General features: G+C 38.4%; 14 protein-coding genes and 1 long non-coding RNA gene across 27 annotated transcripts in view; 3 read left to right on the top strand and 12 right to left on the bottom strand.

Annotated features, from left to right (window-relative positions):
• Positions 1 to 5,135: 5,135 nt before the first annotated feature.
• On the bottom strand, positions 5,136 to 10,932 carry LOC112188931. Its single transcript, XM_024328173.2, has 15 exons — positions 10,747 to 10,932; positions 10,494 to 10,571; positions 10,068 to 10,117; positions 9,904 to 9,957; positions 9,682 to 9,734; positions 9,521 to 9,593; positions 9,167 to 9,228; positions 8,963 to 9,031; positions 8,430 to 8,535; positions 8,010 to 8,080; positions 7,727 to 7,827; positions 7,142 to 7,237; positions 6,963 to 7,030; positions 6,843 to 6,888; positions 5,136 to 6,679 (listed from the first exon to the last, which is right to left on the bottom strand). Exons 1-15 carry the CDS (start codon positions 10,807 to 10,809, stop codon positions 6,599 to 6,601), a joined length of 1,071 nt encoding a protein of 356 aa, XP_024183941.1. The 5' UTR covers positions 10,810 to 10,932; the 3' UTR covers positions 5,136 to 6,598.
• Positions 10,933 to 11,390: 458 nt separating this feature from the next.
• On the top strand, positions 11,391 to 14,150 carry LOC112188932 (nudix hydrolase 20, chloroplastic). The gene is made up of 9 exons (XM_024328175.2): positions 11,391 to 11,666; positions 11,735 to 11,799; positions 11,881 to 12,040; positions 12,184 to 12,264; positions 12,522 to 12,647; positions 13,057 to 13,136; positions 13,257 to 13,372; positions 13,542 to 13,662; positions 13,962 to 14,150. Exons 1-9 carry the CDS (start codon positions 11,415 to 11,417, stop codon positions 14,029 to 14,031), a joined length of 1,071 nt encoding a protein of 356 aa, XP_024183943.1. The 5' UTR covers positions 11,391 to 11,414; the 3' UTR covers positions 14,032 to 14,150.
• A 1,178-nt stretch (positions 14,151 to 15,328) lies between these two features.
• LOC112188929 (3-hydroxyisobutyryl-CoA hydrolase-like protein 3, mitochondrial) lies at positions 15,329 to 18,862 on the bottom strand. 3 transcript variants are annotated; one of them, XM_024328172.2, is made up of 11 exons: positions 18,603 to 18,839; positions 18,422 to 18,523; positions 18,211 to 18,255; positions 17,926 to 17,978; positions 17,202 to 17,336; positions 16,995 to 17,091; positions 16,696 to 16,825; positions 16,352 to 16,530; positions 16,075 to 16,202; positions 15,868 to 15,969; positions 15,329 to 15,676 (listed from the first exon to the last, which is right to left on the bottom strand). In XM_024328172.2, the coding sequence occupies exons 1-11, from the start codon at positions 18,820 to 18,822 to the stop codon at positions 15,575 to 15,577; spliced, it is 1,293 nt and encodes a 430-aa protein (XP_024183940.1). In that variant the 5' UTR covers positions 18,823 to 18,839; the 3' UTR covers positions 15,329 to 15,574. The 3 variants fall into 3 exon arrangements, with proteins under 3 accessions (XP_024183940.1, XP_024183938.1, XP_024183939.1); XM_024328170.2 differs by lacking the exon at positions 17,926 to 17,978 and having other exon boundaries at positions 18,191 to 18,255; positions 18,603 to 18,862; XM_024328171.2 differs by lacking the exon at positions 18,211 to 18,255 and having other exon boundaries at positions 18,603 to 18,862.
• Positions 18,863 to 23,653: 4,791 nt separating this feature from the next.
• LOC112188933 (strigolactone esterase D14) lies at positions 23,654 to 25,506 on the bottom strand. The gene is made up of 2 exons (XM_024328176.2): positions 24,993 to 25,506; positions 23,654 to 24,332 (listed from the first exon to the last, which is right to left on the bottom strand). The coding sequence occupies exons 1-2, from the start codon at positions 25,373 to 25,375 to the stop codon at positions 23,852 to 23,854; spliced, it is 864 nt and encodes a 287-aa protein (XP_024183944.1). The 5' UTR covers positions 25,376 to 25,506; the 3' UTR covers positions 23,654 to 23,851.
• A 12,580-nt stretch (positions 25,507 to 38,086) lies between these two features.
• Positions 38,087 to 46,221, bottom strand: LOC112189212 (fe-S cluster assembly factor HCF101, chloroplastic). 2 transcript variants are annotated; one of them, XM_024328499.2, is made up of 16 exons: positions 46,022 to 46,211; positions 45,743 to 45,886; positions 45,135 to 45,277; positions 44,996 to 45,046; positions 44,412 to 44,567; positions 44,077 to 44,220; positions 43,850 to 43,992; positions 43,327 to 43,396; positions 43,030 to 43,125; positions 40,942 to 41,031; positions 40,776 to 40,829; positions 40,467 to 40,590; positions 40,092 to 40,216; positions 39,128 to 39,250; positions 38,479 to 38,559; positions 38,087 to 38,386 (listed from the first exon to the last, which is right to left on the bottom strand). In XM_024328499.2, exons 1-16 carry the CDS (start codon positions 46,092 to 46,094, stop codon positions 38,381 to 38,383), a joined length of 1,623 nt encoding a protein of 540 aa, XP_024184267.1. In that variant the 5' UTR covers positions 46,095 to 46,211; the 3' UTR covers positions 38,087 to 38,380. The 2 variants fall into 2 exon arrangements, with proteins under 2 accessions (XP_024184267.1, XP_024184268.1); XM_024328500.2 differs by lacking the exons at positions 38,087 to 38,386; positions 38,479 to 38,559 and adding an exon at positions 39,450 to 39,516 and having other exon boundaries at positions 39,232 to 39,250; positions 46,022 to 46,221.
• Positions 46,222 to 46,375: 154 nt separating this feature from the next.
• LOC112189211 (VIN3-like protein 1) lies at positions 46,376 to 52,388 on the bottom strand. 6 transcript variants are annotated; one of them, XM_024328494.2, is made up of 6 exons: positions 52,283 to 52,371; positions 51,612 to 51,667; positions 49,838 to 50,012; positions 48,829 to 49,465; positions 48,064 to 48,371; positions 46,376 to 47,970 (listed from the first exon to the last, which is right to left on the bottom strand). In XM_024328494.2, the coding sequence occupies exons 4-6, from the start codon at positions 49,281 to 49,283 to the stop codon at positions 46,784 to 46,786; spliced, it is 1,950 nt and encodes a 649-aa protein (XP_024184262.1). In that variant the 5' UTR covers positions 49,284 to 49,465; positions 49,838 to 50,012; positions 51,612 to 51,667; positions 52,283 to 52,371; the 3' UTR covers positions 46,376 to 46,783. The 6 variants fall into 6 exon arrangements, with proteins under 6 accessions (XP_024184262.1, XP_024184259.1, XP_024184265.1 ...); XM_024328491.2 differs by lacking the exon at positions 49,838 to 50,012 and having other exon boundaries at positions 52,283 to 52,388; XM_024328497.2 differs by lacking the exon at positions 51,612 to 51,667 and having other exon boundaries at positions 52,283 to 52,363.
• A 2,482-nt stretch (positions 52,389 to 54,870) lies between these two features.
• On the bottom strand, positions 54,871 to 57,224 carry LOC112188867. Its single transcript, XM_024328099.2, has 2 exons — positions 56,722 to 57,224; positions 54,871 to 55,190 (listed from the first exon to the last, which is right to left on the bottom strand). Exon 1 carries the CDS (start codon positions 57,196 to 57,198, stop codon positions 56,725 to 56,727), a length of 474 nt encoding a protein of 157 aa, XP_024183867.1. The 5' UTR covers positions 57,199 to 57,224; the 3' UTR covers positions 54,871 to 55,190; positions 56,722 to 56,724.
• A 2,203-nt stretch (positions 57,225 to 59,427) lies between these two features.
• LOC112188166 (protein SODIUM POTASSIUM ROOT DEFECTIVE 2) lies at positions 59,428 to 61,144 on the bottom strand. Its single transcript, XM_024327223.2, has 3 exons — positions 60,140 to 61,144; positions 59,980 to 60,055; positions 59,428 to 59,831 (listed from the first exon to the last, which is right to left on the bottom strand). Exons 1-3 carry the CDS (start codon positions 60,341 to 60,343, stop codon positions 59,707 to 59,709), a joined length of 405 nt encoding a protein of 134 aa, XP_024182991.1. The 5' UTR covers positions 60,344 to 61,144; the 3' UTR covers positions 59,428 to 59,706.
• A 4,401-nt stretch (positions 61,145 to 65,545) lies between these two features.
• LOC112186619 (probable ADP-ribosylation factor GTPase-activating protein AGD14) lies at positions 65,546 to 72,376 on the top strand. Its single transcript, XM_040515326.1, has 14 exons — positions 65,546 to 65,759; positions 66,225 to 66,331; positions 66,786 to 66,847; positions 66,948 to 67,035; positions 67,147 to 67,208; positions 67,286 to 67,382; positions 67,543 to 67,989; positions 68,953 to 69,603; positions 69,696 to 69,857; positions 70,187 to 70,291; positions 70,402 to 70,485; positions 71,123 to 71,285; positions 71,417 to 71,462; positions 71,686 to 72,376. The coding sequence occupies exons 2-14, from the start codon at positions 66,233 to 66,235 to the stop codon at positions 71,822 to 71,824; spliced, it is 2,205 nt and encodes a 734-aa protein (XP_040371260.1). The 5' UTR covers positions 65,546 to 65,759; positions 66,225 to 66,232; the 3' UTR covers positions 71,825 to 72,376.
• A 151-nt stretch (positions 72,377 to 72,527) lies between these two features.
• LOC121051849 lies at positions 72,528 to 74,316 on the top strand. Its single transcript, XR_005807193.1, has 2 exons — positions 72,528 to 72,599; positions 73,509 to 74,316. It is a non-coding gene; the product is annotated as an uncharacterized LOC121051849 (long non-coding RNA).
• A 1,580-nt stretch (positions 74,317 to 75,896) lies between these two features.
• LOC112187576 (F-box/kelch-repeat protein At3g06240) lies at positions 75,897 to 80,451 on the bottom strand. 2 transcript variants are annotated; one of them, XM_024326434.2, is made up of 3 exons: positions 80,385 to 80,451; positions 78,747 to 79,771; positions 75,897 to 75,969 (listed from the first exon to the last, which is right to left on the bottom strand). In XM_024326434.2, exons 2-3 carry the CDS (start codon positions 79,739 to 79,741, stop codon positions 75,915 to 75,917), a joined length of 1,050 nt encoding a protein of 349 aa, XP_024182202.1. In that variant the 5' UTR covers positions 79,742 to 79,771; positions 80,385 to 80,451; the 3' UTR covers positions 75,897 to 75,914. The 2 variants fall into 2 exon arrangements, with proteins under 2 accessions (XP_024182202.1, XP_024182203.1); XM_024326435.2 differs by having other exon boundaries at positions 75,905 to 75,972; positions 78,750 to 79,771.
• A 418-nt stretch (positions 80,452 to 80,869) lies between these two features.
• LOC112183520 (F-box/kelch-repeat protein At3g06240) lies at positions 80,870 to 82,100 on the bottom strand. Its single transcript, XM_024321905.1, has 2 exons — positions 81,294 to 82,100; positions 80,870 to 81,133 (listed from the first exon to the last, which is right to left on the bottom strand). Exons 1-2 carry the CDS (start codon positions 82,098 to 82,100, stop codon positions 80,870 to 80,872), a joined length of 1,071 nt encoding a protein of 356 aa, XP_024177673.1.
• A 5,715-nt stretch (positions 82,101 to 87,815) lies between these two features.
• LOC112190924 (probable serine incorporator) lies at positions 87,816 to 92,710 on the bottom strand. Of its 4 annotated transcripts, none has more exons than XM_024330439.2 (13): positions 92,281 to 92,700; positions 90,918 to 91,206; positions 90,749 to 90,822; positions 90,470 to 90,629; positions 90,353 to 90,377; positions 90,130 to 90,216; positions 89,703 to 89,874; positions 89,549 to 89,622; positions 89,305 to 89,377; positions 88,984 to 89,055; positions 88,770 to 88,915; positions 88,471 to 88,544; positions 87,816 to 88,372 (listed from the first exon to the last, which is right to left on the bottom strand). In XM_024330439.2, the coding sequence occupies exons 2-13, from the start codon at positions 91,108 to 91,110 to the stop codon at positions 88,311 to 88,313; spliced, it is 1,212 nt and encodes a 403-aa protein (XP_024186207.1). In that variant the 5' UTR covers positions 91,111 to 91,206; positions 92,281 to 92,700; the 3' UTR covers positions 87,816 to 88,310. The 4 variants fall into 4 exon arrangements, 2 of the variants coding, with proteins under 2 accessions (XP_024186207.1, XP_024186210.1); XM_024330442.2 differs by having other exon boundaries at positions 88,770 to 88,906; positions 92,281 to 92,695; XR_005807191.1 differs by lacking the exon at positions 87,816 to 88,372 and having other exon boundaries at positions 89,280 to 89,377; positions 92,281 to 92,710.
• Positions 92,711 to 98,661: 5,951 nt separating this feature from the next.
• On the bottom strand, positions 98,662 to 101,864 carry LOC112186057 (leucine-rich repeat extensin-like protein 4). Its single transcript, XM_024324406.2, has one exon. The coding sequence runs from the start codon at positions 101,477 to 101,479 to the stop codon at positions 99,239 to 99,241; it is 2,241 nt and encodes a 746-aa protein (XP_024180174.1). The 5' UTR covers positions 101,480 to 101,864; the 3' UTR covers positions 98,662 to 99,238.
• Positions 101,865 to 110,624: 8,760 nt separating this feature from the next.
• LOC112187687 (coatomer subunit beta'-3) overlaps positions 110,625 to 118,790 on the bottom strand; it is a 9,072-nt gene continuing 906 nt past the window's right edge. The window contains exons 5-25 of the mRNA XM_024326574.2: positions 118,432 to 118,468; positions 118,025 to 118,350; positions 117,793 to 117,924; positions 117,568 to 117,716; positions 116,848 to 116,916; positions 116,519 to 116,669; positions 116,350 to 116,415; positions 115,595 to 115,783; positions 115,059 to 115,199; positions 114,880 to 114,954; positions 114,591 to 114,767; positions 114,226 to 114,317; positions 114,014 to 114,130; positions 113,766 to 113,880; positions 113,542 to 113,613; positions 113,102 to 113,298; positions 112,920 to 113,013; positions 112,605 to 112,711; positions 112,174 to 112,312; positions 111,538 to 111,691; positions 110,625 to 110,980 (exon numbers count right to left, since the gene is read on the bottom strand). Coding sequence (XP_024182342.1) covers positions 111,584 to 111,691; positions 112,174 to 112,312; positions 112,605 to 112,711; positions 112,920 to 113,013; positions 113,102 to 113,298; positions 113,542 to 113,613; positions 113,766 to 113,880; positions 114,014 to 114,130; positions 114,226 to 114,317; positions 114,591 to 114,767; positions 114,880 to 114,954; positions 115,059 to 115,199; positions 115,595 to 115,783; positions 116,350 to 116,415; positions 116,519 to 116,669; positions 116,848 to 116,916; positions 117,568 to 117,716; positions 117,793 to 117,924; positions 118,025 to 118,350; positions 118,432 to 118,468 — 2,553 coding nt within the window. The 3' untranslated portion in view covers positions 110,625 to 110,980; positions 111,538 to 111,583. The remainder of the gene's footprint in view (positions 110,981 to 111,537; positions 111,692 to 112,173; positions 112,313 to 112,604; positions 112,712 to 112,919; positions 113,014 to 113,101; positions 113,299 to 113,541; positions 113,614 to 113,765; positions 113,881 to 114,013; positions 114,131 to 114,225; positions 114,318 to 114,590; positions 114,768 to 114,879; positions 114,955 to 115,058; positions 115,200 to 115,594; positions 115,784 to 116,349; positions 116,416 to 116,518; positions 116,670 to 116,847; positions 116,917 to 117,567; positions 117,717 to 117,792; positions 117,925 to 118,024; positions 118,351 to 118,431; positions 118,469 to 118,790) is intronic.

Genomic DNA, 118,790 nt, shown 5'->3' with positions numbered 1-118,790 from the left:
AGGGAAATTCAATGAGATTCTATAATCAAATTATAGAATTCATGTTTATTAATGAGAAGACACCAAAAACTTTTTTTTTTGGTTGAAAAGGAATTGATTGTATTAGTAATCAAGCCATGAACATAGGCCAAAGTCTAACAGAATTTACATAAAAAATCAAAAACTTTGTTTGGGAGGATCAAGCATAAACGGTTGGTTATAATCCCCCCAAAACACATTGATTCCTTAGTCTTCACAAGGATTTGAGAAAGAAAAAATGACATTGGTTCTAAATCAGTCATGCGACATTTTGTCTTAAGTTGAGTCGATATTAGATTGTTTCGGATGAACTTAATTTGATAGTAATAGTTGGTAGCATATATGGTCTTTACTGCGAAAGGAGATACCATGCTAAGTAACTAAGCTATAGACTATACTTGAAATCGTTCTGCAACAAACATTTTTATAACAATATTTGAAAGTAAATTATCCGAGTACATTTTTATAGCATATATGGTCTTTCCTTTTCTTATCTTGTCTGTGTGAGTTTGACACTGTGAGTTTCAATTTTTGAGTGTCAATGGCTGGGAATGGGAATGTTGGGGATGGAGCGTCTGCTGCTGAGGTTGAGGAGCTTGTTCTCTGGAGCCGTCCGCCGGTGGGAGTGGTGAAAATCAATCTGCATGCTAAATTTCCGAAGGGGAGTGGGACGGGTTGTATCGCGGTGGTTGCTAGAAACAGGGCCAGGCAACTTTTGGGTGGTGTCACGCTCAAGTCTCCAGCCTCAACCCTAGTGTCGGCCGAAGTCCTCGCTGCCGAACAAGCGGTGGAGCTCGCAAGAGGATTATATTTGTTAAAATTGAGTTTGTGTAATTGTTATAAAAAAAAAAAAAAAAAAACTAAATATAAAATATAACAACATGTGTGCATAGGAAGTTTTAACTATTTTGTTTGAGATTAAACTACTGTTTACGGATGTTTGATTTGTTGATAAAAACTCACCCAAACATTTCCTCAATTCTCATTGTTCTCTTCCTACACATACTAGGCAAAATTAAGATGAAGGATACCAAGCAATTTTGCTTTCTAAACTGGAGTAATATGTAGTTTGAAGCTTCTTGAATTGGCAAAGTTTATGATCACCAAATATGAATGAACATAGATTATCATAATCTAAGAGCATCTTTAGTAATGCTACCCATATTTTAGTCAAATTTTAGTTAAAGTAGCTAAAAAGTTATAAAGCAGAGGACCCAAAATAGCAACATATTTGACTAAAAAACGTCTGCATCAGTTCTCTATATTTTAGCTAGTTTAAAATTTATATTAATTTTTAAATAAAGATTAAATAGTTTAATTATATTTATAAATTACATAAAATTACTTAAAATGAATGTTTTAAATTATAGAGAGTCACACCTCGCTCTCTATATTTAGGAGCGAAATAGCTAAAAGTTATAATAGAGAGCCACTTAGGAGTTTGGTGCAGCTGCTAAAATTGATAAAAAGCTAAACATGCTCTCCAAAATAGCTAAGGAGCTAAAATAGAGAGCCTACTAAAGATGGTCTAAGATAGACATATATTAATGTTTAACAACTGATACTAGAAAATAAATGTATGATAAAAAAATATATATATTACAACTAATTAGTTAACTGATAAGAACTTTCTCTCGCATGGACAATCACACCAAAGGTTGGCTTTCATGGATCAAACCTAAATGCTAACCCACTCCAATTCTTCAAGATTAGCCCAATCCCATTCTTATTGAGCTCATTTTGGTGTGATATTACAGAAGAAAAAAGCTGGTAAGTTCAAGAAACTAACTACATTGATCATAGAAGAATTTGATCGGCTGAACTCATTGGAGGTTGAGGATGGAGCATTGCCTACACTTAGGGAGCTGAAAGTGTGTAGATGCTCTAATCTCAAGTCTATTCCATAAGGTATTAGATGTCTGACAAGTTTTTGCTAGTGAAAAAAGGTTTACATGTGTTTTTGCTAGCTGTGGCAGACTTGGTGACAATTTTTGTAATAGTGAAGAAGGTATTAGTGACAACTTATGTCTTATTAGCAGTATTTTCTGTTGTATGCATTCTGTTGTATAATGGAACTATATTTTCTTTAAATTTGGATGGAACTATACAATTTTAGGCCTCTCCAACGACGTTCAAAATTGGCAACGCCCAACCCGCCCGCCCACTCCACCATATCTTTCTTAGAACTTTGTCCCATTACCGAAAGACCCCATAATATCACCGGAGTTTGACATTATTGATGAATTGCAGGCCAAAATGTTTCAGACATAACTGACACTTAGGTGGCAGAGCAATTGAATATGGGGAGTGTGGATGCTTGTTTTTTTTTTTTTTTATGTAAAAATTTATATAAAAGATAAGATATCAAAAAAGACACGTTCTTTTAAAATATATATATATATATATATATATATATTCAATATGATAACAATTCAACAGGAAGTTTTAACTATTTCGTTTGAGGATTAAGCTACTGTTTACGGATGTTTGATTTGTTGATAAAAACTCACCCAAACATTTTCTCAATTCTCATGGTTCTCTTCCTACACATTCTAGGAAAAATTAAGATAAAGGATACCAAGCAATTTTGCATTCTAAACTGGAGGAATATATAGTTTGCAAGCTTCTTGAATTGGCAAAGTTTATGATCACCAAATATAAATAAACATAAATTATTATAATCTAAGATAGACATATATTAATGTTTAACAACTGATACTAGAATATAAGTGTATGATAGAAAGACATAACATTACAACTAATTAGTTAACTGATAAAAGCTTTCTCTCGCATGGACAATCACATCAAAGGATTATGCAACACACTCCGATCAGATTAATGATCATCGCTGGTAATATGCGTTCCCAACTTTTCAACAATCTTGCTGCACTCATCCGGATTTTAATCATATATCCCGATAAGGAAGGTTATCCATCTCTTATCAATAGTAATTTCAGTATTTGAGGTCTACATATTCCACACATTTGAAGTTGATCATCACAAGGGATACATATTAATGACAAACAAATTAAGAAAACATCTCTATCGCCCTAGTACAAGCAATACATCATGGTTGATTAACTCAATTGCTACCTTACTTGTGACAGAATAACATGTATTATATAGCCATCATCAATAATAATAATAATAATTAATAAAGAAAAAATGTCATCGGATCAATCTTGCCTGAATAACAAAATACCTACATGTTGGATGTCCAAATATGTTTTTTTTCCCGCAAATGATAATCTTTAAGCCAAAAGGGCAAAGGCTAGCTATGAAATCTCTCATTCATCTCTGATTTTTTGTTTTCTTTATGTCTTCTACTCAATCATTCATATAATGTGGATCGATCGAGCTCTAAACATAAGTCTCTTCCTCAACCATTTATTTCCATTAATACGATCAGGGCAATAAGATACTACTCTTAAAACGGAAAAGAAAGAACTAAATGAAGATGAGACAAATGATGAAGATGAGAAGGTACATGCATGTCTCTGTTGCAATTTATGAAGATGATGCTTATTTGATGGAAATCATTGTAGGAGAGTGCATATTTTTATGGTGCAAGTAAGAGTTAACACAAGGGTAAAATTGTTGCCTTCTCCAAAGTGGGAAAGAGGACTGATTGCATTGCTTGCTTATTACAGATGATGATGTAATATCTGGTGCATATTTTTCTGGAAATATGAAAGTGATAGGATGAGAGCTCGCTACTCTTTAAATTGCCAACTTCCTCATCTATTTTTCACACTTCCAAATTCTCATCAATTGTTCATAGTTTCAAACTTCATGGGAAACTATTTGAAGCCTTCTCTTGCTGCTAACTCCAACAATGGAGCACCAACTCGTCCTCCATCACCACCACAAGGACCACTGCAACAAGGCTGTGGAGCTGGTAGTAGAGGAATACGTTGGATCAATGAGTTGGCAGAGCCTCGTCAACCAGCTGTTCGAGTTGAACCGTCTATCAACCGCAATCAATCTAATAGATTTCATTTATTGGAAGAGAATGACATTCTGAGTGAAGAAGGCCACAAAAGTACTCATGCCCTCACTTATCCCATCTTTCTTCGTTGCTGTGGTTGCAACAATACCCATATCATCTGCAACTGCCTCACCGGAAGTGGGAGAGGACAAGGGTGAGGAGGCGCTTGGAGATGGCGAGATGAATTATCTACTAGGGCGCTTAGGTTTTGCCTTTTTTAGATTGCTTTCTGTACTGACTTAGATTGTAATCTTTCCTTTGTTCTGCGCCTGGCTTTGCCGTTTTAATGAAATATTTAAGTTCCAAAAAAAAAAAAAACAATTTATTTCCGTTCGGAGTTCTAACAAATATTCTCATTCGGAGTTCTCTAGTTTTTCTTCTCCTATGCTTCGTATCAAAAGGTGGGTGTACTAAGTATGTACTTGTATTATGTGCATTATTCTAAATAATGACTCTTTTTGACAGCATCTCAATTACATGTCATTATTGCATTGCTTGCTAAACTACATAATGAACGATTTATTCGATTAAAAAAAATGTCTATCTTTCACGGAGATTTTGAGTGATTAAACTTTAAGGGAGCAGATTTTTGTCTTGAGCTACAAGCCAACCCTAAAATATGAGACTGAACGGTACTCATCCCTCGCTAACAACACATGAGAAGGCCATATGTGATATCTTAATTAAGGCACACTTCTGGCTTTTATGGGAAGATTTTACCCACGAATTATACCGTTGCCAATATGTATCACTTTGTAAATATAATTTCTCTTGGGACTCATTAGGTTGGGACTCATAGGTCCAGTAAATCCGTCTAAGCCTAAAACCGGCCCTACATACTTTCATCGACGAAATATGTTACAAGCATGATTATAGTTTTACTTACCCATATTTTGGGGTTGATTTGTTTCCACTTTTATACTTTTATTAATTCGACCATGAAATAGATTGCATTTTGTTCGTGGTGAAACTAACTTCTTGTGCAAACTCTTGCAGTTTTTAGTAAATAATGAGGAGATCTAATTCCATTCTTTACTTGATATATATGTTTGCCTTTTCAGTGTTTGGTATACAGCTGCTCAACCAATCTATCTGATATTGACTTGGTGCTACCAAAGTAGACTCTGCATTTCGGATCAAATACTTTGATTTGTAGCTGAAATAGAATAAAGCAGAGGACCCAGATATGGGTTCAACCAACACAAATCAAATAGTTATTGAGGATCACTGTGTATGAAGCTCTATCCTTTGACTTTCTGAATATGTACATGTTTCACTGCAGAGCAATTCCCTTAAAACAAAAGGGATATAGAGGCCACATGAAGCAAAAGAGGCAAAACTAAAGTCACTATTACAAATTAGACTCATACTTTAGCTTAGTTTTGGTATATCATTCTCTCCTAACTGGAAGCAAAACAAGCCTCATATGCCTACACGCCATTTCTTGGCCTGCAAACCTTGGCTTGACGCAGAACTGACCTCTATCACCAACCCTCTCTAATCTCTATCACATGATCTGATTCCTGAACTTGCACTTTTCGGAATTTCTAATCCGATATGGAGTGATCGTGCCAGCAGAGGAGCATCGAAACGCAGCGTCCGAGGATGTAGAACCTTGTTTTCTGGTGCTTTGCCATCATCACACATCGCTTTCGGAACCCAATTTTCCGGTGGCTTTTGGGGCGGCTCTGGTGTGACCGTACTTGAGATAAATAAGAAACTGACGACATAGTTGCAGCCGGCAAAGATTGGTGGGAAACAAAAACAAAATGGATTTTGATAGTTTAGTGCTGAAGAACTCAACTTCAAGAGGTTCCGGTTTTGTCCACGCACATTTATAGGCACATCCCTCTTGGACATCGATGTCACACCATCCATATCTCCTTTCCCCAAGTTTACATTCCTATCCCTCACGCATCTTGTACCTACTTCAGGGTCACTATGCAACTGTAAAGGGCATATAGGCCATTGTGCAACAGAACAATATTCTGGTCAAAAGGATGGTGGGAGAAGAAGACTGGCAGAAAGCGAATAGAAGCCGTGTGGGAATACACAACATGCACAGTTGGGGCCAAAAGGGTCCCCAATTGGCCATGTTCAGCCCCTAAAACTCACACAATACGACTATCCGTCGTGGCATATTTTGTCCTTGTTTAACACCACGTTTTCTTTTTGGCCTTTTAAGGCTTCTAGAGGCAGAAAGAGGTTGGCGCCTGCGGCTAGATAGATCAGATGGAAAGGGGCTCTAATGGTATATGTTTTAAGACAGTGACATTCAGGTCGGCCAGCGCGGCATTAGATATATCGGATTGCGACGTAAACAGAGCAAGTTTAATTATCTGCCCGACTTGGTTATAATATTTTTTAGGTTCATGGACTAAATAACAATAGCATACAACTAAAGCTGGACTGTACTGAATTATAGACATTACAATAAACACGTAGCCTGATAGTTTTCAGTGAGCAAGATAATGATAGGAGAACTAGCAATCCCAACAGAAACTAATAATGCAACTGTACATGGTCATGATGAATCCTTGGTTTATTAAGTATTGTGGTAAGCGTTCTTCGGCGGTATAATTTGCATAGAGATTAGGTTTTGAGGTGGTAGTATTTGTCGAGGAGCTTCTCTGTGTACTCTCCAAAGGTGAGAGCACCATGTGGTGGGATCAACTGAAAGAGAAAATTGAAAATGAGAACTAAAGAAATGAAAAGAGGAAAATTCTAAATCGATGAACTATGCTCAATGATAAATAATTTTTGTCACAAGATTAAAATTTTTAGGCTTGGAAAGAAAAAGATTGATTTTTATTTTATAAGAAACTAAATAAATTACCTCTTTATGGATATGAACTTCTTCAGGAAAATTAAGCTTTTCATCCCTACAAAAGAATTCATACTTAACTATCAACCACAATGCTTTAGTTATCTGATGTGTGACAGTCAGTGTACATACCAGTCTGGTTGCATAAAGAAAGCAAATGTTGAACGGTCAAGGCCAGAAGCTTCCTCTCCCATGGGTGCCTAACAAACAACCACTTGATCAAAACAAACGCAACTGGTGCATATACATGCAAATGAGAGGATGAGAGAAGAGAGGAATAGAAGACACCAACGTAGGATCGGAAAAGGTACCCGGACACAGTGAGGTGTTGCACAAAGATAGCCTCTGGACATAACTTCTGTGGTTTCACCAATTTGGTATGCTATTTCATCTTCTCCAAAGACAACCTAATACATAAGAAACCAAGTTAAAGCCCATACCATTGATGATAGTAATACAACTTCGACATGTGAGGATTCTGTAGAGAACTTAATTACTCTTTACATTGCATTCATCACTAGGAGACTGCTCAACAGAAGGAATGGTATAACTTTAAGATTTCAAGTTGAGCAAGGCAACCTTTTAGGCCAGATCAAGTAATTTTATTGGAATTCACAGTGTAAGTGACTGTTTTTCTTTCCAAGAATCTAGCAGACATATCGAAGGAGGTGGATTACGCCTTAGTTTCTACTATTCGGCGAGATCAACTGTTTTATGAATATACTAGTGTGGAGAAGAAAAATAACTTATGATTTTCACAATATGCCTGATTGCCTGCATGTACACAATAAAGATAGGAATGCAAGAAGTCCAATGACAGGGGAAATAAGGAAGGAAAATCATTATTGTGAGCTTTGTCTCGCACAAGTAGTGGTTGAGAACTTGAAAAAACGTACTCTGACAATCTGATCAGTTCTTGTCCTAATATAAAGGCCAGCAGCACTATCAGGGCAAGGTATCTCAACAGCATCTCTCATGAACATGGCACAGGTCAGACCTACATGTTAAAGTGAAGCAGAAATTAGACATACCGAAAGAGGCCAACTAACAATCAAGATGTTCTGCAGAAACTACTGATTTTGTATGAAGGGTTGCGAGATATTGCCTTGCATAAATAACATTTACAAGCAATAAGACATTAATACATTAATATAAGATGATAAGAGATACAATTATCACCTGTCAATGAACCATGGTCTGTATGCCATCCACACCAAGAAGACATGTTTTCGCTATCTTCAGTAGGAGTGCTACAAGTCATAATTTACTTGTTCATACATAACAATCGAAATATAGCAGAGCTATGCCCATCAAAACCTTGGTATCTATCTAAAGCAAAACTTTTTTACTTTAAATAGAGTTTATCTTGATTCTTTCCCATACAAAACTAGTATTCCATCTCCTCCATATACTCACATCATCATATGATTTTCTACTTCCTAGAAGCATGGCCGGTTTCCTTATTTTTATTTCCCAATAAAAAGAACGGTTGATTAAACTTAAGACAAGCCAGAAATACTATGATGACTGGAGAAGAACTTGAGCTTTACAAGTACTGAAGTAATCAGCCATCGAATGTAAACATACAAATGTACTCACCTCTCTTTTGTGGGAAAGTAATAAAGCAGACGCCCTTTATGACACCGAGAATGAAAAAGTACTTGTTCAAGGCCTTCATCCTCACGCATTTCAATTGCTTTTGATACTGTTCAACCACTCATGAGAATTATTGAAATGGTTACCATTGATCAAACAGCTATATAACACGCAAAAGATTTGAAGCCAAAGAAGCTGGAGCAACAATCTAACAATTTGGAGTACGGTGTAGACAAGGTCAGTATTATTTAGTTCTGAGTCATAAACTCAACATGGGAGGCAGAAAAATTAGGGTTCCTGATGTAAAACATTCAGAAATCTTTATCCAAATTCAGTAAGAATCATTTCCCAAGATTATAGATTCAGTCATCTCAATATCTTATTAACCTCACACAAGTGCTCATCAAATGTTGCTTTCTTGTCTGGGCAAAAACTGCCTATGCAGAAAAGTGCTGGCAAAAGTTTATAGAATAGGACTTAAAAATCAGTATAGTTCTGATCCACTGTAGTAAAAACTATAACACATTTGACTTTACCATATCTATCACAGTGAAATGCCACCATAAGCCCAACTTCAAGGATCAGCTTTCCCAGAGCTTTGAAGGCTACAAAGCAGTACTTGATATTAATAAGACTTTATTCAGTACATAAATCAAGAAAGCCAAATTATCTTAAATCAGTATAAGACCCATAAGGTGAGCCAATAATGTTCTACCAACGGGCAATAGGAAACTACATACCCACTTCAAGTTCTGGCAACTCACGCTTAGGCCATATATTTGATCCACAATACGATGGGTACCTACAAAAATTATGAATGAAAAACTGAGCAGGATTAAGGTATCATGTTCTATCTGCTGAATCTGAAAGTTTACATCTAGGTTTGACACTGCTTAAGATATTGCAGCATAAAAACTAATGGCCAATATAACAATCTTGTCCGAGATTTATGAAGTTGGTCATTTACTGAGTATAACAGTCCTAATTTAACCATCTATTTTGCTCAAACATCAGTGGTCTGAGTCATGTACTAAGATACCTCAGACAAATTCCACGAGCACTCATTTTATGAGTAATGTTCCTAGAGCATTTACCTTTGAATTAGAGCCTCATCTGTTGTTGGTCTATCTAATATAGGATTAGCGTAGAAAGATCCTTTTAACATATCTGCAAAATCAAAACAGAAATCACATATCAGTAACTTGATCAAGTAATTGTTTCAAGAGTTTCCAAAATCTAAACAGAAAAAGTTAACCTGGCTTTCCAGATTCCAACTTCTCCTTTCCATGACTCCATCCAAAATTATACCTGCAAATGGATGGAGATAAAGAGTACTCAAGTCATATATCTCTGACAAAAACAAAGAGTTGAGATGATCAGATGAAACTTCATTTTGCTTGCAGGAGGTCTATGTAAAGAAGGTAGGAATGAAAGCACAATTAATATGCGATCAAATTATGGCTCTAATATGCATTACCTACTATGAGGATCTTCGAGTTCCTTCTTCACCTCTTCAGGAAGATTGGCCAACCTGATGAAAGACAAGACAGAGTCCTTATAAGAAATGCTAATATCTCAAATGACCTCCTAATCCATAGAGAGAATGACAGTTCATATATAATTTCAGTAGGGAGATTACACCTAGGTGACAGATGTAGAAGATTTTGGCGCAAGGATGAAAATCCCGGAACCTACACAATTCACACAAGAAGGATGCAATTACAAGGATAGTAATGAGGAGAAACTGATCAATACAACATAGTTTAACAGCTAGCTACTAAGTAATCGTTGGCTCCGGAGCTACAACCATGTCCAGATCACACCAACTACATGTGAAATCTACAAGAAGGACAAACCTATAATTTATGGTGATCTTTTGTTCTTTTAAAACCTGCCCATCGCAAACTTGGCAATTCTATTGTGAAAACACAATTCAATCAGCATAGAGTGATATATGTGATGACTGATGAAAATGGAGAATTACCAACCATCCAACCTATCATGGAAAATAATATGATAATAAAAACAAAGAGTTGATGATATGCGTCACGCAACCGAGCAACTTACATCAGTGACGGATAGAATCCCTAACCCATTCGGCCCAAATCCTTCTTCAATCTTCCTCGACAAGTCCGTCTTCTTGTCCTGTAATCACAAAATCAAATTCCGCAACCTGATTTCGCTGAATTTAAGCCCAGCTTTTTCAATTTTTTTTGTTTTCTCAGTAACCAAATCCGCAATCAATAAAACTCTTGTGCTCAGTTTTCTCGGCGACCGAGCAAACAGTAACTGGTAGAGAGAGAGAGAGAGAGAGAATTACTTGGAGCTCCGTGTATGATATGGTGACGGCCGTGAGAGTGGGGACGGCGGTGGTCGGCGGCATGGCTTCGGGAAGAAATTTGGCGGGAAAGACGGCGAAATTGGACTCTGACGGTGAGAGAGAGAGAGAGAGGTTTTATATAGGAGGAGGTGGGAGTTTGGTTGTCAATTCAAATTCTTTGACTAATGAAAAGAGAGAGAGAGACGCCTCCCTTCGACGGGGGAATTAGTGTAAAATTGACGCGCCTTCTAATGTAAATATGTAATCTTACCCTGTGTTATATTTTTTTCCATAAATAATGCATTTAAACACTCATGAAAATAAGGTTAATGATGTTTATATCTAGCAAGATGTTAAAGATGCTCATGTTAAATGAGGCTAATGATTTTCATACTCAATTGAGGCTAATGGTATTCACGTAAGAGGATAATTTGCTATATGATTTTTTAACTTCGTGACAATTAACTTCTAAATTTTCTTTAAAAAAAAATTATCGTCCGAAACTATGATTTTTCACACAAATTTCAAAAATCTCAACCTGATTGTGTAAAATAAAATTGAAATTATAATATTTTCTTAAATGAAATTTGATTTATTTTTATTTTTTAGAGATAAATTTGATTAGTTAAGTTCGTTGGTACAGGTGTAAAAAGTGGGTACCCGCTGTGATGGCCTTCGTCCACTCCTTCACCTTCCCCATCACCGCCAAACCTTTTCGCGCCTTCCCCAACCCCCGAACGCCGTCGTTTCCCACACGCTCCACCCTCCCTTTTCACAACCTCCTCACTCGCCGCCACTCCGATGTCTTCTTCACCTGGGACGACGTCGTCCGGATATCCCAACCGGAATCCCTCCCCGACGACGACCCTTCCGATCTCAAATGCTACTCCGACAAGATCAAATTCTGCAACCGCGGCCACGTAAGTCTCACACCGATCGCTCTCTCAGTAAGTCTAATCTTAAACCCTAAACCCTAGGCTGCTTGCAGGAAATGCAATCGGAGTTCCGTTCCTTCGTAATTGAGGACCAAATCGTTGGGTACATTCACAACGGGTGAGCTTGAATTCATCGAGTTTCAGACTCTTTCATGGTTTAGATTAGATTACCGGTGAGTAATTAGCTGAAGCTTTGCAGATTTGCCGAGAATTTACGGAGTTACCAGGACGTTTTTACTTTTCCACCAGGCCAAGTAACCCTGCATTCTTCGCTGAGCTCACCCGAGGATAGAACAAGAGCTGTTGGGGATGTGGTTAAGAGCTTAGGGGAAGAATTGATTCCAGGTATAAGAAATGAGGTACTGCTTGTGCTAACTGAATCGGATTCTGTTATATGTGGTGGCGTGCTTATATTCTCGGATTGTATGTTGAAAAAGTAGAAGATATTTGAAGGTTTTGTTAGTTTGGCTAACCTATATAATCACTGTGTTTTGATGGTCAGTTTTACCCGGTGACGTCGGCTTTTGGGGCTCCAATATATTTCTCTCTTGAACGTGCAGCGGCTCCTTACTTTGGAATAAAGGTTTGTTCTTGCACTTTTAGATAGTCATTGTATTTAACTTTTGAAGCATTGCTTGCAAGTCATTTGGTTGTATAAATAATCATGATCAAAGGGCCTGGCTAATGAAAGTAAGTGGATATTACCTAGAAGTGCGCCAATGAGTTGTTATTGGATAGTCATGGAGGTTTTGTGAAAAGATTTGATGAGGAGGTCTGGGAGGCAACTACTTTTTGATTACTTTTTTCCGCGTTCTTAGTTTTTTCTTAAATCGTGAATAGGTTTATGGAGTGCATATGTGTGGCTATGTTGAGAAAGATGGGAAGGAATTTCTATGGATAGGGAAGAGAAGTCAACAGAAACAGACCTATCCAGGGATGCTTGATCATCTTGTTGCTGGTGGACTGGTTTGTAACAAACTATCAATTCACTTTGTAACACAATTTACTTTACTTTCTTTCAGTATTTAGGCTGTTAGAGAGCCTCAAAGTAGTCTGCTTTTGGCAGCCAGAATGACTTTTAGTCATCAAGTTTGTCCTTTAAATAAGACAGTGCAGTTGCTGCTAATCGAATGATAATGAGCATTTGGGTTTGTAATCTGAAGCAAGTGGAAGATCTGAGTACTTCTTACTTGCCTGATATTTAGAGGTTTACTAGCATACCAAATTAATGTGCTGGTTTCTTGATGATCATCTTGAAGAAAGCTAATAATAAAACAATGTTTATACATTCCTTTCTGCAGTCGGCCTATTATTTAGTTGACCTCATTACTTTTTGAGATAGTTGTAATTATAAACCCAAAGTTGTTAACTGCAGCCTCATGGGGTAGCTTGTGGGGACAATGTTGTGAAGGAATGTGAAGAGGAAGCAGGAATACCAAGCTCCATCTCCAAGGGGTAATTTCTTATTAACTGATGAATTGCCAGTTATGATTTCTAGATATTGGACATGCCTTGTTTCAGCTAGAAAACTGAACGTTATTCGGCTTATCTCTCTTTGGAAATGCTCTTATACAGTGCTGTACCAGTTGGTGCTGTTTCGTATATGGACATTGATGGGTATAGTTACAAAAGGGATGTCTTGTTTTGCTATGATTTAAAACTCCCTGAGAGCTTCATGCCTAAGAATCAAGGTGACACCCTCGTCTATTGTAGTTGTATAATATGCTTTAAACCTTCATTGTTTTCTCATCAGTCGAGTATTGCATGTCAGCAACGAATTTTCACTTTCCATTCATTCAAACATCTGCAACTTTTCCTTGAAAGAGAGTAACTTCAAATACGATTATTAACATGTGACAGATGGAGAGGTGGAGAGTTTCAAGTTGATCCCTGTGACGCATGTTGCGAACATCATCCGGAGGACACCATTTTTCAAGCCAAATTGTTCACTTGTCATCATTGATTTCCTGTTTCGACATGGGTATTTCTCTTTTTCTGCCGTCATGCTTACATTCGAGTAATCGGTTAAACAAACTTTTTTTTTTTGCACTCTCACTCTTCTGCTTACCTGACAACTATCAATGCTGCTGCCCTGAACCCCTGATGATGTATGGTCACCCTCAAGATCTGCCTATAGTCTACTCACTTACAATTGTTCCCACTTTGATCAATCTATATCTCAGTTCATTTTCATGTACAACCATAATTCTTATATATAACCTCAGATGCACTACTATCTGATTTTCCCTAACAATCTGTTAATGTCTATAATCAATGCAGGTACATTAGCCCCGAATGCTTCGGATACCTGGATCTATTACAAAGTTTGAGAAGCGGTAGTTGTTCCTAATATTATTTTTTACGTACTTTAATCGTAGAAGACTATAAGCTATCTTAAAATCTGTGTAAGTAATACATTGCTTGGAAGAACACTAGTTAATGTTCAAAATGTTGCTGTTCCTGCTTTCTCATTTTACTAGTTAAGTATCAAAAACCGAACACTAGTGTTTCTCGAGACTGGAAAAGGGAGACCACAGTTAATGTACTTGGAATTCTTCCTCCACCAACACCTTAGTTGGGTCCTTGGCCGGAGCTTCACTCGTGTCCTTCTTGGTCCTTTACTTGCAGTAAATGACTCAACCAAGTAGAGGTAGGAGGAGGAGATGAAGGCTATCGATTTGTTTGGGTTAAACACATGTAGTCCTCGATTTTTTATGTTTCTTTTTCAGGGTGTGTGTGTGATCTGTACTGTAATAAATGAATTAAAATAGTTTGTTCGCCCGAATTTGGATGGTTCTTGAAAATTATTTTTCAGTCCCTACGATTCACGAAATAATCACACATAACATTGAACTATGCGCACAAAATGAGTGAATTTATATCTTGATCATTCTTCTCTTGTGACTGATCATTGGGATGGAGGTGTTATTTGTTAGCAAACTATTAACTATGTGTGAAATGTCAAGGTAAGATAGGAAAGAAGCTGGTGAATTGAAAATTTGATTGATTAGTAATGTACCATCGATAACTGATTGATTAGAAAATTTTCAGCAAATTAATTGGGCTATTGAAGAAAATTAAATTGAGAAGGCGACAATGAATGAAATGAAAATGCTAATCTAATTATGAGTGTGCATTTCTATCCAACTTGGTCATCTCACCCAAAGAAACGTAAAAACGGGCATATGCAGTGCCTTTATTATGTAGAAAACATAAAGTTAAAAATGTGCATATACATTGTAAAATATGTGTATATTATACACCAACAGTTAACGATGTACATGATGAAACAAAAGATAAAATTAGGTGTTTGAAACAAGGATAAAATTAGGTGTTTGCCTGGCGTGTTGTACCAGTTGCTGCCATGTTGTAATGGTTGCTATCTTCTGTATCTCTTCCTATTTTTGGGCCTTTTATTCAAAGCATTCAGACCAAAAACAAAAACAAAAAAATGGACAAAATGACTGCAGTGTTAGCTTCTTAACTGAACGCTAGTTAATGTAATTGAAATTCTTCAATGGAAAGCATCAAGACTCCTTTGTCCGCGCGACCAGTTAATGTAATTGAGAATTTTAGCGATGAATTTGAAAGGTCTAAAAATAAATAAGACTTTTACACGAGTAATCTGTTGGTAAAATTTTAACATAGACAACACTTGTGCCGACCATATTTCGTCGGCAACAAGCCAACAACACTATTAGTACCATATTTCATCGGCAGTGATCTCAAAAACATGAAGAACGCACTACACAATAGCATTAAAAGCACCGAAGTGAAATGCTTTTTATCGTGTAATGTAACTTATTTGCATCATTGTTCAATATATTCCAATTGCATGCACAACCAGTCTAATGTTTACTGCTGAAGCAAGATAATACATTTTCAAATGCTAGTCACACGCTCAACTCCTCCACATTTGGGCTCAATGGTTCAAACAGAGCTTCCACTTCGTTCTTATTAACTTCCTCCAACCTTGACGGGTTCCACTTTGGATTCTGCATGGGCAACAATAGAGATTCAATGAACTACTTTTTTTAAAAAAAAAAAAAAAAAAAACCCTTACCCCACCCCACCCTTACATATGTCAATGAGAATCGAACCCATGACCTTTACAATGTTGGAATTATAATTTACCAACAGGTCACAGCTCATTGGCCATTACAGAAGGGAATCTAGATTAACGAACCTGATCCTTGTCCACCAACACTGCCCGCACACCTTCAGCAAAGTCATTACGCAAGGATGATCTTACAGCAATGCGATATTCAGTTTTCATGACACCAGTCAGCTGGATGTGGCCAAGTACAGAATCATTATTCATGTTACTTCAACGAAAAGTGAGCTAGCAAAGACCATGTGATGAAAGAATGAAAAGTGTACACTCCAGACTCACTGTGGATAATTGATTGTCATTCTTCCCAAGGGCAGATGCAACTTTAGAGAAATACTTCTGTGTCAAGAAAAGTGAAAAAGGAGCACCCTTTCCAAGACCTTGAAGAGCTTCATTAGCCCACTCCACCACTGCGACAGAAACAATAAATCAGCAAGAACAAGATTCAAGGGATATCAGAGTGAAATCCAATACTTTTAAGGTAAATTCACTCTCTCTAATAGCAGAAGTATAAATGATCATTTCATTACCGATAAGTGAGTGGCATTCACAAACTTACCAGTAGCATCTGAACTCGATTGGTGCTTTTTGAGTTCTTCAATTGTCCCAATAACTGACTTATTTGCACCAAATGATGAGGCTATTTGAGGTAAAAGCTGCTTCAGTTGGGATTCAGAATCAGGTTTACTGCTGAACTTCGCCAAAATCGTTTTGATGTCCTCATGAGGATCCTGGGAACTGTATCAACAATGGAGTTACTTTTATCTAAACAAGCATATTTGACAGAGTCACGGTGCCAACTAAATTCAACCCCACATATACATCAGAAGTATGGAAAAGGAGAATGTATAAAGAGGATAAGAAAACTTTCTCCAAAAGAAAAAAGAGGATAAGATAACATACAAGTTAGTTGACAAAAGGGCCTCCTTTACTGAACCTAAGTTCTGAGATGGCACAAAATGTGTCCCAAGACCTACATAGAGTGCATCTGATGGCGTCGAAATTCTTTTCCCAGTGATTCCAAGATAAGCACCTACAAAACATTTGTAACTGTTAGTCTACTACATAACCAAGAACTGATCATTGTAGCAAAGGGCAAACTCTGTAAACCTTAATCAGATGGTTTAAATAACTTTTTTGCACTTTGAGTTAAAACAGCTCAATTGAGATAGAAACGACATTCTCTGGATAGAAAAGCATACCAACTGATCCTCCTCCTGGACTCTGTGCCGCTATATGTGAAAAGCCAACATCTGGAAACAATCCAATACCATTTTCTGGCATAGCAAGAAGAGTCCTCTGAAATGTACCCGTACAAGCAAGAGAATATGAATAAACAAAAGCTGAAAGCCATTGTAATGTAATGTAATGACAAGATTGACAATATCAATATGACAAGGCAATTATACCTCTGTAATGATCCGGTAGCGACCATGACCTGATAGGCCAATTCCAAAGCCCATTGTTATGCCATCCATGAAACTTACATACGGCTTCTTGTAGTTAGATATTTTGCATATTAAAGAATACTCAGCAGTGAATACCTGAATAATGAGCAGCCCCATGAGATAATATTATTTTGGTGACCTCAGTCTTAAAAGCACTACAAATGGCAGTTCAATTGAGTAGCACATAAACAGAAGCAATGCACAATTTGGCTGCAATCTATACTATTTAGATGAGACTGAAATACCGGATCAATTAAAAACAAGAGAAGAACTCATCCTAGTGAATTTCGTACAATTTTGATTTTCAGAAACACTCAACATTTTAAATGTAATCAGTAACAAAAATAAAAATGAGACAGCCTAAACCTACTAAACGCTGAAGCTTTTGATCAAAACAACAAGACCAGTGGCAATATATTAGTAAGAGCTAAATTACTTTTCATCCAGATTAATAACGATATAGCTAAAGTTCAAGTGTTGTTGTAAGGGGCTGTTATTAAGTTTTAGTCATAAATGGTTTTCCAGGAGTTAATGATATTGGTAGTTGTGAAGTCCATCCACACAAAAAAGTATCACAATCACATGTAGTAAAGGAAACAAGGGGTCGTCTTATATTAGCTGGATTTTAGCAAACTGTATCGATGTATAAAGTCTTCTACTCTATAGTTAAAGGACACAACAAGACCTCAATCACATCGGATAGTTGGTTTTTGGCCGTGATCTGCTTCACATCACCGCCTGCAGGTAAACTATGATCCAGGTCATCAACCAGACAATAAGTCCACTCAAATGTCACCCGACATTGTACAAAAATGCAGCATAAATAGAAAAATAGAATGACAGAAAACAATAAACAATATAAAACGAAACAGCATGTGCGACTAAAACCAACACTCTGTCCCACGCAAAGGAACAAATTCTCTAGTTCAAAGCAAGCAGTAATGTAAAACCTTGGGCACAAGAGGTGTGTTCTTGTCCTTTTGAATTTCAGCAACAACCCCTTTAATATCCATTCCTGCATTTACCGCGATTTCGTAACTCTCAAAATCTTGCCTAACACTCAAAATAACCTCCAAAAACATAAACATTTCTAGCAAAAACTTCTACAGCTACCTAAAATCAACACCAACAAAATTACACCATTAACAAGTAAAGCCTAAAACTCAAATCTCCATTGTTACCAGCACAAAAGGCACGAGCTGAGCTGCTATCGACCAAAACACACTTCACATTCGGGTCCGATTCCCACTGATCCAGATAGCTCTTGAATTTCAAATCCATATCTGCGAATTGAAACCAAGTTTCAGTTAAAAATTGTACACAAATTTCTAAAACTAGTTAAACAAAAGCAACAATCTTTACCTATGTTCATGGCGTTGAGAGCTTTGGGGCGATCGAGGGTGATCACAGCGATGCCGTTTGGGTGAACGGCGCCCTTGACGAGCTCGTCGGCGGCGGTGGCCATGATCGCGAAGGTTCGGAGGAAGATGGGGGTTTTGGAGAAGGAGATGTTGGGATTTGTGGGTAGGAAGAAAGATGAAGACTTGCTCAGAATTTGGGTCGCCCCGAAAAAGCTTCGCATGCTTTAATTTGGATTTTTATCTGAGAAAGTGAGAGTGCCGGAGAGTGAGACTTGTCGCTCACTGAGAAAAAGGTTTGGTGGTCGTTCTTGACCGGATTGCCCCTGGGTGTTTGGTTAAATTACGGGAAGAGAGAGAGAGGAAGGAGGGGATAGTGGGAGGGTGTTAATGGTATTTTGAATTTATGTGATTGGGCCTTCATGACATGGATCAACCATATTCAAAATCATTTTTCTTTTTAATAATGGGTCCTTGCCCAAAAGCACCAAAATGAGCCAAATTTTTCCCACTTACCCCAGCAACAGATTTTTATTCTCACTAACCCAATTCAGAGTACAATGACAAATATACCCTCAGTCTAATTAAACAACTTCATTTTATGCCATTCTCTCATCTCTCTCTCTCCAGCACAGCACGATTCTCTCTCTCTCTCTCTCTCTCTCTCTCTCTCTCTCTCTCCATAATCACGTACAGATCACCGACCACCTTCACCGGAGAAAGTTTCACGGTGACATGGAGATCTATTCTTCCCGGACGGCGACTAATTCAACCACGGAGACGACGCAGAAGACCCATGGCTCTACACTGTTCGACGCCGTCTGATTTGGACCGGAGGATTTGCAGAACGGCGGCAGGGATCTGTCCGACTCGAGACATCGTTGAGGAGGTCATCACCGGCTTCGATGAGATCGATCTCCACCGCTCGACCCGAAGACCCGATCCAGCGAGGGCCTCAGCTCCGTTTTGCAGAACCACCAGCCGCCGTCATTTCAGCCTCGGGCTCCGGCGAGTTCAGATTTGTTTCAGTGACCAGCCAAATCGAATTCGATTCAGGCCTCGTCTCCAATTCGATCCTTTCAGCGCTAGAGGAGGAGTCGTGGACGAACGTCCGGTGCTTTAGAAGGTGAGGCCGAAACGAAGAGTATGGTTTTCGATAGACTGGGGGATTTGGTGCAGCAAGAAGAGAGGGTTCCGGTCAATTGGGGAAGAAGAAGATTGGGTGCCCAGATCATTTTCTGGGTGCCCAGATCATTTTCTGGGTGCCCAATCAGTTTTTTTTTTTTTTTTTTTAAAGTAACGGGACAGTGAAAGAAAAAAAAATTTTGAATGTCTATTGGGGGACAATAGACGACTATTGGGGGGCAATAGACGTCTATTGCGGGGCAATAGATGTTTTAAATTGATGTAATCTCTTTTTTTTTTTTCGTTAATTAAAGTTTTATTTGTCTAATTTTAGCAAGATTAATTTTCATTCCGGCAAACGAAAGTTCTATTGGCGGGCAATAGACGTCTATTGGGGGGCAATACATGGCTGATAGTCATCTATTGGGGGGCAATACATGGCTGATAGTCGTCTATTGGCCCCCAATAGACGTCTATTAGGGGGCAATAGACGTCTATTGCCCCTCTATTAGGGGGCAATAGATGTCTATTGGGGGCAAAAAAACTTTCCGGTGAGATTTTCAACAAATTCCGGTGGGCGGCAGCCGGTGACCGGATTCCGGCGAACGTTGGCCGGATTCCGGCGGCCGGTGACCGGAATCCGGCGAAAGTTGGCCGGATTCCGGCGGCCGGTGACCGGATTCCGGCGAAAGTTGGCCGGATTCCGGCGGCCGGTGACCGGATTCCGGCGGCCGGTGACGGGCTCCGGCGAAGTTTCCTATAGTTTCTCTCTCTTCTATTTTCTCTCTCTCTTTCTCTCTAAGTAAATAAGGGGTGAAGGGTAAAATGGTATTAAAAAAAAATTAAAAACAAAAAAAAAATCTTAATAGGGTATTAGGGAAGACTCCTTTAGAGTGTATTGGGTAAGAGAGAATTAAAAAAACTCAATGGGGTTAGTGGGAAAAAAATCCCTAAAAATGGGGTAAATGGACAAAAACCCTTTAATAATTAAGCGTGAATGTGTGATTTCGATGAATGGTAGTGTTCTCCTGGTCAAATAAGGAAATGGCAAGATTACCGTGGTTATTTAAGGTTTTCATCGTGTATAATATAATCATGATTCACGATTTGTGATGACAAAAAACCAAAACTCCGAATTTTTCTCCTTTTGCACAAGGTATGTAGTATGTTTCATCAAATTGATCGACCAGGATGGCAGTGTAAGTTCGCTGGCAGAAACTAGGATATAACATGAGATTATTTAGCACAACTGATTGCACATACCATTCTCTTTACCAATTTAATGACTAGAAGATGGTTTTTGAGAATCTATCACATAAAAGAAGAAGAATCTACCATTAGGATTCATAATTCGACTAGGAACAAGAAAGAGTTAGTTATTTATTGACTAGGACTAGTAGTGTGCCCTAAACAAAATGTTATAAAGGGACAACATAAAGAGCTCGATCGATCATATCCTGCAATACTTGTAAGAGTACACTCCATATGTTCTTTAAGGTGATTTGATGATGTTGCGACGCAAGACTCATGGCGGATCGATATATTCCCTTGGATGATGATGGTGACCATTCTATCAACAATAATAATGGTTATGAATGGGAAACTCTTCATATAGATGTTGCGTTTTTTGTTTTGGAAAAGCTGTTGGAACCCATTGATCATGTTCGCTTCGCTACCGTCTGTAAACACTGGAGTTATGTTGCAAAAGATTATAATCAGATAACTCAGCGTTGGCGTAAGCAAGGATTTCCTATTGGAGATGAAATATCCCACATTGGAAAAGTGACAAATAAAATATAACTTATAAATTGGTGGATCTTACCCAATTGTACCGAGACCTTTTGTGATTAAAACTCAACACCTAACAGGTGGTTAAGTTAGGACAATATCGGTACAATAGTGGGTCACGGGCCACGCTTGTCGCTGTTTAACATGGTATCAAAGTGGGTCATTCTCCAATTGCGTCTCCACGTAGGCCCAAATTGGGGTTCCTTGTATTGCTATCGAAATTACCAAGGTACAATGTGGGTCTTGGATTGTATTGACCAAGTCTCCGATATGAGACTTGTGTCCCAATTTCCAATGTGAAAGTTGGATTAATTAATTTCACGTGCAGACCTAGACGTTGCACGTGAGGGGGCGTGTTGGAGAGGAAACATTTCACATTGGAAAAGTGACAAATAAAATATAACATCGAAGTTACCAAGTGTCCAATGTGAGGCTTGGATTATATTGACCAAGTCTCCGATATGAGACTTGTGTCCCAATTTGGAAATTGGATTAATTAATTTCACGTGCAGACCTAGAGTTAGGTTGCACGTGAGGGGGCGTGTTGGAGAGGAAAGATCCCATATTGGAAAAGTGACAAATAAAATATAACTTATAAGTGGGTGGATCTCATCAAATTGTACTGAGCCCTTTTCTGATTAAAACCCAACACTTAACAGGTGGTTAAGTTGGGACAATATCGGTACAATGGTGGGTCACGGGCCACGCTTGTCGCTGTTTAACATTTCCCATGCTAATGATCCCTCCTCTTGGACTATCCCACTGTACAGCGTCATTCGGTTACCAGTGCCTGCTAATGAAAAGTATTGTGGCTTTGGCCTTGGTTGGCCACAATAGACATATCGCTGACTAACATAACTCTTCGAAAGTTCCCTGCCCGAAACGGCCGACTGAAGGTCATCCATCTTACTCCTCTCATATATGACTTCACATATTACAAAACGAAGTCCCTCCCAACGGTTATCTTGTCTGCCGATCCCACTTTACGTCCGGACAGTTATGTGGTCTTAGCAATCTTCTGTCCTAGACTCCTAGTCATGGTGCAGCTTACATTGCAGGGGGACAAAATCATTGGTCGACGGTCAGTTTAAAGCCGTGTTGTTATCCCAAGTATGTTCATGCTATATTTTATAGAAACGATGTCTACCTAGTCAATACCTGGCATGGGGAAGTAATCTGTGGAGATTGAATGCTAACCGCTCAACCTCAATTTAGTCTTAAAAGGTGTACATATCTTGTTGAATCAACCAAAGGAAACCTATTGCTTGTTGAAAAAGTTTCGGCACATAAGGAAGTGTCTGCTACAACCTTCAAGGTTTACCGGTTGGTAACTGACGAATCCATATATAGATATCCCGTGATGCACAACTGATTGAGGTGAATAGCATTGGAGATGATGAATTTTTTTTTCTTTTGACTTTGTCAAGAGGAACCCAAAAGCTTCCTAAATTCAAGATAAACCCCTTCAGCGCATGTGAAATGCTCCAACTGTGCATTGCAGCACCGTGTCTGGCCACTTTGACAGCTTCGAGGTTCGAACCTAGGTTGAGGAGCGCACACCCAACTAGGCAAGAACCATTAAGCCACTTACAGTGGTTATTGGAGATGATGCTCTATTCTTAGGTGAGAGTCATTCAATGTCCGTTTTGGCTTTGAACTTTCGTGGATGCCAGCCGAATTCTATCTACTATGCTTATTACACTGGTTCAACATGGGAGATAGGTATCTTCAATTTAGAGAACAAAAGCACCACACCACTTTACTCTCTGAATCATTGTGAATCGGACTACATCCCATTTTGGATCACACCATCGTTTGAAGGACTCTGCTGATCGATAGTACTTAATTTCTTGTGATTTTCAATTGAATGTTTTATATTGTCCTGGTTCAGTTGGGTCTATCAACTTCATAAAACTTTGGATCACTTTCACAAAATGTTTAAGACATGCATATCTGTTGATTATATGCAACTTTTATACATTAATTGAGAAGAATGGGCTGAGTGTTCATTAGTGTTCAAGACTTCAAGCTAGCTAGCTCACGAGAAACCTAATAATCCTCGGATACTATAATCATACTCACAAGTCACAACTACATTAGTTCAGTGAATCTCTTTATGTAGCCACTCTGAAATTAGAAATATAAACCAAACACAATTTATATTTAATGAAATGATGATTAACATACGATAACATAAAGGAAGAGGCCGTCTGAAATAGGCATATATATATGTCTGGCCTTCACATTATTCTAGCTAGCTATAGTGCTATGCTACGCTTCCACAAGAAAAGCTAAAACAAAGAGGACAGGAGTACGAGAAATTACTCATCTAATTCATAATCAGCATGATAATTTGCCCAATCTTGGTTTAAGATCAAGATCAAGATCCAATTCAACCCCCAAGATTAGTCCTAGCACATCAAGAAGCTGAATGTGTGCAGTCAACTGTGGGAAATGGCCATTAATATTCATAATCTCCACTTTGGGGTTTTCCTTGATTTTCTTCTGCATGTAAAACGCGACCGATTTTGGAGAGACAATGTCACTGCTGGTGTGGATGATAGTGCATGGAGTTGAGACCTTGTCGAGAGTGTCTCTTTCGTCGCTGTAAAAGACGATTTTTCCTACAGCAAGTGCAAATTCAGGTCTCATTTTTTGCAGGCACTTGGTAAACTTGTCAACAGAGAGAGGGTCATTTGAGTCCACAACAAGGGGAGCAAAGTGAGCAGCCCAGTTGTGAAAGTTGGATTCTATGCTTGAGAGGATTTGTTTAATATCTGAACTCCCAAACCCACCTTCATAGTCATCTGTATTCATATACCTACATATGGATGTAGCAGAGAATTTCAGTTACACACACACACACACACACACACACATATAGCTGATATAGGAATTGTATTAAAAGAAAAAGTGGACCTAAGCCCTGGTCACTTCTGGATTAAGTGGTTGTATAGACCAATCCATAATAACTAATTACTTTGTGGTCACAGTCAACTAGGTAATTTAATATCTCATGATATTATGATTTCATATAAAAAATGAAGACTGATATTATGATTTCATATCAAAAATGAAGACTACACAATCAAAAATGGTTTCTTATGATACTTTATATAAAGCCCACATCATATATGTCTGTCAGATATTCCACTTGAATTTAGCCCCAAAAACTAATTTTCCTTTTCAGCACCCTTGTTCTGATAGTTGGTTCATACATGAACTTCCAATATAATAAGAAGCCAAATATATATGAGCTTGAACAGTACTATAGCTCTACGGCTGATGCATATGCTTGAACAGTAAAGAAAGAGCTACAACCAAATAAAAGACTGAAAATTCTATTTAAGATGAACTAGGTGAGTTTTCGACTTGCAAGAGGCAAGTTTTGGAAGATAGTATATCTAGAACAAAATGAACTAGTTGAGTTTTCGGCTAGCAAGAAGAAAGTACATCTAGGGAGAAGAGTAGTATAGTATACCTAGGAGAAGCTCCAATAAGTATGAGGCTGCTAAAGAGGTCAGGTCTCTTGATGGAAGCAATGCATCCAACCATACCAGACATGGAGTGGCCAACATAGACTGAGGATTTCAAGTTAAGTTCATCCAATAGAGCAATCAAGTCATGAGCAAAATCATCGTAGCTCGAATATTTGGCAGGATCAAAGAGGTTGGGGTCCTTAGCAGCACCCGAAAAGGTCCAGTCGAAAACAAGAACACTGTAATGTTGAGCCAAGTAGGGAAGGATTTTGTCCCACACAGACTGGTCTCCCCCATAGCCATGTGCTAAGACTATGGACTCACTCCCCGTGCCCACGATTTTAGCGTTCATGGCTGATGAAAGGCTCTTAGTTTCTAACACCATTGTGCTTAAGTTGGGATGAAACAGATGGCTAGAGAAACAAAGAGAGAAAAATGAAGTTATGAACTTATGAAGATCAGGAAGGAGCTACAAGCCTACAACTGTGTCTGGTATTGTTCGTTAGCTATGTGCTGGTCCTATGCTCCTATTTATAGTTATTATCTTACAATAACCAGGAATGGATTAATATGAAATAAATTAAAAATAAAAAAAGAAAGTTGAGTGTCGTCAGTGATAAACTATTCCTACTTTTTATATGCCCACATTTTGTGGCTCTAGTATCACCGTCGTTTGGTTTTTGGAATAACTCCATACTAGCTAGATGGACTTCTTGACTGTGTTAAGTGGGTACATACTGTAAATATGTGTGTGTGTGTACAAGTATATATATACGTGTACAGGAGCTGGTCAATCTCTTATAGCAGAAGAGTAAAGTAAGTAGTTAATTCTACCAAGTAGGGTGCAGGTTTGAGTAGACCAAGAACAAGATGATCGAATTTATGGTGGTCGTTGTGGTCATTTAGTACCCTTGACTTGTGGTTGCTGGCTACAAAGGTATAGAGGATAAGCCTACCAGCACCAGAAACAAGATTAATTATCAAATAATTATTACGCAAATGCTGATATCACTCTGGCTTAATTGTCTTTTGAGATGCTAATTATAATTACAAGAGAGGAAGAAGAAGAAGAAGAAGAAGAAGTGGGAACCATCAACCAGTTTCTGGGGCATGGTTTCATGGTTGCGTTCAGACCAAATTAAAAAGCAAAAGGACCCGTTTGTCTTCTTGTGCTGATTGTATGTGTTGTGACTTGACATTGCTAATTGCTTAGCTAGAGATCAGATTAGATATTTCTCCCTTTCAATTTCTGCAATATGAGTCCAAGGCCTACCTTTTTCTGCAATGAAAGCTGCCACACCCCACCATCATGTGTTTCGTCCTTTATCGATATTTATTATCAGGATCACAACTATTCATACCAGAAGATGCTGGATCACAACTATTTTTAAACCAAGAGATTCAGACTGTTTGGTTGTGTTTTGCATACTAGTCCTTTGGTTGCAACCAATCACATGCGCTCATTTCTTGAGTTTCAATTTTTTTTTTTTGAGAAAATGAGATACTTTCATTCATATATCCATGGCCAGAAGGCACGTACATCGAATGCTGTCTTACACCAAAATCATACATGATATAAGCTATCAGGCAAAGGACAAGTGACCCTCACTGTTAGCACATGCGCTCACTTATTGAGCCTACATACAGGAGATAAATCCTCACTACAAAACCTCTCTTTGAAAAGTAAACCTAGTCGCCTAGAGACCTCAATTGGTGTACAACTAGAGAGAACTAAGAAGCAAGTAATAAAAGACTCAACGTCAAGTACTAGGCAGGGAGACCCGGGAACCAAAAGCTTCCCAAGCCCCTGTCTCGAGAATCCTCCGTCATAACTACTCAAGAGGATTTGCTAGAGGCACGAAAGTGCGTAGTTCCCTAACAAAATTAGAGAGTAATACAAACCTAGGATTCCCAAAGCAACGAAATATACTAGTAACTAAAAACAGTAAAAATAAAATAAATCATCTTGAACCCCGAGTAAAACCCCAGGCCCAAGATACTTCAGGTCCAGACCAGGCCCATCACCGGATTAGGGCTCAAGAGCTCCAGCCACTGAGCCCGGCCCACGAAATGTGCTGCACAGATAACCCAACCACCACCATCGTGCTTCCAATCCCATCACGCCGTTGCTTGCAGATCCCAACCTCCGGCGAAGTCACATCGTCGATCAGCACCGCAAACTGCCCTCCACTGCACGCACCGAAGCCCGTCCATCCTTGCTCGTCGCCCTCATCCGCTGAAAGCACTGAGATCGATCCATGAGCCTCCAACTATTTCATGGCTAGATCCGAATGGATCAAACCATAGAAACCACCAGAACAGATACGTAGCCCAGCCACAAACCCAGCGATAGCAGCGAGATCCAAAAAGGATCCGATCAGGCTCCACCCTCTGCCGCGTACCTTTTGCCTGTGTCGACACTGCCGCCAGCCAAAGCCATGGCCTAAGGAGCCCATACAGCCCCAACCGTCGCTAGCTCACATCGTCAACCCATCCGGCCGCACTCGACGACCGCCGGCGAGGCCAGAAGCCATCGTCAGCGTCGAGGCGCAGCCGGACAGGCACAGTCGGCAACTTTTCTCTCAAAGTTCTCTCTAGGTTTTCCTCCGCGTTTCTAGTGTTGTTTGTGGACTTGAAAGTCGTTAATGCGTCGGTCAATAGGTATATGTATTTCTTGAGTTTCAATTAGTGTTCTTCTTTGTGTATATATGTTTATAATATAGTATTGTTCTTGCCGAACACTGTTGGTGATTATTACATTGTTCATTTGTCAAATTCCAAAATTGACAAATAAATTGGAAATTGACAAATAAATATGATACACTGTATTTGTACTTGGAATCTCTTTAAATCCTTATAAAATGCTAGGATCGTCAGAATATGTAAACCAGATTCATGATTCTCTGTATTAAATACATATGTTTCTAGGTATGTCAACTTATTCTCATAAAGCTAAAAGTTTGTGGTGATCAACTTTCTAAAAGTTAAAAAGTTAGTTTCTTAATTCTTTCCAGAGGCAGACAGAAAAGTCTTTTGGAAGATTGTCGATGTTTGAAGATTAAAGTATATAAGGCCACTGATAAAAGATTTGCAGAAGATCTTTTGGTCAAATTATTTGGTAAAAAGTGTTATAATAAAAATGAAATTGCAGAGAGAATTGTGTCTTATTATTGATAATATGAGCCCTTTATAAAGGAAATTTACAGAGTACAAGAAAGATAATAAAATCCGAACATAACTAGGAAATCTAGAACATTTTCCTATTACAACTCTAGGACTAAACCCTAGTTTGAAGAGGCACACATGATGTCGACTTCCTTCAACACTCCCCCTTGTGCCGCTCAAACTTGGGGGGATGACGCTTTGATCGTTGCCTCACTAAAAAACCTTTCCAGGTAACAAAAACTCTGTAAGACAAAAATAACCCTGATCGAATGACAAAAAGAGCACAACACGTCCTTCACTCTTCGAGATCGAACATATAGACATCATACCTCCCCCTGATGTCAATATCTCCCCCTGATTGCTACAATAATGAGAGTTCGGATAACTTTCTCAATCCGATGCCCTTCACATGTTTCTCGAAGGTGAATTTAGGTAACGACTTAGTAAATAGGTCCGCTACATTTTCCTTACATCGGATTTGATTCACTTCAATATTTAGAAGTGCTTGTTGTTACTGATTGTAAAAGAACTTAGGCGATATATGCTTGGTGTTGTCGCCCTTGATGAAACCTAATTTCATTTGCTCAATACAAGCTGCATTATCTTCATAAATGCATGTAAGTTCATCTGTGGTATATTTCAAACCACAAGTTTCTCGAATATGTCTAATTACATACCTTAGCCATATGCATTCTCGCACGGCTTCATGTAGAGCAATAATCTCTGCATGATTTCAGGAAGTAGCAACAAGGGTCTGCTTTGTAGACCTCCAAGATATTGCAGTGCTTCCCATGGTAAAGACATAACCCGTTTGGGAGAGACCTTTGTGAGGGTCAGATAGATACCCTGCATCAGCAAAACCCATCAAGACATCGTTGTCATTTTGATGGAGGGGAGGAGGAGGACGTCGACCACCATGGACGGCGGTGTCGGCGTCAACATTACGGAAGGTGGCATTTTGCCTTGTGGGGTCCGATCCCATACTTCCGTCATTTCTTTTCTCTCTGTATGGATAAAACAAGTTCATATCTATCGTACATCTCAAGTATCGAAAGATTGTCTTTATACCAGTCCAATGGCGTTACGTTGGCGCATGGCTACATCTAGCCAACAAATTCATAACAAATGAGGTGTCCGACCTTGTATTGTGTTAAGTACAATAATGCGCCTATTGCACTTAGGTAAGACACTTCTGCCAATTAACACGTCTTCGTCATCATACCTGGGATGAAACGTATCCCTCTTAGGGTCATGACTACGGACGACCATGGGAGTGCATCTTTGACTTTATCAAAATGCAAAGCATTTATTGACATGGTATACAAGTTCTAAATCTAGATAAAACCGTGTTCTCCCAAGGTCCTTCATCTCAAACTTGGATTTCAGGTGTTCAGCGGTTTCCCTTAACTCTCAAGGGTTCCAATTATGTTTATCAACATAAACCGTGACAATTGCAAATCCAGAACTTGTCATGAAAACGCAGGGGCATAGTTCGTCATATCCATTCCCAATCAAGTAGTCACTTTAGTGAACATTTTACCCTTATTGCAAACGCGCTCCGTGGTCAAGAGCCACTTGATTTGGGTAAATGAAGTCCACAAGAACCTTCATTATATTCCATATCTAGATCCCCATAGAGATACGTAGTGACCACATTCGTAAGTTGCATGTTCAGTTATTTGGAAACTACCAAACTGACAAGGTAGTGGAGTGCAATGACATCAATTACGAGAGAATATGTCTTCTCGTAGTCGATTCCAATGCGTTTTGTGAGAGGCCTTGTGCTATAAGATGAGATTATCATCTCTTTTTCTCACCACGCTATCTAATGAAGACTTATTAATGTCAACAGGTTTTATGTTAGGAGGTGTTGGCATCTCCGGCCCGAAATCCTTCATCTTCATTAGTGAATCCAATTCAACCTGGATCACATCTTTCCATTTAGGCCAATTTTCTCTACGTTGGCATTCTTCAACGAAGTAAGGTTTGATGTCATTGGTCTCAATAATTCCACGTCCTCATGTACACTAGTGTAGTTCGTAGAGATCTCTATATTCTCAGGAATTTGTTCTAACATTGAGGCGTCCCCCAACGATGTCTCTTGGACATAACCACAATCCAGAATATTCTCATGAGATGGATTTTGAGTATCAATGATCAATGGATCAAGTTGTGCCAAACTCGCTCTCTTCCTAGGGCGAGAATCCATCGAACCTATGGGTCTCCTACGCTCTCTAGCGGAACCTATGGCCTATGGCCCTATTATGCCACCTTATGGCGTCACCATACCACCATTCATGGTAGTGGTGTCGTACCCATCTCCTCTGGGTGGCACCATGTCCTCCTATGGGGACATCAATCCTTGCATACATGTTTGCACAGGTATATGTGATCTCGTCACTTTTAGGGGATCAAGATGAGACATAGTGGGGACAGACCACGACAATTCTTGTCGTTCCTGTTGAACGCTGACGTTCTAATATCCCCCTAATGACGGGAAGACTGTCTTATCAAAGTGACAATCAGCAAATCCAGCGAAAAAAGAGGGTTCTACATAGCGGATTTATAGTTGGAGACTCATGTCCAACACAAATATATATATATATATATATATATATATATGCATTCGTTGCAATGACTCATGTTGATGCGCTGTAGCGGTGCAATTGGCACATGAACTGCACACTCAAATATGCATAAGTAAGAGATATTAGGCTCGAACCCAGTCACTAGCTGTAATGCAAATAAAAGTTGAGTGACTGCTATGAGTCGTAGATGAATTAGCATAGTTGCATGCGATATTGCATAACCCAAGCGGAAATATTGGTGCGCATTACCAATGTCTGGGCTACCATCGTAGTCGTTTAATGGTGGCTTTTCCGCGAGACCAATTGGGTGTGTACATGGGAATATGATACTTGATATCAATACCCAATGATATGCAATAGTCATCGATGTAAACTCTCTAGCATTTTCAAGTCGAATTGACTGAACAGGATGATTCGGGTAGTGAGCCCGTAGCCATATGATTTGGGTTAGGAGTTCATCTTAAGTAGCATTACGAGTGGATGATAGCGCGACATGTGACCAGTGTGTCCGCATATCAACCAATATCATAAAACATCTAAGCAGTCAGCAAGTTGGTTGAGTCGATCCATAGAATCCTCTTGGATTCTTTGTAAGAATGAAATTATTTCTTTAGTGTCATTTGCATAGGATGGTCGTGATCCTTAAAAAAAAGGCTTTACAGAATGAAAGATTGGCCTTATAATCAACCAATGAAGGTTTTGGTTGAGCTACAATATCACAATTTACTTTGAGAAGTAGAGAGAGGAGCCAAGTCTCCATACATGGCGTCAAAGCCATGATTTTGCCGCATGGGGATCACGGCGCCGGCGTTGGCAGGCCGGTGGTGCATGGCGGCGGCGCCCCAAGGCGCAGCGGCGGTGCAATGCTCTCTTTGAATCGACTTTTGATTCTTACTTCTCTTCGTTCTGAAGAAGAGATGTCTGTGTGAAGTCTTTAGTATCACGAATCATTATATCATGACCTGGGTGTCCCAAACGGCCGTGTCAAAGCCTATATGTGTCAAAATCCCATAAGTCGTCTCTCATGACATGGTTGGATTCAATAACTCGAATAGTGGTTGCATACAACCCACTGGAGCGACACATAAGTTTCTCTAATACTCGTTTACGTCTGTAGTCATTAGAGGTGATGCAAAGGAACTCTTGTCCATTCTCACAATGTGTTTCCACATGAAAACCATTGGCTCTTATATCTTTCAAATAATAAAGTTCGAATTAAGGTATGTCCAGGCATTAAGTAAAAGAATCGACACTTTATTAATAGCCAATGATTACATCAAAGCTTCTTTAACCAAAGTCTAATCCAAAATAAAAATCAAACTTAGACAATCGTAGTAACTCCAATCAAATATGACCAGGGAAGTAGAGAGAGATGTCAGTGGAGCGAGGCTCTCTGAAGTACCACTAATCTCAATCACTTTCCTAGACATCATACTTTATTGGATGCGCCACTTGAGAAAGAGTTAATACAAAATTGTCATTTATTGATTAAGGCATAATTGCCATTACATAATTCTTGGAAAAATAAAAGACTATTTGAAATAAAAATCTGCGGCATTTTGTCTTCATCGCCAAATTTAAAGTCTTTTTGAACTCGATGTCTTGATCACCATGATAGATGCGGCTACCTTTTTAGGTACATTGCAAATTCAGGTACATTGCAAATTCAGGTCCATTGATCAAACGTTCCATATCAGAAATAGACACCATGAAGAGGATTATCCCTTGATTGAGGCACATTGGCGCAATGTGCATGGTCCCTAGGACCGGAGGCGTTGGAAAATTATGACCTTGGCCAACGTTGGTTCTATGGTTTCCAACCCTTCGCCCTCAAAGTCACGACTCCTACGGTGATGTGATTGTTTCCTTTGGCGACTACCTTCATGAGTATTTTGATCATATAGATCATGACGTCTATGGCGACTTTCTCTAGCCATGGGACGATGCTTTGGATAGCTATCTCGAAGCCTATCAATTTCTCTTCTCACAAGCTCGTTGCCTTGCCTTTCAGCAATTTCCATAGTTTCAATAAGCTGTTGAAAGCTTGTGATCAGTCTTGCATTTATATGAGTCTGAAATAAATCACAGGACCTCATAGCACAGACAGGGAAGGTATTGAGGGTTTTCTCAATCAAATATTCTTCTGTGATCGTCTTGCCACAGAAGCACATCATTCCTATGATGCGGAGAGCTTCCGAATAAAATTGTATGACTGTATCAAAGTCAAAGAAGCGAAGATCATTCCATTCTGCTTCTAAATTCGGAGGGATGGAGTCACGAACGTTGCCATAACGTTCACGAAGCGCTTGCCATAGCTTTAGGGTTTGCAATCCTGGTTGTGGCAGAGGGCTGGAACGTAAGGCTGCAGTGAGTTACGGGGCAGCAGAGGCTGCAGGCGCGCGGGCTAGTTGCTTGGCACGCTGGCAAGAGCACGGGCGCGCTAGGTGTGCGGTAGGAGGGCAGGGGCAAGCTGGGGGCAGGGCGCGTTGGCAGGCTGGCAGGCGAGCGTTGGGCTGGGCGCTGGGTGCATTGGCTGCAGGGGCAGCAAGGAGGCTTGCGGCAGGTGGCAGGCGTGCAGTAGGCGGCCGAGGGTAGGCTCGGTCGTGTTTGGGTTCTTGCGGCAGTTTTGATGGGGGAGTTTTTTTTTTTTGGATTAAATTCAGTTTACTCCCCTGAACTTTAGGCCTAAAATCAGATTGGTCTCTTTTTTTGAAAATCGATTACGATGGTCCCTATACTCTCAAATGACATCACCCGAGTCCAAAATTTGAATTTGGCTCGAAACATGACGTCAGCTGCTGAGTTGGAGCCGACATGGGGGCCCACAATGAGGGCAAAATGGACATTTCAAATTTTTCTAATTTTTTCTCTCTTTTTATTTTGATTTTTTTTCTCTATATTCTCTCTCTCTCTCCGATCTGTCTCTCTCTCTCCCAGATGCTCCTATCCGCTGTCCCCTCACCTGGCCCGGCTCTGACCCGACCCTCACTTCCCTCCTCCTCAACTCCCACCTCGACTCCGTCCCCGCCGAGCCCTCCAAGTGGGCCCACCCGCCCTTCTCGGCCCACCGCACCCTCGAAGGCCACATCTTCTCCCGCGGCGCCCAGGACGATAAGTGCATCGCTATCCAGTACCTCGAGGCCATCCGCATTCTCAAAGTCGCAGGCTTCAACCCAATCTGCACCTTCCACGTGTCCTACGTCCCCGACGAGGAGATCGGCGGCCTCGACGGCGCCGCCAAGTTTGCCGTCTCTAACGAGTTCAAGGAACTGAAGGTCGGGTTTGTTTTGGACGAGGGTCAGGCCAGCCCCGGCGATGAGATTCGGGTCTTTTACGATATCGGACGCCGTGGAATTTGATCGTCAAGGCGAAGAGGACACCAAAATCCAGGTGGGCCTTGTCGGAAATTCAGTCCAGGAATAACAATATCATCAGGCTCTCTGGTTATTATTACTTGAGGAGGAGGAGGTTCAGGGTCTGTTGCAAAGCTCAAGAATCAGATAACCAAAGCAATGGCAAGCTCTTCAATTTCGCTATTTGGTTTCGTTTCTGGGTTGTTTATTTTGATGGTGTTTCAGTTAAAGACTCTTTCTTTATGAGTTTAGTTTGGAAGTTTTGATGATGGTTTCGTTGTATTGAGCATTTTCAAGAACTAAATAATAACCCAGAAGTAATTGGTTCTGCGTTGTTGAGAATATTTGGTGTAGAAGGTACTTATTGGCTATGAAAGGTGGAAGGAGGGCTCGGCAGGGACGGAGTCGAGGTGGGAGTTGAGGAGGAGGGAAGGGAGGGTCGGGTCGGAGCCGGGCCAGGTGAGAGGACGGTGGATCGAAGCATCTGGGAGAGAGAGAGAGAGAGAGAGAGAGAGAGAGAGAGAGAGAGAGAGAGAGAGAGAGAGAGAGAGAGAGAGAGAGAGAGAGAGAGAGAGAGAGAGAGAGAGAATATAGAGAAAAAAATTTTAAAAAAAAGAGAGAAAAATTTGAAATGTCCATTTTGCCCTCATTGTGGGCCCCCATGTCGGCTCCAACTCAGCAGCTGACGTCATGTTTCGAGCCAAATTCAAATTTTGGACTCGGGTGATATCATTTGAGAGTATAGGGACCATCGTAATCGATTTTCAGAAAGAGGGACCAATCTGATTTTAGGCCTAAAGTTCAGGGGAGTAAACTGAATTTAATCTTTTTTTCTTTTTTCTTTTAGTGCTAGAGTTAGGGCTCGTATTGATAACGTGTTATAGTAAAAATGGAATTGTAGAGAGAATTTTGTCTTATTATTGATAATAGGAGCCCTTTATACAGGGAATTTACAGAGTACAAGAAAGGTAATAGAATCCGAACGAAACTAGGAAATCTAGAACCTTCTCCTATTATAACTCTAGGACTAAACCCTAATTTGAAGAGGCACACATGATGTCGACTTCCTTCAACAAGGGTATCACATCCTTTGTCTTCTTGCGCTGATTGTATGTGTTGTGACTTGACATTGCTAGTTGCTTAGCTAGAGATCAGATTAGATATTTCTCCCTTTCAATTTCTGCAATATGAGTCCAAGACCTACCTTTTTCTGCAATGAAAGCTGCCACACCCCACCACCATGTGTTTCTTCCTTTATCAATATTTATTATCAGGATCACAACTATTCAAACCAGAAGATGCTGGATCACAACTATTTTTAAACTAAAAGATTCAGACTGTTTGGTTGTGTTTTGCATACTAGTCCTTTGGTTGCAACCAATCACATGCGCTCATTTCTTGAGTTTCAATTAGTGTTCTTCTTTGTGTATATATGTTTATAATATAGTATTGTTCTTGCCGAACACTGTTGGTGATTATTACATTGTTCATTTGTCAAATTCCAAAATTGACAAATAAATTGGAAATTGACAAATAAATATGATACACTGTATTTGTACTTGGAATCTCTTTAAATCCTTATAAAATGCTAGGATCGTCAGAATATGTAAACCAAATTCATGATTCTCTGTATTAAATACATATGTTTCTAGGTATGCCAACTTATTCTCATAAAGCTAAAAGTTTGTGGTGATCAACTTTCTAAAAGTTAAAAAGTTAGTTTCTTAATTCTTTCCAGAGGCAGACAAAAAAGTCTTTTCGAAGATTGTCGATGTTTGAAGATTAAAGTATATAAGGTCACTGATAAAAGATTTGCAGAAGATCTTTTGGTCAAATTATTTGGTAAAAAGGAATTTATAAGAAAAGAAAAGCCAAAAGGAGAGGGACAAAATAGAAACCTAATAATGGAGATCCTTGTTCTTATGTGAATGTCCTGCTACAGGCTGGTTTGTGTGTGTGTGTGTACTCTATATAGATATATTAAATTAGACTGATGCGCAAACAAAGGCTCACAAGTTAGACACAGAACCATCAATCCTGTCTTAAAGTGGAAAATTATCAAATAAAACCAAAAGAGACTTGTCATTTTAGGTGATGATCAGTATTTGTCTGAACCATTTAGAATATGAAAATAAGACCAACTAGATGACTCATATCATTATCCATGTTATGAGTTATGAGAAACATGTGCATCACATAAACGTTGAGATCAAGCGGCGAGAATAGGGAATCATATGAACCCTATTCTTCATCAGAAACATAGGCCACAACAGTACTAGCTAAGCTTAGGGATCAGGCCAGTAGTTAAAGCAATTATTAATCAATCTGGAATAATCTATTTTGGATATGTAGCTTTCTCATGGTCCAGTCGCTTTTGGTTGAAAGTACCAACTTGTTTCGATTCAATTTTTGTGTGGTGTTCGTAACGTTGTGTTTATATCAGTATTACCGACTCAAGGAATTCATTTAACTTGGACAATAGTGAGCAAAAAATCTGTCCAACTTGTCTTACATATTTAAACAATACATAAACAGGACGAAGTATGTTGTCGGATTTCATTTATTTCTTGTCAAATCTCCTTGTTAATGGCTAGGATTTTGTTTCAAGCAATGAAAAATGTGTATCTATTCAAGAAAATTTATACAAAAGAAACTAATGTGAGAACCATGAGCTCTCTATTTGTTACCGTGTATGAACTCATGATGCTGCTGCAGGTCCCAGTTGGTATAAGCCATGTGAAGTAAGGCCTAGTAAGGCCTAGTTTGCTAAACATGATATCCAGCAATTTAATGACAAGATTTCTCTAAAATGACACATTTGTCTAATGACTAATGACTGATTAACAATATTTTGTTGACTATTCATCAATCAAATGGCTTGTTTGACTTGAACTTGGAATCTAAGAATAAGGCCAAAGCTTCCCTTTTTACAGTGAGATTTAATCAAGTTTACTGCTACTCATTTCCCAACAAAAAGTTGGTGAAAAGTGACATCCACCAGCAGAGCCTGCATGATAGGGTCAAAATAATCAATCCATGTGGGTGGCGAGGCAATAATGTGAAGCACTACACAAATTTCTAACGTGTAATTCTTTCTTCTCACCGGTTGTATACAACTACGTGTCGATTTTTTCTATCACTCCATTTATTATGTGATGATATCAAGAAAAGATAGAACTAACATTTGTATACAATCGTGATAGACACAATTATGTGTCTACTTTTCTCAAGGCTCGATCTAGCAAGTGATGATTTTCTCATCACTCGCTCTAGCAAGTGATGAGATCATGAGATAGATAGGGTAGGTTGTACATGACCCGGTGATAGGGAAGAAAACTGAATACCGTCACAGGCTTAACCATGGATACATCAACTTACATGTCATATGCATTTCTGCAAGAACTCCTTTATTGCGGTTGCTATTAAAGCCAAAAGTTGCAACTCTCGTTCAATAAGGAGCATTGACTGTTAAAAAATGACAAGAAGTTTGTTTGAAAATTAAAAGCTAGTAAAGACTGCCAAAAAAAAAAAGTATGATGGTGAATGGTGGAGGCAACAAATGCAAAAAGGTCCCATTGTAGTTGCTTATGGCATTCAAACACTGAATGTTTCTGAAATATCATGAAGCAGATAGCCTCATTAATTGGGCGGTTCCTAATTTTGCTTAATATTACTTCTGCAGAAAGGAACCAGCAAACCCTTTGGCCACTAATGTGTTCGTCAGCTGCCTTTGTATTAAATTTTGTGGCTGGTAGGAGATGGAGATGGCATTAATCTGTGGTCCTTGTGTGAATTTTAACATTTCTGTGTTTGATCTGGTGTTTCAAAGTGGTCCATTTTGATCTGTGAATGGCTTTAGATAAACTAACTTCATTTTCTTGTCTGAAAGGCAGAATGAATGACCTAGATTACAAATCCGAAATGATTTCTTAACCGACTTGTCGATAGAATCCATTACGATTTGTGCAGAATTTTACAGACCAGATCATATGAATATGGGAAGTGCAAACAGTGACTTGTTGAAATAGTGATACGTATGCTATCTTTGATGATGAGAGAGTTCAGGATCCTAACTTTGGAGCTTGAACAAGCCGAAGTGGGGTGACAGTTTGAATCATGGAGGCCAAGTGCACCAGATATAGTAAAACTTCTATTACTGGAATGGTCTTACACAAATATGCCCCAAATCAGGAGCATTAGAACCCCAGTCTAATTTTACAGAGCAAACTATCTGTGTGTATAAGGATTTGACACCCTAATATCCATTAGTATCTCTTGATGCTATCATACCTGCACAATGAGAGAAAGATAAAAAAGTAAGTATTTTAACAATGAAGGCTGCTGATGCAGTTAAAAGAAAAACAGGAAGAATGTTATCATGCCTGGGAAGGAATCGGGGGAAGGAATTGATTAAATTCATCAACTAACCGCTCCATTGTCTGCAGCTGATCATAGGGTGCGATCTGCACCATAAAACAGAAATTCATAAATTAAATTGACCATGGATTTATTCCTAGACTATATCACATTAGGCCAAGTAGGTGATGTAGCAAATAGATATACTGGTACGTCATGCATGATTCCTTTTATCTAATTCGAGTAGAAGATTATTCATACTTGGTCAAAGAACAGAATACAATAGAAAAACACAGCAGCCATATGAATGCTTTATAGCTGCACTGGTGTGCATGTGCCAAATCACCAGTCATAATCAGCCAATTCAATGATCTACTTTGACAGCTAAAATGAACAAAAAAGTCCTAGTCCAAAATCAGCCAATTCAATACTTTTGAAATTTTCTGGTATTTGCAATATGATGAAAGTTCACCAGCATTAGTGGCATGGATTCAGCATGCTTTACACTTCAGTCAAAAGGAGTAAGATCATGATTCTCATCAAGTTGACACTATACTGTCGCCCTGTCACTTTGTCTAGTATCCCAGCAATGACATGATCCCTGATGCCATTTTCTTTTGTTTGTTTTGTATGACTAAATCAAACTATGACTAAATCAAACAAAACATATTTTACCTGACTAAATCCGTCTGGCCATGTTATTGACACGGCATAATTTCCCATGGGCCGAATTTCTTCAGGTTCAATATCTTCTGGAACATCATTATACTGCAATTTTTGCTCCCCTGTCCACTCATCCTGATTTTGAATAAAATTAGCCACTCAAAAGTCAAATTATACATGTAGATCAATGGGAAGTTACGACAACAAAACCAAATTTCTACAGCAAAGAAGGATGTAGAAATAAGGCTATTGGCCTTAGTTTCTTCCTAGAAAGTAACATTTTGTTTGCTCTGGACCTTGACCATTGAAAAGGTCCAGTGTGAAATTTAGCCACCTCTACTATATTTCCCCATCAACTAGTATCTCTTCAAAGTCTTGTTTTGCTCCCCTGTCCACTCATCCTGATTTTGAATAAAATTAGCCACTCAAAAGTCAAATTATACATGTAGATCAATGGGAAGTTATGACAACAAAACCAAATTTCTACGGCAAATATGGATGTAGAAATAAGGATATATGGCCCTAGTTTCTTCCTAGAAAGTAACATTTTGTTTGCTCTGAACCTTGACCATTGAAAAGGTCCAGTGTGAAATTCAGCCACCTCTGCTATATTTCCCCATCAACTAGTATCTCTTCAAAGTCTTGTTTTACATGGACATAATTTCCAACTCTAGACTAATCTTCCAAATTAAATATAAAAAAATATATATATAAAAAAAAAAGCTTAACGAAACAGGTAAAATTCAACAGCTGGATTCTTACTTCTCTCTGCTTTAAAATAAGTTATGAAGTGACATAGTGCTGATGTGAAAATGACGGAACTCACAGAAGCAATATTCTTGAAGGATCAGTGTCATAAATCTAAACATTATATGCACGTCAATTTGCAGTAATAGTGTGCTACTCTGAAAACAGAAAAATTAAATAAATAAATAAAAACTCTATACTTGGTGCTTTTAAATAAATCTAGTCGTACCACACTTTGGGCAGAGCGGTCATTCCGTCTCACAGTTGCGGGATGGAGAAGAAATTCATCATCTGAATCTGGTACCTTCACTCTTATTGCCTTGAGAGATTTATCATAGGTCACTGCTGTTGAGACTACAATAGAAAAACATAATATTTCATCAGAAAGAGGCCAGTTCAGTAAAAGAATAAAAGGAATTTAGCTTGCAAGGTTTTAAAGTTTGGAAAAACACAACTTTTTAAATAAAATTTGAATTCAAAGCTTTGGCGACACCAATATGGCACCTTCTATATCCAGCTACTCCCTTACTTTTACTAGGGTAATTTACCAGAAAACTTTGTTAACCTGAATAGGTACTGGTACTGCAGGTCTAAGATAGCATACCTTGTTGGCGAATCTTAGCACACTGTTGCACAACACATATTCCAAGCTCCTGAAATGTCTTAGAAACTTCACCTAGAGGATCAGCTACCACTTCAGGTACCCCACTATCTCCAGAAGCAGATAGCTGCCAGATAAATGTAATCAAAATTTTACACAGTTTTTGCCTGTGGCAAATATACATATTGACAAAGATTTTACAACATGATATAATTATCATGATCAGTGTGTGCTCTGAAACAAAAACTTGAACTGTATAGAGAATGTTTGGCCCTTATTGTCAACCGAGCTAGTCTCAAGCATAGGACTTACAGTTGGTCTAATGGGAAGATCAAATAGATTTGGGATACCAAACTGCTTTACAACCTGCAAACATGTGAATCAAACTATTTCAAATACTTGGTAATGCTTGAACTGCAGCACTGAGATTGATTAAGATATCCTATGTAGCAAGAAAGTAAATTATGTATGTACATACCTCTGAGCCTGAGCCTTTACCAAATGGGTAATGACGCTTCCCATCAGCATCAAAATGGCTCATATTCTCAACTACAGCAACACATGGCACCTAAATACATGTGTAGAATGTAAGTTTTCAATGTATTGATATCTGCAAGGACACACACACACACACACACACACAGAGACAGCAGGCACCTAAATACATGTGTAGAATGTAAGTTTTCAATGTATTGATATCTGCAAGGACACACAAACACACACACACACCTAAATACATGTGTAGAATGTAAGTTTTCAATGTATTGATATCTGCAAGACACACACATATATATATGCAGCTAGCTGCTGCAGTTACAATGCTGTGAGTAAAGTAAATCCTATTAAATCCTATTTACAGTTATGATCTAAACTGATACATAAGAATCATAACAGCCTATGTAGTTAATGTAGGAGAAACACACACACACACACACACACACACACCTAAATACATGTGTAGAATGTAAGTTTTCAATGTATTGATATCTGCAAGACACACACATATATATATGCAGCTAGCTGCTGCAGTTACAATGCTGTGAGTAAAGTAAATCCTATTAAATCCTATTTACAGTTATGATCTAAACTGATACATAAGAATCATAACAGCCTATGTAGTTAATGTAGGAGAATCAGATGGCTGAAGTTTAGGAGAAGATGTAGTTGTTCTAACACCCCCCTTCAAACTGGGCGGTTTTGGACGCACAAGTTTGGTGCAGAGAAGAAGATGACGATGCTTATGAAGAGGTTTCGTGAGAAGATCAGCAGGTTGATCCACCGAAGGTATATAACTAACACGATGGCTACCAAGTGCGACCTTTTCTCGGATAAAATGATAATCTAACTCAATGTGTTTGGTACGGGCGTGGAAAACCGGGTTAGATGCCATGTAGGTTGCACTAAGGTTGTCACAGTAAAGTGAGATAGGGAATTGAATATGAGCACCAAGTTCGTATAGCAAGAAGGCTAACCATGTGGTTTCAGCACTTGCTTCATTAATGCTTTGGGTCGTGGATTTGATATCAAGGATCTAGGTCCACTCCACTACTTTCTTGGCTTACAGGTCACTTCTCATTCCCACGGTATTCACCTCAATCAAGTCAAGTATGCACATGACATTCTCACCAAGCATGACCTGTTGCTAAGCCAACCCATGAGCACACCTCTTTCTGCAAAGTCTATTCTCACCGCTGATGATGGGGTTTTACTTGATAACCCTACTGTGTTCCGCAACATGGTTGGCTCCTTGCAGTATCTCACCATCACTCGCCCTGATATAGCCTTTGCAGTCAATTCCGTCTCTCAATTCATGAGTAAGCCACGTGTTCCTCATCTTATAGCTGCCAATGGTTTTGGCTGGTGCAGTTTCGGTGGCAGTGGTGGTGGTGGTGGGAGAAGGTTCAGGGATAGACCCATCGACATAGCCCCAAAGTTTTTGGCCATGAAGGTAAGGTTTAAGTTGGCGAAGCCAAGTTAAGTAGTTGGTTTCAGTTAATTTGGTGAATTGGGCAGTGTTTTGGGCAGGAGTAATTGAGGAAGTTGGGGTGGCCATGGAAGCTGGGAGAGGAAGACACAGAAGCTAGAGGAAAAGGAACGACAGGTGAGGATCCTAGACCTAGGCTGATACCATGTAGAATGTAAGTTTTCAATGTATTGATATCTGCAAGGATACACACACACACACACACACACACACACACACATATATATATATATGCAGCTAGCTGCTGCAGTTACAATGCTGTGAGTAAATCCTATTTACAGTTATGATCTAAACTGATACATAAGAATCATAACAGCCTATGTAGTTAATGTAGGAGAATCAGATGGCTGAAGTTTAGGAGAAGATGTAGTTGTTCTAACAACATGAAAATTACAATATGTATGTGTTAGATGAGAAACCTTAAATGAACTCAGCATAAACATGACTGAGTAAACTTTCCATTACTGGTTAAGAAATAATCACAAGTTTGTCAGTTTTGAACACTGTTAAAGATCTATTATATGCCATTGACATGTTAATTTATAATCAAATGGATGCTTGTGTGGAGAAAAATACGCGCACCTTCAACTTTGAAAACATGCGAACTCCTTTTGCAACATCAATAAACGCTAGCTTTTGAGGGGTGGTGACAATAACAGCAGCAGTCAATGGAACTACCTGAAAATTCAGTACTTTGTCCCAATCAAAATGTAGAAATATTGAATAGAAAAAGGTTTGGGTAGAATATCTACACATAACATACTAGATATAAAATGATAGTTAATCACACAAATACAAAGGAGAAGGCATAATTATCTTAATCTGGACCCCTAAAATAAAAAGGAAAAAAATAAAGTGCATATGGAAAGGAAGCAGGACCTGGCACAAAGTAAGCTGAATATCACCAGTTCCAGGGGGCATGTCAACAACAAGATAATCCAGTTCTCCCCTACATAATTAAATGAACACAATTAGCACTGAAAGTACCATCTTTTAGCACTGAATTATGTAAGGGCCTTTGGACTCAAATCTTAGTCGAATTTTCAAGATTCATCAGAGAAAACTGATTGAGATAGAAGCTTCATTAACATAAGCTTCACAAGAATTTCATTGGTGATAATGGACATTACACCAACTGTAAGATATAACTTGTTCAATTGGTTATAATTGACAGTATTTCAGCATACAACGAATCTGTCTGACTATTTATCATTCTCTCAAAGCTTCCTTCTTGAGTTAATCAAAACAAAGAGTTATTGTAATGGTAATATCAAGCGCATTTAATGTATAAGGAGCCTTCCTACAAATGTCCACAACTTTGTGGGGGTACAGGACTTAGCTCATGAAATGTAGATAATGATCAAACGAATTTGCATAATTTATTTTTGGAAGCATGCCATACCACTCTGTTGTAGTTAGAAGCTGATCAATGACCCCAGAGACCATTGGACCTCTCATTATTGCACGACCTTGTCCGGCAAATCCAAAAGACACCAATTTCACTCCCAAGTATTCAGTAGGAATAATGGTTTTCTTCTCTGGGTTCTAAAGGAAACTTTCAGTGTCAGAACTCAGAACTGCAGAACTTGTCAATTGCAAGAAAAATTCTATAAAAAGTTATTACATTACCATTACTAGTATTCGGTTTTCAGGGGAGACCATCGTTGGTAGACTAGGACCATAGACATCAGCATCAAATATACCAACTCTAGCACCCATACCAGCCAAAGTATATGCTAAGTTTACTGCTACAGTTGATTTTCCCACGCCTCCCTGCACATATTTCACAATCAAGAGAAATAGTACAAGATTAGCCGTCTAATTTTCTAGACAGGAATTCAAATTAAAAAGATATGCCACCATCAGAAGTGTTAATAACAACAATCTGAAACCATGAAGTTCAGCATGTAGCTCAAAAGCAAAATACCAGCTAAGAAAGCACCAAACGAAAATGGAAAGTCTACCTTGCAACTAGAAACTGCCACAATATTTGAAATTGTCCGTAACCCTGCTGGAAGTTGCCCGGCATAAAGGGGTTTTGCCGGTTGTGCTGACATAGTCACATTGACATTCTTGACCCAAGAAAGCTCGTTCACCACCTCATTTGCCTTTTGCTCAAACTGTAATGCAATTAAAGCTTATTATGGTTGCTATTTCTTTCGACCGAAAAAAAAGAAATGGTTGCTATTTCAGTATTTCTAAATTCTTGATGATTGATTTATTGGATCCCAACTATCTCAATAGTTCATTCAATGTTACAAGTAGAAGCTAATAAAGTCATAATTTTTCTCGTCAATGGTAAAAGGTGAGAATCATGAAGCTAATAGTAACGGTTGCATCTTTTCATTAGATATAATTCATTCAAAGGACAAGAAAGAAAACGAGAAACATTCACACACACACACACACACAAATATATATATATATATATATATATATATATATATATCAATCAGTAAGCATTTTTAAAGTTCACTGATAATTCAAAAGTCTACCATATCAAGTATATGCGAGTTCTTGATAAAACAACGGTGATTGTGTTAATTACCATGTCCTTTACTGGACATGCTGGTGTAGTGAGCTCTAACCGAAATGAAACCTGAGATGAAAAATCAATATATTCTGGTAAGGACATCATTCTTTATATGTCTGTCATTGAAAATCTTCACATACACGCTCTAAATGACCTCTCCCAAAGCCTCATTGATTTGCAGGTCTTTCACAAATCCACATGAGACAATGTCAGTCCCGAAGTCTGGATCAATGATTTGAGACAATGCTTTCAGTACAGCACTCTCAGCTTTCCCATCTGATACTGCAGCAGCGCCAGCTACATTTGACAAAAAGCAATAGAATAAATAAAAACTACTAGAAAACAAAATCATCAGATGAATCTAGTGTAACAAAATTATTCAAGGATAAGTATACCCACTACCCAACTCAATTTCTAGTATTGTTAAGTAATTCAAGGCTTCCTCCTATCTGATTTGATAGAAAATTAGCAATGCTGCCCAAGTTCCAATCTCGAATGCTAATGCTTAAGTTTCACAACATAAAGTATGGTTCTTTTGTAAAAGTTTCATTCTTAAATGTCATGGCTTTGGCTATATGGGATTCTGAACAATTTCCAGTTCATCAAAAAAATCAAAATCCCTCCAAAGACAGGCAATGGGTTCTTTCAGAAGCAAATCAAAGACTCTTGTTAAACTGAATTATGCAACTTTGGAAACCGGGTTTAATCCAGAAGTAGCTTAAAGCTGCTGGGTTTGCTCAAAGAAGGTAGAGAAAGCTTTACCTTCCAAAGAAGCAGCTTTAGTCGTGAAGGAGCTTAACACAGAGCCTCTACGTGATACCCATTTAGACCTTTCAACTCTTTCTTGCTGAAGAGAACAAAATATAGAAGATGATGATAGAAGAGGCTTCTCATATAAAGCCAGTCCTACAAGTACAAGAAGCAGAGCAGAACGGAGTCAGTGAGAGTTGAAATGAAACAGGAGCAGAAGGAACATATATATATATATATATATATATATATATATAGAGAGAGAGAGAGAGAGAGAGAGATAATCATCACCTGCTGCTTCTGAATGTGTTTTTAGGGTTTGAAAAGAGAGGTATGGTGAAGAAGGAACGTGAAGAAGTTGCATATTTTTGAGAGGGAAAAGATGTGAGAAATGGGAGGTGACAAAGAAGCAGGAAGTGATCAGTGGCCTCTGTCAAGTGTGAACCTCATGTTATTACTTCTATGGCGTCATGCCATGCCAGGTCTCTATTTTGTAATCTCATTTAGATTTCACAATCCAATCCCCTTAGGGTCAACTAAACGACCTGTCGTTTATTCATGAACAATGTTTCCAATACGATATTATTGATCTTCCAAAAAGTTCCCCATCACAGAATCAAAAGAAACGACAGATCAAAAGGAAAATGAGAAATGACAACTGCAATTATGAAAATTTCATGATAAATATTGGGTACTCTTCTTTGAATTTATGAAGGCAATGATAACAGTGAATATGAAAATATCTCCAATGATTAAATTCTACAGCTTGAATAACTAGGATAACATCGGGAATGACAAATGCGTCCTACGGCCAGAAACCTTGCCTCCAAAGGCCTTCCCGAGACAAATCAGAGTCTTCTCAATCAGTGACCGAAGTCTTATAGCCGGACGAATCTTGTCCGAGATATAATTAAATCGCTTGTGACAATGACTAAGAAAAAATGCCTGTACAAAGACGGCAAAATTAATCAGAGGCCATTTATCGATTCTCAGGAGTAATATAAATGCAATGTGAAGCATATGGTAAGTCATATCAGCATGCCTCGCCCTTATTTAATGCCACAGCTTACTGCAGAATCCGTTCCGTTGCCTCTTGCGGGATATGATATCTGCAAAGGAGTCAACTAACTGTCCTGCCAAGCTACTTGGATCATCAATCATAGTTTGAATAAAGGTGTTGACCACCCTACGCTCTTGCTCAGTTGATCTCAAACTGAACCATGTTAGCAACTTCAATCTGAATTCCTCCGTAAGGTGACCCTCGCATTCCAGCCACCTGATTATTTTCACACAGTACTCAAAGTTCTCGTCCAAGCAACAAGAACCATTTTGCAATGGTGGCCCATTTATCAGGGTGCTGTCACAATCATGGGTCTCTTCGTTTGAGTTTCCTTTCCTCTTCCTGCAAATTTCTGCCCGAGAATCAACAGCAGGGACATCTCCAGTAATCCCATGAGTCCAGGTCTGTGAATCACCACTACCATGTGATCTTGCTAGGCCGTTCTTCACCATGTCATGAGAAGCAGCATCATCATCTGCCTCCACAGCCTGCTGCAAAGTGCATCCATTATCTTCATCTCTGGAGGACTCAAAGGGCGGGGTTAGCTCTTCATTCAGATCAGGCATTGAAAGAACATTTAAGTCAAGCCCCCGTGGAACAGAAGGCAACTCTTCTTGTAGAGTTTCAGTTTTTATCGGGTTGCTTGGTCCACAACATTTTTCTTTGTTGGCACTACAAAAGCCCTCCAAGGAGCCTTTCTGTTGAGCCTGAGCCAGACGAAGTATCTTTCCAAGATCACGAACTTTAAATTCAGAAGAAGGCACAACTGCTGTTGAAGTTTCAGACTCCCTCATGGCACTAGAATTTGCCTCAATGACAGGATTCTCTTTCTTATGATTCCTGCAGACCGGTGAATCAGGGTTTTTGTGAATTATCTCAACACTTTTGGTGAAACACTTTGCCTCAGAGTGACCCAAGTCACCAGCCTCAGTATAAGATATTATCCTAAATGTATACTCTGTGCAAGGCTGCAGATTGGAGATCAAAATTCTTCTCTGAGATCTTGAAAAGGTACAAGTAGGCTCTTTTGTGTGTGATTCTTCTCTGCTCTTGTAATACCAGAGCTTGTATCCCTTGATGTCATCAGATGACGCATTAGACAGTTCGATCAATATAATCACAACAGATGAAGGTGTTACTTCCTCAAAGAGAAACTTGCAGGCAGCTGGAAGTGAACCCTCTGCAAAGGATGGAAAAGAAACAGAAGCAATCATTCAGGTTTCCAATGCATGATGGTGATCAAAGAGCAAGTAAAAGGAGAACAGTTTCCTACCTCTGTTTGGGTCTGCACTAGAAACATTGGCCAACCATTCATCAGCTTTCTCAATTGCAAGATAGCAGAGTTTTAGCACATCACCAGCGATAGATAGTCTGCTGACTATCCCACGTACCATTGTTCCTGAATCTCCATTAATTGGACCTAGTTCTGTCTCGAGTTTAGTCTTCGCTTCCTTCACAATATCATGAAGTTCTTTAAACCTTGAAGTCCCATCCAGCAGCCTATAACTCAAGCATATCCTGTCCCAAAGAACATCAACACGTCGAGCATCCTTTGCTACGAGTAGCTGCTTCTTCCAAATCCTGTCAGTATTGATAGAACCACATGAGTCTCATCAGCGGCTAGAAAAACTATTAGCAAAACACAGATTTACATGCTATAGTTGCTTGCTTTCTCTTGTTATTTTTGGTAATGTATAATAGGAACTATGTTTTGCAAAAGGTACCTCTTTAAAGAGGGGAAAGAAATGTTCTTTTCTCAAAAAATAAAATAAATAATAAATAAAAACGACAAATTGACAAAGACATTATCAGATTATATACGCTACAAACATGAGCAAAATGTAACTTGAAAAAAGATTTACTAAATCAGAAAAGCAAAAAGAAAACATGATCATTCCAATTGGAAGTGATCTATGAGATGCCTAGATGCCTGACTATAGCACAACTCAGTGCTTAAATCAATTTGTCAAAGTGATAGCCTGTCAATGTGAGGACTACTGCTTCAACCTACACTCACATATGCAAGAGAATTACTTACCCAAGTATCCCAGAAACTTTACCACATGAAGCACAACAATAACTACCATCGAGCTGCATCAATTGCCCAAGATCAACAACTCCCACCTTTTCACGTCTAAGCGCGCAGTCAATGTGACAAGATAACCCACAGGAATCTCCCTCACCAGATTCAGATGTGCATACTAACCAAAGACTTGGGTCCTTGTTGTCATCAAACAAATGACAAATACAGCAGGAGCATCTCTTGCAGAATGTGTTGTCTATGGATAGAACAGCTCTACAAGCAGAGTTTTTACAGATCCATGAGTTCGAACATCCAAAATCTGGAGACTGCTCAGAAGCCGGTGAGAGCCGGATGGGATTTTCCCCCTTTCTGGATTGCTTTTTAGGAGGATGATTATTTGGACTAGAAGAAGCTTTTTTTGACTCCTGCTTCTTATTTGTCTTGTTAGTAGTCTTCAAAAGTTCGGCCATCTTGTTTTTTGAGGAAGTCAAATTTTTCTTGTCCTTGTCAACACATGCCCGAAGAAGTTCCTTCCTGGGACCAGATTTCACAAACTGTTGAAGGAGCTCTGGACTTCTTGAAGCATCATCTGAATGCCCATTCTTCTCGGGAGTGCTTTGCACACTGGAAGAGAGACTTTGAACTCCAGAAACTGGAAAGAGGAAAAGAAAATGACAAAACAAAATTATGAAGTGAAGGAACAGATATTAAAGCACCATTATAGAAGTCTACAACTCAGTAATTAGAAAGGCACAAAAAAATTTAACAATGCTTGTAAGAAACTCAGATAGGTTCGGTAACGAGAGAGACAAAAGGGGCAATTCAGATCAATGGTGAGGCGCAACCCAATCAAATTCTGCTTTATCCTTCTTTCTACCTTCAATGCCTGCTATATTTATTTGCATATAAACTAAATCCTTTTCCTCTGAACATTCCAATGGTCTAAATTGGTGCATGCTTATATCTCTTTATATTTTCAACAAGTTCTAAGATCCTACATCTCATGGCTTGCCACATTCCTTACCTTCCTAATCAGTTTACTCAACAACCTATCAGCAGCACTTCCATGATTCCATCTACAATAATATAAGTGAAAGATCATCTACATCTTGTCTGAACATCTAGTCCCACTTCACAGCAGTAGAGCTCTATGCGTCTATCTGAATAGTCCAACCTGAACCTGTCCTTCCTCAGGAACTCTTAAGCAAGAAAGAAAGAAATATTCAACACGTACGCTTTTCAGGGTTGTCAGATCTACATAAAGATAGACCACAAGATTTGAAAATTTTCAAAATCAATTTTTTTGATTCTCAAAATCTAAGTTACTAATAAGAAGTATTTTATATCCCAGAAGAAATAACTGCAGTTACAAGATTGATAGAATGAAATTGGCTCAAGTACTATCCTGTTCGTAATATTTTGATATTTTAATAGACAAAGAAAATGAAGATCAATGACCAACACTAGCAGAACAGAGGGTGCATTTGATTCTAAGGAGAAGCAGAATTATATACTACTACATGAAGAATGAGAGAAGTTCTGACCTGTGACAAGCTGAATAATATTACACACAATGCAACATATGTGATTCCTAAACCATAATATCATGCAAAGACCAGATCATCGTGAATCCCAGAAAATTGTATAACTTTTCAGCAGAAATGGAAAGAAAGATCAGTGATTTTTTACGAATGGACCATCTGCAGATACAGGGCGGCGGTAGAGACTCATGGAAGACGGGACCAAGTTGAGGTTATATCACTGTTAGGGTTTGTAGATAACCATATATATGTACACACACACACACAAACACACACACACTAAATAAAACCCAAAATCAATTGGGCGTGCCCAAACTGGACAAGACCACCAAAAGTCCAAATTCTAATTAGTACCTCACAATAACAAGTTACTCTTAACTTTTTGGAGGACAGTCCATATATAATCTACCTGTATGGTCAAAATCCCATGAATCAGACGTTTCAGATAAGAAAAACACATCTCCATTAAGACGTTTCAGACGTTTCTTAATGATTACCCTTTAATACAGTTAACCACCCTTTCCTAATTTGTAAGATATTAAATTATCAGTTCCACTGAACAACAGACCTAATCTAGAATACCTCTCATTTTTGCTCAATAGTTTATCAATAGTTTCACTGTCCTCCACATATGGTAGAATACGAGCAAACAAACTCCAGATTCGCCTAAATAAAGGCAGTCTGCACACATTTTCTTTCACAAACTACCTTACTTCAGGAGCAATTGGACTTGAACAATTTCCTAGTAATATTTGTTGTGCATGCCAAAAACATTATGACCTACCTGATTTTGTTTAAACATTCAAAGAAAGTACAGTAAAGGATTCCAAGGATGATGATGAAAAGTTTTATCTTCTAAATAAAAAGGCAATTCAAGATTTACAGATGCAATACTACATGAGTTCCAAAAAAAAAATATATATATATATAAAATAAAAAATAAAATAAAATTTTTGCATATGACAAGAAAAATGAAACAAAACAACTTGACAAGAGTCCAAGTGTCTGGCCAGACAAGGATACTTGGCATAGTGACAGTTCTAACAACAACATAACAGATCATTTGACTACTATGGAAGGGTACCAATTACTCATGAAACAAAGTTCACCGTCTTCTACTTTCCACTGATTAAATGTCGGCTATAGTTATTATCTCGCCCATGATACCAAACATTCAGTAACAACCGCATAGTAGGAGCATAAGAACTTCATACCAAAAGAAATAAAATGCATACAAAAGATAAAAAAAGATCAAACCTTTAGCTAGATACTTATCTTCCGAATCCATACAATGCAATAATTAAACCCCCTCCCTGCAACAATCAATCCATGTCATAAACCATCACATTATCAAAATCACACACATAATAATCTATCAAATTATACTATCACTTCAGTCAGCATAATGTACTTCATAAACGCAGCTAAATAAGCCACGAAACCACACATAGTAACAAAATTCAGCTCAAAATTCCTCAAACTATCAAATCACACCAAATCCTTCAACTTCCTAAAACAAAGCTCCTCTCCTTTCTAAACATGCCAGTTAGTCTCCCATGCAACTAGAAAAACAAGCAAATTCACACAAGCCGGAAATTTTCAAAACACAAAACACAAAAATCACAATAGCAAGCTGACCACATTGTTAATACAGATTGCGTGAATCAAACCGGCGAAACGAATCAAACGCCGTTTCTTCACATAATTTCCGACTGTGATGATTTCCGATATTATTTAACTTCAGAATTCACGGAATTGTGGAGAACGAAAAAGTAGCAGAAGCTAAAGCGAAGAAAGCGAAAGCAGAAAAACGGATCTGCGGTGAATAAGACTTTGAAAAAAAAAAAAAAAAATCGGCAATAAAAAAAAAATTTACTATAAAGATAAGGAAGAACACGACGACGAAATCAGAGGAAGACGTACTTTACCTGCTAACAATGGCGCTAGGGTTTTTTTTTTTTTTTTTTTTGGCGCGCCGAGGACGAAGAATTGGATTTTGCAGAGAGCTGAGAGAATGAGAGAGAGAGGGGGGGGGGAGGGGGGGCTTGGTTTGTTAGTTGGTTTTGAGAGAGAGGAGGTTGTACGAGTCGTTCACGTTTTTGGAGAAGAGCGCTGAGGGTGGTGTGGGTAGGGGGGAAGGCTGGCGCGCGGGTGAGGCGCGTGGAGGATGAGGGTCCAGTTGGAAAGAGAAGGGATGGGGTCTGCCGCGCAGGAAAAGTACAAGGAGCACTGCCCAGCGATGTGATTGGTCTGTGGCAAGGGGACGCGATTCAACGGCGCGTGTAACAGAATTATCCACATTTAATTAGTTTTTATTTTCTCGGACGCTTTTTATTATTTCCGCAATTATGACTGAAGTATTATTTTTTATTTATTAATCAGCCGGAGTGTTAAGGTTGGTCCAGCAATATAACATGAGGATTTCCTGATCTAGAGTTTAGGGTTTAGAATTTAGTGTAGCGTTTCAGTCCCAACTTTCAGTAATTTGTGATATCAAGTTTGAGGGGTCTTCTGGTTAATGCGCGCCTTGGTCTAGTTTTGCTATGATACTCTCGTAGACTTCGGTCTGAATATTGTGTCTTACTAATTTGCTAACATAACTGAGGGGCTACCTCAATCTCAATTTTAAAAAATTATGACTAAAATATTATTTTTTAGTGTTTAAAATATTATGACTAATTTGAAAAATGTTACGTTATAAAAATGTTACAGAATCTTTGATGAAAATTTTGATGAAAATTTTGAAGAAATTTAAACCCGCACACCAAGATCTTGAGAAGAAATTGAACCATTGATTCAAACTCGCGTGGATGCTCAACACGTTTAGAGCCGTTGACCTGGAATCGTATTCGTAGTTCTAAATTGACCGTAGACTTTATTAAGAATCAAAGGCATGAATAATTGAGATTAATCAGAGAAATGAACACGTGTCAGAAGAATCTTATAGGTAGTGAAAAAGAAAAGAAACAGTAAACGGTACACGTCAAACATGGTTTTGGTACTTTATATGACTGTTTCAGAGACTTTATAATCGTTTGTGCTTTTTACAAGTGTACACACAAATCAACCGTCCTTGGAGTCTCATTGGTTGGGGGTGGTGTGAGGTGACAGGTTTTTGTATGGAGGTCAGGATCTGTTTTAGGGTTGGTTGTGACAAAAATGGTGAAGAAAGATAATGTGGGATGCGGTGAGGTTCCATCGCTCCCTGTCTCTCTTGTTCTGTTTATGGCATGTCTTCTTTACTGGCGATGAAGGTTTGAGCGTCGAGTTTGTTAGACGGAGAATTTCGGGTTTTGGTAAGGAAGTCGGAAGAGGAAAGCAGAGGAATGGAAATGATGAAGATGGGTACTTAATTCCTTCGTTTTCCAGTCTTTTGAGTAATTCGAGTTATTTACACATCTTCAACCTAATTTGACAATATATGAAGCACTTGTCAATATTGCGAGTTCGGTAACGATAAATGACTAAACTTCTTGAGTCTCCAAGTGACTAGGGGCGCTATCATTTGATTGCACCCTTCAGATTCTCGAATCACCTAGTAACCAGGAAAACACTATCGTGGGCAAGAAAGGTGGAAGGGCGGTTTGCTCCTATTTCGGAGTTCTCTTGTGGACTGGTTGTTGACCGGTTTTTGCCTGTCGTTGGAGTTAGCGGGATTAGAGGTTGAAGAAAACTGCATTTATCACTCTATTCAATTGTCGCTTCGGCTATTTTGATTTTTGACTAAAGCGTGTACTCGTGTAGTATATTTATTGATTACATTATACATCAGGTGATTGCATTTGGGATTGCAGGTCGGGTAAAATCTAAAATAATCTCGATTGGATGCTACTGAAGAAAAATTCACAATTGGGTCATGGTATCCGTTGACGATTTCTTTCCACTGCATATGCTGGAGTCTGACAAAGAAATGGCAAAGAAAGATGAGGTCCATAACACCATGCCACCATTCATTCACGGTCACAGGCATCTAAACCCCAAAAAAATAAAAGCTAGCTACCCATGGACCATATCCAAGGGACATTAATCATATTGATTTTGCCACAGAGAGTGGGCCAAAAAGTCATAACTTGGCCGTTGGAAACCCCAAAAAAACCCTCGAGGAAAAGACTACTATATTAGGAACTACTGCAACAATGGCTGCAGGTGGTTGACAACATATCAAAACAGTGAAAGTAGTAACTACTAAACATGGTGTCAGACAAGGACAGCAACCAAAACTTAAGTGTAGAATAGTGTGAATAATGCAATGTGCATGTAATCACGCCAAAAGCAGAAGCTAATTGATGCACATTCCTCCCCACCAAACCCTAATAAAAGTGACCCGAAACTTTCCGTCATGCATTAGCTTTGTAGCTGGCTAATCACTTTCAGCATGCCGCCTTCGACTCCGTCTTCTCGGGATAACATACTAAGCGGTAACTATATTGAGTAATCACAGTACTTAGATTAATTATCACAATTGCCTCAAGAGTATACTATAACAACCAGACGCATTTGAAAACAGCAAGGAACGTATACGGTGAATTTGAGCATGAACAAGCTCTTATTATGATTGATAATACATGAAATTGATATTTCAAATTGTGTCATTGTAAACAACTAATTACCATCTTACAGTTCTTAATCACCAAAGTCCCAACACTAGACTTGTTGAATATATACATATAAGATAGATGATGGACGAAGGATAAAGGATGATGGTTATTGCCCTCGTAGAGTTCTGATCATACAAATGTCTGAAATCAACCTTTGCTTAAGTAGCATTAGTATTGGAATTAAAAACTGGACACCATCACATAATCTAATTGATGGAGACCGGAGCAAAGTAGAACCCTGCAAAGTGGGAATAACCAAAACAAAGTCAAAATCAATTTTATTGATAAATATGAAACATATGGTTAATTAACCTACAAAGTTCAGAATCTACTTTAAAGATGTGCTCCAATATTTGGGGGTGAAGTGGTGAACTACTTGATGAATAAAAGCCAAAAATGAAAAGGATTCGCCAAAGTCTCACCAGTGGGAAGAAAATAGCTTTAAGGCAAAGCAAAGCAAATTAAATTTGATGCTAATACATCATTTCTGTCCCACTAGATGTTCTCCAGCAAGTAGTATTTAGTTACGGCAACCTTTCTCTTTCAGCTCATTTACAACTTACAGATTACATTACCAAAACCTCTCAGGTAGATTCTTAGTTGACAAGGAAACAGAGAGCAATCAATTTATGTTCAGTGTTCATATGAATCTGACTTCCATGTCTACTAATAACACAAGAAAGCTGCCTAGCAGATAACAATATGTGCAGCATGCATATTCTCAGTTAGCATTCAGCTCCAAACCAACCAGAATCTTGCCCAAGAGTTATGAAAATACAGCAACAACCCTCCAAACCTTTTGATATTGACTGACTGAAAATAAACTGTCGCCTCCATATTACCAACCTGAATCTTCATGTTTGCACCAAAAATTGATATTTATTGTATGTTGCTACTGCTTTTCATTTTAAATTGTTGTTTTTCCCTAGTAAGTAGGCAGATAACTATGCTCAATGCTGCCATTGGCCGTAACATTGGTATCCTTATCCAGAAAGTTCAAATACACCTAGCTAATTACACTTACCATTTCCAATCCATCCTTGATCGAGAGATAATGACTTAATTATTCCAACGTATAAATTTGGACTACACTAAGAATCACAAACTTTACACTACGAAGTACTCAAATTCTGGGCTGACAATAATCACAAAATGTTTCATTTGGACTTAGAACTGATAAGTGATAACCGGACAATTTGACTGCTTTAAGGTTTCAAAATAACCATAATTTAATATCACACCAACCAATTATAAGATTCCACAGCACACACCATGGAGATCTACAGTGCTTGAGTTGTGACAAGTGTTGGAGCTTTAGCCTTATACTAATTCGCCGAATATGAGTCATTCCTAGCAAAATGTTGGACATTCTTATCAAAGATTAGGTGATTTAACACTAACAGGCATTGCCACAAAACAGATGCGTATGAACAACAATAAGAATATTTCCATTCGGATTCTTGAAGTTTCAGAATGGTCCAATATATATGATTCCTCATTCACACTCCAAGGAATATATGATTCTGCATTAGCACTCTAGAGAATATTCAATAATCATCGAAGAGCATAAATTCGAATGCTTTAGTTTAAAGAAAGTACAAAAACATGAACAACTCCACCAGTCACTAAACATCGCTCTCAACCTTGAAAACTCAAAACACAATAGTACAAGCTGATACTTCAATCACAATAACCAAATCAGAAACCCTAATTCAGCCGAATCAAAATTCCAAACTTGAACGGAAGAGGACTGAATCAAAAGTCAAAACCTGTTAAGAAGCGGAGTGGCGTCGGCCCTCGCAAGCCGGACTATCATTGAAGTTCTTAGAGGGGTACCTCGCCGTCACCATGCCGACCTCAAACACCAAATTCTCGCCGCTGGACCTGATTCCGGTGATCGACCACCACTGGTAGAAGGCCCGGACGCTGATGCCGTTGATTTCGGCGATCCGGCCGTGGTTGATTTTGCCGGTGACTTTCTTGGAATACGTGGCCAAGTAGTTGTCCGGCGGGAGCGTGATCTTGCACGCGTCGCCGAGGTCGACGACGAAGTCGCCGGTGAGGGGGTTGACGGTGTAGTTTTTGACCGGAGAAGGGAGGAGCCCGATTGGGAAGCCGTAGCGGGTCAGCTCGGTGTGGGCCGGCGATGGGGTCCGGGTCGGGTTTTGGGTTTTCGGGTCGGCGGTTTGGGAGGAAAGAGAAACGAGGAGGATGAGAGCGAAGAAGAAGAGGAGATATTTCGTCATTTTTGAAATTGTTTGAGAAATTATGAGAAGTTTCGGTCGGTCCGTTTTGATATAGGGTGGGAACGACGCGTCGTTTGAAGGCGTTGCACTGGCGGGTAAAAGGTTGTGGAAAATTTGTTAAGTTCGTTAAGACTAAAGAGGGTTTATTGTTAATTAAGTTGATTAGGGTAATCAATTATGATTGTGATTGTGATTTGAGTATGGTTATGACTTGTGAGGGCTGTGGTTTTAGTCCAAGAAGAATAAATGAGGTGTGGTTGTGACTTGTGCGGATGTTATAATGCCAAATGACCAATCTTAGATGAGCTTTGTTGAAGTAGATTTGTTTCATTTGTTTGTATGCATAATGACATGACATTAAGGGTGAGGAATGAACTAGACACAAGCAAGAGTAGGGATGACAATAATCCCCATCGGGTATTCGACCCTAATGGGGAAAAATTTGGGGGAAATCGGGTAACGGGGATGGGGATCCCCAGTATTCGAATTCTGAAATCTGGTACGGGGCGGGGATGGTATTTTGATCCCCATCCCCATACCCACCCAATAAGAATTATCTAATATATATATATATATATATATTATATTTTTGATATTATTTATAAATAAATCTATGTAAACTTCATCTTTTTGTCAGTATTTAAATCCTGTCAATATATTTTTGATATTATTCAATTCACATTGTTAGAGTTGTTAAGTTATACAAGTAGTTGATTGTGGAATTTTTTTGTCGAATGCAGACTTTTATTGTTCTTTTTTAAGTGAGACTTATATTTGTTTTTGTTTGATTAAAATAAAGAATTTATCTTATGTTGATGTTTGATTTTAACTTCATACTTTACAATCAATAATTATTTGTATGAATTTTTATATAATAAATTAGTAATATTGTTAACGGGGATTGAGGCGGGTATGGGGACCTAATCCCCCATGGGGACGGGGACGGGGAATCCCCAGTTTCTTATTACGGGGATTGGGTCGGGTAAGGGGATGGGGAATAAAGTCGGGTATGGGGATGGTAATTTAATCCCCTTACCCTACCCTCCCCATTGCCATCCCTAAGCAAGAGCCCTAGGCCCAAAGACCATACCGGCAGCAAATCTCTTCCACAGTGTTTGGTTTTAGTCACGGTTGTCATTTGGTGTCGCTTTGGCTTGAGAAAGATATGATGTGGAGACTTCACAAGATAATCGAGGTTATTATTCAAGTAATGGCGGAGGAATGCACCTGGTCGGTTATAGTGTCATGCATCATTGTTGGGTTTGGCACCTTGAATATGATACAAACATTGATAATTTGGTAGCGAAGAAGAAGGATACACAGCTTGGAAATTTCTTGATATGGCTCTTATTTGGGCATTTTGCTAAGAATGCATATTACTTGGTGTATGGAGCCATCATTGGTTATAGTGTCATGCATCATGGTTGGGTTTGCCACATCTATTTGATTTGATCCACTTCAAATATGAGACAGACATCAATAATTTGGTAGCGAAGAAGAAGGCTACACATCCTCAGAAATTTCTTGAAATGACTCTTATCTGGGAATTTTGCTAAGAATGTATATTACTTGGCGTATGAAGACACTATCGGTTATAGTGTAATGCATTGTGGTTGGGTTTGCCGCATCTATTTGATTTGATCCATTTTTAATATGAGATAAACATCGATAATTTGGTAGCATAGAAAAATTGTCCACATATTCAGAAATTTCTTGATACGACTCTTATTTTAGCCTTTTGCTAAGAAATGCCTTCTAAACATATAAAGCCACCATCACATATTACTTTAATGTGGAAGTTTGAGGTAAGGGACCCTTGAGTGTTGTCTAATAAATTGATTTCTTCTGAACACTAGTAAGAGTGTTTGTGTGGTTCTTTATATTCACCACCTAGTCAGTGGTTCAATAAAATTTCTCATTTATAGTGTTGGATAAGATCTCAAGTTCGAATTTTTTTTCCTCTCAAAATTAAGATAAAAAATGATGAATGTCCATCAACTCATAAGTTACGTAAATCTACCAAGTTATTGAATCTCAAATGTTTGTTTTCTCACATAGATGTGTGGTCAATGAGAAACTCTGTTGAAGATCCATTATGCAGTTTTGGCCCTTGTTTTTTAGCTGCATTGATGTTCAATAAAAGAAAAGAAGAATACTCTAGCTTATTGAACTCATGGAAAGGTGACTGGACAATGAAAGCTTTGCTTTCTAAGATAAACAAGAAAATGCTTAATCAACATATAATATCCAGTTGATTTTTATATATAGTGCGACTTTGAGAGATAATCAGATACAAAGTGGCCTTTAGATCCTCTAAAACGTATAATACATATGAGCTTACAATCAAGATGAGATTGACAATAGCTATATAGGGAGCCATTTTTTCCATCTCTGCACAAACCAGAACTTATGACAATTTTCAGATCTCTTCTTTGTGGATTGGCACTTGGGCAATAGGTGGTAGCGCTTTTAGATAGAGTGGAAGACATGAATTGTTGATACTGATCATCACGGCGAGTTCCAAATCTCGGCATTTTTGACCTTAGACACACTCTGCACCACCTCATAAGGCAGAACATCTCCGATCACAACCACCATCTTGCTTTCCAGGTCTACTTTGTACGAAGTCACCCCTGTTTCGAATCAAGGCAAAAACACAAAATATACAAGAATTTGTAAGAGACTACAGAATAAGAACAGTACAACCACTAAGAACTTGAGCATTAATTCGGTTTCTATGTGTAACGAAGATCATGTATGTATGAGAGATTTTTGACATACCTTCCATCTTCGAGATATGTTTTTCAACTTTCCTGGCACATCCATTGCAGTGCATGGAGACCCTTAACATTACCATCTGCATCATTCACCAAATTAGAAATCTGTTTTGTCAAACATGTACTTCAAAGAGAAAAATGAGGTGATATTCACCGATATTCACCTTGGGTTTCAGTTGAAATGCCAATGTTTGTTTACCGGCAACAACATCCTTGAGTCTCATAAACTGATCCTTTTCACCAGGAATCAATGGACTTTTCTCAAACTCGTCTTGGTTTTCCTCGGAGTAGTTCATGCAGAAACAAGAACTTGATCCAGAAGAAAGACAAAGAGAGCCTAGCACCCTTCCAAAACTAAGCTTCCCCATTTCAACCAGAGAAACAAATCTGAAGTGAGACAGAACTTGACAGCCTATTTAAGCAATCCACACACCCTGATCTGTCCTTCCCACTCGATCAGAGTGATGTAAATCCGAGACAAACCAGTGTGAACATTAATATATGCTATACTAGGGTGGGGGTTGGAGAGAGAGGAGAGCTAAAGGTCAAGTTTTCATTGGGGAAGCCAAAAGCTGAACAGAACCCAATGAAGCCTATGAAGGAGGAAAGGGAACAATACCGAATACTTTATACTTATAACAACTCAGATGGTCAAGAAAACTTAGAAGGAGATCCAGGAACCCAGAAAAACACTACTTTTATTGTAACCACTTCTAAGACCAAGATTGAAACCCCAACTAGATTTTGTCATGTGATGGTGAACTCCTAAAGATATAACGCACTCACAACCAATTCTATAAAAGCCTCAATGAGAGAAAGTTCATGTGACCATTCAGCAAGAAAGAAACCCAAATCTGTAACCGAAGCTTTTTGATCAGGAACCCTGTTTCATATGATTGAGTAGTGAAAGGAAGGAAAAGAAAAACTCACAGTGACGAGTGGAGAGGAGTAGGAACTAGAAACACCATGCTTTATGACATGTGAGGACTACTAGGTACGTCCAAGTTAGAGTAAAAGAATATGCTTATATATAATATATAGCTTGATTAGTTTGGATAAGCATCTTTGGCATGTTTAATTCAAGAACAATGAACATGAGAAACGTTTAGGTGTAACAAATAAAGGAAAGAAAGAAAAGTAGTAACATTTGGTGAGCATCCGAACAACTTATGGGACAATGTATCATCTATCACACAATATCTTTTCTATGTCCATGAAATTAGTCACAAAATATAACAACTTCCCCGAGTCTTGAAGGAAGCTTGTAATTTGCAGGGCATTAATGTTGATCAGATGTGTCACTGAAGTCTATCCTGATGTGGACTAAATTAGTCACTTCAGTGAAGTCACTCGAAGCATTTAGGTCATTTGACAGAGAGTAATGGAGTAAAGTAGCGTATGATCATCCACCTAATACGCATAGATTAGAGAACCCCCCAATCAACCCAAAGGTGCTCGTGATGGATAGTATAATAGCTCAGAAACCACCACAGAGCTTGAATTGTTGACAGTTTTGTCTTGGCCTTCAATATGAAAAATCAAAATGGGACAGACGGCCTCCCATGATTGGAGCCATGAGCTCACTAATGTTTCTTAATAGTTATATGATAGAATATGTTGGAAAACAAAATGAATGGCTCTATTCTCTACAGTCTACGACTACACAGGTTGTTCCATGTGAGATGGTTCTTTATAACAAACCAGAGAAAGGGTTTATGAAAAGATTGTATTGAAGTCATGTTAAGCACGTGTGGGACACGTGACAATCAAAGTTGGGTTGGGTTGGCAAGTCTCATGTGGGTTCATATGAATAATTATATAGACAACGCAGCCAAAAATGAAGGGATGTGTTTTATCATCGATCACTGAGAAAGTGAGAAGAAGCAAGCACCACTCAGGGAGCAAAGCAAGAATTTGTAGGGTGACCAAGTGTAGTGCACAGTGCACTTATGGACATGGGAGTGATGGAGCACTGCACTGATATGACAGAAGATATATGAGAGAGACTTCCGTACGGCACCCGCACCACGTGGCAGTGCAGCGGCCCAATTAGTACCCAAGCAAGAGGGTATTTTGGATATTTCACATTAAAAAGGGGGGCAGTTTTGAAAAAGAGATAAATTTTTTTTTTTTCTGATTGGAGAGCCGCACCGCCACGTGTTGCAGCAGTCCCTGTACAAGAATTTCTCAAGATATGTACAATAGCTGTAACATGATTGGATGGCTAAAATGGCCCAAAAGTTCCACAGTACTCCGGCGAGTATTGAAAGTGCGAAGATAGCAGCCGTCCAAGTAACGGAGCACTATTCCAGTGCACTCATGTGTCCACATATACAATACTCCATAATATATATTCCGGAGTATTATAGAACATCATGCATTTAGTAAATTAGGTTTCAACACTAACCATCCACAATTCCACATCAATGAAAAATAGAAGAACTAGAGCTGAACTCATTGGAGCGAATTCAGTCTCTCATGCAGCGGCATCGCTTGCCTGAAGGACGGTGGGTCTTCTCAGATGGGCATCCTTGCCACCACCCTCTTTGCTTCGTGTGCTGAAGACGGATGGCCTCCCCTGCCCTCCAATTGTCTCTAATTAGCTTTATTCACTCTCCCTTACTGGGTTTTGTCGGATTTTCTCTCTGTTTCCCGTCTTGGATGAGACAGGTGGAGATGATAAATCCTTGTTAGCATGTGTTTGTATTTACGAGTTGAGGCCCCCCTTCTGGGCTCTTGTTGGGGCTGGTCCCTTTTATGGATATTTCCGTTTCTCCAAAAAAAAAAAAAAGAGCTGAACTCATTGGATATGTATTTCAAATATCTGCTTTGTGCAATGCATATAGCAAGATTAAGTTGTGCACTCAAACTCATGAAAAAGGTGCTAGCAAAAACAGCAATAATGAGAATGCTACCTAAGTTCTGGCCTCTCTCTCCAAGTCTAATATTCATTTTCTTTTTCATTACCTTTGCCATCAGTTAAATACAGCAGAAAACTTATTTAAAATGACTGAACTCAACCAAGAATGGAATTAACCATTTAAAATGACGAGTCAGAGTTTAAGCTTTTCAATAAAAGTAATTAATTAGCAACGGTCTAAGCCATAGACAAGAGGATTCTGTACCTGGCAAATGGAAGTGCAGATCTGACTCTACTGCATCAAAGAGGTCGAGTACTGCATAGGAATTGTTTAGACACAAAATAATAATGGCAACTATGCAAAAGCATCTAATTTCACATGGCATGGAATGGTATAGTATAAGGTTTAATTAAAGCACACGCCTTTAAATAGAGTCTCAGCCTACTGCATACTCATAAATAGATAGTTTATAAAGTTCTCTCTTTGGGTCAGTTCATTTATAGGCCATACAATGGGACAATGGGAGTAGTCTTTTCCTTCCAAATTAATCCCAACAGTAAAAGTTTTTCATCAAACTGTACCAAACTAACAAGTCTTACAAGTTACAACTACAATTAATCTTGCAATACCAGCTGATCTATTCACCATTATAGCCATCCAATCTGTCACCTACCAGAATTTCAATTTCTTACAAATATAGTAGAGGCTTTGGAGAAAAACTGAGCTATATGTTAATCGGTTTCTAATCTAACTTGAGCATAATTTTTTTTATTTGGTCTGATACTTGAGCATAACTTTAGTTTAAGGCACGAGGTGAGTCAATTTTTAAAAAATATATCTGTATATATAAGCTGAAATACTTTCTAAAAAGAAAAAAATTTCCTTCAACAACTGGCTTCTTGCAAATGTTTTACCACAACTAATAGTAATAGTAGACGACAGTAATCATTAGCCTGTGGACAAAAAAAGAAAAAAAGTTAGAGGTGGTTTTCAAATCATTTAGTGTCATTTGAAGTTCATATCCGTAATAATCAATAATAATCGCTATTTCAACTTCTTTAATCATGTCTTACTGGATCCGCATGCATATTTCATGAAAAGAATATATGATATCAGTAGTCATAAAGAACCTATCTAATCAATATATCCAGTTATACATTTAGATGATAGCAACCACGTGATCGGGAAGGCTTCATTCCTCATCTTAAAAGAATAACCAAAGAAAAATACGACTTGCTAGATTAGAAAAGCATATTCGAAACAACTCATCCAATATAAAATCGCTTTGACATTACCAAATTCCATGTGCTACAACTTCTTATTCGGTCGGTTTTGAACTGTACTTCATACATCACAACGTCTATAATATGCTGGCTATTGTCACCACCACCGTCATTTTGTATAAGAATATCCTTGACAGTAATGGACACTAATCCATGTTTGCAGCCACAGTAGGAATTGTACCAGACTCCAAATAAACCAAAAGAATAAAACCCTAGAAAACACAGACAATAATTAATTTTCAGCTAGATCAAAGTTAAAGCTTTAAGTACCTTCGCTTCGTCCCATACTTCATTTTCACACAGTCCCATCTTGAGCTTCAAGTCTTCAACAACCTCAGGGGCTCAGGGTCCTCCAACTTTGCTAGCTTTTCCCGCGCGTTTTGCCTCGATTTCGTAGAGCTCATCTCTTTACGACACTCCGTCATCAATCTCCGGTGTCCGTCGCAGCCAATCCCAGCTCGTTACCTCATCATCTATATAAAAGCCACAAGTACTTTTCATCTCTGCCAAAATTGGAGGCAAATCGAGCGCCGTTCTAGTTTTTTTGTCTTCGGTCATGGTTGTAGAAGTTCAAAAGGTCAATGTAATTCAAACGAAATGAAAAGGTCAAAACTTTTCTATTTTGTACATTAAAAAAAAAAAACCTCCAGTCTGGACTCCAGACCCAAAAGCTTGAAACCGACCCGACCTTGAATTTTTTTTCTTCCAAATTTCCAATCTTATAAGGGGTGATGAACTTATATGATTAATTTTCCTTATAAGGGCAGGATTAATTTTGCCTTAATCATGATCGAGTTTCCTTTTATTTGCCTATTGAGATCGACTATGTTCTTAACCACGCCACCTACAACAAGCCCATATTCAAGGCTTCTAAAGTCCAAGTTCATCACACCGTCTATTTATTCAATTGTCTTATAACAATGAGTCTATGGTGAATACTAAATTCGAGCTTAGCGGGTGCATTATGAATCAAGTGTATCACAACACCAATATTTTGTTTTAGTCGAAGAGAACTCAAATGAGCGAAAATAACTCTATTGACTATTGAAAATGAGTTTTACAGTATATTATTTTTATTTTATTTTAATATATGATGATGTTTTAACATGAAATATTTGGGACAAAACAAATAACCCCATCAAAATCACCGAAATTAGAAATATTTAATTTCATAGTACTCAAAGTCCTACCGCACAAAGGCCCGAATTAAACAAAGAACACTTGGGTCAAACAAAAGAAAACAGTACGAGGAACCAGATCCAAACAAAAGAAGGAAATTTTAAACAAAATAAGGAAATAAAAAACAAAATTTATCCCAAATAATTAGTAAAAAAGATGGTAATTAAAGCCCTTAATGATTCTAGTCGCCTTGTATGACCACAGGTGGACCCCCACCGTCAATATAGGAATTTGGCACTCCCATAGGGACAGCGTAACGCCCCCTGTGTCCGAGAACACTGCAAAATATCCCATCCAACTCTCTCTTTCATTCTCTCTCTCTCTCTCTCCTTCTTCGAAAAACACCAGCAGATTTTGATTAAGCTCTTCAGAGCTCTCTCCTTCGATCCGCCTACTATATGCAGTCCATAGATCTCCGCAACGACGTCGTTTGCTAGAACCGCACCAGAGCTTCTTCGAGGTCAGTACTGTCGTTTTCTGATTGATATGTAGTTCGGCGAGTGTGACTTTTCAGATCTTAGCTTCGTTATCTGTGCTTGTTCTTCAGCTTGTAGTTTTTGGATGGTGTGAGGAAGAGAGAGGAAAATTTGGATTTGATTGGATGGATTAGGCTTGGATTTGTTGAAGATTTTTGATCGCTGTGTTTGATTTAGTTCAGTTAAGTCTGCATTTTTTGGATGTGAAATCGATGTAGAGCATAAAATTTGTGATTAAGCTAGGGTTGATAAGCAATGGATTGGAGGTTCAGTGTTTTAATTTGTTTTTTTTTTTGGTCTGGCTTATGATTTCGGTGTGATTTGGTAACATTTCTAGTGGCTAAGTTATGATTCAACTTGCTGTTTTTTGTTGTTGTTATCTTGAGTTTGTGTTTGTTTAATTGTATTTAGAGTTATAGTGAATGAAACTGTGGGTTGAAATGTATTAGGAAGTCAAAATGGCGAGCCGAGTGAAGGAGGACGAGAAAAATGAACGGATTATTCGAGGCCTTCTTAAACTTCCTGAGAATCGCAGATGCATTAACTGCAATAGTCTGGTAAGCAATGCATTTCTCTCTTGTTCATCTAGTTTTGAGCGCATTGATTTATCTGCTACTTGTGCATTTGATTATTAGATTGTTCATTAAGGCATACTTGCTCATACATAGTTACTTGACGTGCGAGAGAAACATCATTTTTCAGTAAAGAGAACCATATCCTTCTTCTTAGAGCAACGATTAGGCTTAGAAATGATACTGGTGACAGTGGCACTTCCAAAGTAAATATTTATTCTGTTCCTACATAGAGTTTATAATAAAGTATTAACAGTATAAGCTTGTCAACTTTGGAACAAAAATAAATGTGGAGCTGTATCCACACTTTCTGTAAAGGAGTTAAATGCATCAGATTGCTGATATAGTACATTGGTCGGGATGCAAAAATTAGGGATTTTCAGTGCAAAGTGTAGAATTTGCACATATTATATCTTACAAGTTATTTTCTGCTAAGCAGGGACCGCAGTATGTTTGCACGAATTTCTGGACATTTGTTTGCACCAACTGCAGTGGAATACAGTAAGTTCTGACCACATGCTCTGCTGCATTTTTTTTTTCCTTACAAAGTATTATCCTTGCTCTTTGTATGAGTTTGTTAATTACATGAATATATTTCCAGTCGGGAGTTCACGCACCGAGTAAAATCTGTGTCAATGGCCAAATTTACGTCGCAAGAAGTTAAATCCCTTCAAGAAGGGGGAAACCAGGTATGCATGCATGCATCTTTTCAGTTCTTACACATATGTTTGATATTTTCTTTTCCATTGATAATCTTCTCATTTTCTCACATTGTACTCGTCTCTGTTTCCCAATTACAGCGTGCAAAGGAACTTTATCAAAAAGAATTAGATCCACAGCGTAATTCCTTCCCTGATAGCAGGTTAACATTCATTTTTTTTCCTACTTTATATTGATCTTTGTAAATAGTGAGTTTCTGATTCAAACTTTTGCTACCAGTAATGTTGAGAGACTTCGAGACTTTATTAAGCATGTGTACGTGGATAGAAGATATACTGGTGAAAGAAACTCGGACAAGCCTCCGAGGGTGAAAATGGTAAATTATATTTCCCCGTATATTTTATTATAAGGTGTTACTTGGGCCAAAACAAAAAGCGTATAAGCTGGTACCTATAAACCTAAGTTGACCTTACTGGTTCCATGATGAAACTGTTTCAAATGTTTCTGGGTTTAAGTTTTGAATTATTGTCATACAGGGTGACAAGGAAGACTCTTATGAAAATAGAAGGCTAGATTCATATCAGGGTTCTCGAAGCCCACCATATGATGATGAACGTCGTTATAGTGGAAGGTCCAGCCCCGGTGGTAGAAGTTATGAGGAGCAAAGAAGTCCTGGATATGATCTAGAAAGTCGACAGTATGGTGATTCTAAGAGAAGTCCTTCTCGCCCTGAAATTGTCAATGATTGGCGTCGAGAAGATAGATTTGGAAATGGTAGGAGATATGATGATCGTAGAGTATCCGATGGAGATTCTAAACTGGACGCAAAATCTCCTGAACGACCAAGAGATATAGATTCGTCCAGTCCCCCTATGGTACGACCTGTTAGAGATATTTTGGGGGATAAGACAATACCTCTCCGTATTATTGAACCTCCCAAAGCCAACAATGTTAGGCCTACTGAAGGTTCCGTGCTTACACAGGTGATGAGTCTCCACTTTAAAACTGCATACTGCATATATCTGCTGATTGAAACCTGCTTTATTTGATAAGTTTTATTTCCTTGTCTTTTTCTATTGGTTCATAATTGGTGTTTAATCATGTTCAAGATGACCTTGAGAGTAGCTTTATTGGGATCAAATGAACTTGAAAGTTTTGGAAAATAGAACACTACTAGATGTTTAATAATTTGAGGTATTCGTGCTAAAGGTTCTCTGTTTTATCCTGTATCCCCCTTCCCGGGATGCTAAAGAATTCTTAATTTCTCCTTCGAAAGAAAGAATTATGATGCTGATCCCTTAGTATTTTTCAATATATAGTTGAGTTGACTGTTCCTTGGTTCGTTTGGGGCTTCTCTGTGGTAAATCTATTTCCCTCCCAAGGGGGCATCTTGGGTTGGAACTTGGAACTGGATTACTGGCTTTTCAATTTAGTAGAGTATACGAGAGTTCAACCCGAAAAATTGGCATGAAGTAACCTGGTTGTGGCCTCCAACGGGCCTGCCTTGGGTTTGTCTAATAATTAATTTCAGTATTAATGAGTGGATTAGCCTTAACTGACAAAGCAATATCTTGCTGGTTGGTATATGATTGTAGTTACTTGAGTTTAATATTTGCTCATTTTTACTCTTGGGTTTGTAACTTTGTATTAGTAAGTATGACTCTCTCTCTCTCTCTCTCTCTCTCTCTCTCTCTCTCTCCATATTTGTATATCTATCTATAGACGCCTATACACCAGCACAAGCTTTATTATTTACTGCACTCCTAATATTTTCAGGCAGCTTACATGTTCATAGCTTTTCACACTTTTCCAAAATGATATCTACTTCAATTCTGTTATAAAGAACAGGCTTGTGCTGCTGTAGTTGTCTGAAATATTTGTTTGTTTTTCTTTTAACTTTTCCAAAATGCTTTTTAGTAATTTCTTTCATATTGTTTCAATTGCAGAGAACTGCTTCTTCCAGCAGCTTGGGTTCCACCAATGGGAACCCAGTTGAAGTGAAAGTGGAGACTTCTGGAAGTTTAATTGATTTTGATGCTGATATTGAACCTGCTCCAACTCTAGCAGTTCCTCAAGCACAACAAACTTCTGTAACTCAATCATATTCACAGCCAGAACATTCACACAGTGACAACAACTGGGCCTCTTTTGATGTTGCTCCACAAGTGAAAGTATCTCAAGCTCCTGCAAATGCAAATTCTTTGGAATCTCTGCTATCAGAGTTGTCTGTTTCAGCACCTGTCCCTAGTTATTCTGGAACTGCAGATAATACTGGGGCTTTTACAGCTGCAGGTAACATGACTGCACCATTCAGTGGTAATTCAGTCATCACTCCTGTAGGACACACAATGTTGCCGACTGCTTCTCATACAGTTGCACCGATTTCGAGCTTGTCAACATTTCCCCCTGTTGGTGCTCCAGTTGCAATCCCTGGATTGGCTCAAACATTCCCTGCCAATGCTAGTAATTTCCCTGCTACCGGTTCTGGGCAATGGCCTAGTATGCAGCATCAGCAACCTTCTTTATTTCCTGCTAATGGTATTCAGTCTGCCTCTCAACAATACGTACCATCAGTTGGTGGAGCTTCAAGCAATCAAGTGAGCTTATGTGACACCCTTGTCAATTTATTCTTTTAGCATTTTGTTACTATTTTGTTTTCATTCTTGTTTATCATATGCTTTTTTTGTAGCCATGGAATTTAGCACATGCCCCAAATGCACAAGGTCAACATAGCTATCCAGCTGCACAAGCACCACAAGATGTTTCAAGATCTACCAACAATGTTAGTACTGTTGCATCACAAAATTCGGCTGGGGATGTAAAATCAATTGGAAGAACTGCACTTCCTGAGGTAATTATGTTTCTATTTGGCTTTCTTGACAACATTATACAAGGGAAAATTTCACTTCTTTTTTCTCCTGTAGTTCTAATTTCAACTAGTTTACCATTATAGTTGCTAACATCTTCAGTATGGCCTGAATTTACTCTGTGTCACATATGTTGACCAAAAATGTAGATTTAGAGTTTTGGATACTTTAGCAAAATAAGGGTGAATTAGTTGAAGTTGGAACTGTATCGACTAAATTAAATTCGGGTCTAAGCAATAGGGACCTTAAGTGTGATAAGCTTACATATATTTGTGCAACTGCATACTAAAGAAGAAAACTGAATTACTTGTAGGATCTTTTTGCGATGAACTATTCATCCTTCCCTGCACCAGTTCCTGGATGGCAAACTGGTCCTCCTCAGGGTATGGGGTTTGCTATGCCATACAACACTGCAGTGGTATTTTCTCGACCCAATGTTTTGCATATAATGAGTTAATTCTGTTCCGCACCATTAGTTGTGTAAATCCTATTTAAATTCAGTACATTTAAATCCATGTTTATTTGCAGCCCATGCCCAGTTTTCAGCAGTCGTTAAAGTCAGCAAACCCGTTTGATGTCAGTAGTGGACCTCCTCCAGTTCAAGCCTCAGCAGTATGTGATTTCAGTCCATTTTATATTTACTAGTCTTTGCATCCACACTTTTTTGCATCAATTTAATTTTTTAAGGTAAGAATCAGAATATACTGACATGCGCCTCATGCATGCTTGGCAGCCTATCAATTTTGAATGAGTTTACTGGTTGGAAAAAGGAAGTTGGGGCAAGCAATTGATCTTAAAATAGGAACTTCAAAATTTCTATTTAGCCTAGAAGGATAGTTTAGTTTAGCCCAATGAAACTGGCTGCAATGCTTGTTATTGTCAGCACATCCATTGTTTAAGCTTCTGAGATCATGTGGTTGTTCATGATTCACAATCTCCATCCCCTTTCCTAGTTTTATGTCAATTTGCAACATGCAGAGTGGGTTTGCACTTGTATGCTTTATTTATTTATTTATTTGTCTACCTCTTCACATATTAAATGGGATCGCACACGAGGCATGGTGTTAACTTATTACTACATAACTGGTCCTACCTAACAACTTGGACGTTTGGAATAAGTTTCAATTCCTTGTTTTTGCTCATAATAACAAGCCATCAGAAGTTTGTGTTTTAGCTGTTGTTGTTCTTGATATCTTCAATTGATGCACAAAGTTACTATCCTTTTGTGATGTATTTGCCTGCGATGCAGTTTCCTTCCACGGCATCCTTGCAAGGACCGCTACCAAATATGCAGCCTCCATCTGGCTTATTGCGTACAGCTAGCCTTGGGACACCCTCATCAGCTTGGGGGCCCTCATATTCATCTGGATTGCCTCTCCAAGCACCACTATATGCATCACAAATGCCTCCAAGTAATAAAAAGCTGCTTTTCCTTCTTGTTTTTTCTTGTTGTTTTCCCTTATTGTACATAATGAAAAGTTATTTATAAGCATTCATTTTCTTAATTTGGTGTTGGTGCTGAATTGTGATTTGAAAATCTCAGGTGGCTATGCGGGGCAACAAATTCCGAGTAGCTTGCCACCTTCAGGGTAACTATAACTGTTTAGCTTTCATTTAATTATTTCGACCATACATGTACACTTTTGATAACGTTCAACAGAATAATTAGGAAAAAATGGTGTTACTGTCATCAGTATTGTCAGTTTCTCTTTTGTTTCAAACCCTTATACTGTTTTTACGTTCTCAACTTGAAGTAGTTTTTTTATTTTTTTTTACAGCAACTAATTTGCATACATTTTGTTATACTTCTAGGTATCAAGGAGCAGGGGGCTTTGGTGCTGAGGGAGCTGCTTTTGGTTCATTAAATATGGATCAACAGCCGGTTGGTAGATTCTCAGCACCTGCTACCCCAAATCCTTTCCCGTCTACAGGAGGAAACCCATTTGGATAGTTGTGGAGAACAAAGTGTGCCTTATCCCACTCAGGGTAAGCATTATCTTCTCGCTCTCAAATTGCTGGGTGGAAAGTTTTGGCTGCTATGTTGGTAGTTTCTAAGTCATCTGATGCCGCCTAGTGAGAGAATTTTTTATTTTTTATTGGATCATCCCCCTGGGTTGGATCAGAAGGTTGACACCAATTGTCATGTACAATTTGTTGCTGTAAGAAAAGGAAAGAGAGTATATAGTAGAAAAGGGGGATAAAGCCATAAAGGGGTACAGACTACAGTGGCCTTAAAGGGAACCTAGGTATCTTTTTTGCCAGCCAAGGTATTTATTGGTATTTGCAGCATTCTATCGGGTGATCCCTGTGTTCAATTGCTTCCTGGGCTTCCCCTTAGTTTTTTCCCCTCGTCATTCTTCGTTGCTACGTTGTATGATTTTGCAATCTCTTCATTGTGTTGTGAGCTCATTGAATCTGTGTAAGCTAATGAATGAAACAGCAAAATGTTGCAGTCGAATTGAGTTTGTATGTTAATATGATTTGATGTTATGTTTTGGTCTTGGTGGAACTCTCCATTAAAGCTTTGCTTTCGCTACTTGATCAACAATTCAACACACAAACCCCTTTGCATTCGATAACATTTTTGGTTATGGACTAATATTTTACCGGTATTTAGTTGGCAAACATGTGTCTTATTATTTTTATTTTTTATAGGTGAGTTTTAGCGACGAAATATCGGTCTTTCAATTACATCCTCTTTTTGAGCCTCGGTTTTGCTTCTCTTTGTAAGTTGTTTCTTAAATATTTCTCTCTAGTTTGCAAAGCAACTATGGCCGCGTTTGTTTGCCTGGATTAATAATTGGATAGGACTAAAAAAAATCCAAGCTAGTGTTTGGTGGTTCAGTTTACTCAAGGATTGAAAATTAAATCTTGTCAAGGTAGGATATAACTCTCCTGTTGGGGTCCCTGGGTCAGGGTCAGGTTGGGGTAGAGAAGAGTAGGTGAGTTTGCATCTGAGTATTGGTGGTGGTAGAGGAGGAGTTGAAAACGGATCTGGTTCTTATACTTATCCATTCCAGCTCTAATCAGAACACATGAAAACATTAAAACAAATCTAATCTTATCCTAATCCAATCCAATTATTATCCAAATCCATTCCTATCCTGGATGCCAAACATGGCCTATAATTATTATTTTTTATACGAAAACAACTTTCTCTAAGACAATTAAAGTTATGAATATGAAAACTAGTAGTGTGTGACACCGCAGTTGGACTTGGTAGAGACTTGAAGAGCTCTGATGACTCATTTTTTGCCAAGCATTCGGCAATAATATTAGGGGATGTGAGCAATCTTTTTTTTTTTTTGGTCTTTCTAAATGTATCCAGCAAATATCTAAGTATACCCAGCAATTCTTTTACACCCAGCAAAAATAACTAATTTCCTGTAATACCCTTTTCTTTAGTTAAACCCAGCAAATTCGTACATCCAGCAAAACTCATACAAAATACAGACCGACTTTTGCAATATACTATGTAGTTCATCATCCCCGTTGCATAATCCAACATATTTGAGTCACTTTGACATCGCAGAAAAACAAAGGAAAGTAGAGGAACAAAAGACAACCTTTTCGTTTTTGTTTTTCTTGGCTTCTGTGGAAATTAGGAATAACAACTATCGTAAAAACTTGTGCAGTTAAGCAGCTCAAGCCCGTCAATGCCATCAGATCCCAGCCTATCGTCCGCCTCATTGTCCATGTCGAACAATAACCAATAACCAATAAAGAAGCCCATATGGGGTTTCTTGATTGTAATTGGTGATATGCACCATGTGCTTACCACTTCCGTGAATGAAAGTATAGTGCTCTGTTCTCAGAGGGTTTTGGAAGAAGATAATGATGACAACTAGCAGCAACCTGGTTGTGAAAGTTAAGTGGGAGAAGTTTTTTTTTTTTTCCTTTTCTTTTGTCGGAATAACTTCATTCATGGAAATCGAAGGATACAAGAGAGAAGAACAGAAATTAAGGCATGCATGACAGGCCGCAAATGCAATGAGCTATTCAGAGAAGCCACAAGTCCCACGGCTATTTCTGAATGTCTTCATACATGTTAGTTTTCTCTCTTTTCATCTCTGCTTTTGGGATATGATTTTCATGTGTTGTGCTCCATTTTTGTGTCTCTGATTTTCATCGTCAGACACTTTTGTGAGGTTTATTTTCAATTTGTTCCATGGAAAACGGCTGGATGTTTGGTATTCTTCATTAGAGTGTAGGGTTTTGTTGGGTGTATAAGTTTGCTGGATTTAATTAAATATAGGGGTATTATAGGAAAATTGGCTGGGTGTGGTTAGAGATTTTTTAAATTAATTGGGTGTAAACATTTTGTTGGGTATATTTAGAAAGACTTTTTTTTTCCCCTCTCTCATATAAGGATGTAATGATGTATATGACAATATTATGGCCTTAATAGAAGGGTCTACATCGTGTTGCCCTTAATTTCCATAATTTTTTGTCTTTGCCTTGATTTTCAAAATTCAGTCTGATTTTGTCGATATTTGGTCTCGAAAAGTTATAAATGGGTGAATCACCAAGCACCCAAATTTCCCCCACCCTGTGTTTTACCAAGGAAAAAGAGAGAGATAATTGATTTTGATGTTTGAGTTTGTTTGCCACTAGCATTTCCAGACGCCACGAATAGGAATCCTTCTCTTACTTGTGCGGGTGTGTGTGTGTGTGTTTCACACATCTTATATAGGGTTTAGGGTTCAGGGTTCATCTGTATTCTTAAGCATTCTGCAAACAAAAAAGATGGAAGACCGTGGCCAAAACGTCGACCTTCCACCCGAGATGATGCATGAAATTATTTCAAGGCTACCAGTGAAGCCCTTTGTGCCGCTTCAAGTGTGTGTCAAAGCCATGGCTGTCCCTAATATCCCATCCTGATTTCGTCGCAAACTATTCCAAAGCCATTGAGAATAGCCTCCTTTTTACTTTTCTTTGCCCGGGACATGATTTTCGACTATACTCTTTGGATCTTGACCAGTTTCTCAATGAGAGTCATAATGTTGATGTTGATGGTTTAGTAGCAGCACCCACTGAGCTCGACTTTGTTTACAATCATCTTCTAGATGATGGATGGGATTCTGCTTGGGTTCCCTATATCCATTATTCCTACTTTGGCTTGTTCTTGTCCCAGGTAATTTCTGGTGGGTTTAGACGACGTTACAATTTGATCAACTCTGTAACCATTGAATCGAAGACACTGCCAGAGGCACCAATATGGAGACTACCAATAAACCCCCTAGTTGGACTTGGATTTGATTACTACACCAATGAATGCAAGGTAATTCACGAGCAGGAATATTATGATGGAATTGTGCTTGGTGTCTGTACAATGGAGAGTGATTCTTGGGGACAGATTGAGTGCTTATTTCCCTACAAATCTTTATGTAAACCTTTAAGTTATGATGGAATCGTGGTGAACGGTGCTGTTCATTGGTTGGTGAGTAAGGTTGCAGATGGAACATTCGTGATTATGTCTTTCCTTTTAGCAGAGGAGGAGGTTAGAGATTGGCTATGTATAACATTAGTATCAGAACGGAATGCATGGAATGCAGGAGAAACATTTAATGAGTTTGTATGTTAATATGATCAAATATTCTGTTCTTTCGTTGGTGGAACTCTTGAATTAAGCTTCAGTTTCGCTACTTGATTAACACACGAACCCCTTTGTACTGGGAAATAGGGGAAATTTATGAAGCAAAGAAAAAGCCCTATTATCATATAATAACAATTCCATTTCCATACTTCAGCAAATTACATCAAGTGTCAAAGATAACCAATAAACATCATAAGCAACCTAATCAACAACGGTGAATGACATGTAGATACTGATAGTAATCAGAGGCTCTGTTAACAATCTAAAAAGAGAAGAACAAAAAAATAGTTTATTTATTGAATATCTTAGATGAGACATGACTAGAACAACTTGAAAGGAAGGAAACTAAAATTACGAATATCAAAACTACGTCAGACACCGCACTAGAAAGACTTCATGTGTATGAGTGACTTGAGGAACCCATATTTGGAAGCAGCAGTAATATTCAAGGATGTCCATCATCTTTACTATTCTCCAGTTGTTCTTGATCAATAAGAGGCTTAAGGCTCTCCACATAGACACCCATGCTACCAAAACCATCAACTTCACCAAATTCATGAAGAATCGATAGAATCCAGAAACTTTTATCATCAAAATTGCACATAACTAACAATGTTGCATCAACCAGCATCAAATCATGAGGTTCTGTCCAAAAACCAGAATGTAGTAACCGGTGATATGGGATGCCGAACTCCATTTTAGTCCAAGAGTCTCTCACTCCATATTCCTTCATGACCCAAAACTCATTGTATGTTTCTCTAGGTGATAATGAGAATGATGTTATACATAGCCGATCTCTGAAGACGCTCAGTTCTACTGTACCGGTGCTGCAATTAGGCGGTACTTGGATTTCTCTAATCTCCTCCTCTGCTAAAAGGAAAGATATAATCACCAAGGATTCATCTCGCTTGACCAACCAATGAACACCCCCATTCAGCACCATCCCATCCTTCCTACAGACACGAGTCTGTTTGTAGGGAAATAGGCACTCGATCTTTCGCCAAGAATCAGTCAAAGAAGCATAGACACTAAACACAAATCCATCGGTGCAGCCTTTCCCTTCAACCACCTTGTATTGATTAGTGGAGTCATCAAATCCAAACCCATATAGTTCCCAAGAAAAAGACATCTTTGTTATTGGTGTCTTTGGTACTTTCTTCCATTCCTTAGTCACAGGATTAATCAAATGGAACCCAGAATCTGACCTGCACATCAAGAAGCTATTGCAGGAAAGGACAACGGGAACCCAACCACTGCCAATATTGTCATGAACAAAGTCGAGCTCAGTGGGTTTTGCTACAAAATCCAAATCATCAACATTATTATTCCTCACAAGTGCAAAATTATGGTTGAGGAACTGAACAAGGTCCAAAGCGTAAAGGCGTTTACGTGCATGGTCAGTAAATACAAGACGCTGTCCCTTATCCTCAATGGCTTTAAACTGGCCCTGGTCTTCCATCTTCACGCAAAATGTAGATTTTATGCGGTTGAAGTACAAACATGAACTTGTGTTTATAAGCTGTACACATTCCTTGGTCTTGGAGGAAACAGATAAAAGGACTCCTATTATATTCGTGGGTAATTTATTTATAACAAATTACTATTTATCTTTAAGCTGTCTATCCCTTGGTCTATGAGGAAACTGGAAATATTCAAGAAAAGGACTGCTATTATATTCGTTTTTTGTTTTTGTTTTTTTTACGCTGTACAATTTCCTTTGTCTTTGAGGAAACGTATCCAAGAAAAGCAATACGAAAACCTTTGTACTGTGAAATAGAGGAAAGGATCTTGTTAAATCCAGATTTACATGATAGTTGTGCAAGGATCTTGTTATATTCTCTTTTAGTCGATTAATGAAAAGTTTGAGAAGTCGTGATATTCTCATTGACATCATTCGGTATGTATAATTACACTACTAAATATCAAGTACAGAGGTCAAACTTATCTAAACTACTCTACTTATCTTAGATAAAGATAATGTAGGAATTAAGAACTCTTAAACCAGCTAGCCAATTAATTGCCCCAAAAAAAACCAGCTAGCCAGTTCTCACAAGCTGAAAAAAACAACATTTCCATTCCCACACTTATTTAACAAATTAAAGCCCGCTACAAAGTAAAATTAACAATGAAAACCAATAAGCATCTTAAGCAACCTCATCATAACATTATATAGCAGAGGTTATGTAATTGACTGGATCCATCAATGTTCTTTACTTGTCAGGTTGTCATGTTCTTCTTGATCAATAGATGCCAACACTACCAAAAGATATGTAGCCGAACTATGAAACATATTGCCCCCGAATATCAAAGTGTTATTTTTTGTTGCAAGAGAATTTATATTTCTAGCAATCAGCAATCAGGAAACTTTGTGGCCCAGAAGACATTGAAAATAGTAGTTTAGTTTTTTGTTTTTTCCTCTCTTCCTAATCAAATTAGGAAAAGTCACCATAAAAAATAAAAATAAATAGAGAGAGATTTCACGGCTGAACCAAGAAACATGTTGGTCTAGGAGTCCCAAAAATTTGAGGAACATTATTCCACTATCTTAAATAATTTATTACACGAGCATATTGTGGGGAGTTCAGTTCATTTAAATGTTTGGAGGCCTGAATGACTTGTTTCCTTAGAAATTTTGAATCTCAGAAGAGTTATTTCTCTTATGCTCTTGGATATTAACTTTTCCTGAAACAAGATTCTAAACTGATGACGTGAAAATTTACTTGGCTGATCCCATATACATGGATGAAAATTTACCAAATGTGCAGCCTCCAACTTGGCTTGGTGCCAATCTTCAATAAAGGGTATCGACTTGGCCTTAAAGGGAACCTAGGCATCTTTTTTTGCCAGCCAAGGTAATTATTGGTGTTTGCCGCATTCTATCGGGTGATCCATGTGTTCATTTGCTTCCTGGGCTTTCCACTAAGCAAAGAAAAAGCACATCTTACCATATAATAACAAATCCATTCCCATACTCTGGCAAATTACATGAAGTATCAAAGGAAACCAATAAACATTATAAGCGACCTAATCAACAACGGGAATTGACATGTAGATACTGTTAGTAATCAACAAAAGCCTCAGTCATCAATCGAAAATGAGGAACAAAAAAATAGTTACTTAATATATCTTACATGAGACACGACTACAACAACTTAAAAGAAAGAAAGGCAATAAAAATAGCGAGACACAATACTAGAAAGACTTCATGTGCATGAGTGACTTGAGAAACCCATTTTTGGAAGCAGTCGGCAGTAATATTCAAGGATGTCCATCATCTTTACTTTTCTCCTGTTGTTCTTGATCAATAAGAGGCTTACGGCTCTCCACATAGACACTCATGCTACCAAAACCACCAACTTGGCCAAATCCATGACGAATCGATAAAATCCAAAAACTTTTATCATTAAAATTGCACATAGCTAACATTGTTGCATCAACCAGCATCAAGTCATAAGTTTCTGTCCAAAAACCAGAATGCAGTAACCGGTGATATGGGATGCCAATCTCCATTTTAGTCCAAGAGCCCCTCACTCCATATTCCTTCATGACCCAAAACTCATTATATGTTTCACTTATTGAAAATGAGAATAATGTTATACATAGCCGATCTCTGAAGATGCCCAGTTCTACTACACCGGTGCAGCAATTAGGTGGTACTTGGATTTCTTTAACCTCCTCCTCTGCTAAAAGGAAAGATATAATCACCAAGGATTCATCTCGCTTGACCAACCAATGAACACCCCCATTCAGCACCATCCCATCCTTCCTACAAACACGAGTCTGTTTGTAGGGATATAGGCAGTCAATCTTTCGCCAAGAATCAGTCAAAGATGCATAGACACTAAACACAAATCCATCAGTGCAGCCCTTCCCTTCAACCACCTTGTATTGATTAGTGGAGTCATCAAATCCAAACCCATATAGCTCCCAAGAAAAAGGCTTCTTTGTTAGTGGTGTCTTTGGTACTTTCTTCCATTCCTTGGTAACAGGGTTTATCAAATGGAACCCAGAATCTGACCTGCACATCAAGAAGCTATTGCAGGAAAGGACAACGGGAACCCAACCACTTCCAATATTGCGACGAACAAAGTCGAGCTCAGTGGGTTTTGCTACTAAATCCAAACCATCAACATTATTATTCCTCAAAAGTGCAAGATTCTGGTTGAGGAACTGAACAAGGTCCAAAGAGTAGAGGCGTTTACGTGCATGGTCAGTAAATACAAGACGCTGTCCCTTATCCTCAATGGCTTTAAACTGGCCCTGGTCTTCCATCTTCACACAAAATCAGCTTCTCCCCTAAACCTGATGCATCATGACAAGACATAAGTAACATCAAATAGGACAGCACGGCTTCCATTCCTACTGTGTATAGATTCTCTTTAGACTATGAATACCCTCAACAGATATTAAAAGGACCCCAAGAAGATTTATATAACCAAATCAACAATGCTAATTTTGTCATACAGATATGCAAAAATAAAGCTCCCAACCGCACATGCAATCCTTGTGAGAACAGTACAAGCTAAGTAAGACAACCCTAGAAACAAACAATAGAAAAAGAGATATTTCATCAGTTACACAGACATGTACATTGAATAGCTCAATAGCACAAGCCCATTTGAGTAAAACATGCCAATCACTTTAGAAACCAGATCATGGTCATTGAAATAGCGCAAGTACTTGTTGTCATGCAATGAAAGAGAAAGCCTTAGCGATTCTATACACTGGCCATCATATAATGAATTCTAAATTTTTCAGAAACCCACAAATGACAGAGACAACAATTGGAACTTGAAGTGAACCAAAAACTATAACAAAGTTTTCAATTTAGTCATCAAATCAAGAACAGATAACACTAGGAAGAAATGGTATAAGCAGACCAACTAAGGGAACAGGAATGGTATCAAGATCGTACCTTTAGGGTTCTTCTGCTTCTTGAGAGCGGGAGAAGCAGAGTTCAATTGATCAAGCCCTCACTGCCGTGCAACTGCAACCTCAAGGGTTTTATATTCTCAAGGGTCGGTTTTTGGACTATTGGGCCTTAGACTAGTTTGCAAAATGGACCAGCCCAACAAATATCAAAATGGGACAGAATGATGGCCCAACTAACTATTATTGTATAGAGTAAAATGAAATAGAAAATAACAGTCCCCGTCGTAATTAATGGCGTGATCACCTAATCTCCATGCATTCCATGTATTGTAAGTAGACCACATGCAGAGAAAACAACACTATAATCCACGCTTCTTTAACAAATTACAGCAAACTAGAAACTATTCGATCGATTAACAAAATTAACAATGGAAACCAATAAGCAAACTAATCAATGTACGTACAAGAGCCTCGCATTGAAATCGCAAAGCTAGGTTATGCTAAAGAGATCGAGAAGAAACAAAGTAGTCAAGGATGCCATTGAGGAGTGGATTCATCAATCTTCTCTACTTCTCTCATGTTCTTAAGCGAAGCATTGGAAGCAAGACTCTCCACATAGATACCGAAGCTACCAAAATAACCATCAGCTGTGGTAATATCACCATTCGATAGATTACAAAATGTTCCATCATTAAAATTGTACATAACCAATGATGACTTATCAAACACCAACAGATCATGTGATTCTGTCCAGAAACCGGAATGTGATAATTCCTGATATGGTTTGGAGACCTGCATTTTAGTCCAAGACTCCCACACTCCATATTCCTTCATGACCCAAAACTCAGTAGATTTCCATCCTCCTCGTTCTAATGTGATACATAGCCAATTTCTAAAGACCCCTAATCGATCTATATTCTCGTCGTATGGCTGGTAGTGGAATTTCTCTGACCTCCTCCTTTGCTAAATTAAAAGATATAATCAACAATGGTGGATCTTGTTTGGCCTCACACTTGGCCAACCAATGAACATGGCCATTCAGCACGATTCCACCTGTACTCATAGGAAAGTAGAGAAATTCACCCTCAACTCGTCGCCAAGAACTAGTTTCCAATGTATAGACACTAAACACAATCCCATAAATGACATATACCTGCATGTTAACCACCTTGTATTGATTAGTGGAGTAATCAAATCCAAAACCATAATAGTCCAAAAAATCAGGCTCCCTTTGTAGCCTCCACGGTGGTGGCAATGGTACTTTCTTTAATTCCCTCGTTGCAGGGTTAGTTATCAAATGGTTATGCAAAAAGCTATTATTTGTTTCAAAAGGGTCAGTTATCTGGAAGAATAAGAAGTTATTGCACGTATGCACAAGGCCAGTACAATTGTATCCACCTCTTCTTGGAAGATTATCGAAAACAAAATCGAGCTCAGCTGATGTTGCTACTAAACCATCAACTTCAACATTATGATTATGGTTGAGAAGCTGGCCAACATCCAAACAGTAAACGCAATCACTTTCCCAGTCAGTAAATAATAGTTTTAGTCTTTGGGACAACACATCCTTAATCTCAAAGGCTTTAGAGGAGTGCATGGCAATAAAATCAGGATCAGAGATCAGGGACCGCCATGACTTTGATACACACTTGAAGCGGCACAAGGGCTTCACTGGTAATCTGGAAAGAATCTCATCTATGATCTCCGCTGGAAGGTCGACGTTTTGGTTTCCCGTCAACTTGACACGACGGTCTTCCATCTTCATGTATCCAAACCCTAACAAAGCTTTTTAGAAGATTTTTATCCTTAGAAGTAAGAAAAGGAATATATATATGTGGATGGGCTGATGAGTATCCTCCAAATTTTGGGCCTGGGCCTGGATCTGGACCAATGAGTCCATGACATTATCACACAAGACCTTAAATTTAACATTATTGTAAGAAAAGTCTCTCGATTTTTCTTAAATTTTATTGAATCGTCGATTGAACGTCTAATACAAAGTACAAATCGTTGTACAAAAAAAAAGAAGAGAAAATTAGATATAAATCCAAAAAAATTCAACATTTTATTAGAAAAAAGAGTTAATTACATATAAGTGCATATTTGAATGTTTTTTTAGCTATAAGGCCACAAACTAGTTTTTTCCCTCGTAAAGTCACTAGATTAAAAAGAGTGTTATATTTTGGATATTAAAAACTACATATTTACATAAATGCCACTAGAGTACAAAGTCAACAATCATTCTCTCTTTCCTCTCCCGCTAGGTCTCCGGTCAACTCTGGCGGGTCTCCGGCCCACTTCCGGCGAACTCCAACAGACCTCTGTCCAACTTCCGGCTACCACAAAAACTACTGTCACTAACACCAAAAGCTACTGTGGCTAGCAACAAAAGCTACACTGATGAGATTGTCGGCAACCTCCGGCAATGTTACAAAAACTACTATCACTAGTAACAAAAGCTACTGTCACTAGCAACAAAAGCTACTCTCGTGAGATTTCCGGCAACCTCCGATGAAATAACAAAAGCTACTATCACCAACAGCAAAAACTACTCCTTACCAAAAAAACCTATGCTCCCCAAAACGAAAAGCTACTATTTCCACCAACGAAAGCTACTGTCACCAATACCAAAAGCTACTCTCACCAGCAACAAATGCTACTCTCACCAACACCAAAAAACTACTCTCACAAACAGCAAAAGCTGTTTTCACCAACACCGAAAGCTACTCTCACCAACAACAAAAGTTATTGTCACCAACACCAACGAGCTACTCTCACTAACATTAGAGAGCTACTCTTGTATCAAAAACTACTCTCACCATCAACAAAAACTACTCTCACCAACGCAAAAAGTCACTATCACCCCCGCAAAAAACTACTTTCACAACCGACAAAAACTACTCTCACCAACGTCAAAAACTACTATCACCACCACAAAAAGTTACAATCATCACCACCAAAAGTTGCTATCACAAACAACAAAATATACTTTCATCAACATCAAAAACTCTTATCACTAACAACAAAACGCTACTTTCACCAAAACCGATAGCTACTCTCACCGACTCTGAAAGCTACTCTCACCAACATTGAGAACCTCTTCACTTGCTCTCTTTCTGAAATGATGCAAGTGCAAGAGAAAAATTGTCAGAATTCAATCACAAAAACAAAAACACAAACCAAAATAAAACACCATCAGAAACATAGATTCCATGGCATCAAAATTGAACAATGAGGCATAAAATTAAGATCCAATTTCATTTCCTTCTTAACAGAAACTTCAGCAATTCTCATTCTGTCCTACAATTATGATCTAATCCAATTAGAAAACCACAATGGATCTACAACATTATATAGGCAACAAGCAATAATCAATTGATCGAATAGAGATCAAACTGAAACAATTTCAGTCACAGGAACTAATCTAAGGTTTTGTTAATACGAGATCAAGGATAACAATGTCAGAATTCACCGAATCAAATTACAGAGTAAGAGAACGGAGATCAGAGGTTCCAGGCTTCTGGCCATCGAACATCATCGTCCGGATCCACTACCTCAGCTCACTGAATATTCTCAGCTGCGGCGGATTGACGCTTTGGACTCGCTTGAGTTTGACCACGTTTGTCCACGACTATGAAACCTCAACTTCGCCGTCTCCGATAGCCGCTTTCTTCACCGCCTCTCTTCCATAACGTGATCGAGTAACTTTCCGAGACAACTCTTCAGTTTCGCTGAAGCTTCTCTTCTTTAAACTCGACCTCACCTCACTCTCCGATCCAATTGAGAATCTGCCTGACTCGCATGAAATCTCGCTGCCGAAGTATGAGCACGAGGTCGAGTTCACATAGAAACCAAAAGCCTCACTGCGAGCATTCAGTTTATGAGACGAGTAGAGAATCGGACAGATCTGAGTTGGAATCCAGTGAGGTAGCTCCGATCGGAGCTTCGTCGTCGTCTTCAAGTGTGGCTGCGCCGTTTTGAGGTTTTGCAAGCTTGGATCGATTGGAATCTGATAGGCTATTTCTATACACCTAAATAGATGCACAAAAATGCCTATAACTTAACCCTACAAGAATGTCGAAAATAGTATAGGTAAGTAGGGATCGTTCCCGCAAGAGATTGTGGTCTAATCACTAATCTAAAGACTCAAAACAAAATAAACCTAAACTGTCCAGTTATAAAGATCTGACTGGCAGACGACTCTAAACTATTCTAAATGTCACGAAAATTTACAGACAGACTCTAGACATGATAAACTAACTACTGACAAAGTTTGATAATTTTTGAAGGTGTTTTGGTTGACGAACTAATTAAATAAAAACGAAACACTGAACGACTCCGAAAATAAAAAGACTTGATTTAGGGTTTTGAAAATCAAAGATAAAACAAGTTAGAGGAATTGCATCCACCACCAATCAATCAAGTAAACTAATCATGTTCAACCTAATTTCATTTATCTATGGATGAAGATGCTCAAGTTAACCCAACGCCTGAATTAACCTATTGTTCTTCCTTACTTGTATGCTAGGTGAGAGACGCTCTACACCTAACCTATTTTCTAAAATGCAACCTAGGTTGACGCAACTCTAGATTTAACACATAGAAATCATTAAGATTAAGAAAAACGAGACATCACATGAGTACGACGCGTCTCAATTAATCTAGGAGCCTAATCACTCACCTTATAGACGATTTACTACTCTAGAACTCTCAACGGAACCCTCGAAACAAGGCACAGGCAATGATCATTCTTAGCAATAGAATCCTAAACATGCAATCTAAGTTGCGCACCAAAGAAAACATGCAAAGGAATCATCAATGTGAAATAGAAATTAGATTCTCATCCAATAGATAAACAAAACTAATTGAAAGTCATAATAAGTTTACAATCATGATTTGAGGCTTCAACAACCCCTAACTAAAGAGTTAGTTCAACATAGAAGAAAACAAAACAAAGAAGGAGAGGAAGAGAGAGAGAGGAGAGAAGAGAGACGAGAAGCCAAGAGCCGCTGCAGATTGATCTCCTTTTATATCCTTAGAGGTTGCCTTCATCTTTCTGTTGTGTAGGAAATCCAAAACCTAAAAGAATTAGGGTTCACGTGCTTAGGTGGAGTTTTCCTGTTGGCTCTTGAACTTGATGACTTATTCCAACCATTCACATCGCCCATTAAGTCAGAATATGATGCACAAACTCGTCCTCGGGCTTTTCGGTGTGATTTGGGCTTCAAAACATAAATTCCCGTTCAACTTCAGATTCACGCGCAGCCTGACCTTCTTATACTAAATCAGCCATAACTTCTTCTAGAAAAATGATATTGACGAGCCGTAAAAAGAACTGGAAACTAGACATCTGGAGATTTCCATCAATATAAAGATCAACATCTGGTTCATTGTGAGCTGGTCTCAGTGATCTGTCGAAGTTGATTGATCTGCACAGGCAGATTTGCCTATTTTGCACTTCAATCCCTCTTTTACTTCTTTTCTCCTTCTTTGCTCAAAATACCTATAAAACAAGTAAACAATGTAAATAACTAGAAAATATACTAAACTAACAAAGAAACTATAGAGATTAACGTTATTAATATCGCATAATTATGCTCCTATCAGAATCTCACCAGATCGGAGGCGGTGGTCGTTGGAATCGGATGGGGGGACAGAGAGTGTCGTGCTGGTGGTCGCCGGAATCGGATGGGAGGAGAGGGCGGAGACTAAAGAGGTGAAAAATATGGGGTCAAGGAGAGAGAGAGAGACTGTGATCGAAGAGAGAGAGAGAGAGAGAGAGAGAGAGAGAGAGAGAGAGAGAGAGAGGCTGATGGAATTAAATAATTAATTGGGTTTATGTAGGGCTGGGCGTCCGGACCCGAAAGACCGAGGACCAGACCCGAACCGAGGAAAAAAGCCCGATTCGGTTCGGTTTTAGAATAGAAATTTTCGGTTCGGTCTAAAGCCCGACCCGAATTCATGTAATCGGTTCGGTCTCGGGTTCCATATTTTCAGGGCCCGAAAGCCCGAACCGACCCGAAAGTTTTCCTTACATAAGTTTTCCTTTCTCTTTTCTTTGCAGGATGACTTGTAAAACGTTCCAATGTACAACCTAGAAAGGTTCCCTTGTAGTTTCCATTAGGATAGTTATATTCTTGTGATACTTTACAATTTATATATTACAACACAGTGACACACCTTATATTAGGTTGCCAGAAAGAGACCTATCCAGGGGCCCCGTGGCTGCTGGTGGCCTTTGATTTTGTAGCTAAATGAAATCTTTATCTTGATCACATGTAACATATACAATGATGTGGTGTTGGGCATTAGAAAAGGAAAAAAAAATGTTTCGTTTTTGTTTTTCGGCAGAAAACTGAAAATAAATGTTTGGGCCCGAAAAAGCCCGAAAACCGAACCGGCCCGAATGGGTTCGGTTTCTGTCGGTTTTCAGTTTACAAAAAGACCGAACCGACATTTTCGGGTTCGGTCTCACTAATTTTCGGGCCCGGCCCGACCCGAGCCCAGCCCTAGGTTTAAGAAGTGGGAGGGTAAAATTGTCAAGAATTAATTAATTTGCGGAAGCAGGTGGCCTTATGTGTACAAGAAAAATTAAGTGGCCTTATCACCAATTCAAGTTTCAAAAGATCACTTGTGTGTAATTTTCTATATAAGAAACTCATACATACTTTTCTTTTAATTTACACCCAAATCATATTAATAAACCTTCTATATAGAGTGATTCATAAAAAAATAAAATAAAAAGAAAAAGAAAACCTTCCATATAGATTGTATGCCTATAATCAATATATTTTTCCTTATTTTCATGTATATCTAATTTTCCCTTTTACATTCTCTCAAATAATACATGTCTAATGTACCTAGTAAATATGTATATGTAGGTAGGGCTTAATAATAGAAATGTTCAAGTTTAATAGAGATCGACACGCAATGATATATACCACAATCATAGGTGTAACATGCTAATACAGAGATGTTATACAAAACCTATTAACATTTAGGTTGTAATCGAATGTATAAACCAAAAACTAAGCCTCCTATATGTTAGATACATACCTAAAATCAAATTATCTAGAAAAAAAAAAAGTATTCTAATGATCAGGTAGCTTTTTAGTACATACCTTACAAATAGAAAAAATGTATAATATGTTATTAACCTATGTTTGCTTTCCATTCAAGTGTTTATATGAAAAATATAACATACATTTTATATAGGAAAAACATACCACGAAATAGAAAAAATCAAAAATCAAATATAAACCTTGATCTAGGTAATGATTACGAGAGCTTCAATCAAGGATCTAGTTCATCAATTATATTTGTTTAGAGCTTGTGGCATGGTAAGAAATTTTTGACAAGAACATGTTTTATTTTCTATATCACTTAATAAGAATTTATTTATGTAATCAACCTAATCAACAGATTTGGGTGTATATTAAAAAAAAAAAATCATGGATGAGTTTAGTCTAATAGGTGCAATCAAATTTGGGTGCAAAATGAAATGCCCCAAAAAAAATTAATAATATTAATCGTTGGAATAGGTAACAAACGACCCTAATTAGAACTTAACAAATAATCCTAAATTCTTGGGACCAAAAGAACAATCCAAATCGACAGGCAAAACAAAAATCCTAAAGAAAACCAAGTGTGCACATGAAATTACTGGATCCAAGATACTGTACAACTGTTTCGATCTTGATAAGATGTGTATGCTCTTCGGTATTGTAAGAAATAAGGAGAAGGTAAAGTATTGGGCGACTTGTATGTGGTCTTTTGCCTTCTTAAACCCTCTCAGAGGTCCTAGAGGCTTAAATTGCTGTAGAAATTGGACTCTCCCAGTCAGTTCATCAGTCTAGTGCTGGCAGGGGGTGGCTCACGGCCTCAATGGCCCTTCTTGAACATGCAAATAGTCCTACCTCTCTTGCCAAGGCTCGAGTGGCATATGTACAACCACATAATTTCTTCGAATTTATACGACGGATTGAGCTGTTTGTCTACTCTTCCATATAATTGGACCAACCAGCATCCACACTGCAAAACAGAAGATTCCTAAGTACTTCACATTCAAGCAACAACAACCACATAATACTCCATCTAAAAAAGAGTTGCTTTCTCTTTGTTTTACTTACAATACACACAGACAGCGATCCACTCGTTCACGATTCTGACCCAAGTGCTAGTCCAGCCCACATCAATTGTCCACCTGTAGGAGTGAGTGACTTGTTGAGAATCCAAGAAAAGAAGTACAGTCATTCAGATATAAACACAAGGGTCTACTTCGGTGCATTTGTGCATCAATACATGGAACTAGTCTACAAGTGTATGAAGTCGATTTTCATTCATGTACCAATGCATTTGCACTCGAGAATATCCCATAGACACAAATAGGATGAAAACTAAACAGAGCAGGTATGGCAGGGGAGCATACTTTTCCATGGTGTGATTAGTAGTATTCCAACTGATCAATAGCATTGCAAAATACATTGCTCCTGTAGCGAAAACGAAATGGAAGAAGCCATAGCCATATGGAACGTCATCCTCGGATTCAGTCTCGTCCTTCTTGAACTGCAGTGTCTATCACTGTCACTGTTACATTTCAAAGGAACTATGCATGATCAACTAAAATGTTGCAGAGAGCAGACCTGAAAGCATTTGGAGTCTATGCCTGTTGAAAATGTTGCAATAACGATTGCAAGTACACCAATAACAAAGCTCTGTAAACAAACGAATCTCTGTCACATTTTTGTGTGAGATGAAATATAAGCATGAAAGTTTTTCAATACAATCTGTGCAAACCCATAGTTTGCATACAATGGACAATTGGACATCATACATAAACATTAGGGCTTTAAATCTATGATCGTCTTTGCTTTAGGTAAAGATGTAATATCATCATGTGGATAAAAATACTTAAAAGAGCCTTCTTATGTCACTAAACTCTTAAAAAGACTTGGGAGTATTACTATAATGCTGAGCCAATCCCTATGCTGTGAAGCTTCTGCCTTCCTGTTGCAAGGGTTCCCTGCCACTGGCTCACTGCACGATAACGCAATAAACATGTCAAAACTAAACTCACAAATGTAATCACACAAAATCTGTGAAGGTTCAGTTTGCAATTCGAAGGTTTTTCACTAAATCATGTTTGATTGGAGGCTAAGAACTACAAAGGAAGCATTTGAGCACACAGGGAAGAAATTGTAGCCGCACCTTCTAATGGCAAACCAGCAGATAAATACTATATAGAGCCCCATGAGCCCCGGAGTCAAGATACCAGCATTAACCTGTTTCAGGTGGGAAATTAGCAAGAAGACTGCAGTAAAACACAAATGAACAAGACAGGAAAATTGTAAACAAAACTTACTTTTGGGTGGAGGGAGACGCTCGTCATGAGTTGAAGTAGTACTAATGTCCAGGTAATGAAGAAAATGTTGATGAAGCAAGATGGATCTGGTGAATACCATATGTACATCATTATGATCCCCACTAAGCTTACAACATATGCAGTTGTTGCAATTAGCATTGAATGAATTTGGCTGCAGCACAAACCAAATTAGCCACAAAATATAAGTCATGAATATGGCTAGTAGCCACATTACAGTTGTTTCAGTGTCTCAAAACTGAAATAAAGAGTGCAGATAAAACTTTTCCATTCAGTCCTCTCAATCTTATACTATTCTTAAACAAATACATATACAACTTCACTTTTCATCAAGAAGTACATACTAGTTAGAAACTTATTGTGTCTATATACACAGAGGGCTGAGTTGGTGGTTTGAGAAAAGTCTTACCATCTTTCTGATTTAGAATACTGACAGCAATCGTTCACCCATCTAATGAAACTGATTATGCTTATTAGCTGAATCAGAAGAAATACCCTGAAAAATCAGTACTTGTTAAAATAAAATTTAACAAATGCTAAAAATAAAATTTAACAAATGCTAATGCATGTCTGGCCAAACATGTATGATTTATGACAAAGAAAACAGTAAAGATAACAAGGTAGAAAGGTACCCGGCGCCAAAATGTGCAACCACACCTGCCAAAAGATTTGTATCAGAGGCATGAAATGAAATGATTTCAAAAACAATAGTTCAGGACTTCAGGGTGTGTTGTAAAAATGGCACTAACCATAGATCTTTATAATAGCCGAAGGAAGCAAAAAGGGGATGATAATGAAAACAATCCACAGGACAATCTTAGCAGACCACCATCCAGATTGCCAAGTATCTCTGGACTCATTCAACTTCGAGGCACCCGCAGTTGAAAGAAACATAGAGAAATAAAACAACTGATCATCATTAAGGCTTCACATTTGAACAAAATACATAAATTATGGAAAAGCCAACAAGGTTTGGATCCATCCTAGTAGTAAATAAATATTGTCATATAACCGAGAGAAAAGGATACAAAGCATCCCAAGCTCACACGAAGAACACCTTCTGCAGCCAAACATTCATTTTGACCTCCACATCTTTCTAACCCTGTAGTCATAAATCACAACCAGTGTGGCAGTGTTAACATCATATACTACTCAAGCTTTGCTTATGATCAATAGAATAGAGCAATCTTTACTTACTTTTCATCTCCATCAAGAAGCTCTTTCCGTAATCCCGGACGGCCCATGCCAGAAGATTTGCTAGCAGAAACATAAGACCATAAACATATCTAGCCATCCATGGATTCGAGCCATTCCGGAATTGGCTAAACCATGTATCAACTTTGAACGTGTTGCTCCTCTCATTGTTGCCTGTTGGAGCAGGACTCTCCATTTTCTCTACTCATTCATACAACTTTCAGGCTCTCTTCTTCATCAAACCAAAAGTAAAGCCAGTTTCTTTCTGTTCCTGTCAGTTTCTCTTCTTTCCCTGCAACGTTACAGTCGGTTATTCCAGCGTCGAAACTACTGAACAATTGGGCTGAATAGTATACTAGCCCAAAATGCAATCAAAGTTTAAATACCCTATTCACGATGATCAAACTTGTGGACAAGATATTTACATGAACACACTCAATTAAACTTGGTGAATGGTATGTGTGGCATTATGCTTCTTTTTGAGTTGGGTGGGCATGACAAACACAAACACAAACACAATCGTGCCATGCACGTTAATAGTTGACGATGGATAGACCAGCATATATATTCTGATTCCAATTTGATGAATATTATCTAAATCTAATTGCTATCAGAGCCGTTAATTGCAGCATAAGCATACTCTCTACTTGAGGTTGAGGGGGAGCCTTTTTCTTTCTTTTTTCGAGTTTGGTGCCAATTTTTTGACGACTCATTTGGACCCACTAGTAGTTCTATATGCTTTTGAATTTTCATGAAGCATAAAAGGAATCCATAACTTCCGTGAATTGGTATACTACTTATTTTCTTTTCATTTATCTATAAACATGATAATATTAAGTTGGAGATCCTTTCTTCTAATGCAAGCCTGAATATCTTCCACTGAACTCCACAGTTTATTTCAGGACGGTTATGCCCTCAAATGCTATGTAATCAAAAGGGATGGTAGATACAATTTGGTAATTGTATTGGCAAACTTGGTATTTGACTCCATCACACTCAACCCAGAAGACAACAGAAAAGAGAATAACTTGACTCTTTGCTTGATCGTTGAGAAGGTCATAAAATAAACCTCCGATTTCTCACCAATTAAAGGGATCAGTAGTGGAGAAATCGGCATTTATGGTGTTGGGCTCATCTAAAGAATGTGAAATTAATATGCTTTCTAATTTGCTATCGGAAATGCACAAACAAGACAGGAACCAAAACAACCAGATTTGACATCTTCAAGTCTTCAACAGACAAAAGAGGTTGATTAGATACTGAAGCAATCACATATTAGTTGTAGAAAGAAAGAAAAGGAGCTTAGAAAAGGTGACAGAAAATTAAAGCTATTCAAGATTATCCAAGATTTCAAAGGAGTACGTACCTGAGAATGAAAGAGCGAAGAATGTAGATCACTATCAGTAGCTAGCTTGGAGAGGCTCCGAGACTCTGTCTCTCTCTCTCTCTCTTTCCCTCTCTCCCTCTCGAAATGTCTGTGACAGAAAACAGAGACAGAGATTAATTCGTCTTCTAGTTTTATTTAGAGAGAGAGAAGAGAGGTTGCTTTGTAGAGGAGGGTTTGATTGCTTCAGCTTGTTTGCTTTTTCTTTCTTTTTCCCGCCGTAAGGCACACTGGCTTCGCTTCACGTCGTATCTTTCAAGGTACTTGCGCCATTTGCTTACACTTTTTATCGAACTTTGCTACGCACTACAAACTGAAACGCAACAGAAAAACGTGAAGATCAAAATGCTTACCTCCTATTCTTGAAATCTCTTCTCTTGATATAATTTCGTTAAAAATAAATAAATAAATAAATATGACATAATATATGTTAACAAACACACTAATTAATACGTATAGGATATAATTCATTGACCAATAAATATAGTATTTTTGACAAAAAAAAAATAAAAAAATAAAAATTGGTAACTCAGTGGATTGGTGTTAGCTAATTAAGTGCACTCAATGATCATCAATTAGGTTGCCTCACGCCAGAAATTCATGCCTAACATAATGATGCTTTTGGTTACAATCTCTGTGCACTGTTGTCCTATATATCCCTCTAATTATGCCAATGATCTAGCTTTTGCAGTTAGACAGTAAACCATCAGCTGTAACTTTTATTTTACTCATGAATTCCGGACATTTTAACCAACTACTAATATAAATACTCCAAAATTAAAATGGAAATTTTTACTATAATCTCCACTAACAACAAGACTATCAGATACATAAACTTAGAGAGAGAGCTAAAAACTAAGCATGAGATTAGCTAACGAAAAAGATTGTTTTGTTCTTAAATAAATCAAACGGCCCATTCCAAATCAAACGGTCGATAATACCTAACGGAATTTATGAACATTCCTTTTTCTAGTTCGGCGGAGCTCCATATACGTCTTTTTTTTTTTTTTACTTTATTTGGGAAAAGAAAAGAGAAAAAAAAAGAGAATGAAAAAAGAAGAAAAAGAAAAGAGAAAGAAACAAATTAGGGGAAGGAATCTTTGAAGCAGTTTGTGACTGTGACGTGTTCTTTTTACCTTTTTTGAATTTTTTACTATTTATTTGGATCCGTGCGAGCACGTGCCAGCGGTACAAATTTTCAGTCACCGTTGAAAATCTTTTTAGATTTTTCAATTAAGTTTCACTTTTTACTTTTTGAGTTTTTTCTTTTTCACCCGAGAATTGATGTGAATTTTGATAAGGTTGTAGGGGGCCATCAGCGTTAATCAAGGAGATCTTTTCTTGTGTTTCATGTACACCAAACCAAAATTAGAGTTGATTTAGGGTATTGATATCAAGTCATTGGCCATCATTATTAAACTAAAGCTTTGATTAACTTTTTTTTTTTCCTTCTTGTGGGTTCCGATTAAGAAGGTTGGTAATGTAAAACAAATTTGAGACGGGTACTACCAAAAGCCAAAATAACTATTTGACGTAGGTTATTGGTGTTTCTTTTTCGAAACACATTTGCTCAAAATCATGGATTTGTTCCTTGAGCGATTGTTTACGAAATGTGGGAGAGCTTCTAATGAAGAATCTTGTAAGACCCATTTTTTGATGACATTTTTATAAATCAACCGTTATATATTTAGATATTCATGTGTATATCATTTATGCAAATTTTCAACCAAAATGAAAATCTTTAAGAAATGCATAATCTTGATTATCATTTATAAACATGAGCGGTTTAAGTTTGATAAATTTGGTTCATCAATTGATTTGATCTAGTTTGGTACCTTAACGATTAGCAATTTGGGGCATGCTCATTTGCTCCGCAAAAATTGGAGCAACGTAGTTAGGGTTTGGAAAAAACAGAGGCGGTTGTTTTGCTTATCCGGCTGCGCCCTCCCGTTGACGACGGCTACCAGCCTCATTGGCGAGCGAAGGGTGTGGCCGGATGGGCGAGTTTTCGCTTGGTGGCAGGAGGTGATCAAGATTGGGGGCTGCGACATGAGGCGTTTTCTTTTTCTTAGATGAAGACAACGACGGATCGATGTTCTGTTGCAGAAAGCTTGGGCAATCGAGGAGCGGTCATCTCGGTAAGATTGGAAGGCGTATTGACATTGGACATTGGGTCGGTGTTGGGACGGTACTGGGTTGGAGAGTTTTGCCATCTGGGTTTATAGTGGAAGGAGATTTCAAAGATGGAGTTTCTCTCCAGGTTGGTTTTGTCCTTGGCTTAGATGTCAGATAATTGGGGTCGAGTTTACCAACCTCAATCCCAACTTTGCTATGGCTGATTCTGTGAAGCTTGAGTCGATTTTGTGGAGAAAAAAAGTTGACTGTGGCAGTTTATTTCTGTGTTTTTTTAGGCTTTTATTCTTTAGTTCGTGGTTAGGATTAATAAGTCGCTCCTCCCTTGAGCGAGAGTTTGGGTGTTTTAGTGGAGGGTCGATGCCATTGTTATGGTGTCATGGTCGTTCTGCTGTATCATGGTTTGGTCTTTTGTTGGTGCTTTCTGGTTATCAACGTGATGGTGAATCACCCTTACACGTGGTTTGGCTGTTTTGGGACGCTGTATCCAAACGGGTGAAAACAGTTCATCTTAATTTTGGTGGCTGGGTTATATCGGTACAGGTTTGGTTGTTACTCATTGTAGCTCACAGGTATGGGCGTAAAATTTGGTTAGGGGTTGGGTCTTTTTGGCTCATGGAAGTCACTCATGTTGACGGTCCAGTAACTATGGATCCAATGTTTTATAATCTGTTTGGTTATTAATAGAATTTTCATCTTCTAAAAAAAAAAACGATTAGCAATTTGGAAGAAAATTTTTCAAAAGTGATATACTCATGCATACATAAACATCTAACGGTTGATTTGCGGTAATGTAATTGAAAAATGAATCTCTCAAACTGTTAATTAGAAATTCCTCATTTTAGTGATCCTCGTTAGAAGCTTTCACGATGAAGTGTATAGGTGATTAACTCTTCATACTTTTTCTATGCGGCATACCACTAGCTCGTACAACATATAGTGTGGTTCATTTACTTACTATAAACATGTTTTAGTGCATAATGTTATCGAGACATGGACAATCTCAACTCTTGTCTATATTGGAAATCTAGGGGGCAAATTGAAAAGCAGGCCTTTCTGTTGGTTTATGGCCTGGTTGCAGCAAATATTTTTGAACCTGTGCTTAAGGCCCAAAAAGAAGTTTATCTAAAACATGAAAATTTAGGAGCCCAAAACTTCGCAACATCATGGTCTGGAGTGAGAAGTTCAGCTATTGGGTTTAGTTCGGGTCGCGTGGTTGTCTTCAATTGAGTGCCACAAGACGTCTTCTCAAAAATGCTTTTCCATCCTAAAACTAGTCGATTATAGGAAGATCAACTTCAGAGTTCTGATAGGATTAGTTGCACTATTCTCACTTCAACCGCGCTTAATTTTATCGTTAAGAAATGTGTGTTTTTCTTAACTTTGTGAGTTCAAATAGGGTAAATTCTCCGCCCCTCCGCTCTTTCCACGCATTAGTGTCAAGCGTCGAGACTATTCAATGAAGATGAGTACAAGCATGTTATAAAGTTCAACAAAAATTTGTACACAAGAATAAAAGCCAGGGCCCTGTAGCAAGTAAATAGGCAACCAAAGGATGGTGGTACTGGTAGAAGTGGTAGTAGTAGGGGCCTATGAAATAATGTAAGGCCATTTTCAAATGTATATGGTCTGAAACTTTAGACTAGCTATCTGGAAAAAAGCACATGATATCTGCAACACAATTATTGAATCCAACTCTTGTATACAAAGATACATTAATAACCCTAAAGATTACACTTCAAAAACAATTATATAATCTGATTCCTTTGGACATTTTTATATGGGGGTTTTTGTGGTTCAAAACTAATCAAGTATGCTCCATTATATTAAGCAAATAGACCATGATAAACTGGTGAAGAATTGCCGGCCATTTCTGCATAGCTTGCCAAATGCCCTTTTCCAAAAGCAAATTGATTCTTTTATTATGAGGACAAAAACTCAATATCATTTTCATGGCTTCCATGTTGCTCTTTTACTTTAATTTTGAGAGCCCTTTTCCCCCTATTTTATTAATGAAAACCATGCCAAAAGGGCTTGAAGCATGGGACATTGTGGAGGGAAGGTCTAAAATCTTTAGGAGTCTTGTTTGGTGCACAACTTATTCTTTAATTACGTCAATAATTTAGAATACACAACGATTAGTTTTTCTTGAGTTGAACTCACAACTTTTCACTTATAAAAATGAGAAAAAATAAATTAGGTGGGTGGGCGATTTTCTGATTTAGGGTTTTTGGACCTGGTGTTAATATTTTCATGTGGTGATTGATCAAAAGTATATGCATAATGAGCATCAATTTTATGAGATGCCCAATTTATATGTTGACCTAATCACAGGCTGTCCATATTAAATGGGAGTTATTTCCTATTTCAGGTAATGAAAACAAGTCAACCAACTTGTTACATTTTAAAAATGGCACCTTTGCCATTTGTTGATGTGGAAAAGCTCAAACATCCCATGTGGGAGTCTATCTTCTCAGGCCCCATTTCCATTTAAACCCTTCACTATCCCTTCCTTGATGGGTTTCTCTTGTTTTCCACAGTATAAAAAAGACAATTTCAAAAGAAAATTATGGTCTTTGAGATCATTTTTCTAGCATAATAGGCTTTTTTTTTTAAGAAAAAAACACACACACACAAACACGCACTATATGATGTAAATTACGTATTGGATCCAGCTATACGAATATGTAGACGTGGATGAATGGAGACGCGGGTCGCTTTTTGTTGTCTAGTTTTGGATCTTGGGGAGTTTCTATTTCAGTTACTTGCGGAGATTAGGGTGATTCGGTTGGAAATAATTTGGACCTAAATATCGAAATTAGAAACTGACATATCGATGGATACAAGAGAAAATCCACCAAGAAGCGGAACGGAAAATGACTTGACGATTGTCTGGTGTTGGCTGTCATTTTCACCAACAATGGCAGAATGTGTATGAAAGCCAGTTCTCGGTTGCTGAATTTGAGTGCCCTTTATTAGAGGTGGGTGGGTGTTTTACAAGAGTAATGAGCTTCACTTGATTTGGGTATGCATGACCTTAAAGTTCTGGGGCAGCAATGAAAGACAGTCGGTTGTGGAAGAGGTTACAGCACACGAAAGTTTGGCAAACACAAACAGGGTCATCATCGCAATCATGTACCAATTACATGTGATAGAATTGAAAGGAATGGATGGTGGAAATGCAGCACTGGCATAATGGTGAAAAGCCCACAGTAAAAAGTAAGAACATCGAAAGTATTTATGGTGGACAATGATGTAGAATCACTCGGTGATGTTGGGAAGGCATTGAAATATTATATGGCTTCACCCCAACCCTGTGACCCTGTGACCCTGCGACCCACCACAAGATAAAAAGAGGGGCAGAGAGACAAGAGGACTTTCTGGAAAGTAATTGGGGTGTGTCAATCAATCTAGCGATGAAGAACAATCTATATTTTCAAAGAATTTAAAACCGGAAAAGGGTTCATCCTGCATTTTATTATGGAAAATGAAGGTAGAATGACAGGAGTCAACAACAAACAACCTTCTTGATGACTCATTTCAAGCTTTTCATGAGGGTTTTGTGGGATTTCAGATTCCAATAGGGAAAGTGTGAGGGTGAAGCAAAGAGGTTTGAATTTGAAATTTCAAATCGATCTATTTGATATATTAGAGGGGGCTGCACATGAATCATGATGATGATGATGATACTAAACCCAAACAGTATTAATCTAATGCAAGGAGCTCAGATCAGCAATTGAAGGTAGCACCAACCCCCAGCACCCTCCATTCACTACTCGGAATTTCAGGTCCTACAGGGATGTCGATTGCCAATTGGGACTTGGGAGTCTCGATCGAAAATTAGGGACCCAATCAACCTAATGACTTATCTATCTATCACCTAGACAAAATCAACAATATGATAAACAAAATCCAGCTTAATTAGCTGTGTTTTTGATAAGACAAAATCAACAGTCTGACGGACACAATCTAGCTTAGCTGTGTCTTTGTAAACTATCCACGTCGTTTTGTCAAACACCATAGCTGCAATGCACATGGATTCCTCATCAATCCAACAATTCCAAGTCCAATGACACATAAAATTCTTGTGATCGATCGAAACACTATAGCAACCAAGGTTTCTCAAACAAAACAAACATGCCTGAAACTCTATCTCTGGCGATTCCAACAAGCAAATGGAGACCGATAGAAGAACAAACGGATTGAACAAATGATGATGGACAAATGCAATTTTAATCTTATAACATCAAGAGGGAATTGGAATGATGTGAACTCTGAAACTTAATACAAGTAAAGTGTTCATGATTATACTATAGAATTTGGAAACGAGAAGAAACAAAAGTATGATATAAATGAGACAATAACAATAAAACCCTAAAACCACAAATCAGCAGCAGAAGCAGCTAGCAGAAGGCGGTACTGCTGTGTTTGTAGCCTGAATTCATTCATCCCTATACATACAACATTCTCTGCAACCTACTCTTTCTCTGCCATTTTTATTTCACAACCCCAAATATCCATAACAATTCAAATAAATATGGGAGAGACTTTCTCCTCTTACCTCTCTCAATCTATAGTGATATTCATGTCTATGCTTTCACCCTTTTCTTTTTGTTCTTTTCTTGAGACATTTGTTGTCGCCGATGATGATGACTCCAGGAATTGCATACAATACAATCTCAATTATACATTTTTTTTTTTTTGTTTTCCCACTGAGCGATGAGAATTGCCCAACAGAGAAAATGCCAATGACGCTGAGTTTGTTGGTGCTCCAGGAAAGGTTAGAGGAGGAAAATTCTCAAAAGAATCAATAGAAGGGTGGTGGCGGAGGAGACGCGTATGAAACTCCAAAGACTGGTGGCAATGGGCCCTCATATACAGGAGTGGGAGGCGGCGGGCTTGCTTCAACACATGGAGGAGGTGAATTTGGTGGCGGTGGAGAACTGTATTGATAAACCGGTGGTGGTGGTGAATGGTGGACCGGAGGTGGGGGAGGAGACTCATACACTGGTGTTGGTGGCGGTGAAGGAGATGGTGGTGGCAAGTGATGGTAGGTAGGTGGTGGCGGCGCCCAGGACTCAGGACATGGTGGTGGTGATGGCGGGGGCGGCGGCGGGGGTAATTCAATGCAAGGAGGAGGTGGTGGTGGGGGCGGTTCTATACAAGGAGGTGGGGAAGGGGGAGGTGGGGAATGGACAGGTGGTGGAGGTGGAGGTGATGAGTAAGGATAAATTGGTGGTGGTGGTGAATGTGGTGGTGGAGGTGGTGAATGTGGAGTAGGAGGCGGGGGTGAGTAGTATACGTAAGGAGCTGGTGGAGGTGGAGAACTCAATGGAGAAGGCGGTGGAGGTGAATTTGGGGGCGGTGGTGGTGGGGAACGGACGCAATATGGCGGTGAGACTGATGGTGGGGGTGGAGAAGGTGGCGGCAAGGAAACTGGAGGGGGAGGTGATGGTGGAGGAGGCGAAGGAGGTGGTGGTGGTGGTGGTAAGTAAACTGGCGGCGGAGGTGAGGGTGGTGGTGGAGGTGGTGAGTAAACTGGGGGAGGAGGTGAGGGTGGAGGCGGTGGTGGAGAGTAAACTGGCGGCGGCGGTGGTGAGGAAACTGGGGGTGGCGGAGACGGCGGAGGAGGTGGGGGTGAGGAAACTGGGGGTAGAGGTGACGGTGGCGGCGGCGGTGGTGAGAAAACTGGTGGTGGCGGAGACGGCGGAGGAGGTGGGGGTGAGGAAACTGGGGGAAGAGGTGAGGGCGGCGGAGGTGGTGGTGATTGGGGTACAAAGACCGGCGGCGAGGGAGTCACAACCGGAGGTGAAGGAACAGGAATTGAGGGTGTCGGTGAAGGAGTGAAAGGCTTGCAACCAAAAGAATTGCAATTCACAGGCTTAGACAAGAACGACTTACATTGCGCCGCCGACCTCTGTGACGGCCTATTCGGCAAGCAATTCCGCTTGTCATCGAAACTAGGCAAGGCCAGACACACCGGAGGCTCGCCGGTGAAGAAGTTATAAGAGTAAGTGAAGTTCTCCAGCCTCGGCAACGTGCAAATAGCCGGCGGAATCGACCCAGACAGCAAGTTATGAGCCACATTGAGCTGCTCAAGGCTCACCATCCCTCCAATTGTGTCCGGCAGCGAACCCAAGAACTGATTGTAGCTGACGTCGAACACCGTCAAGTTCTTCAGCATCCCAATCTCCTCCGGCAAGCAGGACCTGAACCCATTGTTCATCAGAATAATCTCGTTCAGGTTCGACATGTTGCCCAGGCTGGAAGGAACGCAACCGTGGAACTTGTTGTTGGCCAGAACGATGACGGAGACCGGCGAGTTCCCGAAATTATCCGGCAGATCGAACCTGAACCGGTTATGGTTGATGAAAATAGCATCCAGGTCCTTGTCAAACAGCTCCTTGGGCACAGTCCCCTCGAACTCATTGAACCTCAGATCCAAGAATTTCAGCTCAGGAAGCTTAAGCACAACATGCGGGAACTTACCGGCAAATCGATTGTTACTGATATCCAGCTCGAAAAGCAGCTTCAGGTTCCGGAATTTGTGCGGCACAGTCCCACAGAACCTGTTGGAATTGATGTGGAACAATGCGAGATCTGTGAGCAGCCCAAGCTCCTCCGGCAAGTAGCCAGCAATATCGCCGTGGTTGAGGTCAATGCCGGCGACGGTTCGGATAGAGCTGTTGTCCGGCGCCGGAGCACAGAACACTCCGGTGTAGCTGCAGACATTAGATCCGACCCAATCCCCGGTGAGATTGAAAGGGTCGGAGAGAATAGCCTCCTTCCAAGCTTGCAATGCTATGTAAGCATTTCGGAGTCTCTTGTTTTCGAAAACCAGAGAAGGGTCTACTTTCACGATCTCTCCCCGGTCGCCGGACTCGTCCCGGTAGTAGAGCAGCTGGCGCTGCTTGATGTAGAGGGCCTCGGCGTCGGTGAGACTTCCATGGCTGATAATGTGGCTGGATGAGGAGAGGGTAGAAGCAAAGAAGAAAGCAGCAGTGAGGAGAAGAAGAGAAAAATCAAAGAGAGTGGTCTTCTTCTTCATCTCACATCAGACATCTGACTCCTCAAATGCCCACTTTTTATTTGTTGGTCTTTTAAACCCTACACACAAAAGAAATTAATTTCTTGAGCTGAGATTGCAAATGGGGATTGAATTGACCTAGAGATCTGAGGAACAAGAAGAAGAAGAAGAAGAAGAAGAAGAGAGAGAGAGATTTTGGGTTTGGGATAATGGGAATGGGTAATGGGGAGGAGGAGAAGAGTAGTGGGGACTGTTTTCTAGGGATTTTGGAGATGTGTGTTTGTAGTTTGCACCAGTGGGAGGAGGAGGAGGTTAGAGGGGATTTGATAATAGACAGCTAAATCACAGCTCAAAGCCCACCAGATTCTCTCACCTTCTTTTAAATTTCCCTTTCCTCAATCTGCTCTCTCTTTCCTTTTTATTCTATTTTTCACATTCCCATTCACATTACTCAAAACTCTAGAAACCAATAAATCCCAGTTTAATTTGTTCTTTTTTTTTAACTAACAAAATTAAGACAATATGCTTGATACAGAGATTACAGAATACCTAAAATGTTACACTAAAAGTATAATTCAAAATTATTATTATTATTATACTGTTATCACTTCACTCATGAAAAGTCTCCAAATATTAATTTGGTCATTTGGTAACATTTGACCATAAATATAATTATTTGTGATTTTTCTTTGTTAATTAAAGTTGTTAGGGTGGAGTTGGTAAGCGTTCTAGAGAGATTTACCAATATCTCGCGAGAATGAGACGAGATATTAGGATTTGGAGGAGCGATTGGTGGGTTTGAATTCTCTCTCTCTCTCTCTCTCTCTCTCTCTCTCTCTCACAGTCCAACTTTATGAATGCGGATGTGGGGGATGTGGGTTTGTTTTTGTCAAATCGGACAAGTCTCGGAGTAAATGAACTGCCGGTAAAGTTAACCGAAATTACGGAAATGTCCTTGGTGCGTTTTCTTATATGAATTCTCTCACGGGTACACTGTTCAGGAGCGTGCCGGCTTCTTTGGGTAAGAGCTCAAAAGACACTCTAGACTCTAAATCCTAAACCTAAGCGAACAATTACCATAATTACACTATCATCTTCGTTTATTTTTTTTTTTTAAGAAAAATGGTGGCTGAGTGAGTTACTATTCCAGAGCTGGGAGCAACTTAAGTATGGTTCCACTATAAGGGATGTTTTTCACAAGTTGGGTTCCAGAAACCTCTTATTACCAGGAGATGCCTTGCAGCGTCTGCCCCACTTGTAGCCTAGCATGCTTCCACTAGACCAACCCTATTAGGTACAGTATCATCTTCTAAGCAACAGAAAATGATAACTTTTTCAATTTTGATTGTTTAAATATACTTGTTTTAAATGTGACCGATCGTTTTTACAGTAAATTTTTAACTGTGTTTGAAAACAGTACATAATACCAAAATTCATAAAAAAGTGCGCAACAATATTTTAAAATGACACGTTATATGATGATTCATTTTATTTGACTATACTTTTGCATTTACTCAACGACAAGCATTATGATAGTTCCAATTAACCCAATCTTCATTGAATTTAAATAAAACACAAGGTTAAGTGTCATTGTCTCATAGGATTTTCATGTCTTGTAGCTCTAGTGTATATTATCTCAATATATTTAATTACATTGTCACTATTCCTCGACATCAAGTACCCTTGTTTTCACTGAACTTTTGTTTACCCACTATTCCACTAATCAACATTATCCAAGTAAGTGATGTAAGTAAAATGGTAAAAACACAAGAGACAGAAGATTAATGTAACTAACCAAGGAAATTGGGGGCATCCGTTACGTTCTTCATAAATGACCGTAACGGCAGCATTGAAGGACCGTTATGACACGGTAAATCATGGACCGTGTTCTTATCACGGTTGATGCTGATGCATGATTTTAGGGGAGTCGCATGAGTGAAACACCACGCCACCACGTGTCCAATGACATCAGAGACGAGGTATTTTATTCAATGCAAGTTTTTCTTCTTCTTTTTTGTCATTTTTGCCCCTGTTTTCTTATCTTCTCTCTCATCGGTCTCATGTTTTCTGGGTAAATGAGATGGAAATAGAATTGAAAGCGTGAAGGGGTTTATCTATCATAAGCCTCATATCAATTTTGTGAAATTTGAATAGTCGATTTGTAATCCAGTTTATAGTCCAATTGAGATTTCAGATTCTGGGTTTCTATTGGATTGGAATTTTACCTCAGAAATTCAGCAGCTTGGAATTGAACCAATTAACGAGAATATGGAGATAGGTGAAGTGACGGCAGCTAAGTCTTTTTCGTCGTCTTGAAGCTTCACCAACTATATATCCTCTTCTCTCTGCTCTAATAGCTTTCGTTGTCGCCCAATTCATCAAGCTCTTCACCACCTGCTACTCATCTCTCTCCTTGTCGTTTGAACCCAGTTATTCAATATCGGATCTGACCCAGTTCATAGTTTTCAATTTGTAATGTCATTTTTTGATTGTTAGCTTCTTAAGTTTGGTTTTTGGATAAGAGGTTCGTGAAGATGTGTATTCATTCAAATTTGGCCAAGAGATGCTTTTGGTGGGTCTGAGACTCTGGAGGATAGTGTGAAGAAACAGACTGCTTTTGCAGAGAGGCCAAGAGAGGAGGAAGAAAGAGATTAGAGCAGCAGAGGGCAAAAATGACCAAAAAATAATAATAATATTATAAAGTACTTCGTTTCTGCTGTTAATGGACACGTGGTGGCGTGGTGTTTCACTCAGACGCACTGCGTGTGTATCTAGCATTCCCCATAAATTTATCACCGCAGATCAGTAAAAAAAAAAAACCTAAAGTCCTAAACCAGGTGATGTTCGCCGCGTGGCCCCATGTCAAAGCTCCGTGGGGCCCACGCGTCATGTCCTGCTCGGCTGGATCGTCGGCGTTTGAGATGGAGGGGTCCCATGTTCGTGTGGTGCACCGCGTCTTCGTAACGCGTCGAACACCCACCGCATCAGTTGGAGAATGAGGAAAAGACCATTTTGCCCCCTCCCCAAAAACCTTTTCAATTTCGCAACGGCAAAAAGTCACAAGCGCTCCCTCCCGCCCGCCGTTTTATAACGCGCTTTTCGGTTCCAGCCTAAATTTTGTTACCATCCACCGCCGTTCGGGCGGCGTTCGTCACATATAAACTTTTTGTTTGGGTTTTAATTGTTATGGTTCATTTTTTTAGTCGACGTTTCTTCATGTTCCAGAGCATCATAAAAAGAACGAGCTCTTATATACAAACTCTTATTCGGGTTTTATTATATCAGAATATCATAATTGTCGTTTTTAATTGTTATCTCTCATTTTTTTTAGTTTTAATTTTTGGGAATATTGGTGTTTTTTATTTTGATGAGTAACTCCAGAGCGCGGCTGCAAATAACTGTGAGGACATGAGTTGTGTGATGGGATATGATGAGTATAAGTTTGGGCTCCAGTTGTTGTCTGAAAATCTTGTGCATATCATTATAAAAAAAAATTATGAACTTGGACTTGTGATTCAATGTTTAGAGGCACCACCGATCCAACTCATATGATGTGATGTATATATCCACTATGGTTTACTCATTTCACTTCTTACTGGGTTTTATATGCTTGTGCTAAAAGTCTGAAACCCTCAAAGAACAGTTCAAACTGTGGACTTTGATTTTCTGGGTTTTGAAACGAATATCATGAGCTTCATATTGTATGTGTTTTTGTTGCCATTGTCAACCTTGATACACTGTTGCAACGTTGCTTTTGTTTTTCTTCTTATTTTTCTATGAAATGAAGCATCAGCAACTTCTGTTTGGCTTCACGAATCACTATTATATCTATATAATTGGTAGTAATCAATTTTTCTAGTGAAATGATTAGCGTTGTCAACCAATCAAGCCGTCAGAAACCTTCAACAACCTGTTAATTAGCACTCCAAATCAATGGTCAACATTATAAGCAAACAATTCACATGAATTGCAGAGCAATATGCCAATATATATATATATATATATATATATATATATTGAGCTGTATCGAAAATTATATAGTTTGAATGAACAAATGCATGTTATACTTTTGCTTATGGCCAAAGCATACATTCTTATTCGAATGCAAGCATGTTATACAGAGCTTTGTATATAAGCAGCTAAATGCTAGCTTGTGTCGTTTTTACTATTAGGGTTTCAAGTTTAGATGTGTGTGCATGCATCTTGATTGTTTTTACTATTAGGATTTTAAGTCGGAATAATGGTAGATGAACCACCTTTTGGGTATCACCTGCATCCCACATTACATAGCAGTTGATATGATATAGCCACGTCATTTAATGAAATTTTGTGATAGGTTAGTTATTTTGCTACATCAGCTGCTACATAAGGTGAGATGTAGGTAATACTTTAAAAGATAATTTACATATCATTACTCTTCGAATCGAGATGCCCCGATTTGGATCTCTTTTATACAAACCCTATCCCTAACCCTAAATTGCTATAAATATGCATATTCATCAACCATTTCCATCACCAAGAATAACGATATACATGGGAATAGGATAGGACTTGTCTTAGCTTGCACTTGATAATGATATGGAAGCATATTCTAAACTTGGAACCATATTTTACAGGTCATTACAAACCGTGTGGGACATTTTAGTCCACGTAAGATACTGCAGCCAATCGATTAGGACAAAGGCTTGCCAGCCGGCAAATCCAGCTGCCCATAACACTTGTCAATTTCTCTGAAACCCTAATATGTTATGCGTGTCATTTTCATTTCATTTGTTTTATTTTTTATTTGGTCAACGATCACAAAGAAAAAGAGTACTATACGCTTTTAGTTTGTCACGAGTTAAGTTCTTAATTGTACCAAATTTATACTAGATTTATATCAACTAGCTAGATAGGTATGTATCATTTCTATGCTTATACCTAGCTATAATGCAATGCATTTTAAGGCTGTCGAGGACGTTTGTAGATTATAGCACATGCTTTCATTTTCGTTTTGACCAAAGAAATGTAATTTTTTTTGTCCTAATGTATAAATCTTGTCCCTTTTATAACGTGCTAGCTAATCTAGGTTAAACTCAGAAACTATAAACAAATAATTAGCTATCAAGATTGTGTCGTATATGCACACAAACACACTTGCAGAGTATCTAATCAGCCTCAAATTGTTGCTAACTGACCTTGAACAATTCATGCCCCTTTGTCGTTGGTAATGCATTATGTGAATCAGTCAAATTATAGAGATTAACTAGAACCCGTGGCAAATACTCATTCAGCTAATTAAATTTGGCTAAATAACAAAACTAAGATGCTGGTAATTGGAATCGTCCAATTTGATTTATTTTCAGTGTTCACATCTTTAACGTTTATGCTAGACTTTAAGTAGCTTGTTTGTGATCAATGTAATGTGTAGAAAATTGCTGCCTGTCTTCACTGATGTCAAGTATATTGGAGGTTCAGACATATCATTTATATATTTCCTTTGACTATGTTGATCTTATTAATTCATTTTTCTTTTTTGGTTGCTGCTCTGGTTTTAGCGTTTTAGGTCGACATCTAAACTCTCAGCATATCGAATGGCCAAAGGATTAAAATACTGAAAACCAGTTGGTTCTATAACAACTACACACACAGTATTTTTCTTTTCACATTATGACAAACAATAAGACTAGATGGTAGTCGCGCCAACCCTCTTTTCAAAAATAAATAATAAAAAAATCCTTCCTATACAATGTTTATTTTTTTTGGAAGAACTTGTGAGGTCGTGGAATTCCAATTGGTTATACAGTAATCTAACATGATAGTTTATGGGTGCTAGGTCATAACACACCGGAACTTCATCGGTGTAAGAAATGATCAACTTCATATACTAAAAAACTAACCAATTCATTCTAGAGTTAAAATTTGTTACTATGTAACATCATAAGACACCATCATCAAATTTTTCTCTAACAAGAGAAAAAGAAACACAGAGGGTTACGGCTGAGACCTCTCCACTACGGCCCCAACCAATTTAGTCACAGTTAAGAAACTCAAACAACTTATGCAAGTAATGAACATATGTACACTTTTTCTGTCCACAATCGGGGATCTAAATTTGTAACAGAATCTGCTACATAATTTATTTTCATTGAAAACATGCTACTCTACTTGAAGATATAATAAGGCCGCGCAGATTACGGACACAATTCGAGAACGGAATTTAAGCTCAGCAGGGTTTTTGTTGCTAGCTCCATCATTATATATTTGAATTATAAAGCTTAATTTCGTCGGCAGCCATTTTAGTTTTGTTTAGTTTTGTTTTTATGGTATATCTGGTTTTCTCTGGGCAGAACCTGCATTCAAATTCGACCCCACATCTGGTGCCGTGTTTTCTTGTTCTTGGGCCCATAACGTTTACGGTAAAACGGTAAAGCCACATGATTATACGCCTTTTTCCCTGTTGCCCTTCTTTCTTGTTTATTTTGTCCCTCCAGTTTCTATAAAAAGTCTTCTTCCTCTTCCCAGTTCCCATCTTTGGTGTCATAATTGCTGTGTGCAGCAGAGTCAAAATGGCTGGGTATGGGTTACTAGGATTGGGGTTCAACACTTTGAAATCTGATACCACCAGGTATATTATGGTTTATTGAGTTTACACAGTTTCACTGTTTTGGGTCAAGCCGTGTGTAAAGATCACTTATTTCGGAACTCAAAGTAGGTCTAAATGATTAATAATGATAATAAATTAGCAACATAACCATAGCGCCTCTCTTCTGCTAGATTCTATTTCAATAAGAATGTTGGTCAGTGGCAACATGATGTGAAAATTGTACGTATGGAAATTATGCTAAGCTGTAATCGAGTTGCAGACCAAGTTATCTTTCCGTTGTGTCACCGCTGTGTGACTTATGTCAAAGCAAATAGAGACGCCAGTAGAGCGCTCTTTGCTAGTTGGTGCTCATTAGGATGCATGTTTGTAGTTGAGGCTCCTGTTATTATCTCAGGAAGTTCTCTTGCTGTACTTTGTTATCTGGGGTTTTGGTATCATGTCTCGCCCCCCCATGTATCTCGCTGTTTCACTAATCAAGGTTTGAGGGCAGCCGCACCGGCCCTTACTTAAAAAAAAAAAAAAAAATGTTGGTCTTCTGTGCATAAAAATATTTCGACTATTTAATCACAATAGTTGAACAGTCACTTGCGTACACATTCTTAATCGTCATTTATAAGTTCTCAATCGTTCATTCTAATTTCATATAACATGAAACAAAAACTGTTGATACAAATTTATACAACGAAGAATGGTAACTGTACTATTTCTATGTTGATATTGAATTGTCAAACTAATAAAGTAATAATACTGTAGGTTGGATGGGTCTATCTTTCAATACACGGAGCAAACTAATTATTTCAAGAACAAAGATATGTCAAACCCTAATAAAACCATTACGCAAGACCAACATGTAGCTAGCTACTAACAACTTCTAATAAGGAATCCATGGGAAGAAGGATGAGAAACGAGACGAGAAGATGATATTGAAGAAGGGCAATGGTCCCTAAATAAGGCTATGACTACGACTGTCCCTATAGTAGTGCCATGTGGTGGTCTCTCATCTTATCAACAAGGAATTTGGTACCAATTGCAAATTACAAAGTTGAGAAAGATAAAATGACAGTCTGTTCATCTAAAAGATAGTTTTAAGAGGACTATGAAGGATAAATAAATATTAACAGCATGTATTAAATTTAAATATTAAAATTTTAACAGCTTAAAATTATATATTTATTCTAAAACATTATATTCATATGTTCCTCAAAGTTCCTCACAAGCTATCCCTTCAGTGAGCTGCTAAAGGCAAAAAAAATCTATATGCCTTCCCTTAATGTAAAGAACAGGTCCCCCTACGAGTCTCTTCTACTTGGGACTGTCCTATCAAATAGAAGACCATTTATTGCTGGATCTGTTATTGCTGGGTTCTTTGCTTCACTTTACATAAAGTTAAAAGGGGGCAAAAAATTTGAAAAAAAAAAGTTAGTTATTCCTCCTAAGAAAGATGAAGGTGATGGATCTTGTTGCCCTAGTAGGAAGGACAAAATATAAAGCGAATAGAACAGGTTCCTGAAACTATTTCCTCCACTAAAACTTTCACCTTAAAAGTAGAGCATAACTGGCTTTCCATGAACTGCCAGGAAGGATCTGTAAAGCACAAGATGGTTGCATGCATCAATTGCAATTCAATGGAAGATGAAACCAACCCCCACTCTCAGTTTTTTACCTATCTGATTTTATGAGCCACCTGCTTTTCTCGTGTAAGATTTATGAAAAGCTGCTCAGATCTCTTCAATCATGGAAAATGTCACGGCATCATCACTATTAACAATTGTGAGTGTCGGTGTTTTAACCTGGACTCGAAAGGGTCACCCAATTATGTGTATTCACTCGTCAAGAGGTGAAGAAGGCTCCACCTTGTGTAGTTTTTCATTTTTTATCCAAGCCATGACTGAAATGGACATGCCGGATTGCCGGCGTCTGGTTTCAAAGCCCGCAGCTGGATTAGTAGCTATCTCTTGATCTCATAGTGTTCTGAAGATTTTTTAACTCAATTTTTTGTTTCTTGTAATTCTAGGTAGGTTTGTACAGATCAGTTGTGTTAGAAGTAAGCACATAGGGTATTCCTACTTGTAACATTACCGTTCCACTTGAATGAAATCTGCAGCTTTGATGATTAAAAAAAAAAAAAAAAACCATGGAAAATGTCGGCATATGTGAACAAGCGACAGATTGGTCCAGTAACATAAGTCCTCCTGATTCAACGAATTGTCGTATAATCTCAGTAGTTGTTTTGTTGTACTACAAAAAAAGAAAAAATACACCAGCAAATCTATTATTCAAACAAACCATGACAAAGTTGGATTCGATACAGATGCACAAGTTCAATAATGCCAGCTCAAAAACCCACCCTGACCTGATTGCCTGCCATACAAAAATTTATAAAAGCAAATACAATGATTCAGAATAAATTTAAGTTCGAGCCCATCAACATTTACTAATTTAAGTTTGAACTTCCGACCACCTTTGTTCTTTGCAGCTAATGACACTCTAACCAGAAGCAATACCAAATGATTGGCTATGATTTGAACATTGTTTAATAATGATTACCAACTTTACAAAGACCGAAAAATCGAATCAAGCTAAGCACACAAAGAAGGGAACAAATTTATATCAAATGGGATTAACATTGTCATTAACAAACGTTTATTTCCACCGAAAAACAAAAACGAAACATTTTTTTTTCCTTTTCTAATGCCCAACACCACATCATTGTATATGTTACATGTGATCAAGATAAAGATTTCATTTAGCTACAAAATCAAAGGCCACCCGCAGCCACGGGGCCCCTGGATGGGTCTCTTTCTGGCAACCTAATATAAGGTGTGTCACTGTGTTGTAATATATAAATTGTAAAGTATCACAAGAATATAACTATCCTAATGGAAACTACAAGGGAACCTTTCCAGGTTGTACATTGGAACGTTTTACAAGTCATCCTGCAAAGAAAAAAGGAAAACTTATGTAAGAAGTCATATATCTAAAACAATAAGCAAATACAGTGGTTTATGGGAGGAAACAAGCTAAGTAGAGTTAAAGATGTAGAGATCATGACATACCCGCATGATAATAGAAGACCCTACATTTTTAGGGCGCTCAAAATGAATGTAAGATTTCAAACAACATTAATTTGTTGGATAAGCCACTGAAAGGATAGACTTATATGAATAGGCCTCAATTTTTATTTTTTTTTAAAAGAAAAAATCATTTGCCCAACTCGCAAATGATCTCTTAACTTATGAGAATGTTCGGATCAAGGAACCAGCAAGTAATTAAGAATAAACACCCAAATATGAAGAACGTATCCATCTGACTCCACAATTCTTTCAAGTGAAGATGAACTATATATTATGAGTGACTAATTTTTTAAAGGAAGACGTTCACCCAATTACAAAGAACATATCATGCAACAAGATGAACCATCTATGAATGACTGGGCACATCGACTAATGAAAACTTAAAACAAAATATTTCATAAAGAAGACATTCATCTTACATGAAGATTGATTTTATGTTGATGAACTTCTCTCAGCATTTGTAGGCTACTCTTCCTCCTGGGTGCCATTCACAAGAACAACACCATTCATGGAGTCTGAGTCCTCCTCAATGGTATGTACTTCACCTTGATCTTCTCCATTCTCCTCTAACTCCTGTAACATAGCCAAATACATGTAAAACCTTAAAGCACCCCAGTCATGCAATAAATATTAAAGAAAACTAACACAAGAAATGCTGAAACAGAAGTCATATATCTAACATGTTTAATTGAATTACTCATAAAACATCCTAATGCGGCATCTAAAACTTGAGAAAACTACAACGTGATTTTCAGAAGACAAAATGTTAACTTTGCCTTAATACTCTCCCCAAAAAGAGAGGAAAAGATAAAAGAAAAAGCCTAGGCAAGGTAAAGTTGCAGATTTGCAAGTTCTGTTACTTTGCTATTTTAGTTGTCTCTAGAGTAATTTGCATAAAGAAGTCACAAGATTTTCTCTGAACTTTTGCACTCAAAATTTAAGTCAAAAGTGACCCAAAAAAATACTCATAACTTTGTAAGCAAATAACTCAAATCAGAATCAGCTCCCCTACTCTTCAGTTCAACAATCTTTTTAAATCAGTTGAATAATTGTACCTCATGATCCAGATCTCCATTTTCAACTGGGGCGGCTTCTTCTTCATCAATGTGCATGCTTTTGAACAATTCAACAAGACTGCTGGCTGGCTTCTCAGAAGCATAGACTGGGTACTGCTCAGCTGGTTGATAATTGCCACTGCAAAAAACATACATAAAACAATACAGTCAATCTAAATGCATAGGTCACCAAAAAAAAAAAATTATCAACCAATAACAAGTTAGTAAAATGCTATCTATGTGCAGCCATGCATGATATAGCAACTCTTCATGTTGAAACGAATGTAATCAAAATACAAGATCCCGAAAGTACTGCACCACCAATCAGCAACTATGGTTATGTCTACTGGAGTGCCACAAACTCAAGACTGTGTTCCAAAGTCCCATTATTCATGACCTTAACATTGAGCAGGAAAGTGAATGGTGGATACCTATTTTCAGTGCGTTTAGACTCAAGGGAAAGAGAAATCTGCCAGTCCTCAAACAAATTAGGATATTCTTGGGGATCTGCCAAAGATTCTGCAGCTCTTTTATTAACCTGTCATGTGGCAAATTAAAGTACATAGTTAGCATCTATCGAATTGCTTCAATTGGTGACTAATCTAGAACACAATGCACAGCTATTTTAGTAAAACAGAGAGCAACTTATTATTTGTTGGCAATACTTCTACATCTCAGATGATAGATTTTCCTAAAATAAAGGTTCATACTCATAAACTGAAACAGAAAAAGACTGGAAGTTGGACCTTGTTCAGGTCATTTCTCCAAATTGAAACTATCTCTGACACCTTGCTGGGTAGGTAAGATCGTGCCATCAAAGCTGCTTCAGGTATCCGCTCACTGTAAGGAAAGATGTCAATACTTCTACAAACAAACATTACAAAACATGGAGAAGTTGAGGGATCATCACTATGTAACAGAAATTTACCTATCTAGCAACAGCTGGATGCATTCTTCCAATTTACCCAGCAAGAACAAACAAAGGAATGCAACATTATTCTTTCCCTGCTCTTTAGCAATTGAAGCAAGTTTTGATATTCCTTCAGCATCTCCAAGAGAAGAATACAGGAGTAGCAAGCCAGAAAAGTCCATTCCATATAATAGGCAATCTTCAGCAAGTTCTAACTGCAGAAGCGCCATTCATTGGTATGAATAAAGATTTGGATGTACAAAATAAAATGCAAGGCATAACTGATGTATAACAAAAAGTTCAACTGATAATAAGAATATCTAGTACCAAACACTAAGTAGGGTAGCTATGAGCACTTCCAATCACTGGATAGATGAATGATTCTGTAGGTGCGAGTGAATGTGGGGTCTTTTAGTTTATTTATGGGAAATCGACAGAAGACAGAGGTAAAGATATACCTTCCCAGAGGACATAGCTAAATCTCCCAGCTGCTTCCATTTGGATTCACTCTCTGCTTTAGTAGCAATTTCCTGTCAGCAAAAGAAGAAAACTTTATATATTCAAACAAGCAGATAAAAAGAAAAAGGAGTTTTGTGTACAAAGGAATTAAACACCAAAGTAAAAGTAAGTTCCAGAGCAAAGCTTTCTACCAACTCAGCAATAAACAGTATAAGTATCTTACCTTTGCAATCTCCAGATTACCCAGCTGTATGGCAAGATCAAATTTGTAGTCAGGATCTGTAGCCACTTCCAGTGCATCCTCCAACATCCCTCGAGATTCCAAAAACCGAGCCACACTGAAGGCAAAACAAGATTTACATCATAATACGCCCACTTATAAGATCCAAGGTAACCTCCTTGTACCAGAGTTAGGACATACATCTAACATTGCTTGATACACAACAATTTGCAAATGCAAAATCTTCCTACCTGTTATGTTGCTCTTGGGGAATTGTTGGAAAAATTTGTTTGGCACGCTCTAATTCTCCACGCATAACAAGTGTTTTGTACTCAATCAAGCTGAGAAGCAAGGAGTATCCCATGACACTGCATAAATAAGAACATAAACAAGTAGAGATTAAGACCAAGAATAACAAGACCTAACTCCTCTTCAGAACTGCAGCTTGCAAGCAAAAACTCACTTGAACTCTTTATCAATAAGAAAAAGACGACTTTGATTGGCAAGATATCCTAACAAGTACATGGGCCGGTCCAGATGAAACATTGTGGTCACCTGAAAAGTTGCACTGAATCAAAAAACCTTCCTTATCTCGAATAAATATAAAGCAAACATTTTCTAATATGTTCTGAAAACTAAAGCAGAAGTAAGAGTAAGAGGGGGCCAAGGGTAAGGGACTCATATATTCAGCTGGGGTTGAACTTAGTGAGAAAACAACAACATGGCAATATAATTCTCACATGTCAATATCAATTTTATTAAAAAATAAACATTCTGATGTTAAATAGATATTATGAACTGATTCTAAAAGCTGGAAATATCATATACCTCACCACCAACACAGTAATTGAGTCGCCAGGAGGAGTTATTATAAACGAAACAGTCGCCAACCCATAATCCAGTTCGGACACGCTCGTTTATCTCAAAAAGCAGCTCAAAAGCATCCTCAACACCTAGTTCATCAACTGGCCTTCCACTGTCAAAATAAGAAGAGACTACATCCCTCTGCAATTAACCAAACTAAGTTAATCATGTGAACTAGTTTAAGCTATCATGCATAGAAATAATTGAGAAACTTAATAAAGGGTAGAAAAGCTTGAAAACCAAGGGCTCTTACATCGTATTTTAGAATGTAGAATGATGAATCACTAGAAATTGCCACCAAATCACCGCTATCAGCCCAATAAACATTCTAGAAGAGTCAAATAAACCAAATGAAAACATAAGATTACTACCGGTGTGGCCAAAATCAGAAGTTTGACAGTGATATTGTTCCAAGTGGTGTTAGTGGGATACCTTAACATTGACATCAATTCGTCTAATCAATCTGCATTCCCCCCAGTCATAGAAGCATACAAAGTCATTTGAACACATTGCCAATAGTGTCCCTCCATAAATGTGTTCAACAGAAAATGTAGGTCGGATATTCTTCTTTTCCTGCACAGTAAATACCAGTTTAACTCCAAACCTATCCAACTTAGCAAACTTTTTTATTTTTGAAAGACAATTATTTGTTTTATGCAAGAGCTAAATCTGCCATCAAACAAGTACAGCCCTGCTGATAATTATCTGCACTTCCAAGTTCCAAATTTGCATCATTCAGAAATCATTGCTCAAATTGGTGGTGACATTTTAGCTTAGTTGACCAATAAGTTTAGGGCATCTTCTCCAATCAAGGCAGTGCCTTACTCAACCAGACTACTTCTAGAAAGCATATGAAGCAAAGAGAGGAAAAACAATAACAATTGTTTTGACAAAAGAGACATTTACCAATCTTACAAAAATAATCTAATGTAGAGCCAACGATTTATCTGTTTTATAAGCTTCAATACCTGGAACGTTTTGCTGAAAATTTTGATCTTTGATGTTGTTTCCCTAACAGCATATTCTCCATCTGATGACCAGACAAACTCCAATGCCGAGCCAAAGGATCTATTTCTCCATGCTAGAGCTGTGTATATTATGTACTCTCCATCACCACAAACAACAACAAACCTTCCATTGGGGTTGTGCTTCAAATTCTGGAATCAAATACAATATAAAACTCAAAAACACATCTAATATGCATTTTCTGCTGAAAATCTCAAGTGCAGTGTTTATAAGCAGATCAAAATTTCCTACAGATTGGGACTTCCAATTAAATTGATAAAGGTATAGTATAGCTTGAACGATCGACCTTTACATTTGCTAGTAAAGAGAACCATGATTATGCCTTGTGAAGTAATCACAACATGATCAATTGAAATATAGTATCAAAATTGAAAGGTATCAATGCAACTGCACCCATACCCACATAGGTTACAGCCAAAACTGAGTCAGAGGACAATGAGGGAGTGGGGATAAGAACATTATTTCCTTGTTATGCATCTTCCAGACTCTAATCGAAATCTCTCGTGTTAAAAGATCTTGGGGGTGTAATAGTAATGCATTATGGGTAATGGTCCAGAGTTACTTGACAAGAGTAACATCGCAGAAAAGGAAGCAGAAACACCTGAAGAAGGCTAGTGAGGTAGGTAAGCTGGCATGGCACAACTACAGTGACAACAATATCAACTAGATTAAAGATTCCTCAACCATAGATACTTACTTGAGGATAAAGATCACAGGTTCCCAACTCCTTCACGGCCAATGGTAATCTTTCTCCATCTGTAATCTGAATTTTACAACAAAAGGACAACATTCAATTCAACTCAAACAAATAATTCTAGGACCATCTAAAAGAAAATTGGAAGTCTGAGCAAGTAGGGAGATTGAACCTCAAAATCTGATCCCACACTTTTGATATTCACAGTTTGGATTTCATTATGCTTGGCCCAGATTATTTTCCCACTACTATCCATGCTAGCAACCGGTACCTCTCGACCAATTTTTACCAAAATGGTTCCTTCATCATAACCAATAACAATCCTGTATACAAAGAAGACATGAATAAAATCATCATATCACAACTATAATAACTGTGAACATAATTCCAACCTGCGAAGGTTATCATAATGGAGAAGTCTTGGTCTTACTCAATCATCTACCTGAAGCATTAGACACATAGAGAAACTAGATAATTACAAATTAAAAACAAAGAGCTTACCGACGTGATCCTTTCATATACCCAAAAGCCCAAACACGTTCCAGCCCATAATTCAATGTGTTTTCAAGCCTGCAAAAGTAAGTAGTCATCTCAGTTTTTTTTTTTTTTTTTTCCTTTCAACTTTTCTGTGCGAGAACCAAGAGTAATTATCACTCCATAGATTACAGAAAGTTTAAAATATATGCAGAGATCTATAGGACAGAGCAATAGTCTTATCTGTAAAAAGCAAAGAAGCAGAAAACTTAATCTCATTAGTCTTTTATATGACTGTTCACTAAAAAGCTAACAGAAGCTTCAATACAGATGATACAATATGTTCAACTGCATGGTCTGAGGATATGTCCAGAAGACCAGTGATGAAGACACACACACACACAAAAAACAGTGATCCTAATGACTTTTGAGGGATAGGTCAAGCCTATGAGAATGATGACACCAACAACAATCTTAGGAATCAACCAAGTGAGCTACATAAGACTGTAAGACTACAAATTCAATATCATATCCTTTAGAAGATGGATGAGGGTTTCTACCTTCAAAATTTTCATCAAAGTTTATAGGTAAATTTCAGGCCAGGTAAGACTTAACTTTCTAAGGCCTTAACAATTCAATAAAAAACAAACTGATTCTTGGAAACTAAAAGTGAAGGTCTGACAAAGCACACAAGACCTTTATCTGAAATAGCTGAAACATACACTCTGCATTTTTAATTTAAACTACCTGTAAGTGGTTGAATGCCATATTCTAACAGTTCCATCCTCAGAACCAGTAATTATAACTGGAAGTTCAGGGTGGAAGCATACTGCAGATACATTATGAGTGTGTCCTTCAAGTGTCTGAACACAACTTTTTGTTTGATAGTCCCATACCTATTTCCATAAACTTGAGTTATAGAATATACATGAAATTCAACCACTGAAGTGTCGGGAAGATCATATCGCATACCTTTGCAGTGTGATCATCAGATCCCGTGATTAAGTACGGTTTATCACCACCAGTGAAGTAATCAACACAATTGACCCCTTTCAGGTGGGCATCCAATGTAAAATTTGGGTCAGGGGAGACAAGATTCCAAATCTGGAAACAGGATGGTGACAAGTAATTAACATTACATACAACCAAATGATTTTCCAAAATATTATGTACAGAGGTTGCTAAAGAATATTTCTATCTGCACCTTAACAGTGTGATCAAGGGAAGCACTTGCAAAAGTGTTGGTGTCTTTGGGATTAAATGTCACTTGCATGACATAGTGAGAATGCCCTTCAAATATCTGAGTACACATCCACCCCTTTTCCCAATCCCACAGTTTGATAAGCATGTCATCAGATGATGACAAAACATATGGAAGTGTTGGATGGACAGCCACACATCTAATGTAGTCACTGTGTGCTTCAAAGACTTTAACCTTATCCATGGTATTGTAATTGTAAACACGTATACACATGTCATCGGCTGCAGCAACTACCCATTGCTTTCGCGTTACGAATTTTGCTGACCGAACTGCAAGCATAAAATTTAGACATCAAATAATTGCCATCTCAAGACCATTGAAGCTCATAGAAAAACTAATGTTTGTAGTACCTGGCAATTCAGAGACTTCAAATGACTTTGCCATGGTCTGTAACACATAAGTAACATTTCAGTCAGGAATACACACACCCTCAGAAGATCTCACAGTCAATAGTAGTGATGCAATAATCATATCAATGTGGAGCAACCATGTCATACAGAGTAATTACTCACTTAAAAAATTGCTAGAATTCAAATGTTCCGCATCGCAATTCATGGTTCCTAAAACAGGTAGGATATACATACAATTCCAGTTTCTCTTTTACCTAGATGCCATAGTCTAATAAACGAACAACAAGTACAACAGAGTGTACTTTTTCCAATTTTTACAAAAATTCTTTCAATTATAGCAAAAGCAAGGACCGTGTAAA

The sequence above is a fragment of the Rosa chinensis genome, chromosome 2 (genome assembly GCF_002994745.2).
Source record: "Rosa chinensis cultivar Old Blush chromosome 2, RchiOBHm-V2, whole genome shotgun sequence".
NCBI classification, from domain to species: Eukaryota; Viridiplantae; Streptophyta; class Magnoliopsida; order Rosales; family Rosaceae; genus Rosa; species Rosa chinensis.
Note: the sequence above shows the minus strand (reverse complement) of the source record. Positions and strands in the feature narration are given on the sequence as shown.

Coding starts and splice junctions, on each gene's coding strand:
- LOC112188931 (XM_024328173.2), bottom strand. CDS start 10,809: ATGCCGCCGACCACCGCCGTCCCCACTCTCACGGCCGTCACCATATCA. Junction 9,958..10,067: donor CTTCTACATCTGTCACCTAG/GTGTAATCTCCC, acceptor GTCTTTCATCAG/GTTGGCCAATCTTCCTGAAG. Junction 8,536..8,962: donor ATTTCACTGTGATAGATATG/GTAAAGTCAAAT, acceptor GTGGTTGAACAG/TATCAAAAGCAATTGAAATG.
- LOC112188932 (XM_024328175.2), top strand. CDS start 11,415: ATGGCCTTCGTCCACTCCTTCACCTTCCCCATCACCGCCAAACCTTTT. Junction 11,800..11,880: donor GTTGGGTACATTCACAACGG/GTGAGCTTGAAT, acceptor GAAGCTTTGCAG/ATTTGCCGAGAATTTACGGA. Junction 13,373..13,541: donor CTTCATGCCTAAGAATCAAG/GTGACACCCTCG, acceptor AACATGTGACAG/ATGGAGAGGTGGAGAGTTTC.
- LOC112188929 (XM_024328172.2), bottom strand. CDS start 18,822: ATGCGAAGCTTTTTCGGGGCGACCCAAATTCTGAGCAAGTCTTCATCT. Junction 18,524..18,602: donor TCTCAACGCCATGAACATAG/GTAAAGATTGTT, acceptor TTCAATTCGCAG/ATATGGATTTGAAATTCAAG. Junction 15,970..16,074: donor ATGACAATCAATTATCCACA/GTGAGTCTGGAG, acceptor GGCCACATCCAG/CTGACTGGTGTCATGAAAAC.
- LOC112188933 (XM_024328176.2), bottom strand. CDS start 25,375: ATGGTGTTAGAAACTAAGAGCCTTTCATCAGCCATGAACGCTAAAATC. Junction 24,333..24,992: donor CTTATTGGAGCTTCTCCTAG/GTATACTATACT, acceptor ATCCATATGTAG/GTATATGAATACAGATGACT.
- LOC112189212 (XM_024328499.2), bottom strand. CDS start 46,094: ATGCAACTTCTTCACGTTCCTTCTTCACCATACCTCTCTTTTCAAACC. Junction 45,278..45,742: donor TAAAGCTGCTTCTTTGGAAG/GTAAAGCTTTCT, acceptor TGTCAAATGTAG/CTGGCGCTGCTGCAGTATCA. Junction 40,591..40,775: donor ATCTTCCCATTAGACCAACT/GTAAGTCCTATG, acceptor TTTATCTGGCAG/CTATCTGCTTCTGGAGATAG.
- LOC112189211 (XM_024328491.2), bottom strand. CDS start 51,642: ATGGATTCGGAAGATAAGTATCTAGCTAAAG. Junction 49,466..51,611: donor AGATAAGTATCTAGCTAAAG/GTTTGATCTTTT, acceptor TCCTCTTTCCAG/TTTCTGGAGTTCAAAGTCTC. Junction 47,971..48,063: donor TAGTGCAGACCCAAACAGAG/GTAGGAAACTGT, acceptor CATCCTTTGCAG/AGGGTTCACTTCCAGCTGCC.
- LOC112188867 (XM_024328099.2), bottom strand. CDS start 57,198: ATGACGAAATATCTCCTCTTCTTCTTCGCTCTCATCCTCCTCGTTTCT.
- LOC112188166 (XM_024327223.2), bottom strand. CDS start 60,343: ATGGGGAAGCTTAGTTTTGGAAGGGTGCTAGGCTCTCTTTGTCTTTCT. Junction 60,056..60,139: donor CATTTCAACTGAAACCCAAG/GTGAATATCGGT, acceptor TGAATGATGCAG/ATGGTAATGTTAAGGGTCTC. Junction 59,832..59,979: donor ACATATCTCGAAGATGGAAG/GTATGTCAAAAA, acceptor GATTCGAAACAG/GGGTGACTTCGTACAAAGTA.
- LOC112186619 (XM_040515326.1), top strand. CDS start 66,233: ATGGCGAGCCGAGTGAAGGAGGACGAGAAAAATGAACGGATTATTCGA. Junction 67,036..67,146: donor TTCAAGAAGGGGGAAACCAG/GTATGCATGCAT, acceptor TCCCAATTACAG/CGTGCAAAGGAACTTTATCA. Junction 69,858..70,186: donor GAAGAACTGCACTTCCTGAG/GTAATTATGTTT, acceptor AATTACTTGTAG/GATCTTTTTGCGATGAACTA.
- LOC112187576 (XM_024326434.2), bottom strand. CDS start 79,741: ATGGAAGACCAGGGCCAGTTTAAAGCCATTGAGGATAAGGGACAGCGT. Junction 75,970..78,746: donor GAACAACAGGAGAAAAGTAA/AGATGATGGACA, acceptor GGAGAGCCTTAA/GCCTCTTATTGATCAAGAAC.
- LOC112183520 (XM_024321905.1), bottom strand. CDS start 82,100: ATGGAAGACCGTCGTGTCAAGTTGACGGGAAACCAAAACGTCGACCTT. Junction 81,134..81,293: donor TTAATTTAGCAAAGGAGGAG/GTCAGAGAAATT, acceptor ACTAAAATGCAG/GTCTCCAAACCATATCAGGA.
- LOC112190924 (XM_024330439.2), bottom strand. CDS start 91,110: ATGGAGAGTCCTGCTCCAACAGGCAACAATGAGAGGAGCAACACGTTC. Junction 90,823..90,917: donor CTTCTTGATGGAGATGAAAA/GTAAGTAAAGAT, acceptor TTATGACTACAG/GGTTAGAAAGATGTGGAGGT. Junction 89,378..89,548: donor TGCTGGTTTGCCATTAGAAG/GTGCGGCTACAA, acceptor GTTATCGTGCAG/TGAGCCAGTGGCAGGGAACC.
- LOC112186057 (XM_024324406.2), bottom strand. CDS start 101,479: ATGAAGAAGAAGACCACTCTCTTTGATTTTTCTCTTCTTCTCCTCACT.